The sequence below is a fragment of the Brachycentrus maculatus genome, unplaced genomic scaffold, assembly GCF_059751285.1.
Source record: "Brachycentrus maculatus isolate JH-2025_06_01 unplaced genomic scaffold, ASM5975128v1 h1tg000202l, whole genome shotgun sequence".
NCBI classification, from domain to species: domain Eukaryota; kingdom Metazoa; phylum Arthropoda; class Insecta; order Trichoptera; family Brachycentridae; genus Brachycentrus; species Brachycentrus maculatus.
In genome coordinates, this window is record NW_028280953.1 from 395,969 (window position 1) to 540,147 (window position 144,179).

The 144,179-nt window shown below is 35.3% G+C and overlaps 4 protein-coding genes across 7 annotated transcripts in view; 2 read left to right on the forward strand and 2 right to left on the reverse strand.

The window, feature by feature from the left end:
• Positions 1 to 12,776: 12,776 nt before the first annotated feature.
• LOC148307259 (uncharacterized) lies at positions 12,777 to 18,194 on the reverse strand. Its single transcript, XM_088263671.1, has 2 exons — positions 17,994 to 18,194; positions 12,777 to 16,886 (listed from the first exon to the last, which is right to left on the reverse strand). The coding sequence occupies exons 1-2, from the start codon at positions 18,192 to 18,194 to the stop codon at positions 12,777 to 12,779; spliced, it is 4,311 nt and encodes a 1,436-aa protein (XP_088119797.1).
• A 4,554-nt stretch (positions 18,195 to 22,748) lies between these two features.
• Sec16 (endoplasmic reticulum export factor secretory 16) lies at positions 22,749 to 92,006 on the forward strand. 4 transcript variants are annotated; one of them, XM_088263725.1, is made up of 24 exons: positions 22,749 to 22,859; positions 23,034 to 23,119; positions 30,494 to 33,447; positions 34,281 to 34,579; positions 35,427 to 35,618; positions 36,601 to 36,768; positions 38,583 to 38,694; positions 45,256 to 45,381; positions 49,974 to 50,076; positions 52,002 to 52,155; positions 52,449 to 52,696; positions 53,445 to 53,622; positions 54,837 to 55,037; positions 56,422 to 56,591; positions 57,788 to 57,893; positions 60,413 to 60,627; positions 62,346 to 62,497; positions 63,297 to 63,435; positions 63,941 to 64,351; positions 82,701 to 82,976; positions 84,574 to 84,704; positions 85,825 to 85,958; positions 88,421 to 88,572; positions 91,755 to 92,006. In XM_088263725.1, exons 2-24 carry the CDS (start codon positions 23,042 to 23,044, stop codon positions 91,788 to 91,790), a joined length of 6,735 nt encoding a protein of 2,244 aa, XP_088119851.1. In that variant the 5' UTR covers positions 22,749 to 22,859; positions 23,034 to 23,041; the 3' UTR covers positions 91,791 to 92,006. The 4 variants fall into 4 exon arrangements, with proteins under 4 accessions (XP_088119851.1, XP_088119852.1, XP_088119849.1 ...); XM_088263726.1 differs by lacking the exon at positions 45,256 to 45,381; XM_088263723.1 differs by lacking the exons at positions 82,701 to 82,976; positions 84,574 to 84,704; positions 85,825 to 85,958; positions 88,421 to 88,572; positions 91,755 to 92,006 and adding an exon at positions 70,491 to 71,537.
• Positions 92,007 to 108,141: 16,135 nt separating this feature from the next.
• On the forward strand, positions 108,142 to 124,279 carry LOC148307261 (ionotropic receptor 84a-like). Its single transcript, XM_088263615.1, has 9 exons — positions 108,142 to 108,277; positions 108,947 to 109,067; positions 111,515 to 111,682; positions 113,257 to 113,401; positions 115,769 to 115,877; positions 117,307 to 117,518; positions 120,974 to 121,099; positions 122,218 to 122,366; positions 123,220 to 124,279. The coding sequence occupies exons 1-9, from the start codon at positions 108,142 to 108,144 to the stop codon at positions 123,446 to 123,448; spliced, it is 1,395 nt and encodes a 464-aa protein (XP_088119741.1). The 3' UTR covers positions 123,449 to 124,279.
• A 15,802-nt stretch (positions 124,280 to 140,081) lies between these two features.
• LOC148307262 (uncharacterized) overlaps positions 140,082 to 144,179 on the reverse strand; it is an 8,981-nt gene continuing 4,883 nt past the window's right edge. The window contains exons 4-6 of the mRNA XM_088263616.1: positions 143,026 to 143,152; positions 141,538 to 141,631; positions 140,082 to 140,721 (exon numbers count right to left, since the gene is read on the reverse strand). Of these exons, the coding sequence (XP_088119742.1) occupies positions 140,595 to 140,721; positions 141,538 to 141,631; positions 143,026 to 143,152 (348 nt within the window). The 3' untranslated portion in view covers positions 140,082 to 140,594. The remainder of the gene's footprint in view (positions 140,722 to 141,537; positions 141,632 to 143,025; positions 143,153 to 144,179) is intronic.

Sequence of the window (144,179 nt, forward strand, 5' to 3'; positions counted from 1 at the left end):
ATATATATATATATATATATATATATATATATATATATATATATATATATATATATATATATATATATATATATATATATATATATATATATATATATATATATATATATATATATATATATATATATATATATATATATATATATATATACATATACCGATAAACTAAAAAGGGATTATTAATTATTTACTACATAAGTTAAAGATGAATGAGTTACCTTGAAAAACATATTTCTAGAAATATTATTGAATTTTTTTATTGTGTAATAAATATAATTATATAACTGACAAAGATACAATCGTTTAGTATTTTTTATGCACCAAAAGTATGTAAGCGAATGAAATGAATATCTAAAAGATGAATATTTTGTACATTTTAACGAATTTATCAAATTAATACGCATTATTTTTATCAATCTGAAAGCGGTCTTCATAAAAATATATTAACCTTTCCATTCAGATAGTATTTCCGATTTAATTTAAAATAAAATTTAAAATAATATCCCAGTGCAAAACTGCAAAAAGCAGTAAAACTATACAAATAGATGAATTAAGTGTCTTTTATTATTTCCATATTATATTTTAGTATCATGTTCTTATTTTATGTTCCAATCGTTTATAATTTTTTGAATAATTTGACGAAAAATGATATTATGATTTCAATGTATTTGAGCGAATAAATATACCAATTTTGTACATGATGTCATATGTTTAATATTATATGTAAATAGGTACTCGTATGATGTTCATAAATCTAGATTTTGTCTACTTGGGAGTTATTTTTACATTTTTTGATGTCTCAACATAGATGAACATTTACATAGCTTATGACCTGGTATATGCTGGTTAAGTGATCACTTTGCACATGTACAACATTCACCAATCTACCCATGATTGACAGCCACACTACTCTAATTTTTGGAACTCCTAGATCAATCTCGTGACGCAGTACATGTAAATTCACAACATATCTATCAATATATCTATAAGTTCCAACCGTAGATGCCTCGCGTTAACTCAAACATAAAGCGTCATGAGATTTATTAAACATGTATGAGTTCCAAAAATTAAAGAAGTGTGGTTGTCAAGTGTCTTAGTCATTCTCTCGTCAGTTTAATACATTTCAACTTTAAAAAAACTGTCGATGAGTTACCTTATTTACTTACAAGATATGTGACTAATAAGTAAAGGCATTTGTGCACCACACGGAATTTTACCGTCCGCCACGTAAGTTAGCATATGAAAAGAATTATTGGCTTGTGCTTTTGTCCATCTTTCTTCGGATCGGTGCTCTTGATCGGTGCGTGAACACGTTGCGCGTAAATTCGATCACGCTAAACTGTCGTAGTTGCTTTCATTTTTCAAAAGCGGACTGCAGAACGGTGAAATTCTGTGTAGCGCACAAGCGGCTTAAGTGTTATTTTTTTTACTACCGGAATGAATAGTATTCATTACTTTTTCTCGGCAAAAGTGATTAGATTTCAGACCGATCTAAAAAATCGAATTATCTAACGACTTATTTTACAAAAGGTTTAATTTAATTCGGATTTTTGCTTCGACTTCCACGTCTATTATTTACGCACCAAGTAAAAAACAAGCTAAATAATATACTGTAATTGTAACCACTTCAGCAATTAAAGTTTCTTTGTTTTATTTGTTACAATACAGCTATTAGGGCAGATGTCGGAAATGGTTCTACTGAAGACGAGAAATTCAAGAGAAAAGAGACAAGATGGCTTTCCTTATTACCGAACTTGTCTTTTGTGAGCATCAATAAGCCCTGATGAGGGTAGGGGTAATCACAGTGTTTAATAAGCTTTGAGCTTAAAAGTTTTCATCTTTAAATCCTTGACAATTACGCTTCGTCGGTGATGCGTATATCAACTTTGATGTCTATCACCGGTATATATGGATATTTGTCAATATCAGAGGTAATAAATCCAGACACGTGTGCCTGTAATACTGTAAACATTTTGAACGAATGTAATTTATATTTGAAGCACTAACTTTGTTATTTCCCATTTAATAATTAAAATGTTGCTTTGTTTTAATTATATTTTGAACGAAGGCTGAAAAAGTAGCAATTAAATCAAGGCTTGTTGGATCATATATCGCTCACTCCTTTCAATAAAGTCATATTTCAAAAATCGTCATTTTCAGTTGTGCATGTTTCCGGAATGCCCAAAAAATGTACTATGTCCAAGCAAAAGCGGCATATTTTTAACTCAATATTTACTCGCTATAGGGCAGAAAGTGTTGTTTTTGCATTTTGAAGAAAATGTATTGTTTAATTATTTTTTAAATATACTTCATATTTTTTAAGTGAAGAAAAAACATTCAGGTTTTACCTAAAAAGATCTGCTACATAGTAAAAAGTCCAATTAGTGGCTTGATATTTATTTTTAATACATTTTACTATATTTTTAAACTTTAAAAACGATCTCCTAAAAACTCAAGTTTTTTTATATACTTATGACGTTGTTGAAAGGAGTGAGCGATATATGTTTTCAGAATATATAAATTTTAATAATAAATGTTTTTTCTTATGTGTACCTCTAAAAAATACTTTATTTGGCTTGTGTACCTTGGACATAAAAAGTTTGCGGAACGCTGGTCTAGTTAACGTTGTCCATGACATAAGGACTTACAACCTAAGGACGAGGAAGGCTGACCCCAACAGTCTACAAAGACAATAAGTTGGGATGGAGCCAGGAAGAAGATATAAATTAGAATTATTGTAAAAGGTAGTCAAGCATTCACCAAAAAAAATGGTCTAAATTTTCTTTTATGAGGTATTGTATTAACAAAATCAGGAAATTAGATACCAATATTGAATGCTCCAAAATCTTTTATAATAATTCAAATTTAGGGAAGATTTTAACTAACGATACAGATAAAATACCAAAATATGCCAATTCAGGGTCATATTTATTGAGCTGATTTGGGGTCATATTTGTGTTATGCCGAATACGTGGGGAAAACAGGACGATCATTCGGAATAAGAAGCACGTCCAAAGATAAGCAAAAACCATGATGTTTACTAAAATATTAACGTTAAATTCTTATACACATCTATTCAATGCAGGAAATCAGATATTTCTGATATGTTTCTCGTGAGATCTTCGTGGATTTTCCGATATTCATTGAAGATATATCTTTTATTTTTGACAGACCATAAGTTTAATGTAATATATCTCGTGACCTCATCGTAGATTTTTGATATTCATCATAGAATTTTCAACTATTTTCGACAGACCATATGTAAAATGCGATATTTTTCGTGAGATCATCGTAGATTTTTGTGTTCACCGTAGATTTTCCACTATTTTCGACAGACCATATGTAAAATGCGATATTTTTCGTGAGATCATCGTAGATTTTTTAATATTCGTCGTAGAATTTTCCACTTTTATCGACAGACCATATGTAAAATGCGATATTTTTCGTGAGATCATGGAAGATTTTCTGATATTCATCGTAGAATTTACCACTATTTTCGACTGATCAAATATTAAATGCGATATTTTTCGTGAGATCATCGTAAATTTTCTGATATTCATCGTAGAGTTTACCATTATTATCGACAGACCATATGTAAAATGCGACATTTCTCGCGAGTGAAAATACCCCGTTAGCGCGTGGAATGAACGTCGCACAGTGGTACAACTCCGAGAGACATAGTCCCATTATTATTAGTAATGGGTGCTGTCAAGTTTGCTCGCCTAGATTATTTTAAGGTCAAGTCCATTTCCTTTGGGCAATTTTATATTATTACCCTCTACCAGTCAGATCCGTTATCTGCCAAAAGCGTCCGCACGTTTAACCTCTTCACGACCAAAGCAATTCCACCAATATAAAAAAAAACAATACACGGAAAAAAAACTATTACTATTAGATTTTGTGAACAAACTATTAGATTTTGTGAACAAGTATTTGGACACACTCAAAATGTTGTAAAAAAACTATTATTTCATTATATTGTAAATGAAAACATTTCGTAGTCGTACAAGAGAAAGTGACCAACTACCAAAACGTAAAATGCTCAGGAGGGCCATTTAAGTCACTTTTGCTCGGCAGAAGAAAAACACCAATGCAGTTAGTCATTTTTAACAAGTCAATATATTATGCTTCCAAGTTTAAAATGCTTTGGGATTTTTTCAGGGCATATTAAGCTAGTAAAATATCAAATAGTCAATGATCACGGTTTTGTAAAACAATGCACTTGGTCACTTTCTCCTGTATGACAACGATTTGTTTTTTTACCACCTGAGTTATATTGTTTGTAAAAATGGCGAGTTTTGGAAGCTACAAATGCTTCCGAAATTTTGGTTTGAATATAAACAAATTAATGATGTTTTTATTCAAACTCGTAGAAAGAAGCATCTGTAGCTTTTAAAACTAGTCGTTGTTAAAAATAAGTATAACTCAAGTGATAAAAATAAGTATTCTCATTTACAATACAATCATGGCTTACCACAAACTGAATGCCGAAATAATGAATATTATATAATTTTTAAGTATAAACAAAAAACAATTAATGAATGTCCTTCTCCAAGCACAAGAGAGAAGTCTCTTTTTTGGAGAGGCATAGCGTAACTAGAATTAAGATATGATAAAAAAAATTAAAATATCTGGAAAATGATTTAAATTATAAAAGTTTTTGTAGCTTTATTAAATAAAAATAATAGATTTATATTATCCACCGACACTTCGTGATGGAATTGCATTTATAATATATTATTAGATTAAAACCAATATTTTTAGCTTTTTAACTTAATTTTTATTTGACCAGTGACCGGGTTTCGTCGTTACCGACATCATCAGACTGGACGTTACCGACATCACCAGTCTGATGATGTCGGTAACGACGAAACCCGGTCGCTGGTCAAATAAAAATAAAGTGGAAAAGCTAAAAATATTGGTTTTAATCTAATAATATATTAAATAAAAATAAAATATGCTCTTATTAACAACATCTTCGTACACAAATCTTGACTTCTCCAATTAAAACAGATCAAATTGTATGATTCTCGGAAAATTAAAAACTATGTTTTCAGGCTAAATAAAAAACTTACTCAAATCAACCATAAATACTGCTCCAAACTAACATAAATAATGACGTGTGAATATTAAAGATATGATAAAAATATGACCAAAATTAAGTCATATGATAAAATAACGTTTAAAGGCCGTTCGCCTCCGTACTATAGTGGTCAGCGCATTTGGCTAAAGCAGGAGGTCCTGGGTTCAATTAGTTTTTTTTGGTAACTTCGTGCCTCTGATGTTTTATATAATAATAATAATAAAACCCTTATCCGCACCCCAATGGTGCATAGGGCACTGCTTCATATGAACACAGTGTTATCTTGATCGTTTACACACGAAAGAAAGGTGATCAGCCCTCCGCTTCAGGTACCAGTCCAGGGTAATATTGAATAAATATTACAGTAAAAAATCACTTATATTTATTTGACCCCCCTGGGAATCGAACCCGGGACCTCCAGAACGGTAGCCGAGCGTGCTGACCATTACACTACAGAGGCGGACTTTTACGAACAGAGGATGTTTTATATAAAGAACTATATTTTACGAAATGATATATAAATCTAGCGGTTAATCTACAAAAACGAGATTTTTTCCTTCGCGCAGATCAAATATGCCACTAGTTGTGAAAGGATTAAAAAAGAGTATGTATAGCATACATATATAAGTGGTATACACACGTCTTTATGATATTATTACATAAGCCACTTTAATTCCGATGTGTTGTCACTCTTAGTAGCGCTTGAAAAAAGGAATTTCAACAGTTTTTTTTTGTATGGTGAAGAAGTACTTAAAATGTTATTTATTTTTCTGTGAATCATTTGAATATTGATAGACTTAATAATATTGTGTTTTGGCGTTAAACATCATTTATTGCAGAGGTTTAATTAAATCATCAACTCGATATTGCAATAATTTAACAAATAACTATTGACCTCTGTCAAGTCGATTTTATACAACAGATAAAACGTGATTTTTTAAAATTATTATCTACCAGCTATAATAATCTATTATTTACCAGCTATAATAAGCTATAATAATAATAGTCCGCCTCCGTAGTGTAATGGTCAGCATGCTCGCCTACCGTTCTGGAGGTTCCGGGTTCGATTCCCAGGGGGTTTAATAAATATAAGTGATATTTTCACTCTAACATTTTTTTAATATTACACTGGACTGGTACCTGAAGTGGAGGGCTGATCACCTTTCCTTCATGTGTAAACGATCGAGATAACACTGCGTTTATATGAAGCAGTGCCCTATGCACCATTGGGGTGCGGTAAGGGACTTATTTTTTTTATAATACACGAAGGCAAAAAAGACTAAACTCCATTTTTTTGGATGAAAAATTTAACGCACTAACAAAATGTAACGAATAACCTTTTTAGTCATAAAATCTTTGATTATTATGTAATAAAGTTGTACATAATAATCAAAGCTTGCTTCCATTATTCATAAATTCATTAAAAATAAAAACTAAGTTTAAAATAACTATTCATAAATGGATAATGAAAGTGGGAAGATCTGAATTACATTGTTTTAATCGGCCATGTCGTATTTGATTGCATAAACAATTTTCTTTCATATGATTCATAATCGTATGGAAGTGAAGCATGGAGTTGGCAAAAGAAGGATGAAAGTTGACTTAATGCAGTTGAAATGCATTCTCTAAGACGAATATGCGGCAAAACGTTCCACGATATATGTTCGAATGCTGATGTAAGGAAATAACGCAAGGCTGAGGAGCATTATCGATAAAATTAATAATGGTGTGTTGAGATAGTTTGGGCATGTGATTCGAATGAGTAAGAATTACACTGTATAGTGATCACTTAAACTAGCCTATGACGGTTGTAAGCCCCGTAAATGCCCAGACTGTTCTTCTTCATCTGTGTTGAGATGTCAAAAAAAAATTATGAAAACCATTTTTTTATATAAATAAAAGTACCTTTTCATTTTCTTCTAAAACATCGTTGTAAGAAACGTTTCTTATATTTTGCTGCCAGAATGTAGACATAATTTACTAAAGTTTAATTAATAAGCTAACTTAACAACGCGCCTCTTCCCCGGTATAATTGGATATAATTCAGATTTGTAACAAGTATTTGGATACACTCAAAATGGTGTAAATATAGGTTTTTTTTATACAGCGATCATTCGTCAAATATGGGAATCAAGTTGCAGTAGAGTGAGCTCGCACACAGTAACTATGACTCAAAGCCTGGTATCACAATACGACAACACAATTATTTCAAAATTACGCAATCGTGGGGGTTTTTGAATATAATTTGCGGTATTCCTACACCCTTTTCTGTTTTTCGGGACAGGAAGCGCCTAAATCTTTCACACCGGAAACTCTTACCGACAGACCCAGAAGATTGATGTAAAATTTACGAAGAAGGGGGTTGCAATTTGAGGGATGAATACTTTCCCCCCTTTGATCTACCCAGAGGGATATTTTTCGAAAGAATATAAATTTAAATTTAAGCAAAATAATCAATTGAATTAAAATATTTAAAGATATTTTTTTATTTATTTATTTATTTTCATAATACATAGATACATTCAATATACATATTCATTTCATATACACATTTATTATACGTATTACGGCTCTTTAGGCATGGCCTGTGTTGAGCCGAATACTAACAAGGTAATACATGGTTTATATATATATTTTTTTAATGATTAGATTATAAACATAACATATAGGAGATACAAAAATAATTTATAGTTTAAGGTTTTTCAATGTGATAATTACACCTGGACTTTAATTAATTCACTTTCTACCTTGTCCCTTCCAATGTTAAGTAACCATCGACGGACACTGTTCTTAATGAAAACGTAACTGAAATAGTAGAAATAATAACAATTCGAACGCAATTTTACTAAAGGAATAACGAGTTTTTTTTTTGCTCTCATCGTCGATAAAACAAATATATTTATTTATTGATATTTCATCGAAAACAAAATTACAAATATGTTATTTATTGTTTCGGCATTCACTTTGTGGTAAGACATGATGAAATTGTAAAAGGAAAACACTTGTTTTCCTTTCCATTCTTCCTTTATTTTCAAACTCCATCCCCCTGACTAACCCCCCTCCCCCTAACTTACTCCTCTCCTTATATGTATAGAAGAGATAATTATTTAATATGTTATAGTTTATATTTAGACCTGAAGATGGAAGCATGACTTCAGAAACCAGTCGTCATAATAAAACAAACTCAAGTGGTAAAAAACAAATGTTTTTCTTTTACAATTACAAATATAGAAAAAAGTCTAGTTTTGTGAAAATAACACAATTGCTCCAAATTTTGATTGCCTGTGCTCAGTTAAGTGGGCTCACATTTCGCATTAAGCATAATATGTTACCATAATATGGTAAATATGCACCTCTGAAATTTCTTAATTTGGTAAGTGTGCCTTGAATAGAAAAAGTTTGCGGAACACTGTTGTAACCTATGAAGAAGATTAGTGTCATCCATGGTCATTTTTTACACTATCGCTATATTTTCATCATTAATATCAATTATTTTCAATTTTGTAGATTGGCTTGTCATTCAATTTGTATTGAGTTGACTGATGTTCGTGATGTTATTTTGATGTTGAGGTCTGTTATAGTTTGAATGCAATTTTTGTTAGTTCTTCATGGTTGACCAGTACGAGTCAATTTTCATCTGTGGTGAAAAATATCATGGTGCTACATTAAAAAAGCTGTTTTCTATGAAAAATAATCAAAAATTAAAAAACATATATATTAATTCAATCATAAATGATGCAAAAAATTGGCATGTAAATGATTTATGTATAAATGAATATATATATCGCTCACTCCTTTCAAGATCGTCATAAATCAAAATTCGTCAATTTTCAGTTGTGCACGTTTTCGAAATGCCCAGAAAATATACTATATCCCAGCAAAAGTGGCATATTTTTAAATTAATATTTACCCGCTACAGGGCAGATAGTGTTGTTTTTGCATTTTGAAGAAAAGGTATTGTTTAATTATTTTTTTAAACATACTAAATATTTTTCAAATGGAGAAAAAACCTTCAGGTTTAACCTAAAAACATGTGTTGCATAGTAAAAAGTTCAATGAGTGGCTTGATATTTATTTTTAATACATTGTATTATATTTTTTAACTTTAAAAACGCTCTCCTGAAAAATCAAGTTTTTTGATTTATGACGTTCTTGAAAGGAGTGAGCGATATATGTATATATATATATATATTTATGTATATATATATATATATATATATATATATATATATATATATATATATATATATATATATATATATATATATACATATATATATATATATATATATATATATATATGTTATATATATATATATATATATATATATATATATATATATATATATATATATATATATATATATATATATATATATATATATATATATATATATATATATATATATATATATATATATATATATATATATATATATATATATATATATATATATATATATATATATATATATATACATACATTGGTTCAAAATCTTTAATCTAGAACTAAGTAACTAACTAATTTCACCTATTTTAGATGCTTGTCTGCAGGTAGTAAGGATAGGAAAGGTAAATGTGGAAAATACATCAGAAACACCCAGACCGATTGAAAATTAATCTTTCTAGAATTCATAATTGACGGGAATCGAACCCGCGACGCCAGTTTCGTAGTCGAGCGTCTACCCAACAACGCCACAGCGCCTGCCTATATACATGTATACACTGTACATAGTTGTCGATATGGGTAGAATGATGAATGTAATTAATATATAAATTGATCACTTACACCACCTTATGACAGGTCGTAAGCCCTGTAAATACTCAGACATCCATGTTCTTCGTTGCCTATCTCGAGATTATCAAGACGAATCCATCTTTATTGCTCATCACGCTACTGCATTAGATTAAAGAGTTGACTAGAAACATGTGACTCTGTTCAATGACATAATATCTAAATATATTGAAAAAAACATATATTTGTCAATTGACCCTTAGCGAAATGAGTCATTCACAATGGTCATCAAACGTAATAATGAATAATTCAAAATTTAAAAAAAAAACGTTTTTTTTTACTACGTTACTCTATAAATAAATACTGCATTCCTTATTAGTTTTTTTGTAGGTATATGTATAGCTACATAAGCACCGTCGGTCCATTTAATCTTCACATTAGTTTAAAAATGCCATAACTAGGCGAAACAATTGGCACAATATTAATTTTAATGTGTTTTTTTAAATAAAATACAACTTAGTAGACTTGAAAAATCTGTTTTGACTTAAAAATTAATATACATATAAGTTTAATATCCATACGTATATTTTGTCTGAGTCTATAAATGAGTCTTTCATTATGGCGATCGAACGTAATCATGAATAATTCATATTTATATAAAATAACGCTATTTTTACAACGTTTTTTGTAGGTAAGTACTTATATATAATAAAAGAAAAAATGATAAGTCGACTGTTTTTTATGTAACTAATTTGAGAAATGAGTCATTCTCAATGATCATCAAACGTCATCAAGAATAATTCATAGTTCAAAAAAATTACGCAATTTATTGCAACATTTTTTGTTCTACAACATTTTGAGTGTGTCCAAGTACTTGTTCACAAAATCTGGATTATCTCCAATAACAGGAGTTTTTTCATATTATTTTTTGACATCTCATAAAAGATGAAGAAGAATATGGAAGTCTGGGCATTTACGGGCTGACGACCGTCTTAGGCTGGTTAAAGTGATCGATTTACACACGTGTACCATTCACCAATTCTACCCATTATTGACAACCGCACTATTCAAATTCTTGGAAGTTCTATATATATGAACCAATTTAGAAACCTTGTTCTTGAATCACTAGAACTTCACTAGAGACATCTATTGGTGAGATGTAAAGAAGCTTTTTACTAAGCAGAAACTCTTATATTAGTATGTGAGGTCCGAATCCTGGATTATAATCACACACATGAGAAACGCCAGAAAATACAATTTTCATTTTTATTATTTAAGCTTATAATTTGACCAGATAATTTATTTACAACATTTTGATTGTGCCCAAATACTTGTTCACAAAATCTTGATTATCTGAAGAACAAGGTTTCTAAATTGGTTCAAATATATAGAACTTCCAAGAATTTGAATAGTGTGGTTATCAATAATGGGTAGAATTGGTGAATGTTACACGTGTGTAAAGTGATCACTTAAACCAGCCTATGACGGTCGTCAGCCCCGTAAATGCCCAGACTTCCATATTCTTCTTCATCTTTGATGAGATGTCAAAAATAAAAAAAATGTTTTGTTTTAAACTGTTTTTATTTTATTTTAAAGAAAACAACAGCCAATTACAAACGAATATAGTAATAAAATATAAAACAAAAATAAAGCCCAATTACAGGTTTCTGTATGCTTATAGGTAAATGTTATACCTGAAATAAATGAATCATTGACAAAAATAATTATAATTAGCATTAAATATATTACCAACAAACATAAGGAAACAAAGTATAAGTGTTAGTTCCTCTCCAAGAACAAGAGCTTAGTCTCTTTATTGGAGAGAACTGCGTTATTCATTTTAAAAATTGTAAGAGTAGAAATGTAAAGAAAATGAATATAGATAATTTATTTATTTTTTTAAATTGTTTAGCCAAAGTAAATAAAATTAAAAAATTATTAAAAATAGAAAATAAATATGAAAAGTACATTAAAATAGATATCTTTAAAGTTGTTTTAATTGCTACGGCTAGAATAAATTATAATAATTATAAAATGTTTGTTTTGTTATGTAATGAACTTTATACAACAAAATAACAAGTACTTAGTATTTATACATATATATTATATATATATATATATATATATATATATATATATATATATATATATATATATATATATATATGTAACCGGCGTGGGTTACGTGCGATGACTCTCAAAAATGTACACGCCTGGCCTTCTTCGGAATCTCCCAACTATGCCACCGTTGTAAGGGGTGACGTTCCAGACGGCCCCGCCGTACCGAGTTACCGAGTAAGCTGGATACGGACGGAGGTGAATGGATGTATGAGCCGGGAAGAGCGGCACTGGACCGACAAGTCAACCTCAATAGCCCTGATAAGGGCTTTCCGAAACTGGTCCGTGAATCGGTATAATGAGGCGAAGCGGTCCAGGCTGGCGGCGCGGCGAGTAGTCCAAGGAGCGGGAGCGGAGAAATGAAACACAGGTTTCAACAGTCACACCAGAACTGGTTTATTATCAAAAAATGCGCCCTCTATATACCCGGCCGTGATCGCGTACCGCCCGACAGTGGGAAAGTACAGCCAATCAGCGGCCGGGGGAGAGAGACAGCCATATCTCTGTCTCTCTCTAATGGGCACCGGACGGGCTACACTTTCATACCGTACCGGTGCCGTTCCAACAGTTCGTTATTACATTACAATTTACAAGTTTATTTTATCAGTAATCTATTTATACAACTTAACATCTAGGCGCATTTAATATTAACATTGTCTTATTCTTTCTTACATCTAATACATTCTGTAAATACATGAGAAATCGGTAGAATCCATAGAGGCCCTTCTTCGGGTCGCATTCCGACGGGCGACCGTTTCGCTCGCCGCCAGGCGCCTGGAATTCTTTTTCAGGGCCGCCGTACGGGGTGTGCGATCCGTCCGTAACACTCCCCCCGTGCAGCTAGTCTGCACCTAAATTCTCGGGGACGGGTCGCGCGCCTTCTCTTCTTATTACCGCGATCTTTGCGGCCGGCCTGGTGTAGACCCCCCTAGGGGTCTTTACCTCCACGACTCGTACTTGGCCGTCTGCTGCTTGGTCGGCTCGGGTCACTATTCCCCGCGGCCAACAGTTCCTCGGCAGGTTCGGGTCGACAATTACGACCATGTCGTCCTTCTGGATCGGAGGCGCGGGATCGCGCCATTTCTTCCGTTGGGCCAACGTTGGGAGATATTCCCGCAGCCAGCGCCGCCAGAACATATCCGCGGATCTCTGGGCGATCCGCCACTGTTTGCGAAGGCAGGCTCCTTCGTCGTCTTCGTCGTAATGCGCCAGCGTGGGGTGCGCATTAGCGGTTCCGATGAGCAGGTGGTTCGGGGTGAGGGGTATAGCTTCCTCGGGCTGCAGAGTCACCTGTGTAAGTGGACGGTTGTTAACTGAATACTCTGCCTCGGCCAGTATCGTTTTCAGGGTCTCCTCCTTCGGAGCCTGTTCGTTTAAAGTCGCCTTGAGAGCTCGTTTTACCGACCTAACGAGCCTCTCCCATGCCCCACCCATGTGTGGGGAAGATGGCGGTATGTATTCCCATCTTATGTTCCGAATTGTCAGCTCCGCCAACAATTTTCCATCCTTCCGTAGTTCCGTCACGGCGTCGCGCATCTCTTTGTCGGCGCCGTGGAAATTGGTCCCGTTGTCGGAGTACAGGGCGATGGGGCACCCTCTCCGGGAAATCATCCGCCTCACTGCCATTATCGTGGAGTCCGCTTGCAGTGAGGACGCGAGTTCTAGGTGGATGGCGCGTGTAACCATACACGTAAAAAGAACGCCATAACGTTTTTCCCGTCTTCGGCCGACAGTCACGGCTATCGGCCCGAAGAAATCTACTCCGCAGTGCGCAAAGGGCGGTGCGCCGTACGCAAGCCGGGATGCGGGCAACTGTCCCATCAGTGGGATCCTTGGTCTGCTCCGAGCTGTCTCACATGTCTGACATTCCCGTGATATTTTCTTAGCGGCGTCCCTCAGCCGCAGGATATGATACTTCGTTCGTAGGTCTGCTACAGTTCTTTCTGTTCCTGGATGTCCACCTTTCTTGTGGACATGTTCAATCAATAGCCGCACATATCGGCATGCTCCGTCGAGGACGGGTGGGGCAGTGAGGCCTGCCGCGAATTCGGACGCGGCCTTAAGGCGTGTACCCATTCGTATTATTCCATTGCTGTCCAAGTACGGCGTCGCGGCGTACAGACGGCTTCCGGGCGGGCTTCCCTTTCCCTCCCGCAGCATTTGCAGCTCGTCTTGAAATGAGCTTTCTTGTGACTTCCTAATCCACATGTTTTCAGCGTCCTGCATCTCCGCGGCGCGCAACTCAAACCCCCCTCCGGGTTGTCCTGTGACCGAGTGCCGCCGGCATCTGGAGATGAATCGTAGTACCCAGGCGGTCGTGCGCACCAGCCGGGTCCAGGAGGAGAACCGCTCCACCTGCGGGAGGGCCTCCTCGTTCCTTGTGTGTCCGACAAACTGTCGAACCGGTTTTTCTTCGAGCGCTTCTGCGCTTGGTCTCGTTCGCCCAACTTTCTCTGTGGGCCATTCTGTCTCTTCCTCCCTCAAGAAACGCGGGCCCCCAAACCACAGTCCGTCTCTTGAGAGGTCAGGGGTCCCCTTGTCGCGGGTTCCAATGTCCGCCGGGTTTTCCTTTGTGGGGACCCATTTCCATTCTTCACGCGTGGTCAACTCATCGATCTCTCCCAATCGATTGGCCACGAACGTTGCATATTTCAAAGGATCATTGCGTATCCAACACAGCACCGTGCTGGAGTCCGTCCAGTAGATCGTTCTTACTATCCTCGCCTGACTCTCCCTTTTGATGGTGGCAGCCATCCGTGCCGCCATCAGTGCCGCCTGTAGCTCTAGGCGCGGTATGGAGAGCGGCTTCAGGGGGGCCACTTTCGATTTGGCCATCACGAACGCCGCGTCGCCGGCGTTCACAAAGTAGGCTATCGCACAACAAGCCTGTTCAGATGCGTCGCAGAAGATGTGCAGCGTCACGAGTCGCCCTTTAGACTGTAGCACACATCTTGGTATTCTGCATTCGTTGTTCTCCATCAGCCGGCGCCACTCTGACCATCTCTCAGAGTGCTCCGGCAACAGCGTCTCATCCCAGCCCGTCTTTGATCGCCAGACGGCCTGTAGGATAATTTTTGACCGCACGGTGAGGCACGTAATAAAGCCGACCGGGTCAAAAATACTCATCGTCGCGCTCAGCATTTGGCGCTTGGTGGGGTTCTCGGGGATCGAGGCCATCTCGGTCCCATATTCGAAGAGAAACGTGTCGCTCCTGGGGTTCCACATTAAACCCAGGACTCTTTCCGTTGTATTTGCTTCTCCTATTCTGATGGCATTTTCCGCCTTTTCCTTTTCCGCAATGCCTTTCAGGACTCCTGGCTTATTAGACGCCCACCTCGTGAGCTCAAAGCCTCCCCTTAGGAGCACCTGCCTCAGGCCATGTATGAGGGATGCGGCCGCTTCTTCGCTGTCGGTCGCATCCAAATAGTCATCCATATACATTCGTCCTTGTATGGCCGCCGCGGCGGCCGGAAATTCGTGTGCGTACGTTTGGGCGACCTTGTCGCGGACAAACTGGGCACTACTGGGCGAGCATTTCGCGCCGAACATCATCGATGTCAACATGTACGTTTCGGGTTCATCCCGGCTATTCGTTCGCCACAGGAACCTTTGCGATGGCTGGTCAGCTTCATTGATCCTGATTCGCAGAAACATCTCCTTGATGTCTGCGGCTACCGCCACGGCCCCTTCCCTGAATCGAAGGAGGTTCCCCAACAGCGAGGACAGGAGGTCTGGTCCTGTCAGTAAGTGGTCATTCAATGACGTCCCCCGGTGCTGGGCGGCAGCGTCAAATACCACTCTTATCTTACCCGGCTTGTTCGGGTTACTCACAGCGAAGTGAGGTAAATACCACTCCCTCGGGTGGTGCACATTCTCTTCTGCGGGGTCGAGCTTCACAGCATATCCTTTTCCAATATATTCACTTATCTTGGCCTTGTAAGCCGCTGCCAATGCCGCGTCACGTCCTAGCTTCCTTTCTAGAGAGTGAAGCCTGTTCAAGGCTGCCTGGCGATTGCACGGCAGTACGTCTCCGTCCCGAGCCCATAATAGCCCGGTCTCCCATTGGCCTGACGGGAGCTGTCTTGTAGTATTCTTCAAGAGTTCCAATGCGCGCTTATCGGTTGCGCGATTCCTTTCGGCGGTGGAGACGCCCAATGACTCCACGGCGAAGTTTCTCTTCAATAGCTCGTCCAACCCTTGCTCGACCCGGTTGTTTGGCAGATTGAAGTTGGGGTGTACGGTACCCCCGTACGTTACTGGCCCCAGTGTGGTCACTATGGTCAGCTGACCATCCTCCCGAAGCACTGGAGTGTCGATCGGGAACATGAGAGACGCGTTATCGAGGCCGATCAGCATCTGCGGTCTGATGACGCGAGCTCCAGTCCGCGCGGGCGCGCCACTTTTGTGTACAAGGTCCAAGTCCTTGATGGTCCTCGCCCCGATCTCGAATTCCCCGTTGTGATCACTTATCAAGGTCACCGTTACACGCTGCGACCTGTGTGTGTTGCTTTGTCCAGTCGCACCTTTTATCGTCAGATTCCTTGCTATCCCCGTAGCACCTATCGCGCGGGCGACACCCTCCTCGAGGAGGGTCACAGACGCAGCCTCGTCCAACAAGGCGAACACTTTTGCGGTCCCCCGCGGTCCCTTCAAAGTAACCGGCAGCACTTTGAATGTGACCGGGACCTCACAGTCATTTGTCCACAGCACCTGCGCATTGTCCACAACTTCCTCACTTTTCACGGCTTCCGCGGCACCATCCGTGCGGTAGTGCAGGATTCTATTGTGGTGTCTCCGGCAGATTTCACACTTTCTTGCTTCACACTCGGGCACCCTGTGCCCTGATTCCAAACACTGGAAACACAGTTTGGACAGCCGCACAAATTCCCAGCGGTCGTCCACGGTCTTCTTCTCGAACCGTTTGCATCGGCGTAAGTTATGCCCGCTGGCCTTACAAAATACGCATTCCTTGTCACTCGTCGTGTCGCGCGTCGCAAACACGTGACTCCTTGGCTCGACGCGTCGAGCGTTCTCGCGGCGGGCGGGCTCGGCGCACTTGTCGCGCTGACCCGCGCGCTCCTTGTCTCTGTTCCTCGCCACCATTCTGAACAGACCTCCGTGGCGCGTGATGCCGGCGGTGATCTCGTCAAGCCAAGCGGCGAGATCGTAGATACTGCTCCTCGTCTCGCGGCGGCGATCGCGGAACCAATCCCACCGGAGTTGCGTCGGCATCTTGGCAACCATCTCCGCTAGCAGCTGCGGGTTGTCGAGATAGCAAGCGTCCATCCCGTCCACGGTGGTGATGACGTTGCGTATCGAAACCGCAAAATCCACGACTGCTTCATCCGCGGGGTGGTCGGCGAGACTCGGCATCCTCCGGGCGTCTTCCAGTATCTGCGCGATGATGAGTGTCGGGCTGCCGAAGGCGTCCTCCAGCGTCCGCAATATTTCCGACACGTTGCGCGGATACAGTAGCAGGCCTGCTACCATGTGACGCGCACGCCCTTCCAGTGCGCGCGCCAATCTTCCGATGTTGTCAGCGTCCCCTATCCCCCATCTCTCAGTAGATTGGAGATATGCCGCGTTGAAGCGGCGCCATTCCCTCGGGTCTCCGCTGAACTTGGGCAACTCCGGCGGCTGCCCCGACCATCGAAAGTAGTCCCCGCCTCGGGGTGAGGGTTCCGCGTAGATTGCTCTTCCGTCATCTCTGCGGTGCCGTTCGTCCGGTCGAGCTCCGTCGACCCATTCGCGTACCGGGTAGCGATCGCGTTCGTCCGGTGCGCGCCAACGCAAGCCAGAGGTTTCCATACGCCTCGGCTCCGCGTTGCCAGTAGGCGCCGGGCCATGTCCCCCGGGCGCTTCTCCTCTGTGGCCGGTCAGTTCGTCCCGCGATTCCCCAGCGAATCGCGTAGGTTCCGGATCCAACACCGGAACCGGTAGAGCTGCGGCCGATGTCCTGAATCCCGTTCTGGGCTGATTGGCGGCGTCGTCCTGCCGCGTTCGTAGGTGGGTGGATTGTTCGACACCCGCGATAACCTCCCCCCCTGGGGAGCTTACGTTAGCTGCTGTGCACTTCGACAACAGCTCACGGAGTTGCTGGAACTGCCTCTCGTTGCTGGCGGCTAGCTCCGCCATCTGGCGGCGCAAGTCGCTACTCGTATCAGTCCGGACTGAACTGACAGAGTCCCGATCCTCCTCACGGCGCTGCTCTTCGGGCTCCATGGCGACGTTGCGTCCCGACCTCAGGGATGCAGGCATCGTAGCTGGAGACTGCGTTGAAGGATCCGGCTCGAAGGACCAAAATGTAACCGGCGTGGGTTACGTGCGATGACTCTCAAAAATGTACACGCCTGGCCTTCTTCGGAATCTCCCAACTATGCCACCGTTGTAAGGGGTGACGTTCCAGACGGCCCCGCCGTACCGAGTTACCGAGTAAGCTGGATACGGACGGAGGTGAATGGATGTATGAGCCGGGAAGAGCGGCACTGGACCGACAAGTCAACCTCAATAGCCCTGATAAGGGCTTTCCGAAACTGGTCCGTGAATCGGTATAATGAGGCGAAGCGGTCCAGGCTGGCGGCGCGGCGAGTAGTCCAAGGAGCGGGAGCGGAGAAATGAAACACAGGTTTCAACAGTCACACCAGAACTGGTTTATTATCAAAAAATGCGCCCTCTATATACCCGGCCGTGATCGCGTACCGCCCGACAGTGGGAAAGTACAGCCAATCAGCGGCCGGGGGAGAGAGACAGCCATATCTCTGTCTCTCTCTAATGGGCACCGGACGGGCTACACTTTCATACCGTACCGGTGCCGTTCCAACAGTTCGTTATTACATTACAATTTACAAGTTTATTTTATCAGTAATCTATTTATACAACTTAACATCTAGGCGCATTTAATATTAACATTGTCTTATTCTTTCTTACATCTAATACATTCTGTAAATACATGAGAAATCGGTAGAATCCATAGAGGCCCTTCTTCGGGTCGCATTCCGACGGGCGACCGTTTCGCTCGCCGCCAGGCGCCTGGAATTCTTTTTCAGGGCCGCCGTACGGGGTGTGCGATCCGTCCGTAACAATATATATATATATATATATATATATATATATATATATATATATATATATATATATATATATATATATATTTATTTATTTATATATATATATCGATTTCATAAAAATATTGTAACAATAATTTTAGTAAGATTCTGGGAAAAGTTGTATTATTATCATTTATTAAAAAATGGCTACTCACCAAATCCAATCGTTTTAATACTGCTGAGACTGGTAACTGTACGTAATTAACCACAATAAATTGTTTTTTTAACCACAATAACTTGTTACAGTAGAACCAATAAAATATGTAAATAATAACATTTTAAAAACAACACAAAAAAAACACAAAAAACAGACACTAAGATTTCACGATTTCATGACACAAGGTGTAATCTTCTACAAATTCACTGATAATTCGTCATCAGAGCCATTTGAAGCACTTTTGTCGCACTCAATTAATCCAGCATTTTGTTTTTTGGATAAACACCAAAAACACCTAACTATAAATAATATTCCAGGTGGTTAGAAAACACACAAAAATAAACGCGTCCCGAAACTATACTCTGCAAAACTAACGACAACTTTTGTTCGCGACCTTTTCTCGGATTTTGAGACCGAAATTACATAAGTTTTTTTGGTAATAAGTAGTTTATTTCTAGCCACATCGCGACGCGCGGATCTTAATAAACGATCACTGGCATTCTTTGCATGTTGACGCTTTTAAATTTAGACAGATACTGAACGGTCTTCTCGCGTCGGGCGGGAAAATCGCGTCCCGGCTGCGCAAACTCGCGCGTTCAGCAGTCTCGACTTCCATTGGCTCGTCTCGTCGCCGGGGGGACGGGAAGAAAAGCAACAAGCGATTTATTCTTTACGTGATTACATACCTACTGTGCTCATTGCCGGACCGAATTCTGTCGCCTCCTGCGCATGACGTCATAATTTTTGAAAAAGCTTGAATTCGATTTCCTCCGATAGATTTAAATTTTACGAATGACCAAACCCGGTGACTAGTCAAATAAAATAGTAGTGGAAAAACTATGTTTGTTTTTTATAACATAAAATAAATTTAATAATAGGTCCAAATATTTAAATCAATTTCATGGTACAAAAATCCGTACAAAATAATCTCCAAAATCTTATATCTCCTTAAATTAAATACAGATTTCTTTGAAATTTGGACACAGCGTAGCAATCTAATACGCACGTGTGTTGCATCTGTAAGACTTTTTAAGTGTAACAGATAAAAACATGTTTTGTAAAATTCTGTTTGTGTCCAAAAACTTGTTCACAAATTTGGATTTCTCCACTTATTTTACAATTTTTGTAGTTAGTTTCAGGAGTTATTTTTACATTTTTACCTTCTCAAAATTAATGAAGAAGAATATGGAAGTCTGGGTATTTACAGGGCTTTTGATCTGTCATAGGCTGGTTACTTAACTGGTTGATCACTTTACACACGTGCAAATTTCACCATTCTACCCATGCTGCCTGTTTGAACGTAAAAGCAATACACGCAAAACTAAACCTTACTCATAGCGGACAGCATACTTCTTAACAGCTGCTGTCACGTATCATTTTCAATATTTTTAATGCATTGTTGTTTCATAGATTTAGAAATATTTTTATTGCTTTACAAGCATTTTAAATTAGAAATTTTAGAAATGTGTGATTTCTGTTTTCTTTCTATTCTATTTAACCAAACTAAGCCACAACAACATGAGCAAAGTACTACAACTACTACTAACATCAAGCTGTTTCTCAGCAGGGATAGACAGAGAGGATGGAATGCCGCACTCTCACTGTCCTGTCACATTCCTTGCTTCCTGCACTTCATACATCTAGTCATACATATCCTCCGATTACGTAGACTTTTGACACCACCAGATTTTAGATTCTGATTTATCTGGTCGTGCCAAGCCTTTTTTGGCTGTCCTCGTTCTGTTCTCTCGTTCACATTTGCCAAATGTACTTTCTTCATTAGTAAAATATTTGGCTTTGCTTCTAAATATTATTTAAGTGATGACTATTTTATATAAAAAAAATTGTGAACTATTATGTGTATAAAATAGCAAACAAAAATAAATCGTTCATCAATAAAATAATAATGTTATAAAAAAACGCCAATGAATTTTTTTCAGCATCATTCATTTTGTCAAACCAGAACCTTCAACTTATAAGTCCATAGTTCCTAACAGGACAACAACTTGATTTCCACATAAGCGTATTATATTATTTATTCATTGATTTCTTCCATTTTTGTATTATATAATTGTCCAAATATCAAAGAACGTCACAATCACAAGATGGCTTATGCAACACCAATATATTCCGATTAGTTGAAATAACATCTGTCGGTCTGATGCCTTTCGTAACTAAAAATTATCATATATGGGAAAGTGGACATTTATTGAGTATGTGCTTGATATTCAATACAAAGTTATTTCATATTAAGTGTTCGTCATGGTACAATAATATATTACAATATAATTTTCATTTTATAGTATTCAAGGTTATACTAGGTTCATCAAGAAAAACGCTTAATCTATTAGTTATTACTACTACCATCACTCCGTTTCACTACATGGGTACGCGGAGAGAATGGAATGCCACACTCTTCCATCCTGACATACACTGCTAACTTCATTAACATCCATACATTTAGTAGTAGTAGTAAGGTAAGCTAGGCACTACTTACTGGGGTAGGCAGTAGAGGTGAGTAGTAAGATAAGTTGGTTCTACTTAGTAAGGTAGGGTAGGTACTGGTTACGTTTTTATATGTCACGCGGGTAAGTTAGGATAGGCACTGCTCTTCTGCCTATACGGAAGGCACGCCCCTGCATTTAGTCATACATGCCCTCCGGTTACGTAGACTTTTGAGACCAACAGATTTTTGGTTCTGATTTTTGATAACCTGTTAGTGCTTCATGAAAATCAAAACTTAAATATGTTAGTAAGTAAATATAAAAACGACTGAAATTTTCTGAATTTTGGATTACATGAGAAAATGTGTTTTAATTTTTTTAAATAATTTTGTTAATGAATATCGAATGAGAGAGAAAAAAGTGTGTTTCAAATATATGATATATTTTTTATTATTTTAAATATTAATTACAAATCAAGGATCTAGAATATATTATCATTTTGCATTATTATTTGCTGGAAGCTATTGGTTCTCAAACATTTTTGCTAAAGCCCCCCCTGTCCCTCTGGATCAAATGATTATTTATTAGCCCCCTAGAAAATGTATTCATCTCCATACTAAAACAATTATTTTATTTTACGTTTAATTCATTTTAGTCATTGTTGTAACAAAAATTATCAACAGATGAAATTTATATTGAAAACAATGAATTCTGTATACAAGAGGAATTTAATAATCTCAGATTTTAACAAAATTATCAATTAAGTTTTTATTTTTCACAAAACGGAATTATGGAAGGTGTTAAAATAGTTGGGAAACAAGTAGATTTCGTTTTAATTCATCGTTTGAAGTTGTATTTGAACGTTATCATAGATATGTTGATAGATGCCTCTTGTTATGATATTCGCATGATCAGACCAGTGTATTTCAGATATGGTAACAGTTATATATTTAGTGGCATCTGTTATCAAAAATGTAAAACATTTTCCGTTACATATTTTTATTTCAATGTGAAATCTATTGAATTTTACTTGAAGTTCTTCTGGTATGATAAAACAGGAAACTACTGTGAAAATGACAGGTAGCGCTCCTACGGCATAATTAGTAAGTTGAGTTGAAAGTTCCAACAGGGCATCTCCGATCGATGATATCTGTGTCAAGATTATAGAATAAAATTCCTAATTTTCCGTTATCCCGCAATGTTTTAGAAAAATACGGTGAGTCAAGTTACATTTTTGCGATCTGGCGTCTTTTCGCTCGGTCCGTGCCATTTTCGGGGTGAAAGTTGGAGAAAGTTTCCCGGGAGCAGCCGTTGTTTTCAGCGAAAATGACAGGACATTTTTCAGCATATGTGTCGGGTTTGTACTGAGAGTTACATAATTCTTTTGCAGTTTGAAGGATGTCCTACATGAAGAGGCCCCGCGGGAGTCCCGCGACGGCGCCGGGGCCCGGCCAGAATGTTTACAACCCGACTCAGGTGAGTGTCGTGACAGTTAGGTTATGTTGTTGGGACATATTGGCGTTGCGTTACTCCCATTCGTGACATCGCCTATTGCTGACGTGCGGGCGGACGCAGCGAATTATATCAGTATAGTAAACATGATTACAATACGATGGAGGTCATCAGAAATAAACGTTCTCTAGGAATTAAAATATCTCCCACTGAACCCATATATCTAATTAGTTAACAGTAGCACCAGGAATACATATGACAGACGAATTTATTCATTTGTTTATTCATATAACAACACGTATTGCATAAATACATATTTATAGAACAGGCTGGATATTTTCATGTCTGAAATTTCCTCAATTTGCTAAACTTATTTCAGTTTTTTTTAATTGATGAGGAAAATCTCATAAAATTGTACAATATCCTACCATCTTGTTTTCTACTAGAAATGTTAAGTAGTACTTTTTATATAAAGTCATAGATGATCATATTGACTTGTTTACATTTTTTTGACATCTCAACATAGATGAAGGAGAATATGGACGTCTGGGTATTTACAGGGCTTATGACCTATTATAGGCTGGTTAAAATGTAAGAAAAAACTCAAATAAAGTGGATAAAACCCAGATTTGTGAACAAGTATTCGGACACACTCAAAATGTCATATCGAATTGTATTTATTTTGTTTTTTTTTATATAAACACATTTTTTGCAGGAAACGCTTAAAAGCGTCGTTTACATACTGTTGGTAGAGAGCGGGAGACGCTTATAAGCGTTATATTTGTTTACTTTTGATAAAATTAATAATATTTATATCAAAAGTAAGCAAATATAATATATCGTGTATGGTTATAATTTATCATGTACATATTATATGAGATATTACGGTGTTAGAATCAATTTATTCAATATTAGCCTGGACTGGTACCTGAAGCGGAGGGCTGATCACCTTTCCTTCATGTGTTAACGATCAAGATAACACTGCATTTACATGATGCAGTGCCCTATGCACCACTGGGATGCGGATAAGGGTTTGAAGATGAAGAAGACTTTTGATAGATTGCGAGAGATGCCAAAAAACATTGTATATATTGGAACTGGGTCTGCGGTTACTTGTGATTAGTGTACTGAGGGTCGGGTGGCAGACTGGTAGAAGATAATTAGGGTCGGGGTTGATGAAAAAACTGCCCGACAACAATGTAATAGCCAAATATCTGTTTTAACCCTTGCATTACGGTGCTAAAAACTTCCGCGTGCACCGGTGATGTGTATTTTGTATACCATATGAAAATGTCGTTTAAAACGGATAAAATGTGAATATTCTTAAATGTTGCTTTTATTGACCATAGTCGAAGTTGAAATGTAACAATTTTGTAATGTTAGCTCTGATAATACTCTGAAAACGAGAAAAAAAATACATCGTAAGTGGCCGTAGTAGCTGGCGTAGTGACATGAACGTCGCGTAAGACGATTTGCGCAGTAAACACGCTTAGACATGCGCGTATACACAAAGCATGCCACCCACGCGCACACACAGAAACGTTCTTGTATTGGTGATTTTTAATCCCTGATTTTTTTACAGATTATTTATTTCCGTCGCTGCAAATGAATAACTTTATATTATAATACTTTCACGTAATACAAAATTATATTACAGAGGAATACAAAAATTCTGAGCACATATCTATTATATTTTATATTGATATTCTCATTTGAAAAGTCGAGTTGTAATAAAAACATTTTTTTATTATTTTTATTATTTTTTTTTATTTAATATGGTTACAGTTTTAAGTACAACATAATACAATTTCTAAACATTTATACATATCGCTCACTCCTTTCAAGAACGTCATAAATCAAAAATCGTCAATTTTCACTTGTGCATGTTTTCGGAATGCCCAGAAAATGTACTATATCCCAGCAAAAGATGCATATTTTTAACTTAATATTTACCCGCTATAGGGCAGAAAATGTTGTTTTTGCATTTTGAAGAAAAGGTTTTGTTTAATTATTTTTTTAAACATACTAAATATTTTTCAAATGGAGAAAAAACCTTCGGTTTTACCTAAAAAGATCTGTTGCACATTAAAAAGTTCAATAAGTGGCTCTATATTTATCTTTAATACATTTTATTATACTTTCAAACTTTAAAAACGTTTTTTTTATATATGACGTTTTATTTTTTGACATCTCATCAAAGATGAAGAAGAATATGGAAGTCTGGGCATTTACGGGGCTGACGACCGTCATAGGCTGGTTTAAGTGATCACTTTACACACGTGTAACATTCACCAATTCTACCCATTATTGACAACCACACTACTCAAATTCTTGGAAGTTCTATAAATATGAACCAATTTAGAAACCTTGTTCTTGAATCACTAGAACTTCACTAGAGACATCTATTGGTGAGATCTCACATACTAATATAAGAGTTTCTGCTTAATAAAAAGCTTCTTTACATCTCACCAATAGATGTCTCTAGTGAAGTTCTAGTGATTCAAGAACAAGGTTTCTAAATTGGTTCATATATATAGAACTTCCAAGAATTTGAGTAGTGTGGTTGTCAATAATGGGTAGAATTGGTGAATGTTACACGTGTGTAAAGTGATCACTTAAATCAGCCTATGACGGTCGTCAGCCCCGTAAATGCCCAGACTTCCATATTCTTCTTCATCTTTGATGAGATGTCAAAAAATAATATGAAAATAACTCCTGTAATTGGAGATAATCCAGATTTTGTGAACAAGTATTTGGACACACTCAAAATGTTGTATATATGACGTTGTTCAAAGGAGTGAGCGATATGGCAAACTTATAGTTTAGATTCGCTGTGCCTCATACAAACATAAATACATATCACCGGGAGGGGAAGGTTAACCTCTGAGGGCTATATATGAAGATTTATGTAGGGGGAAAACTTTTTATTTCATTAACCTTTTAACCGCGCTACCTTTGTTCCTGAGAGACGCCCGTGCGCGGCGGTATTTCGCCGTTTTTTAAATGATTACTTTTATCATGTATTTAGTTAAGAAACGATTTATTTTCACTAACAAAAACATTCAACGGGATTCATTGTGCCTTTTTGGTACTCTATAAAACACTTGTGTCACATTATTCTTGAAATATATCGTAATATAAACAAATGAGATCGTAACATAAATAAATCGAAGCACGTATCGTGTGTCACTCTTACCCACTGGCGATGCGTAGCGTCGAGAGTGAGACAGATATAGGGCATGATTATGGCGCGTACTAATTACCGACCTCAAGCAAAAATCAGGGATCTGTTCTTTTATTTATATTTGTGATGTTACAACTTATTAGTCAGATATTTCAACAGATGTCATAAGGCCAAGGATTGACATATTATTTTATCCAAAGTTCCACACCATGAAAAAACCCCTCCAAGTTGAACTGAGGTTCGAAACTTGGAGCAAAGTAAAAACACATACGCTTATGTCAGCCGCGTATGGGGCATGTTTTGTGAAAACACATACGGTTATGCGAGCCGCGTGGATCCGGTTAATATTCATGTTCTAACCACAACATTGACGATAGTCAAGTATAGAGGAAAACTCTCTGAACTCTGACGCCAACCCATCACCAAGATTGGATAGCGAGCCTTTGCGAATCCAGAATACAACCAGTTTCCGTCACAACCGAAGACACCTTTATATATTATAATTCATGCACACTCTAATATTTATTTAATATTATCCTGGACTGGTCCCTGAAGCGCAGGAGTGATCACCTTGCCTTCATGTAAGTAATGATCAAAATAACACTGTGTCAATATGATGCAGTGCCCTATGCACCACTGGGTGCGGATTATGTTTAGATGAAGAAGAAGATATTTACTTAAGCTAAAATTATGGTATGAGATGTATTGAGTCAAACAAGGCACGCATTCCAGAAGGATTAGCTGATACATATGACGTAATGATTAGCTACAATTACCATGGATAAAATAATAAAAAAATATTAGTGTTGATTGTCAATCAAGGCTTTTTCTTCTTCTTACCGTTATCCGCGCCCAGTGGTGCATAGGGCACTGCATCGTATTGATGCAGTGTTATCTTGATGTTACTTACACGAAGGCAAGGTGATCTCACTTCTGCACTTTAGGGACCAGTCCAGGGAAATTTTACATAAATTTTGAAGTGTCGGGTTGTGGTCCCGTGGTTAGTGTCGCGGACTCTTAAGTCAGAGTTTCTCGGTTCAAATTCACTTTAATACACAATATGATACCTATTTCTATTAATGAGCCGCTTAGGCTTACAGAAAGAGCGTTTGTGCACTACACGGGATTACACTGAATCTTACCGTCAGGCACGTCAGTTAGCGTTTTAAATCGATGATTGGCTTGGATTGGCTTGTGCTTTTGTCCATCTTTCTTCGGATCGGTGCTCTTGATCGGTGCGTGAACACATTGCGCGTAAATTTGATCACGCTAAACTGTCGTAGTCGCTTTCATTTTTTAAAACCGGACTGCTGGACGGTAAAATAACGGGTAGTGCACAAGCGCCCAAATAGTATGAAATTGAAATATTTTTGTAAATAATAAAAAATCACAAATATTTCTCTGTTTAAAAAAAATATTAATTATCTATCCCAAATACTTTATACAGTTATTTTGTTCTCTATGAAATACAAATTGCTTAAAATATTCATACCCCTGATATCGATTTTGTCATTTTCTACATACACACTTGTGTATTTAAATAATATGCAAATATATCACATTTGTTCAAGTATTTTAGCGCATTTTAAGTTCTTTTGTTTGAGCAGCTGTTATGATTCTCAAATAATTGGACACACCGCGGCAAAAGAGACCTAACTCCTTTTTTTTTCATCGAAATCTACAAAAATTAATTGGTAACAAAACAGTGTTATTAGCATCTCAACATAAATGAAGAATATGAATGTTTGGTATTTACAGGGCTTATGATCTGTCATGAGCTAGTTTAACCGACCACTTTACTCACATGTAATATTCACCATTCTAGCCTTGATTGTCCGCCTCCGATTGGTGTAATGGTTACCATGTTTAGGTACCGTGCTGGTGGTTCCAAGTTCGGTTCCCAGGGGGGGTAAAAATAAATATTAGGGATTCTACACTTATATTTAATATTAACCTTGACTGATCCCTGAAGCGCAGGAGTGGTCACCTTGCCTTCGTGTAAGTAACGTTCAAGATAACACCAGCATCAATACGATGCGATCAAAATAACACTACGTCTATATGATGCAGTGCCCTATGCACCATAGGGTGCGGTAAGGGTTAGAAGAAAAAGAAGCCTTGATTGACAACCAACAATACTCAAATTAGTGTTATCCATAGTAATTGTAGCTAATCATTACGTTAGATGTATCAGCTAATTCTTCTGGAATACGTGTCTAGTTTGACTCAATACATCTTAAACGTCATTGTGGATATTCAACTGCAGATGGCGGAGGTAATGCTCCCCCCAGGGAATTGAACTCGGGACCCCCAGTGCGGTAGCCGAGCGTGCTGACCATTACACTACGTTAGTCACACCTCATATATATTTTTACTTTTTTACAAAGCATGAATATTAGAGTGTGATATCACTAATATTTATTTTCAACCCCCCTGGGAATTGAACCCGGGACCTCCAGCACAGTAGCTAAATACGCCAACCATTACACATTACGTAATAGGTTTTCCTTTTTTTAATTTTTATGATTACAAAATTTGGAGTTAGATCTTTTTTTACGCGAGGTCTTAAATTTGTATTTTCTGCAAGATTTTGGTTTGCGCTTTAAAAATATGAATATTTATGATTTCATATGTTTAACAATTATGCAAAGATTTGTTCTCGGTTTACAAATAATATTTCAGTTGATTTCAAAATGCCGTTCTGTTTGTTTTAGTCGAATCATCGCTTACTTTTTTCTTTTCATTATTTAGGGTGACACTGTTCACTAAATTAAACTTTTATAAAATTTAAATGGAAAATTAAAATTTTGATAATTAAAATGTAACTTTGTTTTAAAATCACTATAAATATTTTATTTTAACTTAATTTTAATGCCTACCGGTTTCGAAGCTAACCGCTTCTTTATCAAGACTGATTAATACTAAAACACTATCTACTTAAACAAAATTCAAAATATTCTGACTTTTGAATTGATTTTTTTAAAGTAGATAGTGTTTTAGACTGATTAATCAGTCTTGATAAAGAAGCGGTTAGCTTCAAAACCGGTACACATAATTAAGTTATTATAAAACATTTGTAGTTATTTTAAAACAAAGTTACATTTTAATTATAAATTGGAAAATCACAAAGTTAGTGCTTGAAATATGAATTATAATAACTTTTGAGTTTATTTCATGCAAAGACGACTAGTTTTGAGAACAACAGATCTTCTTTTTCTTCAGCTTGGAGTGGGCCTTGTGGCCTCTTTTTAAGAGCGATTATCCTCCTGCGATGTTGATTTCCAGCTGTCAATCCATATCTTTGGTGGTCTGCCCGGGAGATGTCTACCTTTGGGTTTGCCGTGCAGTGCGATGCGGGGAAGTCTGGATGGTTCCATTCTGCTCACATGCGCATACCATTGTCTTCTTCATTGTCTTCCCCACCTAACGACGTCTTGGGTCTCGCATATTTCTCTTATCCTGGTGTTCATTATTCTATCCCGTAGGCTCTTGCCAGAAATGCTCCTTAGAGTTGCTGCATTGTCCGCTCATTGGTAATTCTCATAAATTACTAATTGAAAAACATATAAATTATATCGCTCACTCCTTTCAAGAACGTCATAAATCAAAAAACTTGATTTTTCAGGATAACGTTTTAAAGTTTAAAAATATAACGCAATTTATTAAAAATAAATATCAAGTCACTTATTAAACTTCTTACTGTGCAACAGATCTTTTGAAGTAGAACCTGAAGGTTTTTTCTCCATTTGATAAATATTTATAATATTAAAAAAATTTATTAAACAATACCTTTTCTTCAAAATGCAAAAACAACACTTCCTGCCCTGTAGCTGGTAAATATTAAGTTAAAAATATGCCGCTTTTGCTGGGATATAGTACATTTTCTGGGCATTCCGAAAACATGCCCAACTGAAAATTGTCGATTTTCGATTTATGACGTTCTTGAAAGGAGTGAGCGATATGTGTATTATATACAACATTTTGTGTGTATCTAAATACTTGTTCACAAATCTGGATTATCTCCAATTATAGCATTTTTCATGTTATTTTTTGACATCTCATCATAGATGGAAGAAGAAAGAATTTGAAAGTAAGTCCTGTAAATGCCCAGACTTCCATATTCTTCATCTACATTGTCAAAAAATAATATATATTATTTGTTAAAAAGTGATATCTCTCGTATATTCATTGTCATATTGTTGCATTGTCAACAGCCCCCACTGCCGGGAGTACAGCCGATGCAGCAGCCCTCTCAGTGGCTAGGACAGCAACAGCAACCCGGTCAACCCGCTCCCCCTCCAACCGGCTACCCCCTGCAGCAACCGCAGCAGCAGTACTGGCAGCAACCGGCCCCCGCCGCCTACGCCAACCAAGCCTTCCAGCAGCCCAACTACCAGCAGCAGCAACCGGCTCAGAACCAGTATCACTATCAGTACGACCAGCAATATCCCGGGCAGCAAGGGTACAATGCGCAGCAGGGCTATCAGAATTACCAAGCTCAGCCGTTTAACGCTCCCAATCAGGCTGCTGCTAACCCTGGTGTTCAAGGTCAGGCCGATGGTGATAATTGGGACTATGGGTGGCAGGCGGATCCGATATCCCAGCAAGCGAACAGTCTCCCGGCCAATGCCAACCAGCAAACGCATCCGCCTCAGAACATGAACACAAGGCATCAGATCAACCCTGTACAGCAGAGCACTCCCAGTAATGCTAATGTTCTGGCCGATAGCTTTGCGAATACGTCGGATTCGTGGAGTTTTCCTCGGGAAGAGATGGTTCAACAGGAACCGGTTAGGAATCAGACGCCGCATGGTTTGAGGGATCCTTCGCACGACAGTACAGTTAGGCCAAGTGTGCAAAATCAAAAGGCACCGAGTCCGAAACCTCCTGTCTTGCCTTATGTTCCGGTAGATAGCGCATTCGGTCACGATACTAGGGAAATATCGCACGACGATAATAAAAATGTCCATTACGATGATTCGATCACGAACGATCATCATTTGCCCCCTGTTTCTGAACCCAACATCAAAACCTTGAATGATAGAGAAGCGTTAATCGAACATAATATCCCGAATTTGGCCATCGGCAGGAGGTTCCACAGCGACAACCTGACGCCGCAGTGGTCCATCGAATCGCAGCCGTCCCAGGATTCGAGCGACGGAATCTTGTCTCACACGGAGAGCACCAACAGGAGCGAGGATCCGTCCAGGAGCTCCAACAAGAGCAGCCCCGGATTCAACACCAACGACAATACGAACTTCAACTATGCTCACCCCGTTGACAATGTCAGTGATAATTTGTGGGACGGTTCTTACGTCGAAAGTGTTCCAGCATCCCAAGGGAACATCGCGCCTGAGAATATTGTGAATCAAGAATTTATCCACGGTGTTAGAACGATGAACATCAATAGGGAGAGTGTCTCTCCCGATAAGAGTGTCAGGAGTGATGGTGCCTTGCCACCCGTATCGTCGGAGCACGGTGCGTTGCCGCCTCAAGTTGCTACTCCGCCCTTGCCTGGCGCTTCTCTGTTGCCCCCGAGTGGCAAGCCCCCACACTTACCTCCCAGCATGCCCGGTCCACCGCCAACTGGATCTTCTGCCCAAAACCCGTTCAAACGCTCCGGTCAACTCTCTCACAGACCTGCCAATAGAATCGCGCCGGTGATGCCTCCTGCAGATAATGTCCCAGTGCTTCCTATAGATTCCCACGTTCCTCAGTCTTCGCCCATACCTCACCAGGAACAGGCACCTTCGATCAGGCAGCCGTCTCCCTCTCTCCGCCAACCTTCTCCGGGCTTGGTCAACACTCGTAACATTCCACCTTCCGCGTATAGAAACGTACAGCAAGTAAATTATTCTACGGCCAATCTCGAAACTACTCCGGATAATTCCGAGAGACCCGATATTCCGGCCCCGATGAACTACAGGCCGATGCAGTATCCGCACACCGGGCCCGCGCATCAGAATGCGGTAGAAAATTTCGAAGTCGCTCCTAATAATGATAGAAATGAATACTTGCAAACGGGTCATCTCTCGGACGCTGCATACGACAATTCGAATTTTGTCGACGAAGACTTGTCTAGAAACGCAATGCGGGAAAATTACCCGCCTCCTGGATTCAGACGGATGGTCCTGGGTCAGCCGGAATCGGAATTCGGACCGAATTCCAGTTTCACTAGCGATGAACCGCCTCCCGGACTCTCGCGGATGGTTCCGGGCCAGCTGACCGACTCTAATATCTACGCCCAGCCTGATGAAGATTATTTGGACAGGCAAATCGATGGGCAGACTACGGAAAGCGACAGCTTGAACAATTCCACGTACATGAATAGAGCTCCGACTGTTTACAGGCAGGTTGATGGCCAGCCCACGGACGATGAGTCCAGCTACAACCAGAATGTTTCTAGAAGCTCCTCGGATCGGAGGCCAGTAGGCCTGGATAGAATGGTGCCCGGAGAGTCCAGCAGCTTCGGCAACGCTCAAAACTTCCAAAGCCAAGGCTTCGGCAGCACAAGCGACGAGAGAGTCGTGACTGGCTTCGGACAGAGCAACGCATCAGAACCGAGAGAACAAAACATGGACGGGTCGGACTATTCAGAGGTCGACGCGACTCAAATGAGAAGCGTCGTAGGAGCTACCGAAACCATAGAAAATCCCGTCCAAAACATCGCCTTAGAACCCGAATTGGTCCAGCGAGACTTGGACATGGAAGGGGAGAATCTGCAAGACTTGAGTGCCATTTCGTCGGCCGACTTTTCAATGGTCAGGGACCAAAACATGGACGGGGCGGACATCCAAGACGAACCGGCGATACCTCGAGCCGTCGACGTCCTAGACTCGGGGTCGGATCGCCACTCCAACCAGAAACAACCCGGACTCGGTAAAGACCAGCAACATGCAGAAAAGGACAGGAAATACCGGGACGACACCACCGGGGACGAGTCGGAAAGAGACAGGATATACAAGCGCAAAGAGAAGGAGAGACCCAAGTCTTCAAAGGAGAGAGATACAAGATACGGAGACAGGAGAGACGAAAGACGATCAGACAAGGATAGGAGAGGAGAGACTTCGAGAACCGATAGAGAGAGAGATGACAGGTACAGAAAGAGTAACAGAGACGTGAGATATGAAACAGAGGATACAGACTACTACTCGGACAGAGAAAGAAGGTAATTTAACGGTCTTGTACTAACTTTATTAATATTTATTTTATTAATTTGGCAGTAATCCAGTAACAGGATGTTTCTGCCAGTGTCAAGTCTTATTTTTATTTACAAAAACAAAATAATAATAACAATTTAAAAAAAAAAATAGATACGGCGTTTAGTTTGTAGAACTCCATTTTAATTAATGAATAAAATGTTAGAATCAAACACTGATTTTTAGTGTTCTTAACCTTTCCGGGAGTACAAAAATTGATGTCCGACATTCTCTGGAGAGTGGGTTCATTTTACATAAAAAAAAATATTTTCTTCATTAAATCGATGTATTATGAAGATAATTTTAAAAAAAACACCTTTTCAAAATATTTTTAAATTATGACAAAATTACACACAAATATCCACAGATGTCATTGCTATACAAGTTACATCATACTGACAGACGGACTTTGACGTTCATTAACGTCGATACTCCTTTAAGGAAAATTCGCACTGACGGTCATATACGTCCATACTCCCGGACAGGTTAATTGTGTTTTATTATTTAAAAAAACACATAAAAATAAAATACAATTTAGCAGACTCTAAAAACCCGTGTCTATTTTAGATGCTTGTCTGCAGGTAAGATAGTAAGGATAGGAAAGGTAAATGTGAAAAATGCATCACAAACACCCAGACCAATTGAAAATAAATCTTTCTTGAATTCATTTTACAATTGGCGGGAATCGAACCAGCGACGCCAGATCACAGTCGAGCGTCTACCCAACCTGCCTTATTACTACTCATTACTTAGCGTATATTGTAAAAAAATACTGTACCAATTTTTTGGTATCTTCTTCCAGGCGTTACAGAGAGAGCTCCTATCCATCCGGCAAACCCCCACGACCCGAAGCCGGCTCCAGGAGAGAAGAGGACAGCAGGCGCTCTTACGACAGAACCGTTAGGGACGAGCGAGACAGGAGACGCAAGGACGACAGGGACCCCAGATACGACAGCTACGAGAGCGAGAGGGACGGAGCCGCCCGGAGGAGGGACAAGGAGAGATACGAAGGCAGGGAAGAGGGGGACAGGAGATATCCGAGAGACGATAGAGGATACGGAAGCATGAGAAAGAACAGAGGAAAGGATGAAAGAAAGAGAGGTAAGATTTTTGTCTTCTCGCAATTTGGTTTACTATCTAGCTTTGTGTATTGTCACTCTAGAAATCATAGTGATAAATCAGGAAATGCTGCTACAAGTTATAGTAATGCTTATTAACCTTTTAACTGCCGGCAGGTACATGTATAGCGGTACCCAGCACGCCGCGAATTTGACCACAAAAATAAAACCTTCTAAACATATCGTTATTGAAAGTCTAATAACGTTTATTTATAAAACTTACCAAATAAATGAAGAGTGCGCCAGTCGTGCAGTCATTTATCCATGATCATAAAATTAATTATTTTTGGTGCAGGGTTGTCACAAAATTTGTCATAGAAAATATGAAAACTAAATTATATATAAAGTAATTATGATTAATTTTATTCAACAGAAATAAAAATCAGAAAATTCTACTGCAAAATAAGTTTCAAATATAATATGAACCGCTATACATGAAACACAACATAAAACTGTTCTCTGTAGACGAAAAATTATTGACAACCCTGAGCGCCATCAGTTGTTCCGATGACAATGCTCTCTTTAATTTACGCTTCAAGTGGTAAAAACAAATCCTGTTTCAATTCTAAGTATGCAAAGATATTCTCAATAGATGTCACTATGCGTTCAATATATTTGTACATTTTAAATAACTGATTTTCTTTAGTAAAAGTCTATTTAAAACGGGGCGTCTTAAGATGTTATTTTTTGTATGAGCGGCACTCCGGTCACAGAAAATTATGCGTCTTAAGACCCTTTTGGCAGTTAACCGGTTAAAACGTGGTGTCCATTCAACCTTCGGGTAGTATGGGAAAAAATTTTAACTCCTCGATGTTATTTGTTATTTCCAGATCCCAGGTATCCTCCCCGGCCTTCCTCGAGGGATCCGGATCCCGCCGAGGACGAGCCGAACGAGACGAGCGGCTCCGGCAAGAGGGACAGGCGCAGCGTGGACCGGGAGAGAGAGAGAGACGCCGACAGGAGCCGGCAGCCCAGGCACAGGAGGGACCGGGATAGGGGATACAACCAGCAATACTACGACAGTGAGTGTTCGCGTATTACGTACAGGATGTTATGTACCAGTCAATGTGGTGTCATAGGGTGAAAAATCCAATGTGATCCAACAACATTTTGAGTGTGCCCAAATACTTTTTTTTCCTATATGTACGGCCGTAGCTAATTTGTGCACATCGCTCACTCCTTTCAACAACGTCATATATAAAAAAACTTGATTTTTCAGTAGAACATTTTTAACGTTTAAAAATATAATACAATGTATTAAAAATACATATCAAGCCACTTATCGAACTTTTTTTTTGTGCAACAGATCATTTAAGGTAGAACCTGACTGTTTTTTCTCCATTTTTAATTAATGTTTTAAAATACTTAAACAACACCTTTTCTTCAAAATGCAAAAACAACACTTTCTGCCCTGTAGCGGGTAAATATTAAGTTAAAAATATGCCGCTTTTGCTGGGATATAGTACATTTTCTGGGCATTCCGAAAACATGCACAACTGAAAATTGACGATTTTTGAAATATGACACTGTTGAAAGGAGTGAGCGACATGTAATACAATTGTATGTATTACAGGTCGCTCATGTACTTGTACAATTGTATGAGCAACATGTAATCATTGTATAAAATAAAATAAATAATAATAATAAAACCCTTATCCGCACCCCAATGGTGCATAGGTCACTTTGTCATATTAACACAGTGTTATCTTAATCGTTTACACATGAAGGAAAGGTGATCAGCCCTCCGCTTCAGGTACCAGTCCAGGGTGATATTGAATAAATATTACAGTGAAAAAATCACTTATATTTATTTTTACCTCCCTTGAGAATCGAACCCGGGACCTCCAGAACGGTAGCCGAGCGTGCTGACCATTACACTACGGAGGCGGACTAAAATTTTAAATAATATTCTATAAAATAATAATCTATTTTAAGTATAAGTAGATATATCACTTACGTTTGGATGAATAGGGCGGTTCGATAATATTTTACTTTTATTTTAAGGATATGGATACTCCATGGATCCGTACGCCCAGCAAATGTACCAGCACCAGCAGCAGACCTACCAGTACTACGAGAAGCTCCGCGTCAGCAACCCGCAGGCCTACCTGGAGATATACAACAAGTACATGGCCGGGCGGGGAGCTGATCCCACCTTGGGCTATGCGGAAGGTTCGTGTGTAACAAATCTTTGTTCTTTCATCAGTCGATCCGGCAGTCACCTTGTGGTGATATCTATTAGTTTTTAATTTATATTTTATTTGTGTAAATACATACAGTCCGCCTCCGTAGTGTAATGGTCAGCACGCTCGGCTACCGTTCTGGAGGTCCCGGGTTCGATTCCCAAGGGGGGTAAAATAAATTTAAGTGATTTTTTCACTGTAATATTTATTTATATTACCCTGGACTGGTACCTGAAGCGGAGGGCTGATCACCTTTCCTTCATGTGTAAGCGATCAAGATAACACTGCGTTTATATGACGCAGTGCCCTATGCACCATTGGGTGCGGATAAGGGTTTATTTGTTTATATATATAAATACATATCTGACATCCCGAAAATTCAAAACAAGATTCAGGGAACATGAATTATTTCTTTATTTATTGATTTGCCGTTTAATTTCCAGAACTCCATTTTAATTTATGTATTAATTTTAAACCAAACACAGATTTTTCGAGTCTACTAAATTTATTAAAAAATTAATATTGTGACAATTGTTTCGCCTTGTTAGGGCATTCGTTTAATAATGCCCTAACAAGGCAAAACAATTATCACAATAGGAATTTTTTATGTTTTTTTGTTAACCTTTTAAACGCGTTAACTTTGTTCCTAAGAGACGCTCGTGCGCGGCTGTTACTTTTATCATGTATTTAGTTATGAAACAATTTATTTTCCTAAACAAAAACGTTCAATGGGATTCATTGTGCCTTTTTGGTACTCTATAATACACTCGTGTCACATTATTCTTGAAATATATCGTAATATAAACAAATTACATCATAACATAAATAAATCAAAGCACGCATCGTGTGTCACTCTTACCCACTGGCGATGCGTAGTGTCGAGAGTGAGACAGATATAGGGCATGATTATGGTGCGGACTAATTACCGACCGCAAGAAAAATCAGGGATCTGTTCTTTTATTTATCCTTGTGATGTTACAAATTATTAGTCAGATATTTCAACAGATGTCATAAGGCCGAGGATTGACGTATTATTTTATCCAAAGTTCCACACCATGAAAAAATCCCTCCAAGTTGAACTGAGGTTCGAAACTTGGAGCAAAGTGAAAACACAAACGCTTATGTCAGCCGCGTATGGGACATGTCTTGTTAAAACACATACGGTTATGCGAGCCGTGTGGATCCGGTTAATAAACTTAGTAGACTCAAAAAATCTGTGTTTGATTTAAAATTAATACATAAATTGATTATTTCATAAATTTTTTCGGCGGTCACATTGCGATAATATCGATCCACTTTTTTGGTGTTTGAAAATGATGTGGAATGTATTGAAACGCGTGTCACAATAGATTTTAAGAAATAGTGGTATGTTCCAAGTAAAACTCAAATGAAAAACATGAATTATGTTTCAGAAATAATCATTTTTCAACGTGCACCAACCATTTAATAGATAACAATCGCTCTTAAAACAACAACATTGTAAAAATCTTAAAAATTAATACGTATAAAGTCCTTAACCTCAATATTTTTACACAATAAAAATTCCCGATCAATATGAATAATAATAAACCTCTTATTTACAATATGAGTGAAAAAAATTACTTGCGAATAAAATATTCATTTTCTTTCTCCTCATATTTCCCGATATTCCTTATCAATATTATGTTTTCATACCCTATTTAAAAAAAAAACTATGATTTTCATTAACTGTGTGTAAAGCACTCTGACTAATGTTTATAGACCCTAAAAAGTTTGACTTGTAAGTCGAGAGAGTCTAACGCTTATTTCCTTTTTAAATTGTAGGTTATCCGTCAATGCCGGGTTACGAATCCGCATCGACTACACGCCTCGGCGATGAGCGCGCTAGCGTACATTCCGGACGCTCTTCCGCAAATGGCGACAACATCAAGGACAGGTAAGAATTCCGGAATATTCCGAAACGCCACTGCAAAACTTTTGTTCACCTCCATTTTGTTTTATTTTTATATCCGTTTTTTTCCTTCACACACTTACAAGCCTGGTTTTGTTTAGTTACATAATAGTGTCAATGTAATAGCAATATTAATATCATTTGAACACTGGATCATTCATTCTACGGATGAGATGTCAATTGTACTATAATATTCATAAAATAGAGTCAATATTCATAGACACATAGGGTGCTTATCCACTACCCGAAATTTTACCGTCCGGCAGTCCGGTTTTGAAAAATGAAAGCGACTCGACAGTTTAGTGTGATCGAATTTACGCGCAATATGTTCACGCATCGATCAAGAGCACCTATCCAAAAAAGACAGACAGAAGCACAAGCCAATCATTGTTTTAAAATGCTAACTGACGTGCCAGAAGGTAAATTTCCGTGTAATTCCGTGTAGTGGACAAATGCCCTTAGTGTGCTGATTTGAATATTTTTACTGACCCAATACATCTCCAATATAAAACAAAAATTACATCTAACCTCACATTTTCTGGGGTTTTTAATAAACAGACAATACATTTATAACAATAATTGTTTTACAAATATACATTTTTTTTCCTAGTAAATTAAACTTGGGAAATAAAAATATGTTTTCAATTTTATAAATTTTTTTACCCCGTTATTGTTATCAAACCTCAAAGGTCTCAATGTGATCATAAAAGAAGTTTCCTTTGTATTTATAATTAAATTATATTTGAATAATTTAATTTAACAGATATTGTCATACAACATTTTGAGTGTGTCCAAATACTTGTTCACAAAATCTGGATTATCTCCAATTACAGGAGTTATTTTCATATTATTTTTTGACATCTCATCAAAGATGAAGAAGAATATGGAAGTCTGGGCATTTACGGGGCTGACGACCGTCATAGGCTGGTTTCAATTCTACCCATTATTGACAAACACACTACTCAAATTCTTAGAAGTTCTATATATATGAACCAATTTAAAAACCTTGTTCTTGAATCACTAGAACTTCACTAGAGACATCATTGGTGAGATATAAAGAAGCTTTTTTATTAAGCAGAAACTCTCAAACACACTACTCAGAATTTGAGTAGTGTGTTTGTCAATAATGGGTAGAATTGAAACCAGCTTATGACGGTCGTCAGCCCCGTAAATGCCCAGACTTCCATATTCTTCTTCATCTTTGATGAGATGTCAAAAAAAAAAAAAGATATTGTCATATATTTTCTACGGCAAGTGTCATTTTTCATTATTTATCAGTCAATATTAATTTATTTTTCATATGATAATTTACCATTGTGTATTCCTCCAAAAGAAAATGTATCCTAAATATCAACTACACAGATGACAGGCGCCGTTGTATTGTTGGAAAGATGCTCTACTGCAAAACTGATGTCCTTTGTTAGATGCATATAATAAACCCGTTATTTCTTTGTTAGAGTAAGAATTAATGGGAATTTATTGATTAATGCAATATTTAATTTAATTAAGAGAGATTTTCATTAACCACTTCTGTGTTAAAAAAAAAACACACATTTTTTTCACTATCATGTTTTTTTTTTTTTAAACCCTTATCCGCACCCCAATGGTGCATAGGGCACTGCTTCATATAAACGCAGTGTTATCTCGATCGATTACACATGAAGCAAAGGTGATCAGCCCTCCACTTCAGGTACCAGTCCAGTGTAATATTGAATAAATGTTAGAGTGAAAAAATCACTTATATTTATTAAACCCCCCTGGGAATCGAACCCGGGACCTCCAGAACGGCAGCCGAGCATGCTGACCATTACACTACGGAGGCGGACAAGATCTTCCACTTCCACTTTTTTAAAAATTATATATTGAAATATAATAAATCAGTTTAAAACATAAATAAACAACATTTTGAGTGTGTCCAAATACTTGTTCACAAAATCTGGATTATCTCCAATTACAGGAGTTAAACAGAGTTTCTGCTTAATAAATAGCTTCTTTTCATTTCACCAATAGATGTCTCTAGTGAAGTTCTAGTGATTCAAGAATAATGTTTCAAAATTGGTTCATATATATTTGGAACTTCCATGAATTTGAGTAATGTAGTTGTCAATAATGGGTAGAATTGGTGAATGTTACAGCCCCATAAATGCCCAGACTTCCATATTCTTCTTCATCTTTGATGAGATGTCAAAAAATAATATAAATAAACAATGATTAAAGAAAACACTTCGTTTTTTACCACTTGAGTTTTATTATAGACTACATGTTTCAGAAGTTAAACTTCCATCATTCAGGTCTGTATAATAACAGATATAATAATATTATTATACAGACCTGAATGATGGAAGTTTAACTTCTGAAACATGTAGTCTATAATAAAACTCAAGTGGTAAAAAACGAAGTGTTTTCTTTAATCATTGTAACATGTCTTACCACAAAGTTAATGCCGAAACAATAAATAAAATAAATAAACAATATTAGGAATGAAAAGTGAACAAAAGGAGAATGGGGATATATGTAAACTGGTGGGGGAATGACCCGAGCTAGATTCGGGCAAATCACATAAGGGGTTAAGTAAATTCTACATAACCATTTTCAAATCCTGAAATAGTAAAATGATCAACAAATGCAAATAGAGCAATGCATAAAATCAACTATTTCTAGAACCTAGAAAGTTTCACTTGTATTTCTTGAGAGTCTCATGCATATTTTTTATTATTGCTATTAACCGTGTTAGTTTTGATTTTTGAGATGCATTTTCTTATCAATAATTTTACACCGTACATATTTTAAAAAAAATCATTCACATTGTGTAATACCACTGAAAAACTCTACTTCATGTCTTCCAGTTTCAGAATAAGCATTCCCTCGGCACAATTTTTTTTAGAATATATACCCGAATTTGGTACCAATTTTTTAAACTCTTTTCCTTACAATAACTCTTTTCTATTCAAAACTTCATATTTATTTCGAAAAAAAAACTTATTTTTCAGTACAAAAACGGTGTTTTGACCATAAAATTAAATTTTTAAATGTCACCCGAGTTTAAAGCAAATTAATCAAGATAACCCTGCTTCTGTATGAAAAAGTGCCCTATGCACCATTGGCTACAGACAAGGGTCAGCGGTAGTAGTATTACACAAAGTGAATGATGAATAATAATGAGAGTGTTATATTACTTTATTACGAAGTTAATAACGTTTTCGAAATACGTAATATATGATTTTCATTTCAATGTGTTGTCTATAATATTATGTATTTATAATACATGTTCATATTTTGTCCGACAAATTCACTTGTGCATGTAATTTCACATGTGGCAACTTGCACCGGATTTGGCATTGCTTGTTGGCATTGCATGTATCATTTTATGACTCACGAAACAAGCAAACTTTTTACCTGTGAACATACACACTGTCTATCATATGTGCATGTTGGAAAAATCACACACACGCACACACATTACGATGCAATTTTTTATTATTTTTGTATAATTGGTATGTGGAAATATTTTACGCTATTCCATAAGCTCTGTTTATGTTAAGCACTTATAATATATTATTAGATTAAAACCAATATTTTTAGCTTTTCCACTTTATTTTTATTTGACCAGCGACCGGGTTTTGTCAAGGTTTCGTCCGGGTTTCGTCGCTGGTCAAATAAAAATAAAGTGGAAAAGCTAAAAATATTGGTTTTAATCTAATAATATATTAAAAATGCAATTCCATCACGAAGTGTCAGTGGGTAATATAAATCTATTAAGCACTTATGACGGGACAGGTATTTTTACCCGTTGGGTCAAATGATGCTTAAGGCCGGGAAGGGTATTTTTACCTTCTGCGCCGGCCTCATTTCAAAGGCAGAAATTAAGGAATTATCCAATGTTTTATATGAATAGTATATACCTATCTCTTTGTTAAGGTCTTAACTATATGTATATAATTATCAAATCTTGTCGCCAGCGGTCCGCAGGCGTAAAAAACACATGTCTGAATTGCGTGGAAAACTATACATACTTCTTCTTTGCATATCATGTCAAATCCCCCTGATATCGACTATCACTTGAGAGTAATTGTCGTTGTCTCGGGCAGCTCTAAACAGCGCTTCAATGGTCCTGATCCCCGTCCAATCTCGTATATTCCGGAGCCAGGAGATCTGTCTTTTGCCAACACCTTGTCGACCCTATATTAGGTGCAAAAGCTCGTACTTGTCTCCTCTCAGCACATGTCTCAGATAGGACACCTTCCGGACCTTGATATTAGTCAGCAATTGTCTCCCTGCTCTTGCTCTTTGGAGCACATTTGCAGTGCTGAGCATATCGGTCCATGGATACATACTTGCTGCTTAGGGCTCTTGTGAGATTGATTAAAACCAAATTTATTGGTATCAAAATACATATACTGTAATATAGAGGAATCAATCAATCCAGTCACAGAATTGGCCCACAGATGGTCATGGTTTTACCTTTTTACATATTTTCATCACAGTCACATTTGGTCATGACAATTTTCAGTCATATATAGCTTTTAAAGATGATGGTATTTATTGCTATGCAATTTTCATTTATCTTTGTTTTACTTGTCAAATTATCCTTAAAATCTACATTTTTCTTCAAATTTTTTAGTGTGTCTTCTTCTTTCTTCTTTGGCCCTCTGTCCTTCACTGCTAGATATAATAGGCCTCTTCCGTATCCTTCCATTTCTTTAAGTCGCTTGCTTCTTGAAGCCAGTTTCTACCCCCCACAGCGGCTATGTTGTCGGACCATCTTCTTTGAGGTCTTCCGACGCGTCTTTTACTCTCCCAAGATCTCCATCTTAAAATTTTAGGGGTCCATCTTGTGGGGAGTTCTTACCTAAAAATGAATTCATTCATTCATTCAAACCCTTATTCGCACCCTAATGGTGCATAGGGCACTGCATCATATAAACGCAGTGTTATCTTGATCGTTAACACATGAAGGAAAGGTGATTAGCCCTCCGCTTCAGGTACCAACCAGTCCAGGGTAATATTGAAATAAAAAATAATAGCAAAGTCCAAAAATTTATAAAATAAATTGCTTTAACAACAACCGACGTTTTATGGAATAACCCAGTCACTAAAAATTGTAAAAAATGCTGAAATTGCATTAATTCACGTGCAGTTTTCTGTTGTCATCATTATAGGAGAGTCATTAATGGTCTAAATCCTGATTTTAACACTCTAAACTTGTTGTGTTAGCTGCCATCGTAAATCATGTCTCTTTTCAATTTTAGGCTTAATTATATATGATGGCATCTAACGCAACAGAGTTAGAGTCCCGTAGTAGAGACTTGAACTACCAATGATCCCTTCTAATGACTTTGCAAAAAAAAACTGCTTGTGAATAATTATATTTTCAGATTGCCTACCAAAAAGCCACAAATACCCAATTTTTTACTATTTTAAATCACTGCACATGTCCGCGCTTATATTATTGTATGCATCCACAGTTTATTTTTAGCAATAATGGTTTCGGAAAGGTCATTAGTATGTTGTGGTAGTGGTCATATTGGTGTATACAGTAAATTTATGCTTTTTTATGTAAGCCTCCCTTTTAGCTGCCTTATGCAATTTTTCTCTTTTTTTCTCTTTAGGTTAAAACTTGCAAATGCTTCAACTTTGTTACATATATATTTGAACATTACCTTTCTCATTTCTATTTATCTTAATTGAATTGTGCATTGGGCACTGCAATGAAGTGATTAAGTTCTATCTTGATTGCATGTAGGGAAAACTATGATCTATTCTTAGATACGTAGATCACCCTATCGGGAATCAGTCCTGGGTTATGATGCATGGCAGTCAACATGCTAATCACTGCATTACTTGTGTAATCATACTATAGTTTGCAGTCATATAACTATTTGAGGGTATCATTTTCACAGTCATATAATATTAATGTTTGGCAGTCATATTTTTGCAGTTATATGGCTATTTGAAAGTATCGTTTTTGCAGTCATGTTAAAATTTGAGTTACATTTTTGTAATTATATGACTATTTGTGACAGAAAAGCCTGGAGACAGTTTGTAAACTCCATATGCTCCACCTAGGGAGCGGATATGGTTTATTTATTATATTTGTGAGTATCATTTTTGCAGTGATATTAATGTTTGAGAGTCACATTTTTGCAGTTATGTAACTATGTAAAGGGTATCATTTTTGAAGTCATATTAAAATTTGAGGGTATCATTTTTAGTCATACATATTATAAGAGTCACACTTTTGCTGTTATATATCTATTTAAAGGTATCACTTTTACATTCACACTTTTACAGTTATATAACTATTGAAAGGTATCATTTTAGCAGTCATTTAAATTGTTTGAGAGTCACATTTGCAGTTGTATTAGTTTTTGAGGGCATGTTCAACTTTTGCATCTAGGTACATTAGTATTTGAGTGCACCACTTTGCAGTCGTGTAAGCATTTGAGAATGCCACGTTTCGCAATATTGGCTAATGACCTTTCCGCGATCTCCGCACATATGCAAGTCCCACACATGTGTTCTGTACCATTGCCCGTCCCGAACCAGGAGCCTGCTGGATTCCAGCGGGAATTATTACTATACGTTCAGGAGGATCGATCCGACGGCTGCGTACCGAATGCCGTCGCGGAGGAGGGGGAGCGGGTCTCTGCGCACGGACCACTCGGGCAGTAGGTGGGTTCACACTTGGCGGAATTTACGCACGGTCAATGTGACAACGCTCCAAGCGTGTCTTTGAAAAGAGATATATTAGATTGGAAACAATGAAACGAGAGTTGAATAATATATAAAACCCTTATCCGCACCCCAATGGTGCATAGGGCACTGCTTTATATAAACGCAGTGTTATCTTGATCGTTTTCACATGAAGGAAAGGTGATCAGCCCCCCGCTTCAGGACCAGTCCAGGGTAATATTGAATAAATATTACAGTGAAAAAAATCACTCGCATTTATTTGACCCCCCTGGGAATCGAACCCGGGACCTCCAGAACGGTAGCCGAGCGTGCTGACCATTACACTACGGAGGCGAACAAAGTTGAACAAAGGCGAACAGAGTTGAATAAAGTAAAAAATAAATTGCTCTGTTTTCTATATTATTTATTGTGTTCAATCAAAATACTTTTCATCGGCATCTATGACTTTCTGCCAACAATTGAGCTAATCATGTCGGGTTATGGTTAGTGTCGCGGACTCTTGAGTCAGAGTTTCTTGGTTCGAACCCGCTCTACCACAATTTGATACCTATTTCTAATAATGAACCGCTTAGGCTCACAGAAATAGTATGAAATTTAAGTATTTTTGTAAATAATAAAAACATAAATATTTCTCTTTTAATTTTAAAAAAAATTCTTTGATGTTTATAAACAATTTATAGTCCTCTTTGACATAGTTTCAGTTAATTTATTTTTTCTGTTGTAAAATTAGTTCATATTTGCGAAACAGGTAATAAGCTGTTGGTGGATATGAATATCCAGGAATAAAGACGGTGCCGTAAAATTTAAAATTTTAAAGAAGTTAATTTATCTACGGTTAATGAAGCCTTATGGGGTCGTGCGTTATTATTCAATTCAATTCAATTCAATTCAATTCAATTTATTCAATAAAAAAATAATATATACATAACAAACAATATTCAAGGCGTATATATTAAAAGTAAAAGTAAGCAAGAAGACTTAAAGGTGTAGAAAAATCCCGCTTCGGAAAACTCCTTCGGACACATGGAACAGATCAATATCCAATGTGATATTGTTCAACACAGCGGTAGCTCTTCCTACAGGCATAACCATCGGCAGGTTGGTCCTGTGCATAGGAATGTGAAACAATCTATGCCGACGCTGTCTTAGCTAACTATCGGGAACATACAGCAAGCTAAACACTCACTAAACAAAAACTCTTGTTTCATTGTTTCCAAACTAATACTATTAGTGAATTTTTAATTTAAATTTTACTTAGTAATACCACTATTTCTTAAAATCTATTGTGATACGTGTTATGCATTCTGCATCATTTTCAAAAACCCTAACATAATGTAACACAACATTTTGAGTGTGTCCAAATACTTGTTCACAAAATCTGGATTATCTCCAATTACAGGAGTTATTTTAATATTATTTTTTGACATCTCATCAAAGATGAAGAAGAATATGGAAGAAAAAAATAATAAAAGAGTTTCTGCTTAATAAAAAGCTTCTTTACATCTGACTAATAGATGTCTCTAGTGAAGTTCTAGTGATTCAAGAACAAGGTTTCTAAATTGGTTCATATATATAGAACTTCCAAGAATTTGAGTAGTGTGGTTGTCAATAATGGGTAGAATTGGTGAATGTTACACGTGTGTAAAGTGATCACTTAAACCAGCCGATGACGGTCGTCAGCCCCGTAAATACCCAGACTTCCATATTCTTCTTCATTTTTGATGAGATGTCGAAAAATAATATAATGTAACACCATACGGGGTTTGAAAATGATACGGAATGCATCGAAACACGTGCCACAATAGATTTTAGGAAGTTGTGGTAATTACTATGTAAAATTTAAAGTAATATTGTATAGATTTTACCACAAAGTGACTGCCGAATCAATTAATGAAGCTGTTCATTCAACCTGTCACTTTTTGATAGGTCGCAGTCTAGCTTTGCATTGGAAATTCGCAGGTAATAGCGAATACTAAACAGGTATCTGGTTTTCACCCTTTGAATTGCTCCATGGGTCATATATTTAGCTGAAATAGTCACCGAATCTAGCAAAATTTCCACACACAAAATTTAATACTTACAATTTATTGTCAGCTTTCATTGAATTAATTGACAATATTTGAGTTTGTCAAAATTTTGTACTAAATGTCCAAAAAAATTGTCCTCGTTTAGAACCTATTGAGTCCAATACGCAAAGTAGAAATAATTTTTTAATTTTATTTTTAAAATATGTTTTATTCGTCATCAAAGTGTTTTAAATCTAGATACATATTTAAATTAATGAAACTAGCAATTGTTGCATTGAAAATATAAATTATAAAAAAGTTTACAAGAATCTGTGAATGATTTCGCATGCTTGTAAAAGTTTACAAAACTTGCAATAATTTACAAAAAAAAACTTGCGAAAAGTTACGACAATGCAAAAAATACACACTTGTAGAGTCAAAAGGCTGACCTCGCATGACAACAAATCTTAGCATTTAAAAAAAATATTTTTGACATATTCACATATTAACAATTATATTACAATGAGAGTGAGGCCCTGTTTAATAAATATAAAAAAAAAATACATTAGATTCATTTTACTACAGATGCCTTGTTAAATTAAAAAAATATATATATTTTGTAAATTTTTCTTAACCTTAAATGGTGCATAGGGCACTGCATCGTATCGATGCAGTGCCATCTTGATTGCTTATTACATGAAGGCACACTGATCAGTCATGGGCATCAGGTCCATTAATGTATGGAGATACTAACAAAAGCCAAAGTGAAAAATCACTCATATTTATTTATGACCCCCTGGGAATCGAACCCGGGACCTCCAGCGCGGTAGCCGAATGCGCTCACCACTGGACTACGGAGGCGGAAATAAAAAATCTAACATATTGTATTGTTTTTCTTCACTTGTTTATTTTCAGTTTTTAAGGTAATTGGTTTATATTTTAATATTTTGTTTGCTTTATAATTCATCGCTTTTGTTCATTCGCTCATAGCTTATCATCATGTACATATATCATTACATCAGATGTTCACAACTTTTTATATATTTTGTACATATATTTTTAATTTTTAATTTTTTTTATTTGATAACGTTATATTTTTTTTACTATTTCTATGCTTAAAAAAATCTTATAATTTTAGTTGCGCTGAGCCTCTCCAAAAAAGAGACTGAGCTCTTGTGCTTGGAGAGGGACTTTTTTCTTCTTTCTAATGTTTTATTGATTGTTTTTAAAAAAAATATTACAATTTTTTTTTTCGTATTCAGCCTAAAATTACAGATGTATGGAATTTTTTTTAGTCCTTTTCAATATTTATTTTCGCAAACACTAAATTTGTAAAAATAAAAAAAAACTTGCCGTATGTTGTTAAAGGGATGGAAAAGTGGATAAAGATATTGAGAGAAGGGTGAATGTAAAGAATATAATAATAGAGCGATTGCAAGTAAAAATATGTCCATGGAAGCTTAACTGGCAGTTCACAATGGAGTGCTTGTACTGACACTGATGTATAGAAGAGAAACATGTAATTGGAAAAAGAAGAATGAAAGCAGAGTGAACACTTTTGAAATGCGTTCCCTCAAACGAATGTATGGAGAATGGTATGATAGAATCGAATATGAAGATGTTGGAAAGGAATGTAAAACTGAACTAGGGATAATCGTAAATATTAAGGAAAGAAAATTTGGTATTGATATGTGGAGCGATTGGATAACGTGAGAATGATATAAAGAATGTTTGGCAAATGTGAACCTCCGGTTTAGAACAGAACGAGGATGGCCAAAAAAGACTTGGCACAACCAGATCAACCAGAACATAAAATCTGGCGGTACCAAAAGTCTACATAATCATAGTGTATATCGCTCACTCCTTTCAAGAACTTCATAAATCAAAAAACTTGATTTTTCAGGAGAACGTTTTTAAATTTAAAAAATATAATACAATGTATTAAAAATAAATATCAAGCCACTTATTGAACTTTTTACTGTGCAACAGATCTTTTTGGGTAAAACCTGAAGGTTTTTTCTCCATTTGAAAAATATTAAATATAATTTTAAAAATAATTAAAACATACCTTTTCTTCAAAATAACACTTTCTGCCCTGTAGCGGGTAAATATTTAGTTAAAAATATGCCGTTTTTGCTGGGATATAGTACATTTTCTGGGCATTCCGAAAAGATGTACAACTGAATATTGTCAATTTTTGATTTATGACGTTCTTGAAAGGAGTGAGCGATATGTAACTAAATGTATGTACGTGAAGGAAGCTGGTAGTATATGTCAGGACAGAAGAGTGTGGCGTTCAATCCTCTATGCCTACCCCTGCAGAAAACGGTATAATGATAGTAGTAGTAGAAGTCTTTAATAAAATTATTAATTGCGAAGAAAACTTGCTTTTTAAATGCCTAGCTTACAAATATTCTTTGCAAGGGAAAGTTGATTTTTGTAATTAAATTTTCGGTACCACTGAACCGTCTTCTTGCTAACTTTGACTTGGTAGGTTTTGTATCTTATATTTTTGCAAGTTTTTTTTATTTTTTTATATATAATGTAATTTGATTTTCCCTGTAGGGACTTCAACACGGATGCCTCTATCAACATCTTAGGTATGGAGAACTCCACAGTCAAGTCGGATCGCATGACGCCCGTGAAATTTGCAACTGCTCACATCAAGGTAAGCACTTTTGGTCTCGGCAAATGTTTCAGCCGCGTCGAGACATCGGATACGTTATCTCTGTATCTTGTGTGCTCAACCGTTCTCAGTGCTAAGAATCAATAAATTGACTCTGGTCAAAATCTTCAGTCAAACAACTAAAGGGTACGTCAGCTACCTTTTTTTATTCGTATTTTAATATTGGAGTGAGTGCGGAAGGCACATTGAGTGGCGATAACGGAGCGGCTGTAAAAAAAAACTGCTGAAAAATGCTCCCCACCGGTTCACCGCAAGACTTATCTTAAAAACCAAGCAAATTTGTACTAATAGCTAAAAATACAAGCAATTAACAAATATATATATATATATATATATATATATATATATATATATTAACCATATCCGCTCCCTAGGTGGAGCATATGGAGTCCAGAAACTGTCTCCAGGCTTTTCTGTCGGCTGCCAGCTCCCTTGCATCCTCCCAAGTCAGATCCGCGTCCCGAAGTTCTGACGAGAACTGCCGACGAATTGTCAGCAGTGGTCGTCCTGGGCGGCGCGAACCTGATGCCTTGTAAAAGAGGCAAGCTTGATTAAGGCTCTCAGGAAGCATGCGGAGTACATGGCCAAGCCAACTGCCGTTTAACGTTTGCCAATTAACAAATACATTCATTATTTCTATACCAATCGTTTGATTATCGTGATTCTTATTATATTATTTTCGCTGCCAACCGTAAACGACTAAACACAGATTAGAAGTTTTTCTACCCTACGTACTGGAAAAAAATCTCACAATTATGTTAATCGCTAGATTTCAAATTTGAACTGTTAATTTAAAAATTATATTTACTAGGGAATGAAATTTAAATTTAAAAATAATATACATTATTACTTGTCATAATTTTACATGTTGAAGACAATATTTTTAACAGATACAAAATGTTTTATAAATTGTTTTGGCATTAACTTTGTGGTAAGACATGTTACAATGATTAAAGAAAACACTTCGTTTTTTACCACTTGAGTTTTATTATAGACTACATGTTTCAGAAGTTAAACTTCCATCATTCAGGTATGTTATTATACAGACCTGAATGATGGAAGTTTAACTTCTGAAACATGTAGTCTATAATAAAACTCAAGTGTTAAAAAACGAAGTGTTTTCTTTAATCATTAACTGTTAATTTAAAAATTATATTTACTAGGGAATGAAATTTAAATTTAAAATGTATCTGAAATGAATCACAATATTTAAGGTTTTTTGCTTATAATTTCAAGTGCAAAAATATTGTCCTCAACATGTAAATTTATGGCAAATAACAATGTATATTCATTTTATTTTTGACATCTCATCAAAGATGAAGAAGAATATGTAAGTCTGGGCATTTACGAGGCTGACGACCGTCATAGGCTGGTTTAAGCAATCACTTTACACAAGTGTAACATTCACCAATTCTACCCATTATTGACAACCACACTACTCAAATTCTTGGAAGTCCTATATACATATGGTATATGAACCAATTTTGAAACATTGTTCTTGAATTACTAGAACTTCACTAGAGACATCTATTGGTGAGATGAAAATAAGCTTTTTACTAAGCAGAAATTCTTATATTAGTATGTGAGATCCGAATCCTGGATTATAATCACATCTGGCATATTTATTTTTTAAATTTTTAGTTCCTAGTAAATATCTTTTTTAAATGAACAGTTCAAATTTGAAATCGATACAGTGATGTATATAATTGTGAGAATTATTTTCAGTATGTAGGGTCGAAAAACCGAATAATCAACGTTTGGTCTTTTACGGTTGACAGCAAAAAGCCAACTAGTCAGCTTTTGGTGGTTAATGTGTTAAGACCTCCTCTTCTGAAGGAGATCAATGGAGCCAGGAAGAAGAAAAAGAGTATATTCTATGGGGTACAGATGACAATACATTTTTCCAGGGGGTGATATCGTCGACTAATCTAGTGACCGTCAACCCTTCGTACCCCATGGACGGACAGCCGGCCATGGTGGAAATCCTGGACATCAACAAGATACTGATCAACGATCCGGTGCGCTGTGAACTCACCGCATATCCTGGACCTCTTCTTAAAGGTATTTATCCAAGTAAAACTACTCTACACTAAATCAGGCCTGGCCAACCCAAATTGCCTAAATAAAAATAACCACTTAAACCACCCTATGACGGTCAGACTTCCATGTTCTTTTTCATCTTTGATGAGATGAAAAAGATAACACAAAAAATATCAAAAAATAACACAAAAAATAACCCACTCCCTAGAGAAAATCGGACATCAGTTATTGTATTCCTGGAAAAATCAAAACAACATTGGGTCACCGCTCAAAATTCATAGATTATTTGCCGCTAAAATGTGCCTTTTTTCCAGGGGTGACCCACAAGAAGACCGTGATCGAATACTGCGAGATGAAGATCCGCGAGGCGCTGGACAGCTCTGCCTCTCCGCAGGCCTACCAGGACAGGGCGGTGCCGCCCTACCTGCCGCACCACCTGTCCGGGGGCGCCAGTAGCCTGTCGGAGAGGCAGCCCCTCTCCTCCGGCCTGCCGCACGGCGCCGACTTGGGCAGCTACGTGCTCATGTGGGACCTGCTCGTGCTGCTGCTGAGGCAGAACGGGGTAGGTCGTGTTTAATCGGATAGTGTGCGACCTCATCCTAAATGGATGAGGTCGCCGATAATCCAATGCGAACCTATGCATTATTCTTCTTTAGACAATTACAACTACACTATAAATAGACCACTGAGAATTGATGCTGTACAAGGCTGTACCTTCTATTTTCTTCAAAAATCTTAATGGACCAGGGGTTCCCAGTCTTTTCCAGCCCACGGCGCACTTCCAATTTTAGTATTTTGTCACGGCGCCCTACTTTAGTAAGCTATTTGGAATAGATAATGTGACTATATACATATGTATATATGTATATTATAGTCGAAAGAAATAGGTACCTACAATAATAGAAGTTGGGTAGAAAGATGCTAGCTCTCAAAATAGAAATTGTTGCTTTATAAGGTACTCGCGAATATTTGTGGTTTCGGATAATGATAAGAGGATCGACTCACGGCGCCCCTCTTGACTTTCTACAGCGCACCAGGGTGCCGCGGCACACACTTTGGGAACCCCTGTAATGGACTATTTTCTTCCAAAATTTTCCTCCAAAATTCAGGTGTGTCTTATACTCGAAATTAGTATAAAAATGTCCAGTGTTTGATTTAAAATTATCGCCGCACTTATAAATGCCATATAGTCGACGTCGCGTGAAACCTATCTCTATCTGGCAACAGTGTAGTAGAGATTCGGTGCTTCTGCCAAACCATTGTCGTAGGTATTCATTGTTACTTTTCTTAAAGAAGTCGTCTTTTCTCAGATGGTTGTGGGCACCGACATAGCGGAGTTGCTCGTCAAGAACAAGCGCCAGTTTGAGTGGCGCGGGTCAGCCCTCCAGGGGCGGCACCACAGCAGAAGGGGCAGCACCTCCTCTGTGACCAGCCGCTCCGCCGAGATGCCCGTCGAGGAGGTGCCGCCCAATCAGGACATGCTGCCAGGTAAACTTTGCGGAATGATTCCCTGCGGGTTATTATTATAAGTGAAAATATATGTCTACTAATTTGGAATGAATCTCTTCTTCTTCTTCTAACCCTTATCCCCACCCGATGGTGCATAGGGCACTGCATTATATAACTGCACTGTTATCTTTATTTATTAATTTTTTTAAATAAAATATATATGTATATAGTCAAAACAAATTGCAATGGGACGTGTGCAATCCATTGTTCCCGGTTACTGCCTCTTTTGTTCTGCATAGTTGCAGTGATTGACTTCTGAGAATTCGCTCTTGTTAGCAGTCGCGGTGACTGGCTTGCTGACCCTACACATATGATAATAAAATTTAAAAAATAGCATTCCAATTAGAGGTTTTCACTTAAGTAATCTAAAAATAAAAATAAACTGTCATGTACATAAAAGTATAACTATATAATCAACTTACATTACATGTAAGGAACAATATAGTCACAATAGACCTGAAATGGTCGCGGTGGCATAAGGGATGCAAGATCCCTTGACCCTCAAGGAAAAAAAAGGAACAAAATGGTTGTTCAATAATGGGCAAATTTTTTTTTATTTATTTTTTTTTTTTATTTTATTGGAAGGAAGAACAACAGTTACAATATATGATACATGCAGAATACAAAAAATAGAATCATGAGTACCAATTATAGTTCTTCACAACTATACATAAGAGAGGTCTATATAAAGGAAGAGACGTGAGACAAGGATGGGATAAAGAGAAAAGGAGATGGCAGTGATAGGAAAGGAAGAAAAGGAAAGGACAGGGAATAGAATTACCTTTTTAGGTTTATAAGATTTCGAACAATTTAGCTTTTAAGTTTGAAAGATTGGAGTAGAACATATCAAGGTGGGTACAACATTCATTGAATTTCCCACAACTTCGATAAATAAAGGAATTTTAAATAGTTCTTTGATGGTGCTGGATTATAAAAAGGATGACTTGGTCTATTGATTCTAATTGGACAATGAAAAGGACAATGACTATGTATGTCAAATACTGTTTCACAAATCAGCGTTTTTTCCATTTTTTTTTACATTAGTTAGTTTTACATTTTTTTGACATTCCAACATAAATGAAGAAGAGTATTGAAGTCTATCTACAGATCTTTAAGTTAAAGGAATTGTTTTATCCCTTTTATTTCAATATTCTTCTATATATGGTCTTCACTTATTTTTAAATGATTCACAGTTGACGGTGCGGAAGACTCTTCGAACGATGCTTCTCTATCGGCGAAGAGGACAGATCCGAGAGTTCAGAACTCTTCGGCTGCCCGGAATCCGAGGCGAACATCGTCCAACACCAACATTTTGGAGTCATCCTCACAGGAAAAATTTGTCACCGACCGCTTCAGGGAATATCTTCTCTTTGGCAGTGGAAAAGAAGCTCTAGGTAAAAAAAAAAATAAAAAAATTATACAACTGATAGTTTTTAGAAGGCTCGAAGAACATTACATTTGCAGAAACTTACTATAGCTGATATTTCATTTCTTTGAATAATAATAAGTTATTTTTGTAATGACACTTCATTGTGAATAAGAATATTGGATTTGTACTCTCTGATATCGCTCACTCCTTTCAAGAACGTCATAAATCAAAAATCGTCAATTTTCAGTTGTGCATGTTTTCGGAATGCCCAGAAAATGTACTATATCCCAGCAAAAGCGGCATATTTTTAAATTAATATTTACCCGCTACAGGGCAGAAAGTGTTGTTTTTGCATTTTGAAAAAAAGGTATTGTTTAATTCTTTTTTTAAATATACTAAATATTTTTGAAATGGAGAAAAAACGTTCAGGTTTTACTTCACAGTAAAGATCTGTTGCACAGTAAAAAGTTCAATAAGTGGCTTGATATTTATTTTTAATACATTGTATTACATTTTTAAACTTTAAAAACGGTCTCCTGAAATATAATGTTTTTTGATTTATGACGTTCTTGAAAGGAGTGAGCGATATGAATTTGTGCATCATTAGTATTGTACTTGCATACTACTGTATGCAAGTACAATAAGTCCAATTCATCAAAATGACAGAATTGATTGATTTACAATTACAATTAATTGATTGATTTACAAGTCCAATTTATCAAAATGACAGAATCGATCAAATTTATGCTATTTGTGAAATCGATAAAATTTACCAAATGTATCAATTTGACAAAATTGTCAAGTTGGCTAAATTTATCGAATTGACTGAATTTATTAAATTGATCAATGAAGTGTGCCAAATTTAATTAGTGAATGTACTGAATTGGTGAAATTGCTAAATTGATTAAATTTACTTAATAGATAACTTTGCTAAATATGTAACTGCAAGAATTTTATGAAATTTACTAAATAGATCTAATTTACTAAATATGTAGATAAATTTGCTAAATAACTGCAAGCAATTTATCAAATTTACTACCATATAATACATGGGTCGGCAACCTGCGGCCCGCGAGATTCTCGCCGCAACGCACATGACGGACGATATTATACACAATCGAGTGAAAGGAAGCGAGAAAGGGAGCGAAGGGAATCTCATTGATTTTATTAAATACAATAAATGTCGTTAAAATATACACTTAGCGTTTTATTTTTAAAACTAAAATATTTGTACATAAATATTGTATGTATACCTACTGCAAGTGCGGCCCGCACTGATCCCCATGAAAAATATTTGGCCCTTTTACAACAAAAGGTTGCCGACCCATGATATAATAGATCATGATCAAATGTTGACCAAATTGATTTTCTTGATGAAATTTGGTATTGTCAATGTGGAAATTTTGCAGAATGGGCGATGAGCCACGGTCTGTGGGGCCACGCCCTGTTCCTCGCCTCCAAGCTGGACCGCAGGACCTACGCCAACGTCATGACCAGGTTCGCCAACGGGCTGGCGGCCAACGACCCTCTGCAGACGCTCTACCAGCTCATGTCGGGAAGGCAGCCCGCCTCCGTCACCGTGAGAATATTTATTTATTTATTGTAGAGTAGATTTTTTTTGTCCGCCTCCGTGGTGTAATGGTCAGCGTGTTTAGCTACCGTGCTGGAAGTCCCGGGTTCGATTCCCAGGGGGGGTTAAAATAAATATTGATTTAACACTGTAATATTTATTTAATATTACCCTGGACTGGTTCCTGAAGCGCAAGAGTGATCACCTTGCCTTTATGTAAGTAATGATCAAGATAACACTGCGTCATTCGATGCAGTGCCCTATGCACCATTGGGTGCGGATAAGGGATATAAGTAAGTAAGAGTAGATTATCCGACCTAAACCGGCCACGGCAAGGTCGGATAGGCGAAGAGATCGGATAGTAGGGAAAGTGATAAAAATGACAGTGAAAATGTGCTCATTTTATTTGCATATGGAAAACTTTTCAAATATGTACATGAAACATAACTGAATGTTACAATCTAAAACATTAAAATGCACCTACGGCAAAGTAATAAAACATGTTTTACAGTAGGCACATACTCGCATACAAAGCAGTGAACTACGATACTAAACTTGACGGTAGGTCGGATAAACTAGAAAATTATAAAATCAACATTGAAAATGTGTTCATTTTATTTGCACATTAAAAAATTTTCAAATATGTTTTTTTTTTTATATTTGTGTTTTTATTATTTACAAAAATACTTTAATTTCATTATTAGAAATAAGTATCAAATTGCGGTAGAGTGTGTTCGAACCGAGAAGCTCTGACTCAAGAGTCCGCCACACGAACCACGGGACCACAATTGTATCAAATGAACATTTGTTTGAAAATGCCATAACTAGGCGAAACAACTGTCACAAAATTGATTTTTATGTGTTTTTTAACAATAACATACAACTTAGACTAAAAAAATCAGTGTTTGATTTACATTTAATATGTACATAAATTAAAATGGAGTTCTACAAATTAAACCCCAAATTTATAAATAAATGAAAATGTTTCCATTGAAGCACACCTAATGTCAGTTAGTTAGATTTGTATTATGTAATGATATTCTCATAAAATCATTTCGTATATGATTTAATTTACCATTATTTTGATCCATTGTAAGTACTGAATAAGGCGAAACCGATTGAAATTTTTTAAATTTCTACACGTTGCATTGCAAAGGGTACAGCTAGTTGAGGTTTGACTTTGTATGACTTTGGTTTGTTTTCAGTGCGTGTCCGACGAGAAATGGGGTGACTGGAGACCTCACCTCGCTATGATCCTGTCAAACACTTCACAGAGACCCGAACTGGACCGGAAATCAATCACAACACTCGGTGAGCTACTCTCTCTTAGAGACAATTTTCATTGATATCTCATCATAGACGGAGAAAACTCACAAAATGTTACTCTGTACAAATCACACAGATCTTGGTCTACCGGTTGAGACGTACCCGTCTCTGCGTCAGGACAATCACTGCAACAGCATCCAAACAATACTACATGTATTGTACATGTGAACAAGTATTTGGACACACTCAAAATGTTGTAAATAAATTATCTGGTCAAATTATAAGCTTTTATAATAAAAATTAAAATGACATTTTCTGGCGTTTCTCATGTGTGCGATTATAATCCAGGATTCGGACTTCAAATACTAATATAAGAGTTTCTACTCAATAAAAAAAATTATTTTCATCTCACCACTAGATGTCTTTAGTTAAATTCTAGTGATTTAAGAACAATGTTTCAAAATTGGTTCATATATATAGAACTTCCAAGAATTTGAGTGGTGTGGTTGTCAATAATGGCTAGAATTGGTGAATTTTACATGTGTGTAAAGTGATCACTAAAACCAGCCTATGACGGTTGTCAGCCCCATAAATGCCCAGACTTCCATATTCTTCTTCATCTTTGATGAGATGTCATTACCATAGCACTATTCACACTATTCAACTGTAGAATTGGTGAATGTTACACATGTGTAAAGTGTTACACTTAAACCAGCCCATGACAGTAAGCCTTGTAAACGCCCAGACTTTCTATTCTCCTTCTCCTCTCCTTCATCCTTCATCTATGTTGAGATCTCAAAAGTAATTTAAAAACGTACTTGATCACAGATCACAGTCTATCAATTTAAAGCAGTGCTTACTCCGCGGAATTATGAATGCCAAAATTTCATGTTGACTCATTTACTGTGCGATTTGATTTGCATATATCAAGAAGATAACCCTTCGTTGCGTGACTTTTTTCATTTTAAATAATAATAAATATTCTATAGTATCTAACTCTAAACATTAGATGAAAAGTAAATATAAAAGATTGAAAAACTTTTAACAAAGAAAAATTAAGAAAATACTTAAGTATCAAATTTGCAACACCATGCAATGGTTACCCTTATGACATATTGATATATCGCTTACTCCTTTCAACAACGTCATAAATAAAAAAAACTTTATTTTTCGGGTGATCGTTTTTAATGTTTAAAAATATAATACAATGTATTAAAAATAAATATCAAGATACTTATTGAACTTTTTACTGCGCAACAGGTTTTTTTTAGGTAAAACCCGAATGTTTTTTCTCCATTTGAAAAATATTAAGTATCTTTAAAAAAATAATTAAACAATACCTTTTCTTCAAAATGCAAAAACAACACTTTCTGCCCTGTAGCGGGTAAATATTAAGTTAAAAATATGCCGCTTTTGCTGGGATATAGTACATTTTCAGGGCATTCCGAAAACATGCACAACTGAAAATTGACGAGTTTTGATTTATGACGTTCTTGAAAGGAGTGAGCGATATTAATTATATTTGTGATAATTGTTTTGACTCATGGCCAAATATAATTTTTATGTGTTTTCAACAATTAAATACAATTTTGTAGACCCAAAAAACTGTGTTTGTTTTTAACATTTAATACATAAATTAAAATGAAGTTTTACAAATTAAATGCCAATTCAATAAATAAATAATTGTCAATGGCTACTGTACACATAAAATGACTGTATCTAAAGATAATTCAAACCACATCGATATTTTGCCGCGATTTTTGAATTTTTAGAAGAAATAAATTTCAGAAATAAACATATCCATATATTGGACACATTTCTGAATAAATAAAGGTATTTATTGCACAACGTATTGAATAGATATTCCTTTGATACCAACCAACATAGGGAGCGATGAAATTGATTAGAAAACGGACGATATAATACAAAATTCATTATGAAAAATTGGACTATTCACATAATTATCCATGGGGTAACTGAAAATTTACAATTTTTGATATATGACGTTCTTGAAAGGAGTGAACAATATGTTTTAACACTTTTGGTTATGTTACAAATTTGATACACAATGCAGCCAAGGGTTAATTAGTCTATCAACTCTTTAAATAAAATTCTCAGAAATATCTCTGGATGAATTTTAATAGGAATGAAGGCGAATATCCAGCTCTCTCCACTAGGGCACTGAAAATTTTACTACAGTTTTCAACCTCGTATTTGTGAGAGCTAGTATTCTTGACAATAACTAAATTAAAAGAAAGAAATGCGACAGGCTTAGCAATTTGGATGAATAAATTTAATGATAGTAGCTATATCAAATATTAGACCTTATATCGCTGAAATTTATAAAGGTCGACAAGCTGTCACATTAAATAATTTTCACCCCAAAAAGATTCATTGAAGTATTTATTTTTTGTAATTTTTAACTTTTCCTTACGATAAAAAGTGTTACCTGACTTCCAAAAAGGTTAAAAAACCACTGATTTAAGGTTATAAAATACGATATGAGTACAAAATTATCTAATTCTTCCCTCGTGATTTTATTATATGTGATTGTTCCCTCGCAGGGGACACGCTGAGCGCGCGCGGCGACACGTACGGCGCGCACTTCTGCTACCTGATGGCGCGCGAGGAGTTCCAGCCGGCGCGCCTCCAGCTGCTGGGGCTGCCCCCGCCGCTGCCGTCGCCCGCGCGCACGCCCTCGCACGCGCTCATCATGACCGAGATCTACGAGTACGCCTGCACGCTCGCCCAGGACTCTCACGTCCTCGCCCACTTCCAAGTGAGTCCTTCAATCCTCCCCGCTCGCTTATTCTTTTATGACTTTTCACCCTTCTAGAGTGTTCTATTAGGTCCGCCTTCGTAGTGTAATCGTCAGCACACTCTGCTACCGTTCTGGAGGTCCCGGGTTCGATTTTTTTAATTGAATATACCACTTTAATGGGTCATTTTTTTGTTGATATTTTTTAGAAAGTATGAAAAAAAAGAGAAAAACTTTTTATTTCGCTTAATTTTTTTATTATTATATTTAATTTTAAAAAATTATGTCATTCCACAAAGTTAATGCCGAATTAATAAATAATATTATTTTTCAATATATATTCAATATTACCCTGGGCTGGTACCTGAAGCGGAGGGCTTATCGTCTTTCCTTTATGTGTTAATGATCAAGATAACACTGTGTTTATATGATGCAGTGCCCTATGCACCATCGGGGTGCGGATAAGGGTTTGAATTGAATTGAAATCATATTATTTTTGCATACTTAGGTGTTATGTGTTGATCAGTATTTTTATACGGAGTTGAATCATGGACCCTCATGAGCAACACTATGAAGTGGTTAGAGGCATTCATAATACCCAGACTCTCATATTCTTCTTCATCCATGTTGAGATATCAACAACAACAAAAAAAAACTTCTAAGTGGAGATAATCCGAATCTGTGAACAGATATTTGGACACACTCAACATATTTCCAAAATTACGCTTCGGTCCACATTAGGCCGAGTTTTCAAGACTACCGTAAAATGTATACTAAACTAACTAACTAACCATCACGCCGCTTCCCCGCAGGGGTAGGCAGAGAGAGTAGAGCGCCACACCACTCTGTCCTTGCAAACATTCTTCGCCTCTTCCACGTTCATGCATCTCCTCATACATACCCGCTGATTGTTACGACTCCTAACCTGACCACTTTCAAGTATTTGGCATACCTGATCGTGCCATGTTTTTCTCGGTCTTCCTCTGCTTCTTTTCCCGCTAACATTCGCCTCATAAATCTTTTTTACCGTTCTTTCCTCACTCATTCGAGTATGTATACCATATTCATTCATGTATATGTATACCATATTCATTCATGTATGCCATACCCTTTTTTTATCTCTGAATGTTTTTAATAGTTATTATAACATAAATGTGGAATTGTTTAATTGGCTTTATTCTTATTAATGTAACTATTTTTGTTAATGTAATGCAATGTTTATTATTATTAAGGTATCTATTGTTTATTATATACTTTTTTAAATGTAAAGCTGTACAATTCCCGAACAAATAAAAATAAAATAATAATAATCTTCTTCATAAATAAATGTAAGTGATTTTTCACTCTAATATTTATTCAATATTACCTGAAGCGGAGGGCTGATCACCTTTCCTTCATGTGTTAACGATCAAGATAACACTGCGTTTATATGATGCACTGCCCTATGCACCATTGAGGTGCAGGTAAAGGTTTGAAGTGAAAAAGAAGTCTTCTTCTTCTTCTTTTTGTAGATCCTAGGGATCTTTTTATGCCTCCGCATGTCGCTCTTGGGATGTTGACTCCCAGCTGTCTTTCCATCTTTTCGGAGGTCTGCCTGAGGGTCTGCGTCCTTCAGGGTTTGGAGGGCGATACGTGGAAGTCTGTCTTCTGAGATTCTGTTATAAAAATAATAATAAAATAAAATGTGGCAGAAAGTATCGGCAGAAAATATTGAAGGCATTATTTTGTATCACTTTCAGTTCTACAAGTATATTTTGGCCACGCGGCTGGTGGACTGCGGACTGTACGAGCGGGCGCTGTTCTACATGGAGAGCATCGCGGCGGCCGTGGCTCAGTCCCCCGACCAATACCGGGCCTCCTTTGTCCAGAGAGTCTTGGAAATGGCCGACAGGTACCGCGTTGCTTCATTTATCTTAGATCTATTTTTGTAATCTATTATTTTCTAAAAAAATATAGAAAAAAATAAGAATAATTAAAAAAAACATGTCAAAAAGTGGCTTCTTGATATGGGGACACAAGAGCTGCCTAAAATTGGTCACCCTGCCTAAATAAAGTCAGCTTATCATATTAACTACTTTATAAAATTAAACAACTTTGTTTTAACTATTTTTTTTATTATTAGTACACTTTAACCTACCGGTTTCGACAAGAACCTTGTCATCATCAGGATTTATTAAATTCAAACCATTAAAAACATTAAAATACTCGTAATTAATTACATTCCCTTGCCAAAAACTTCCACACACTCATATCCCATATATGGAAGTATTTCACTATCGTGACAATTTCAAGACCTACACATAATTGCGTCATGTAGTAAAGACGTTGTACTAAAGAAGAGAAGAGTAACAGGAGAACTGAGAAGTTTTTAAGACAGATGGACTATAAACTATTTTTTTGTGTAATTTAAAACAAAGCCAACATGCCTGATATGCAATGATTCTGTCTCTATCTTGAAAAAAGTATAACATTAAAGGGCATTATGTGGCTAAACATGCAAATAAGTTTGAAAAGCACAAAGGGTAATTTCGACAAAACCTAGTAAATGAATTAAAATGAAAACTTTCTGCACAACAACAATATATATACATTTTGTTTTACAGCCCGGTAGGAAAACTCATTTCTAGAATCTGGCTGGCTGCTGATAAGGTTGACCACCCTTGATTTGATACTATTCTTTTTTTCACCAGGTTGAAGTATTACGATCCGGAAGAAAACGTGGGTGAGCTTCCGGAAGATACGGACCAGTACGGAGATGGCCAGCCGGGCCAGGGAAGGGGAGAGAAGGTCTGGGTCACCAATTTGAAGAGAGTCCTGAACGACCTGAGCGTGAGTGCATTCATTTTACTAAATACTCGGTTCATCTTATCCGTCTTGTTGAGGGTGAATATTTAAACTGTTTTCTGGGGAATTAGTTTTTTGAGCTTTTTTTAATTTTATGCTTTAAGCAACATACATTCTTGATTAAAAAATTATTTATTAGTAAACATGATTTTATCAACTATGATAAAATCATGTTTACTACATGATGATCAACTTACTTTTGTCCGCCTCCGTAGCGTAATGGTCAGCACGCTCGGCTACCGTACTGGAGGTCCCGGGTTCGATTCCCAGGGGGGGTCAAATAAATATAAGTGATTTTTTCACTCTTTTATTTATTCAATATTACCTTGGACTGGTACCGGAAGCAGAGGGCTGATCACCTTTTCTTCATGTGTTAACGATCAAGATAACACTGCGTTTATATGATGCAGTGCCCTATGCACCATTGGGGTGCGGATAAGGGTTTGAATGAATGAATATCACCTAACAAAATAGATTTCATCCATTCCAGACTGACACTGTCGCGCACGAATCCCCCTCCCTGCACGCCCAACCGCTCGACTACAACCAGTCACTCCTGCTGCAGCAGAATCAGTACCAGCAAACTCCTCCGCAGCAGCAGCAGCAGTGGGGCCAGGGCTTCCAGCAACCGCCCGTCCAGCAGCCGAGCTACGATCAGTTCCAGCTGCAGCAACTGCAGCAAGAGCAGCAGCAGCAGCACTCGAACGAGCCGGAGAGCGAGGACCCGCAGATGTATGAGGCCGATGTCCAGCCGTCTCCGTACCTGTCTTCCTCGTACCCTGGATACGAGCAAGGCCAGGGGCACAGCGAGGTCGAACAGCAAGGGTACGGAGGACCGGTCTCTTCGTCAGACAGCGGCTACTGGAACTATGATCAACAGCCTGGATATGGCTATAATGAGGTATGATCTCTTCATATTTCGCTTGATTTAATTAAAAAGTAAACATATTTTGTATGTTAACCGGTTAACTGCCGGCAGGTACATGTATGGCGGTACCCAGCACGCCGCGAATTTCACGACAAAAAAAAAACCTTCTTAACATATTATTATCAAAAGTGTATTAACGTTTATTCATAAAACTTGCCAAATAAATGAAGAGCGCGCCAGTCGTTCAGTCATTTATCCATAATCATAAAATTAATTGTTCATGGTTCGGGGTTGTCACAAAATTTGTCATGAAAACTAAATTATATGTCAAAAGTAATTGTTTATGCTAGTTTAATATTAAAAGTATACACACACTTACACATTTTGATTTGAAAAAAATTAAAATAAAAAATCATCAGAATCGACACTCAAATCACTGTCATCAGATCGGCAGTGATGGCAACTCGAGGATTATTGGACAACCCTGAGCGCCATGAGTTGTTCCGACGACAAAGCTGTCTTTAATTTACGTTTAAAGTGTGTGTAAAAACAAATTATGTTTCAATTCTAAGTATGCAAAGATATTCTCAATAGATGTCACTATGCGTTCAATATATTTGTACATTTTAAATAAATGATTTTCTTTACTAAAAGCCCATTTAAAACGGCGCGTCTTAAGACGTCATTTTTGTATGAGCGGCGCTCCGGTCACAGAAAATTATGCGTCTTAAGACGCTCTCGGCAGTTAACCGGTCAAAAGCATTGTTTACTTTGTGGTATGGTAATATAACACACGGCTGTCCAAACTTAAAACACAGAAAGGGACATTTTTTTTGCATTTTTGTACCAAGTAGAATCTACTTTATTATTTTTTTGACATCTCATCAATGATGAAGAAGAACATGGAAGTCTGGGCATTTACGGGGCTTACGACTGTCATAGGCTGGTTTAAGTGATCACTTTACACGTGTAACGTTCACCAATTCTACCCATTATTAACAACCACACTACTCAAACTCTTGGAAGTTCTAAACAAATATATATATAAACCAATTTTCGAAACGTTGTTCTTGAATCATTAGAACTTCACTAGAGACATCTATTGGTGAGATGAAAAGAAGCTTTTTTATTGAGCAGAAACTCTTTTATTAGTATGTGTGATCCGAATCCAGGATTATAATCACATACATGAAAAACGCCGCAAAATATCATTTTCATTTTTTTTTATTTTAGCTTCTAATTTGACCTACTGAAACGAAGATACTTAGTACAAAAATGCAAGGAAACACTTTACAAAAAAAAGTCCCTTACTGTGTTTTAAGTTTGGACAGCCGCACTCTCCTTATCATTCATCGTTCACTTTGTGTAGTACCACTTAAAGAGTGGTATTACACAAAGTGAACGATGAACTTGGGTGTTTGGCATTTACGAATACGATTTCCCAACATTTGAAAATCTCCTTTTTAGCTATCAAAAACCGTCATTACAAACAAAATTACATTTTCTTAAAATCTAATAAGTTATAATTTTTTATTTTCTTTTAATTTAATTTAATATACCGTAAAGTGGGTATACTTTGCACCATGGGTGATACTTTGCACCACCTTCTGTAAAGAAATTGTGGAGCTGGTCATCTCTGATACATGTCATTTTTCATTCTTTTTTCTATTGTTTCTGATAGATGGCACTTCAATCTACTTTTTAGTTTAAAGAAGTAACATTCGGTCGCTATTGCTTCAATGCGTATTTCCTGTCCGAACGTAAAGAAAGTTTTCTGTCTGAAAATTGTGTCCGAAAAAATCCAATGTAATCAGTATACTGAAACAAGTTACAACAAGTGAGTGGTCTCTAAATCGTAGGTAGGTAGGCCCTGCTTTTCTCAAATGTTGTATTTTTTGGTTACGTTGTCAAGTTTATGTAAAAATTATATTTTTTTAAGAACTTACTTGTATTGACTACATTTGGGGTAACATTGCACCTGGTGCAAAGTATCCACAAAGGGCCATAGTTAATCAATTTGATCAAAAGTCTTAAAACGGCTAATACAACTTGACATTTTTGCTAAATATCTATAGGTTTAGTGTACTTACTTAATTCCTGATGGTATATTTTTTTCAAAAATGTCAAGAACACACAAGCAGCGGCCTTATGCCAGACGATACTGCGATTTTACACCGAAGAGAGTGGAGCAGTGTTTGGAGGCCATTCGAAATGGTACAATCAGTCAAAGAAAGGCTGAAGAAATTTTCTAAATCCCCAGAAGGACGATTAACTATAAACTCAAAGGTCAGCACACAAAACCTGTGGGAAAACCTCCGATATGTGACAAGGGCGAAGAGCAATCTTTCGTAAACTGCATAGTAGACATGAGTGAGTACGATTTCCCAGTGAGTGTTTTTAACATTCGCTACATTCTAATAGCCTATTTGGATAGATTTGGCAGAAGAGTACGAATATTAAAGAACATCGTACCAGGCTCTGAATGGATAACATCATTTTTGCAAAGACATAAAACCTTGACTGTTGCTAAAACTAGTCAGTTGCTTAATCGGTTGCCATTAAAAGCGTATGACGATGACGTGCGCCAGAGTTTTCAACAGTTTTTGGAAGAAAACAGATTCAACCCAAAGAATTCAGTCTTAAAACGCAGGAAAACGATACCGATAGAACCAGGTAAGAGCATTGCTCACGATCCAAATGTCGAAATGAACGTTGACGAGACACAAATGCTACCTGAACCAACTACATCAATGATCCCACCTTCCGCATCGAAACTTCCAGCATATCTAGCATTAACTGATAATAGTTCACACGGAAGCTTTGAGGAAGAGGGAGAAGAACAAAAACGATGACTGAAACCAGTTATCGTATTTGTTCCTCAGTGTCATTAGGACCAGTAAAAAAGAAGGTGGGAGAATAAGTCGTAATTCATTATGAAGGATAAAATTTTCCGGGACAGATTTTAGAAATAAAGAAAAACAGAGTTGTTAAATCCATGCAGGAGAGTCTCAAATCGTATAAGTGGCCGATGAAGGATGTAGTGGGTTCCATAAAAGAACCGAAAATGCAATCCAAAAGAGGTTTCTTTACCGTCCCGGAACTTGACCATATTTAGACCTAATTTAATTTTAATTCCTATTATCTATGTAGAACGATATGTTTTAATATCCACCTTTTATTTTATATAATTTTAAACCTTCAGTATTGGAAAAAAAAACATTTTTGTTAGATTTTTTAATATTTAAAAAAAAAAAATCTATCAAGTGTCTTATTTTTCCATAATTATACAATAATATAATCTGCATTTAGTGAACTGTGAGCCAAAACCCTTCACGAAGTGCAATGAAACTTGTAGGATAGCCTTTACTTTGCATAAATTTGGATTCTAGTACGAAAAGTGTAGAGAAAATATCATGGTGCAAAGTTGTACTTTACCCCGGGATACTTTGCACCAAAACATAAATATTAAAAAAAAATATAAGCAAAATAGATAAAAATTTAAAAATGTGTCAGACACGTTACAGGTATATGTGTTATTACATTGCAATAGTTGAAACCTCAGAAAAAGTAAAAAACATGATCTGAATAGACAATTTTTTGAAAAAATGCAGTATTTTGGTGCAATGTATACCCACTTTACATTACATTATTTTCTTATTTGTTTGCATGATATAAATGTTGTGATGTTTTTAACTACATACATAGATGTCTTAGTGCCTAGTTGCAATTAATCTAATATTTTTAACACTAGTTTATATTTTTAACATTTTAATCTAGTATCTCCTTACCCAACCATCATCAGCACTCAACGGTGCATAGGGCAGTGCGTCATATTGAGGCAGCGTCATCTTGATCTTTAAGGCCCAGATCTCAAGCTTGTCTCAAACATTCAAATCAGAATGTGCTCAGCTGCGCTCAGGGCTGCACGTGTGCTCACATTAATGTACATTTTTTCATGTATATTGGATTTTTATTTTTTATAAATATGCATGGAAAAAATATTTTTAATATATTTTTTTTAACTCCTTGCCTTTCAATAACTCTTTTTTCAAAACCATATAATTATTTAAAAGAAAAAATTTCAATGCAAAAACGGTTTTTTAAGAAAGAAATCAATTACGTAAAATGGTACGAAAAATACCTGGATTTATAGAAAATTTAGTTGCGGTTTAACAAATCCTGCTCCTAAATAGTGATAAGTTTGGGTAGTGAGAGGAATTTCATTTGAATACATCACAAACACCCAGACTAATTGAAAGTAGATATTTCTCGAATTCGAACAATGAAAGGGAAAAAGAAGAAAAAGTTTCGCGTCTTCAATATTTAAAAACGCATACATACAGTGAAACCCGGATATAACGTCCCCGGATTATGCATTTTCCCACCAATTGCGTATTATTATTTTAGTCCATATATATTTTCGTATAAAAAAATTTAAAAACTATTTAAAATGTCCCATTATCATCCACTGTTTTTTGTAGTTTTTATTATATTTTTACTATTTATTTCGTGCACTTAAAACGTGTATATTATGTGTTGCTTTATATGTATGCGTATTAGACAAATTGCTCACTCCTTTCAAGAACGTCATAAATCAAAAAACTTGAATTTTCAGGAGAACGTTTTTAAAGTTTAAAAATATCATACAATGTATTAAAAATAAATATCAAGCCAGGTAAAACCTGAAGGTCTTTTTTTCTTTTGAAAAATATTTAGTATATTTAAAAAAAATAATGAAACAATACCTTTTCTTCAAAATGCAAAAATAACATTTTCTGCCCTGTAGCGGGTAAATATTAATTTTAAAATATCCCCCTTTCGCTGGGATATAGTACATTTTCTGAGCATTCCGAAAACATCCACAACTGAAAATTGTCGATTTTTGATTTATGACGTTCTTGAAAGGAGTGAGCGAAATGTCATACTAACGGCACCATTTCGCTCATATCAAAGCAACGAATCATACCATGTATTTTTAATACTTTGTTTTTTATACACAACTTTATAAAATGTTGTAATTTGTGTTTATAAGTTGTTTTTCCTTGTCAAATTGATTCATCGTATCCAAAATTGATAGCAAATATCGATTTATAACACAAGTTGTACATAATTTTTTCTCTTGAAATTATTATCGTCGATTTGTGGTTCTGTGGTTAGCGTCGCAGATTCTGAGCCGGAGTTTCTGGGTTTGAATCCACTCCATCACAACTCTTTTTTGAGCCGCTGAGCTAAAATAGTATGAAATTTAAATACTTGTGTGCATAGTACAGACACGAATATTTATATTTTTTTAAATGAAAATTTAAAAAAAAACACGCAATCGTAGATATTTTTTAAATTAAATTTTATTTTATTTTCTTCAATTTTTTTTTTTTTTTTGTTAAGCTAGATGAAAAACGAAATATGCAACCTAATTTGAGCTCAGATTATCGCGATTAGCTTTGAAAAATAAATCCAAAAACCAAATCATTAAGAGACTTTTTTTTTTATTCAGTTTTTTTATTCAATCCCCCATGTCTAATTATGACACGTGTTTAGATGCATTTAATAATATCATCAAACGACTGACTTAAAATGATGTTGAATACATCGAAACACGTGTCCCAATAGATTATAATGAACAACGGTATTTTCCTATCGAAAGTGTAAAATATAATAATAATAATATATAGATAGGTAATATGTAATAACACAATGTGGCTGCTGTATGGATTAATGAAAAAAAGAAAAGATCGTTTTGATGTGAGGGATATAACTTAGGTTTTTAATATTTGTTGAAGCTTTACCATAGTTGCTTGTGAATTAGTATGAAATTCTGGAATAGTAAATCTGCACTCGTGTTTTTATTCCATTTAAATTTGTTTTTGGAATTCATTATGTCTTGCCTCCAAATCGGGAATTGCAGCCTCAGGAGGAAGTGGAGGAAGCCAACGATGAAAACATTGTAAGTACGAGCGATGTAGATATTGCACTGTTAGGAATGCCCCGGAAACCCTTTAGCGGCGGTGACGGAACGACGCCGGCCTTTTTCGGCCAGATCCCGCGGATCTCACGACCTTTCGGCAAGTCCCAGGACCACTCTTTAGACTCGTGCACGTTTAGCTCGGACCTCGCTAGCTCAGGAAACGTTCCGGCTTCGGGAAATGGCGGTAATCTCTCCTCCGCTTTGCAGAATCCCTCGACCTCGAGACATCAGCAAAACGATAGCGGATCGAGAGAATCGGACAAACCGAACATGATCTTGAGGAAACGCATCTCCGCCATGGTGCACCCCACGAAAGACGTCGCAAGCGCGGCGTTTGCGGAAAATAGACACGCCAATCAGGCAAACGCGGCCGCGGCCGCCGTAACGTACGAACGGAATCGCAGAACCCTGATGAGGAACCTCAGCAAGGAGCGCAACTATGATACCATCGAACGGAGCAATCTTTCCTCAAACAACTCTTCGGCGAATTCCCTCCCGTCGTCGCCCGGAATCGCCACGAAGAGAAGGAATCAAGGCATCAGCGATTTGGATATACAATTGGCCAATTCGCACTTTGATTTCGATCAACCGGTCAAACCGAAAGAAGACACAAAGCGATACAACCACTACGCAAGGCGCAAAGGCCGAAAAGACCTCATTAGCAATACCGTCGATATGTGGGCTAGGCAATCTAGTCTAGACGACAATTCCAGCATTGCAAAATCGCACCCGGAAACATCTTTCAAACCCCTGATCTTCGGAGGGACGTTTCCCATCGATTCTCCAGCATCGCCTCCCCAAAGCTCTAATCTAACATCCAAAGAAGACCTCAATTCGACGACCGACAACAGCTCTGTCTCCTCAGCCGACACCAATCACAAAATCCTCCTCAAACAAACTATAGAGAAGAGCCTCGATAATTTCGAGAGAGCCCTCGCAAAACGACAGAAGAATCTAGAAATCGAGCGGAAAGAATTTTCTTCCAAGAAGATTACCAAAACTTTCAATATCGATGAACCGATCACCTACACGCAGACGTACGGAGATCATTTAGCACCTAAAATTGATAGTAAGATCAAAACAAGGAAAGCTCCTTTCGTCCCTAGAACATTCAGCATAGATGAACCAGTGTAACAAATATCAAATATTAAATAATCTGCAATTTACTAAGCACATTTAAAATAAATATTGTACTCCGAACTTCCTTTTTACGCAATTTTAAAAATAATGTGTCAAAAAAATAGAGAAATAAAATCAAACATTCATTTGACTATGCGTAATAGTAATTGGGAATTTTCCACATCCCTTGTGTGTATTTACTCCTCAGTACTAGGCGCAGAGATGTGTGCGAAAGAGGCTAAGACAGTGGTGGACAAAATTATTAATCATTAATTTACAAAAAGCTAAAAATGCATGATTAAAAGTTTTCTTGAGAGCCAATATGACATATCGCTCACTCCTTACTCCTTTCAAGAACGTCATAAATCAAAAATTGGCAATTTTCAGTTTTGCATGTTTTCGGAATGCCCAGAAAATGTACTATATCCCAGCAAAAGCGGCATATTTTTAACTTAATATTTACCCGCTACAGGGCAGAAAGTGTTGTTTTTGCATTTTGAAGAAAAGGTATTGTTTAATATTTTTTTTTAATATACTTAATATTTTTCAAATGAAAGAAAAACCTTCAGGTTTTACCTAAAAAGATCTATTGCACAGTAAAAAGTTCGATAAATGGCTTGATATTTATTTTTAATACATTTAATTATATTCTATTCATTCGAACCCTTATCCGCACCCCAATGGTGCATAGGGCACTGCGTCATATAAACGCAGTGTTATCTTGGTCGTTAACACACGAAGGAAAGGTGATCAGCCCTCTGCTTCAGGTACCAGTCCAGGGTAATATTGAATAAATATAGAGTGAAAAAAAACACTTATATTTATTAGACCCCCCTCTGGAAATCGAACCCGGGACCTCCAGAACGGTAGCCGAGCGCGCTGACCATTACACTATGGAGGCGGACTAAATTATATTCTTAAACATTAAAAACAATCTTCTAAGAAATCAAGTTTTTTTGATATATGACGTTGTTGAAAGGAGTGAGCGATATATGCGGCTCTCTGGTTTTCTTTTGTTTTCCTGTTTCTATGACCATTTGGCTCTTCTCACTTGACAAACTGCCGACCCCACAGCTAAGTGAATCATTTTTGCTACCTTCATTTTTTTAAATGTTATTATAAAGCAATAAGCAATGAGGAATTCAATCTTTTGATATCCCGAATTGATTTATACAAGGAAATCTATCCACCATATTTTTTTCATTATTTGAGTATAGTTTTTTTTACACAGCGTGGAATGTATCTACCGTGTTACTAGGAAGTTCAGAGTACTGCTACAATATTTTTCCCTTAAATAAATGTTACTTATTTGATTTTTCTAACTCTCAAATCCGGGCCATGATAAAATTTGTGATTTTTTTATTTATTTATTTATTGTCTATTCTCATCGGTCTTAAATCATTGTTTTTATTTTTAAAAAAATTATTTATACAAGTGAAAATTAATTGAGTAATTCTGGCCATCAAAATATGCCAGTACAGTAGAATTGGTGTGTATTTTTTCAGTAAAAAAAAAATAGGAAAAGGCACAGCGTTGTTTATATAGAGCCGTTTTTCACTATGCACTTAGCAGTTAGACTTAATGATGCCTTGAAAAATTATTAATGTAATATGTTTAAGATTTTAGTCACTGTGGCTCAGTCTGGTTTAATGTAAAAGAAAGAAAATATAAAACACATCATTTTGTAATGCTTGTGGGTATAAAATACGTTAGCAGCTGTCAAGAAGCATGCTGTCCACCATGAACAATTTTTAGAATTTATCTTTTTTCAAACCGTATAGATTGCAAGTCTCAAAGGGTCATACGGTATATAAAGTATTGGTTGTGTTTCTGTAACGTTCAATAGATGGGGCTGCCATTGCGGTAAAGAAAAGATTTTTAAAACAACAAAAAATTCTTTTCTGACTTTCACAAGTATATAAAAACACATGCGCATTTGAATGCAATGTTTTTGTTTTGATTTTATTTATATGGAAGAATATGTATGTTTTATTTATATAGATAGATAAATACACATCGCTCACTCCTTTCAAGAACGTCACAAATCAAAAATCGTCAATTTTTAGTTGTGCATGTTTTCGGAATGCCCAGAAAATGTACTATATCCCAGCAAAAGAGGCATATTTTTAACTTAATATTTACCCGCTACAGGGCAGAAAGTGTTGTTTTTGCATTTTGAAAAAAAGGTATTGTTTAATTATTTTTTTAAATATACTTGATATTTTTCAAATGGAGAAAAAACCTTCCGGTTTTACTTAAAAAGGTGTGTTGCAAAGTAAAAAGTTCAAAAAGTGGCTTGATATTTATTTTTAATACATTGTATTATATTTTTAAACTTTAAAAACGTTCTCCTGAAAAATCAAGTATTTTGATTTATGACGTTCTTGAAAGGAGTGAGCGACATGCGTACTCCAATGCAACATTGCGTCAAAAATTCATAGCAATCTGTGCATTTATAAAACAGATATGTTTCGAACAAACAAACAATTACACTTTTATTTATATAGGTACCTTTATAAATATTTTAGTTTGATACTGTTATATCTAAAAAAAAAAACATATGTCTAAATCAAATGTCTAAAATGGATGCATGTACAGTGGAACCCTAGAGATCCGAAATTCCGGGAAATTGGAATAAGATTTTAATGAAAAATATTTGTTGGAAAACATTTAAAAATATACGCAAAGACATTTATCATCACTTAAAATTATTATATATATATAACCTAATTTTGTTTTTTCCACCTCCGTAGTGTAATGGTCGGCATGTTTAACTACCGTGCTGGAGGTCCTGCGTTCGATTCCCAAAGGGGGGCGAAAATAAATATTAGTGATTTTACACTTTAATATTTATTTAATATTTATTACCCTGGACTGGTACCTGAGGCGGAGGGCTGATCACCTTTCCTTCGTGTGTAAACGATCAAAATAACACTGTGTTTGTATAATGCAGTGCCCTATGCACCTTTGGGGTGCGGATAAGGGTTTTATTATTATTTATTATTACACTTTAATATTTGTTTAATATTACCGTGGTCTGGTCCCAGAAGTGCAGGAGTAATCACCTTGCCCTCATGTAAGTGACGATCAAGATAACACTGGGTTTATATGACGCAGTGCCCTATGTACCGCTGGGTGCGGATAAGGGTTAGAAGAAGAAGAATTTTGTTCTAAACTTATTGAAAAGTTATTTAAGTATTAAAGTAATGTCATAATGTCCGCCTCCGTAGTGTAATGGTCAGCACGCTTAGCTACCGTTCTGAAGGTCCCGGGTTCGATTCCCAGGGGGGGTCAAATAAATATAAGTGATTTTTTCACTGTAACATTTATTCAATATTACCCTGGACTGGTACCTGAAGCGGAGGGCTGATCACCTTTTCTTCATGTGTAAATGATCGAGATAACACTGCGTTTATATGAAGCAGTGCCCTATGCACCATTGGGGTGCGGTAAGGGTTTATTAATAATGTACTTATAAATACTTTAAAAGAAACAACATCATATAGTACTTCATTAACATTAGAACTGAATGAACAAGAAAAGTATTATGTAACAGCATGTAAAGTACTATATATGTACTGTATTACAAATTTCACAGCCGATCCGAACATTTCCATATCGGAACAGGCCACAGCCCCAATAAGTTCGGATTCCCGTGTTCCACTGTATCTGTGTGACTTATGTTCATATTGTTGTTTTAAAAGTAGAGATGTTTTAGTATTTTGCTGTTTTTTTTAATGTGTCTAAACCATTTTTGATGTCTTTTTACACTAAGAAAAGTATTGACAGTGGAAAGCAAAATGGGCATAAGGTACATCTCAATTTAACCTTTTAAACGCGTTAACTTTGTTCCTAAGAGACGCCCGTGCGCGGCGGTATTTCGCCGTTTTTTAAATGATTACTTTTATCATGTACTTAGTTAAGAAACGATTTATTTTCCTAAACAAAAACGTTCAATGGGATTCATTGTGCCTTTTTGGTACTCTATAATACACGTGTGTCACATTATTCTTGAAATATATCGTAATATAAACAAATTAGATCGTAACATAAATAAATCAAAGCACGCATCGTGTGTCACTCTTACCCACTGGCGATGCGTAGCGTCGAGAGTGAGACAGATATAGGGCATGATTATGGCGCGGACTAATTACCGACCGCAAGAAAAATCAGGGATCTGTTGTTTTATTTATCCTTGTGATGTTACAAATTATTAGTCAGATATTTCAACAGATGTCATAAGGCCGAGGATTGACGTATTATTTTATCCAAAGTTCCACACCATGAAAAAATCCCTCCAAGTTGAACTGAGGTTCGAAACTTGGAGCAAAGTGAAAACACAAACGCTTATGTCAGCCGCGTATGGGGCATGTCTTGTAAAAACACAAACGGTTATGCGAGCCGCGTGGATCCGGTTAAGGCACTTATTTTTTTCTTAAATTTGTATGAAATGCTTTTGATTCAAGCATTTAGTAAAAAAGCAAAAAAATTGCATACAAAATATATCTGTCCATTTCTAAATTTATCTGGTTAAAAATTATAATTTTTATGCAAAAGGAAGTCTGAGCGTCCCAGGGCTTACGGTCTGGCATTTGGCTGACTTAAGTGATCACTTTATACACAATATATATATTCCAAATATTTGTTCACAAATGTGGGTTTCTTCGCTTGGGATTTATTTTTACATGACATTTCAACGTAATTGAAGAATATAGATGACTGGGTTTTCACCATAGGCTGATTTACTGGTATTCACCATATTCATAGGCTGATTGACTGGTATTCACCATATTCATAGGCTGATTGACTGGTATTCACCATATTCATAGGCTGATTTACTGGTATTCACCATATTCATAGGCTGATTGACTGGTATTCACCATATTCATAGGCTGATTTACTGGTATTCACCATATTCATAGGCTGATTGACTGGTATTCACCATATTCATAGGCTGATTGACTGGTATTCACCATATTCATAGGCTGATTGACTGGTATTCACCATATTCATAGGCTGATTTACTGGTATTCACCATATTCATAGGCTGATTGACTGGTATTCACCATATTCATAGGCTGATTTACTGGTATTCACCATATTCATAGGCTGATTGACTCACCTGAATTGCGAAGGCAATTTTCGGAAGAAAATAGTGCACCTTATATAGTCTGTAAATTTTATTTATTGTGAACTATACACATCCACTATCATTTTTAAGACATATAAACTAAATATGCTATAAATCTTTTGTTGAAAATTTTCTAAGGCATCTATGAAATATCTTCCTGGCTACATCCCAACTTATCGTCTTTGTAGACTGCTGAGATCAGCTCTCCTCGTCCTCAGGTTATAGGTCCTTCTGTCCTGGACAACGTCACCTAGGCCATGCCTTCGAATCATGTTATCTTTCTGCAGCACCCATAAATTCCTCGGTCTTCTTCATGATAACTTTAGAGGAAGATCCATGTCTATCGCCTGGTTTACTACATGTTCAGGTTCTCTGCGTCCTATATGCCCATACCATCTCAATTGCCTTTCCTCTACCTTCCTATTAGTGTCTGTTGGGCCCAGGCTTCCACGAATGCGTGAACTCTTGATTTAGTCTCTAAGAACACTCCCTTAAATTATCTAATAAATATATATTTTTTTAAATGATAAATTTATTGACTTTGATACCTTATGAGTGCTCCCATAGTTGATCTGCTCTTATGATATTGGTTAATAAGCTGACAGCCCAAATATTTATATCGTGTACACTCTGTCCATTCTGCTTTCCACTGTTGATTTATCATTTTTAATAGATTTAAGATTATTATTTTTTGACATCTCATCAAAGATGAAGAAGAATATGGAAGTCTGGGCATTTACGGGGCTGACGACCGTCATCGGCTGGTTTAAGTGATCACTTTACACACGTGTAACATTCACCAATTCTACCCATTATTGACAACCACACTACTCAAATTCTTGGAAGTTCTTTATATATGAACCAATTTAGAAACCTTGTTCTTGAATCACTAGAACTTCACTAGAGACATCTATTGGTGAGATCTATTTCAAGAACAAGGTTTCTAAATTGGCTCATATATAAAGAACTTCCAAGAATTTGAGTAGTGTGGTTGTCAATAATGGGTAGAATTGGTGAATGTTACACGTGTGTAAAGTGATCACTTAAACCAGCCGATGACGGTCGTCAGCCCCGTTAATGCCCAGACTTCCATATTCTTCTTCATCTTTGATGAGATGTCAAAAAATAATATGAAAATAACTCCTGTAATTGGAGATAATCCAGATTTTGTGAACAAGTATTTGGACACACTCAAAATGTTGTAGATTTAAGATTATACAAAAATTGTACTCATACATATTTGTAATCCCAACAACGCAATTAATTACATAACGGCATAAAATGGCACACTTTGTTGCAAAGTTTTTTCGACATAGTTTGACACTAACATCATGGGGCGAAACAGCTGTTACAAAAGTAAATAAATTCATTTAAATCATAGACCGTGCTTCGATTATATTAACACATTGTTGTCGGGCGGTTTTTTCATCAACCCTGGCCCTAATTATGCTCTGGTAGTCTACCGCCCGACCCTCAGATCACACTATAGCCGCTTGTGCACTAGATGGAATTTTAATGTCCGGCAGTCCGGTTTTGAAAAATGAAAGCGACTACGACAGTTTAGCGTGATCGAATTTACGCGCAACGTGTTCACGCACCGATCAAGAGCACCGATCCGAAGAAAGATGGACAAAATCACTAGCAAATCCAAGCCAATCATCCGTTTTATATGCTAACTAACATGCCGGACGGTAAAATTCCGTGTAGTGCACAAACGCCCTATTACACTCTTATGATAAAACTTTTATGAAAATTCAACAGATGTCACTATTAACCTTAAACATCGCAATATAATATGCAAAAAAATAAACAGTATTCCACTGCAGCGGTTAAAAAAATCGGTAATTGTGATTACAGTCTCCCGCAAACGGCGATTGGCGGACTGAGGACTGTAAAACTCGTCTTCCGCATAAGGTGTGTTAATATCTGAAGAAATAGTGAAATTCAAATTTACCAAGGAATATTTAAATTTAAAATGGATATATTTTGTAATATTAAAAGCATTGATAACTTTGTGGTATGGTAATAAAACACTCTCCTTATCATCCATTGTTCACTTTGGTGTAATAAAAGTGGTATTTCACAAAGCGAGCAATGGATTATCAGGAGAATGTTTTAAAATGGATAGATATTACAACAAAGTGACAGCCGAATTAATCAATAAAATCATCCATACTGTTGGAATTACAAATAGTACGGCTGTCCAAACTCAAAACACAGTAAGGGACATTTTTTTGTAGTACTTGCATTTTTGGATTAAGTAGATTCTACTCAGTCCAAAATTGCAAAAAAAACGTGCTACAAAAATGATGTCCCTTACTGTGTTTTAAGTTTGGACAGCCGAGTATGTACAAACTAATAAATCGTACTTTTCAAAGTGCACAATTCATTATTATTAATATATTAAGAACGCCTTTTAGATTACATTGTACCTTTTGATAATGTTGTTACGTAGTGTATTTTTACTGTTTTTAAGTGTCTTAGCGTCTGAGTATGAGTCTCTTGACAAAATTCCGCACTAGTTGCCAAAAAATGTTCACAAATGTACTGTAAGTAACGGCTTTCTAATTTTACAATAAATTTATGAAATTCACCCACAGACTTTTATTCTATAATTATATCTAAATTGTGTACTGAAATTTCTTGGTGGAACTGCATTTTGTATGGTAAAATAACAACTGTTTAGTTTTTTCCATATTTATTTTATTTGACGAGTGACTGAGTTTCGTCGTTACCGACATCATCAGGTAATGAATAAACTCGGAAAAACCCAGCAACAAAAAAATTATGCCACCAGTGATGGTGGAATTTAATAATAGTGAAAAAAAGCTATATACATAGTTGTTATTTTATTTATTGTTTCGGCATTAACTTTGTGGTAAGACTGGTTACAATGATTAAAGAAAATACTTGTTTTATACCACTTGAGTTTTATTAATGACTACATGTTTCAGAAGTTAAACTTCTATCATTCAGGTCTGTATAATAACTTAATAAGTTATTATACAGAACTGAATGATGGAAGTTTAACTTCTGAAACATGTAGTCTTTAATAACACTCAAGTGGCATAAAACAAGTGTTTTCTTTAATCATTGTACACAGTTGTTGTTTTGGTATATTTCACAATTAATGAAATAAGTACTCTTTGTGTTCCTGCGTAAATTAGTTTTATTAATATGTCTAATTAAGTACCTGTGATCTATTTTAAATCTACTCACCTTCGTTATTGAGTTGTTAATAGCTCTTTTATAAAAAAGTTCCATTATTTAATGACTTTATATGCATACATCGCTCACTCCTTTCAAGAACGTCATAAATCAAAAATCGTCAATTTTCAGTTCTGCATGTTTTCGGAATGCCCAGAAAATGTACTATATCCCAGAAAAAGAGGCATATTTTTAACTTAACATTTGCCCGCTACAGGGCAGAAAGTGTTGTTTTTGAATTTTGAACAAAATGTATTGTTTGATTATTTTTTTTAAGTATACTAAATATTTTTTAAATGGGGAAAAAACATTCAGGTTTTACCTAATAAGATCTGTTGCACAGTAAATAGATCAATAAGTGGATTGATATTTAGTTTTAATATTTTGTGTTATATTTTTAAACTTTAAAAACGTTCTTCTGAAAAATCAAGCTTTTTGATTTATGACGTTCTTGAAAGGAGTGAGCGACATGTAGCCTTTAAATGTGAAATACAGTAAACCCCATATAATGTTGAGGTAAGTACCGCGTTATCGGAGGGAAGGTTATAGAGGGTAAATGTTTTTAAATTGTATTTTAATTTAATAATGACTCATTTCAGCCATTTCTGCTGGTTAAAATGTAAAAAAATTATTCCAAACATTAACCCTTTTCCTCCGAAACGCGGCACCTTTCTCAACGTTTTATTGTAATTTATAAAAATGCAATTGGTTTAAAACAGTGGTTTGCAAACGACGAGCCAAATATACATATTACAACGATTAAAAAATTTGTTCACAGCCAAATTTGTTTTGCAATTCTAGGACACTTTTATTATAATTTTAGATCTTTATTACAATATGGGTACACCCGATAAAACTTGATTTCACGTTTCGCTCACTCCTTTCAACAACATCATATATCAAAAATCGTCAATTTTCAGTTGTGCATGTTTTCGGAATGCCCAGAAAATGTACCATATCCCAGTAAAAGCGGCATATTTTTAACTTAATATTTACCGATACAGAGCAGAAAGTGTTGTTTTTGCATTTTGAAGAAAAGGTATTGTTTAATTATTTTTTTAAATATACTGCATATTTTTCAAATAGAGAAAAAACCTTCAGGTTTTACCTTAAAAGATTAGTTGCACAGTAACAAGTTCAATAAGTGGCTTGATATTTATTTTTAATACATTTTATTATATTTTTAAACTTTTAAAACGATCTCCTGAAAAATCATGTTTTTTGAAATATGATGTTGTTGAAAGGAAGAGCGATTTGATAAGTATTTTATTCGTTGATAAAATTTTTTTGAAAGTAAGGTATCGATAAGAACACTACTTATTGCGAATAATGTCCTCGCATCTCCTTTGAAAGTTTGATCAAGTCAGGTTTGTATGTCGTTATTTTTAGCACATTTCCAGGTTCTCATAAATAAGACAATTTCTCAGTTTGCTTTTTATGAAGTTCATGCTTGAAAAAGATTGTTCGCATGAATATTTGTGTTGGAGCCGCACTTAAAAGGTCAAAGAGCCGCATGCGACTCCGGAGCCACACTTACCAACCCACGGTTTAAAATTACACAAAAAAAAATAAAATACAAAATTTAAAAATAATAACCTACAAAATCTAAAAATAAATAAAAATCACAGGAAATTTTAAAATAATAAAAGACGCATGATATATATTTATTTATTCTGCCCTGGGATTCAAACCCACAGCATTTAGACGGACTTAGAAAACTGATCATAACCCTGATATTAAAACTAATGCAAAACCATATTCCCTATTGAAAATAATTCAGCATAGCGCCGCTTTCTGCAGGAGTAAGCAGAGAGAATAGAATATCATAGAAATCATTCCTAGCAAACAATCTGCACGATTTTTTTACTAAAATTATACCCAATAAAATTCTATTGTTCATCTATATATTTTAAATACTTACTAAATATGAATGAAAAGATATAAGTAAATAAATATAAAAATAAACTTTTTCTTAAAATCAATTGTGACACGTGTTTCGATACGTTCCGCATCATAATTAAAATAAATAATAATAAATTAATTAATTAAAATAAGAAACAGCTCCTACCCACTTCACCTTTCAACCCTTTAACGTCCCAAGGACACAAATCTAAAATTTAGACCTAGCTTCATATACAGTGTTTGAAAATGATGCGTTTTGCATCGAAACACGGGTCACAATAGATTTTAAGAAATGGTGGTACTTACCAAGTAAAATTTAAATGAAAAATAAAGCATCTATGTTTTTTTTTTAAATAAAAGAAGATGGAAGTCTGAACAGATGTGGAGGACTTAAAAAGTTACATTTCCAATATTGCACAAAAAATCCTTTAAATGCAAATCCGTTTGTTTACTGTGTTCTATCGAAATCTTAATCAAAGTGACCAATCCTGTGTAAAACCGATATAAAATCATTAAATCGCACCAAAACCTAACAATTTTACAAGTTACAATTCCTGAGTACTTAAAATCATTTACAATGGAAATGTAACGTTTTGGTGGTCACCTCCACAGATATGTATGAGAGAAAAAATAATTAAATTAAAAATGAATAGATATTACTACATAATGACTGCCGAATCAATTGATGATTTAGTTTTTTACCAAATTAAACCTGATAGAAATCTCTTGTCCATCTATGTACATATTCAAAAGAAATTTTAAATACTTGCCAAATATATATAAAAATGTCAATAAATTTAATTTATATTTAAAATCAATAACTTTGTGATTTTCCATTTTATAATTAAAATATAACTTTGTTTTTATAATGTCTACCAGTTTCAAAGCTAACCGGTAGATATTATAATTGAGTTTTAATAAAATATTTAGTGATTTTAAAACAAAGTTACATTTTAATTATGTCAATAAATATTTTTAAAATCTTGATGTCTGTCACAACTTTTTTGTGTATTATCAATTCATGCGCTTTTTGTATTGTTTGGCATATCAAATTCTAGAACAGAGAGTCGGCAGAGTCTATGGACCCCCCTCGGCCGCAGATATCCATGCCGAACGCCAACCCCGGCTTGAAGAAGGCCTACGACGAGGAGTTGGAGGAGCCCCGCGGCACCGGCGCCCCCGACAAGCCGCAGGGGGGGCAGAAGCCCCCTGCGAAGAAGGAGCCCTCCGCCCAGCAGAAGAACCAGAGCTCCGGATGGTTTGGGGGGATTTTCAACAAGCTCACCCTGAAGCCCAAGAATCAGATGATCCTGCCTGATGATAAGAACCCATCTGTAAGGAATTTTCTTATTATTTTATTTTATTTTTTCTTAGTCTTTTTTTTTATCCTTAAGATCTGTCTGTCGCTCTTGGGATGTTGATTGCTAGCTATTTCTCCATCTTTTCGGAGGTCTGCCTGGGGGTCTGCGTCCTTCAGGGTTGCCTTGGAGGGCGATACGTGGAAGTGTGTAGTCTGACATCTGTTTATATGTTCCTTCCAGTATCGCCTTCGTTGTCGTCCCCACCTCACGATATCCTTCGTCTTACACATGCTCCGGATGTCAGTATTTCTTACTCGGTCTCGCAATGTGTTTCCGGTTATGGATCGGAGAGTCTTCATCTCGGAGGTTCGAAGTCGAAATTTTGTTCTGGAAGTATCTGTTCTTGCCTCAATCCCATAAGTGGCTATTGGTCGAACACATGTTTTGTGTATCTTCATTTTACTTTCTATTCTCATGTGTTCCTCCACGCCGAGTTTCTCAGGCATCTTGATATAACTGCAGCCTTTTATACAACTGCATATAACTGCAATTATTGTAATTACTGCAATTATTATAACTGCTCCTGATATAACTGCAATTTTCTTATTATTATTTTTTTTTTTCCTAGTCTTTTTTTATTGATCCTTAGGATCTGTCTGTGCTGCCACCTGTCGCTCTTGGGATGTTGACTGCCCGATATATCTCCACCTTTTTGGAGGTCTGCCTGGGGGTCTACGTCCTTCAGGGTTTCCTTGAAGTGCGATACGTGGAAGTCTGTCTTCTGACATTCTGTTAACATGCTCATTCCAGTATCACCTTCGTTGTCATCCCCACCTCACGATATCTTCCGTCTTACACATGCTCCGGATGTCAGTATTTCTTACTCGGTCTCGCAATGTGTTTCCGGTTATGGATCGGAGAGTTTTCATCTCAGAGATTCAAAGTCGAGATTTTGTTCTGGAAGTATCTGCCCTTGCCTCAATCCCATAAGTGGCTATTGGTCGAACACATGTTTTGTGTATCTTCATTTTACTTTCCATTCTCATGTGTTTGTTCATCGACACAAAATTTCTGAGGCATCCAAGTATAGCCGTAGCCTTGTTGATTTGTTTTTGAGTATCCATAGAGATCACCGTTGCTTCTAAAGTCATTTATTTTTGTAAGCTCTGTGAAAGCCCAGATTTCATCATTTTTCCTCATCTATGTGTGAGATATCGCTCACTCCTTTCAAGAACGTCATAAAAAAAAACTTGATTTTTCAGGAGAACGTTTTTAAAGTTTAAAAACATAATACAATGTATTAAAAATAAATATCAAACCACTTATTGAACTTTTTACTGTGCAACAGATCGTTTTAGGTAAAACCTGAAGGTTTTTTCTTCATTTGAAAAATATTTATTATATTTTAAAAAAATAATTAAACAATACCTTTTCTTTCTGACACAAAAACACCACTTTCTGCCCTGTAGCTGGTAAATATTAAGTTAAAAATATCCTCTTTTGCTGGGATATAGTACATTTTCTTTACATTCCGAAAACATGCACAACTGAAAATTGACGATTTTTGATTTATGACGTTCTTGAAAGGAGTGAGCGATATCAATTTTCTTACTGGACAAATATTTTTCAGATTGTGTGGGATTCTGATAAGAAGAAATGGGTCAACTTAGACGCCGATGAAGATGAACAGCAATCCCAGTTGACCCTTCCTCCCAAGATGTCTGACATTGTCCGACCTAACCTCAGTAATAACAACTTTGGGTAAGAATACAAAATTTAAATGATTCTTCTTCTTCTTATTATTATAGGCCTTGTGGCCTGTTTTTAAGAGGGATTAGCCTCCTGCGACGTCGATTCCCAGCTATCAACCCATCTTTTTGGTGGTCTTCCGGGAGTCGTCTACCATGGGGTTGGCCGTACAGTTAAATGATTGATATATACATTTAAATGATTGATAAGCAATATCGATAAAACTAGGAAAGGTGTGTTGAGATAGTTTGAGCATGTGGAACGAATGAGTGAGGAAGTAATGGTTAAAGAAATATGTGAGATTAATATGGTTGGAATTGGATGGATGAATTGGATGGATGGAATGGATTAATATAACAGAAGAAAACCGAGGAAAAATTGGCATTTTTAAGTTTTTCCAATAGGTGAAAGTGATCAGCGTGTATATATAAGTAGGTGTACAAATGTGGAAGAGGCGAATGATGCTTGCAAAAACAGGCTTTGTATTCTCAAATCTATATATCAATATGCTTTATCACCTGTGATTGTACACAAATATGCCTGCTATTCGACTTTGGGTGGCACCATCCTCTGTGACTACACAAATGTGTGCTATTCGACTATGGGTGGCACTATCCCCTGTGATGCTAAACAAATGTGCCTGCTATTCGACTATGGGTGGCACCATCCTCTCCGACTACACAATGTGTCTGCTATTCGACTATGGGTGGCACCATCCTCTGTGATTACTCAAATATGCCTGCTATTCGACTATGGGTGGCACTATCCCATGACGCTACACAAATGTGCCTGCTATTCGACTATGGGTGGCACCATCCTCTGTGACTACTCAAATATGCCTGCTTTTCGACTATGGGTGGCACCATCCTCTGTGACTATACAAATATGCCTGCTATTCGCCTATGGGTGGCACTATCCCCTGTAACGCTACACAAATGTGTCTGCTATTCGACTATGGGTGGCACCATTCTTTGTGACTATACAAATGTGTCTACTATTCGACTATGGTTGCTGTGATGCTTCATTAATGACTATCGCAGATAGACGGGTTTAGAGATAACTGTGAATCTATAACTTGGCAGTGTGCATCACACGTAGGACTAACCTCATATGAAATAATGTTGAATTTCAGGTACCAACCAGCCGTGACGCAGTCCGACCTAACCCCACCTCCCTCCGGAATGCCTCCTCCTCCGGGCCCTCCCGGATCAGCCCCCCCTGCCGCAGTGCCTACACCTAATATTTTCAAACTACAGAAAGGAAGACGTAAGAAATAAATTATAATTTCATTAATTGATTCGGCAGTCACTTTGTAGTAAAATCTATCCATTTTTAATTAATGTTTTACTAGTAAATACCACTATTTCTTAAAATCTGCAAGTAAAACTTTAATTTAAGATAATAAATTATACCCTAGGTTACTAAAGTACCCTTACGAGTGATGTTGTTACTAAACATTGGTAAAAAAATCTTCTCCGTCTCAGTCCTCATTACTGAGGGTTGTGTCCCTTGTACAAGCAATGAGTCTTCTCCAACATTTTGAGTGTGTCCAAATACTTGTTCGCAAAATCTGGATTATCTCCTATTACAGGAGTTATTTTCATATTATTTTTTGACAAATAAAAAGCTTTTTTATCTTAATAAAATAGCTTCTTTACATCTCACCAATAGATGTCTCTAGTGAAGTTCTAGTGATTCAAGAACAAGGTTTCTAAATTGGTTCATATATATAGAACTTCCAAGAATTTGAGTAGTGTGGTTGTCAATAATGGGTAGAATTGGTGAATGTTACACGTGTGTAAAGTGATCACTTAAACCAGCCTATGACGGTCGTCAGCCCCGTAAATGCCCAGACTTCCTCTTCTTCATCTTTGATGAGATGTCAAAAAATAATATGAGTGTTCTCCAATTGTCTGTTGACTGCGCTGCACGAAGCGCTCCAAACACCTTAAATTGATTGGTCCATCGTGTGGGGGATCTTTCTCTTCCTCTCTTACCCTCCAGGCTACCAATCACAACCAGTCGTTCCAGGCTATCCTCCGTGTCCAATAATTAAATGATCCGTCGTGTACAGACACTGGCCAGAGTCAAGCCATCCAAGTAATACTCCTGACAAATGGACTCGTTGGTGCGTCTAGCTGTCCATGGAATACCGAGCATGTGCCTCCAACACCACTGTAACGGTCTAATGGTACTGGAACACTTATGATGAGGAAGATGGAAACTCGCAAATGAAGACAATTATTTATTTATCGAAAATTATAAAAGTTATAAGGGCGAGAAGAACAAAGCGACGCCAATAGACAAATAGCGAGTGCGACGTTTATATGTTTGAATTTTAATCTTATCTGAGCATGCAAAGATTAGTCCTCCACCCTTTATGTATACGATTTAAAAGGAGTTACATGTGGTGGAGACAATATTGTAAACAAAATAAAAGTCGAACTGCGTCTGTTCTTCTCGCATACATTTATGAATACAATTTTAATATTACTTACTTACTTATAACCCTTATCCGCACCCAATGGTGCATAGGGCACTGCATCGAATTGACGCAGTGTTATCTTGATCATTACTTACATGAAGGCAAGGTGATCACTCTTGCGCTTCAGGAACCAGTCCAGGGTAATATTAAATAAATATTACAGTGCAAAATCACTAATATTTATTTTCACCCCCCTGGGAATCGAACCCGGGACCTCCAGCACGGTAGCTAAACACGCTGACCATTGCACTATGGAGGCGGACAAAATCCCAATTTTAATACACAAATTCTTATAAAAAATACACAAATTTGGAAGGAACGATCACAATTTTTCTCCTTTCTGCTGCTTTTCATGCTGGTCCATTTCTCAGCAGCATAGAGAAAAATGGAGTGGACCAACCTCTTGATGAGCCTTAAAATATAACAAAATATAAAAATGGTAAAAAATACGACACAGAAAGAAAACGGGAATGAATGATCCGATCCAAACTATCATTCTGTTAAAAAAAATCATTTTCAAGGGCAAAATATCTATTTTTTAGGTTAGTTATCTCTTTTTATTGATTTGGCGTTTAATTTGTAGAACTCCATTTTAATTCATGTATTAATTTTAAATCAAACACAGATTTTTTTAGTCAACTAAGTTGTATTTTATTAACAAAATTAATATTGTGACAATTTTTTCGCCTTGTTAGGGCATTATAAAACGAATGTCGTTCGTTTGATAATGACATTCGTTTGAGAAAGCCCTAACAAGGCGAAACAATTGTCACAATATTAATTTTTTGTCTTTTTGTTAAGAAAATATAACTTAGTAGACTCAATAAATCTGTGTTTGATTTAAAATTAATGCATAAATTAGTTATCTCTAGTCGTGTCACGCTGTCAACACTTGCGTCTTACTAAGAAAGCAGGTATACACAAGAGTGTATAGTAGTTATAAATTTATCTTTGCTTACATTTTTTTCTCATGTTTTTTGGATAACAAGGAAATCGATTATATGGGATTTTTATATTTCTTCATGAGCCCTCTGTCCTCCACTGCTGGATATAGGCCTCTTCCATATCTTTCTATTCCCTTCGGTCGGTTGCTGCTTGCAGCCAGTTTCTACCCCCCACAGCGACTATGCCGCTGAACCATCTCTTTTGAAGTCTTCCGACGCCTCTTTTGTTCTCCCAAGGTCTCCATCTTAAACTGACGTGTAAAGAAAAGTGTATTATATTGTTATATTTTTGTTTTTAGATATAAAGAAGTCATACGTAGATGTCTTTAATCCGAGCGGGGCCCCAATGAAGCCCCTGCCCCCAGCTGCTGAAGTGTTGGGGGCGTCCATGCAGGCCGCAGCACCCACCTCCTACTTTGTACCGGGAGCTACTAATAACAACAGTGAACAGGTAAATAGCATCATATATATATATATATATATATATATATATATATATATATATATATATATATATATATATATATATATATATATATATATATATATATATATATATATATATATATATATATATATATATATATATATATATATATATATATATATATATATATATATATATATATATATATATATATATATATATATATATATATATATATATATATATATATATATATATATATATATATATATATATATATATATATATATATATATATATATATATATATATATATATATATATATATATATATATATATATATATATATATATATATATATATATATATATATATATATATATATATATATATATATATATATATATATATATATATATATATATATATATATATATATATATATTTATTTATTTAAACTTCATGTATAGAAAAATAAGAACATTGGCGGGATTATTGCTAAAAAGCAATATCTTCCAACCAAACCAAAAACAGACTAGTGATATTGAGAGGGTAGATAGATAGTACTTGAACATTTAAAAAAAAACATAATTTACAAATTGATGATAATAAGGAAGGCAAAGGAAAAAGAGAGTATAGGGAAGTAGGTAGATGGAAAATTAATTTTTAATAGGTAAATACCACGATTTTTTGAAATCTATTTTGACATGTCGCTCACTCCTTTCAAGAACGTCATAAATCAAAAAACTTGATTTTTCAGGAGTATGTTTTTAAAGCTTAAAAATATAATACAATTTACTACAAATAAATATCAAGCCACTTCTTGAACCTTTTACTCTGCAACAGATCTTTTTAAGTTTAACCTGAAGGTTTTTTCTCCATTTGAAAAATAATTTCGTCCGCCTCCGTAGTGTAGTGGTCAGCACGCTCGGCTACCGTACTGGAAGACCCGGGTTCGATTCCCAGGGGGGGTAAGAATAAATATGAGTGATTTTTTCACTGTAATATTTATTCAATATTACCCTGGACTGGTACTTGAAGCGGAGGGCTGATCACCTTTCCTTCATGTATAAACGATCAAGATGACACTGCGTTTATATGACGCAGAGCCGTATGCACCATTGGGGTGCGGATAAGGGTCTTATATATATTTTTTTTTTTAAATAATTAAACAATACCTTTTCTTCAAAATGCAAAAACAACACTTTCTGCCCTGTATCGGGTAAATATGAAGTTAAAAATATGCCGCTTTTGCTGGGATATAGTACATTTTCTGGGCATTCTGAAAACATGCACAATTGAAAATTGACGATTTTTTATTTATGACGTTCTTGAAAGGAGTGAGCGATGTGTTTGACCGATTCTCTTTACATGAAAGAAGACGGAAGTCTGAGCATCCAAGGGCTTATGACCTATCATTTGGCGAACTTAGCTAAGCAATCACTTTATACACTTGTGTAATGTTACCATTCTGCCCATTATTGAACATCCATATTGCCTTAATTCTTGAAATCTGTATGATATGCAATGGTCTCCAAATGTTCCACATGCTGATACGATTTTCTATATCGTAGTCATACAGGAGAAAGTGACCAAGTACAATTTTTTACAAAAACGTGATCATTAACTATTTGATATCTTACTAGCTTAGTATTGCCCTGAAAAAATCCGAAAGGATTTTAATCTTGGAAGTATAATATATTGACTTGTTGAAAATGAAAAGTGAACACTTAAACCAGCCTATGACGGTCGTCAGCCCCGTAAAGCCCAGACTTCCATATTCTTCTTCATCTTTGATGAGATGTCAAAAATAACTAACTGCATTGGTGTTTAATTTCCTGCCAAGCAAAAGTGACTTAAATGGCCCCCCTGAATATTTTACGTGTTGTTAGTTGGTCACTTTCTCCTGTATGACTACGATACGTTTAGAATATATATAGGATATTTTATATAAAGAAGAATGATAGATAGATGTCACATATCAAGTTGAGATACCTTTAAAATTGATATCTCATCCGTAGGGTGAATAATCCATAGTTTGATTTTAAAATAATATTTATAGTATTTATATTTATTTGTTTAATTAAATTTAATAAAAATTTACGATAACTTATTATTAACAAATTAGTTTACTGACCAAATTAGTTTATTAGTTGTTGTCTTTTTTTCATATGACTTTTCAATAGATTCTCTCCTTTTTTTCTCACAAGCTTACTAAAAGTGACATAAATGAATGCGACTAAAAGGTATACCTACATGTACTTCCACCAATATATATCTGATATATTAGTCCACCCCCGTAGTGTAGCGGTTAACGCATTCGGCTACAGCTACCGGGCTGGAGGTCCCGAGTTAGATTCCCAGGAGTCACTCCGATATTTATTTAACATTACACTGAACTGGTTCCTAAGGCGCTGGATTGATCATCTTACCTTCATGTAAGTAACGATCAAGATGGCACTGCATCAATATGATGCAGTGCCCTATGCACCGTCTGTTGGGGATAAGGGTTAGAAGAAGAAAAAGAAATTGGCTCTTACGATTGTATGAAATGTTGATCTTTTATTTTCGCGTTTGTCAAACTTAATTCTTACATTTCGTCATCCTTGATTCTCGCATTTTGTTATCCTTAATTCTCAGGTTTTGTCTCGTGTTTTGCCATCCCTAATTCTTAAATGTTGTTATACTTGATTCTCGCATTTGTCATCCTTAATTCTCGTGTTTTGCCATCCTTAATTCTTAAATGTTGTCATACTTGTTTCTCGCATTTGTCATTGTTAATTCTCCTATTTCGTCATCCTTAATTCTCGTGATTTTCCATCCTTAATTCTTAAATGTTGTCATACTTGAATCTCGCATTTGTCATTGTTAATTCTCCTATTTCGTCATCCTTAATTCTCGTGATTTTCCATCCTTAATTCTTAAATGTTGTCATACTTGATTCTCGCATTTGTCATCGTTAATTCTCCCATTTTGTCATCCTTAATTCTCGTGATTTTCCATCCTTAATTCTTAAATGTTGTCACACTTGATTCTCGCATTTGTCATCGTTAATTCTCCCATTCCGTCATCCTTGATTCTCGCATTTTATCATCCTTAATTCTCCCATTTTGTCTTTCTTAATTCTCGCATTTGTCATCGTTAATTCTCCCATTTCGTCTTTCCTAATTCTCGCATTTTTTATTATCATTTTTATTCTTTATAGGGAGCTCCGTCACTCTACAACCCGGCGAACTACTGAACGTCGTCAACCCCATGGATAATTATGTGAATAGTCCAATTTTTCATAATGAATTTTGCATTATATCGTCCGTTTTCTAATCAATTTCATCGCTCCCTATGTTGGTTAGTATCAAAGGAATAAATTCAATATGTTGTGCAATAAAAACCTTTATTTATTCAGAAATGTGTCCAATGTATGGATATGTTTATTTCTGAAGTATATTTCTTCTAAAAATTCAAAAATCGTGGCAAAATATTGATGTGAATTATCTTTAGATACAGTAATTTTATGTATACAGTAGCCATTGACAATTATTTATTTATTGAATTGGCATTTAATTTGTAGAACTTCATTTTAATTTATGTATTAAATGTTAAAAACAAACACAGGTTTTTGGGTCTACCAAATTGTATTTTACTGTTGAAAACACATAAAAATTATATTTGGCCATGAGTCAAAACAATTATCACAAATATAATTAATATCGCTCACTCCTTTCAAGAACGTCATAAATCAAAATTCGTCAATTTTCAGTTGTGCATGTTTTCGGAATGCCTAGAAAATGTACTATATCCCAGCAAAACAGGCATATTTTTAACTTAATATTTACCCGCTACAGGGCAGAAAATGTTGTTTTTGCATTTTGAAGAAAAGGTATTATTTAATAATTTTTAAAAATATGCTAAATATTTTTCGAATGCAGAAAAAACCTTCAGGTTTTACCTAAAAAGATCCGTTGCACAGTAAAAAGTTCAATAAGTGGCTTGATATTTATTTTTAATACATTGTGTTATATTTTTAAACTTTAAAAACGTTGTCCTGAAAAACCAGGTTTTTTTATTTATGACGTTCTTGAAAGGAGTAAGTGATATGTGTTTTTTTCAATAGAATACAATTTAGTAGACTCATAATCAGTTATTTAGAGAATTAAAAAGATGTTTTTTGGTCCACTCACTTTTTTTTTTTTAATTAAAAAACCAACTACTTTCGGTAACAACCTGTTGCCCTCTTCAGGATTTGTTTTATAACTAAATTAAAATATTCAAATTATCAAAAATCAGTGTTTGATTTTATCATTTCATATAAAATTTACAATTATTATTAAATGTAATCTGTTTATTTATCTAAATATTGTATAATCTCTGTGAATCATTTAATTTTTTGCTAGATGTGATTCCAAGTGTGGATCATTTCTTAAGCAAATCATGTCAAAATTGGGCCAAGTAAAATTGAAGCATGGTTGTTCTTGGCATATGATTCATTTTGGAAAAATTAGTCAACTTACTTAATATTGAAACATTTTTATCAACTACTGAGTCTTTCCTTCTTTCAATCTTTCCTGTAAAGTTACGTTGGCTACTGAAGCTATTTTGACCATGGCTACAGCTATGTTTGCTAAATGCGACGCTTAGTTGGATCCGGCTAAAACTAACATGGCTCAGGCTGATACTGAGCTTGTTTTTGTTAAGGGTACAGCTATGTTAACTAAGGGAAACAGTTGTTTCACGGAACAAGTGATGCTGAAGCTATTATTTTTACAGCAAGCAGGCCTAATTCAAAGCTATGTTGGATTAGGCTAAAGTTAAATTGGCTAAGGCTATTCTGAGGCTTTTATGGCCAAAGATACAGCCAAATAAGGCTGAGGCAAAGCTAAGTTGGATTAGACCAAAGGTAAGTTGGCTTAGGCTAATGGTGGGAGTGTCAAGGCTACAATTGTGATGGCTAAACGCGACCCCTCAGGCTAAAGCTAAGTTGACTCAAGCTATTTTAGCCAAAGCTTTAGCCTGTGCTGAAATAATATTTTTTTGTTGGTATTTCTAATGTATAATTTTTCACTTCAGCCATTTTCTGGTTTTATGAAATATCAGAAAGAGAACTAGTTGTTTTTTTATTTTTATTTTAAATGAAATGATATTTTTTTCCTAATCATCTTTATGTACTCTTCATTGTTTGTTTCATCTTATTATTATATGCATACCTGAAAAAATATTTAAAATATGTAGTATGATTTGTATTTAAGTTATAGATATATTTTATATGGGTGTCAGATTAATTGTATTTGAATAATAAATATTATTTTTACTTGTATAAATATTGATCACTTTAAAAGGAATATCTTTAATTACGATTATTGTGAATTGTAAATTCGAATTATATGAATTACTTTTGTATCTCGTTGTTGTGTTCTTAATTTATACGATTTTGACAATGTGTTGCCATCTGATCGCCACCGTGGTTGTATTGAATAGCATTGGATCAGGGCTGAATGACCCCAAAGAAGGGATAAAAGTCACCGAAATAGGGTCAAGCACTTATTTGACCCTATATTGCCATCTGACCGTCACTGTAGTTGCATCGAATAGCACCGAATCGGGGATTAATTACCCCAAAATAGGGCCAAATGACACCGAAATGGGGTCAAGTACTTTTGTGTTCTTACTTTGTAATTTTGACAATGTTTTGCCATCTAATTGTCATTGTAGTAGCATCAAATAGCACCGAATCGGGGCCGAATGACCCTAAAAAAGGGTCAAATGACATTGAAACGGGTTCAAGTACTTTTGTGTTCTTAGTTTATAATGTTGACCACGTGTTACCATCTGATCACCTCTGTAATAGCACTGAATCGGGGAAGAATAACCCCGAAGTAGGGCCAAATGACCCCGAAATGGGGTTCAAGTACTTTTGTGTTCTTAATTTGTAATTTTGACCCTGTGTTGCCATCTGATCGCCTCCGTAGTAGCATCAAATAGCACTGAATCGGGGTTAATACACTTCAAAGTTGGCCCAAATGACAACGAAATGGGGCTATATACTTTTAAGAAAGAAAAAATTCCTGTGGTTTGTGGCATATATAGAACTTCCTAAAATTTTAGTAATATGGTTGTAAATCAATATTGGGTAGAGTTGTGAATGCTGCACAGTGTATAAAGTTACCTTACATTTTGACATCTCAACATAGATGAAGAAGAAAATAGAAGTCTAGGTATTTAGAACGCTGACAACCTGTCGTAGGCTGGTTTAAGTGATCACTTTATATATATGTAACATTCACTATTCCCCCCATTATTGAAGACCCATATTACATTAATTTTTTGAAAGATTTATGTATGCAATGTTGTTGGATTCCTTTCGTATATTGGTTGGTATTTAATAGATTTGAAGTATGACTTATATTGGCGACATCAAATGAGACATTTGTGAAAATGATAGATGACTCATCTCAAGTTGAGACACCTATGCGTGAATTATCCAGTTTCTGATATAGAATTTTTTTTTTAAATTAAAAATTCATTTCAATCATATTTGACAGATATATTATTTTTTGATATCTCATCAAAGATGAAGAAGAATATGGAAGTCTGGGCATTTACGGGGCTTACGACCGTCATAGGCTGGTTTAAGTGATCACTTTACACACGTGTAACATTCACCAATTCTACCCATTATTGACAACCACACTACTCAAATTATTGGAAGTTCTATATATATGAACCAATTTAGAAACCTTGTTCATGAATCACTAGAACTTCACTAGAGACATCTATTGGTGAGATGTAAAGAAGCTTTTTATTAAGCAGAAACTCTTATATTAGTATGTGAGATCCGAATCCTGGATTATAATCACACACATGAGAAACGCCAGAAAATACCATTTTCATTTTTATTATTAAGCTTATAATTTGACCAGATAATTTATTTACAACATTTTGAGTGAGTCCAAATACTTGTTCACAAAATCTGGATTATCTCCAATTACAGGAGTTATTTTCATATTGTTTTTTGATATCTCATCAAAAAATTCTTCATCTTTCAAAATTATTCTTCTTTGCGAAGGCCTTGTGGCCTGTTTTTAAGAGGGATTAGCCTCCAGCGATGTCAATTCCCAGCTATCGATCCATCTCTTTGCTGGTCTGCCATGGGGTTGGCCGTACAGTGCGATGTGGGGGAGTCTGGATGGTTCCATTCTCCTCACGTGCTCATACCATTGCCTCCTTCGTTGCTTTCCCCACCTAACGACACCTTCCATCTCGCATATTTCCCTGATCCTGGCGTTTCTTATTCTATCTCGAAGACTCTTGCCTGTTATGCTTCTTAGAGTCTTCATTTCTGACACTCTAAGCGCGTTTTTTGTGCCAACTTTGTCTGCTTTACTTTCGATTCCATACGTCATGATGATTTTGATTTTGATAGTAAAATTCAATTAGATAAATAAAAAAGTTTCATAGTTAGTTGTCCGCCTCCGTGGTGTAATGGTCAGCGTGTTTAGCTACCGTACTGGAAGTCCCGGGTTCGATTCCCAATGGGGGTGAAAATAAATATTAGTGATTATAAACTGTAATATTTGTTTAATATTTCCCTGGACTGGTTCCTGAAGCGCAAGAGTGATCACCTTGCCTTAATGTAAGTAATGATCAAGATAACACTGCGTCAATTTGATGCAGTGCCCTATGCACCATTGGGTGCGGATAAGGGTTATAAGTAATGAGTTAGTTGAGGTGTTGACAGGTGGCGATATATGTTTGGCAAATATGTAAATTAACCCTCGTAATCTAACCTTACCCCTTAGTTACATTGTAAGTTAGGAAATGTTAACCCATCGAGCCCGGCAGTCGTTGTGAACGTAAATATTCCTTTGATACAAAACAACATAGAACATGCTTGAATCATTTGTGATATTGTTTTGTATATTATATAGATATGGTTCATGTTGAATATGTTATTTGGGTTTTATAAACATTATATGCTAGTATTAAAATAAAGGTATCATTATTTGTTTACGGCTGTATTTTATTTTATTAGTTATTTCTAATAAATGAGGAAGTGCTTCATTATCTTTTACCTTTCCGGGAGTACAATAATTGACGTTATTTTATTTCTTTTACTAGCTTATATTACAATAATATAAACCATTATTTACACTTAATTTAACACGTTGTCGTCGGGACACGGCATTTGCCGTTTTTCACGGACTGTCGGTCAACTGCGGGACACGGCAAATGCCGTTTTTGTCGACTGTCGGTTATCGGCGGGAAACGGCAATATACGGGTTTGTTATCAGCGTGAAATAAAACGCGTTGAAGGGTAATCTGCTACCTGGGTGCTAGGCGATAGTCTGTTGACGTTATTTGAGATGTCTTGTCCAGATTGGCTAGTGTGTCGCTTGTAAAGGCATCCCCAGAAATCTAGAGTTTTTATGCGATCTCAATCTCAAGTTTAGTTTGAGCCATTTCACGTATTGGACTATTTTTCATACCGCTCGCACTGTTTTGTTTACTGTTTGGTGTGTTATTATTTGAATATATTAGCATTGTATAGGGAATGATACCTCGGAGGGGAAGACTATTTTTTATAGTTTACAATGCTTCTAAAATTGTGAAATACGGAATACTTAATTAAAAATTATGATTATAATTTATTTTTGATGATCAAATGTCATATATGATTTCTTTGAAAATTTCAATCGAAAATATTATTTGGTTTAGAAATTGTGTCAATTTTAAAAAAGCGATATATTTTTGCGCCAATCGCGAAAAACACCCGCTTTAGGCTAGAGTCTATTGTTCGAAGCGCCCGACTACAATGTGTTAATATACATCTTCTTACAGTAAACAAAACTTTTATTTTTAAATTCTTTCAGAATCTTTTCATTCTTCATACATTCAGGTATCTCATCATACATTTTCAAACCCTTATACATCAAACAATTTTGTGACTTGGATTTTTTTAACAATGGCAGTCTTATTTTATCCCTATTTCTAGTAATATGTTCATGAAAATTTTTGTTTAACACGATTTTATCCTTAAAATATTTGGGTAGTTTATCGTTTAAAAATTTATATTTTTACATTAATATAATTTTTCATGTCACGAAATCTATGTATTATGAAGATAGAAATTATGTAAAAATAATCAAAAAAAATAAAATGCACCATCTCTAGGTTTTATTTTATGATATAATTACATACAAATATCCACATATCGCTCACTCCTTTCAAGAACGTCATAAATCGAAATACTTTATTTTTCAGGAGAACGTTTTAAAAGTTTAAAAATATAATACAATGTATTAAAAATAAATATCAAGCCACTTATTGAACTTTTTACTGTGGAACAGATCTTTTTAGGTAAAACCTGAAGGTTTGTTCTCCATTTGAAAAATATTTATTACATTTAAAAAAAAAATTAAACAATATATTTTCTTCAAAATGCAAAAACAACACTTTCTGCCCTGTAGCGGGTAAATATTAAGTTAAAATATGCTGCTTTTTCTGGGATATATGTAGTACATTTTCTGGGCATTCCGAAAATATGCACTACTGAAAATTGACAAATTTCGATTTATGACGTTCTTGAAAGGAGTGAGCGATATGTCATTCCTATACATCTCAGGCTGTGGTCCCGTGGTTAGTGTCGCGGACTCTTAAGTCAGAGTTTCTCGGTTCAAACCCACTCTACCGCAATTTGATACCTGTTTCTAATAATGAGCCGCTCAGGCTCACAGAAATAGTATTAAATTGAAATATTTGTGTAAATAATAAAAACACAAATATTTCTCTTTTTACATAAAATTTTCAAAACATCGAATGTTACATCATACGAACTGACAGATGGACTTCGACGTTCATCAACCCCGATACTCCTTTGAGGAAAATTCATACCGACGTTCATTTACATCCATACTCCCGGAAAAGTTAAATAAAAACATGTTTTTGGTATCATAATTTTAATACAATAGAAGATGGAAGTCTGCGTATCCCAGGGCCTATGACCTGCTATTTGGCTAGCTTGAGTGATCACTTTATACACTTATGTAACATTCACCATTCTGTTTATTATTAAACATCCATATTGCATCAATTTTGAAACTCGTATATCGCTCACTCCTTTCAAGAACGTCATGAATAAAAAATCGTCAATTTTCAGTTGTGCATGTTTTCGGAATGCCCTGAAAATGTACTATATCCCAGCAAAAGAGGCATATTTTAACTTAATATTTACCCGGTACACGGCAGAAAGTGTTGTTTTTGCATTTTGAAGAAAAGGTATTGTTTAACTATTTTTTTAATATCCAAAAAAAATTTTAATGGATGAAAAACCTTCAGGTTTTACCTCAAAAGATCTGTTGTTTAAAAAGTTTAATAAGTGGCTTGATATTTATTTTTAATAAATTGTACTATATTGCTAAACTTTAAAAACGTTCTCCTGAAAAATCAAGTTTTTTGATTTATGACGTTCTTGAAAGGAGTGAGCGATATGTGCAATGCTGGTGCATTCCTTTCACATATTAATAGATTTGGAAGTACGGCTGATATTGGCGCCATCAGTTGAGTAATTTGCTAAGTGTACATTTGGAGGTCCTCACCAAAAAGTTACATTTCCAATATTGCACAAAAAATCCTTAAAATGCAAATCAGTTCTGTTTACTGTATTCTATCGAAATCTGTGTTAAAACAATATGAAATCATTAAATCGCACCAAAACGTTTTATAAGCTAGAATTCCTGATTACTTAATATCATTTATTATGAAAATGTAAAGTTTTGGTGAGGACCTCCACATATACGAATAGCTTACTTCAATTGAATATAGGTGAAATTTATCCCGAATCAGTTCAAATGTAATTTAATTTTGTTTAGGAGAGAGAGCCTGTAAGTACTTCTATTTGACCAGTTGATTATCAATGACACTGGATTTTTCATCCTACGGATGATATATGAATGTTATTTGTATCTCAACTTGAAATATTTTAGCATGGGGCGCTAGGGTAAAAAAGTTTGAGAATTTTAAACTCCAGCTCAAAGGTTTGAGGTTATGTTTCTATGGTTGATACTTACAGACTGTTCACGGTTATTTTACCTCTAGTTTTTTTTATACTACTACTACTACTACTACTACCATCACGCCGTTTCCCCGCAGGGGTAGGCAGAGAGGATGGAACGCCACACTCTTCTGTCCTGACATACACTCCTAGCCTCCTTCACATCCATACATCTAGTCATACATGCCCTCCGATTACGCAGACTTTTGACACCGCCAGATTTTAGGTTCTGATTGATCTGATCGTGCCAAGTCTTTTTCGGTCGTCCACGTTCTGTTTTCCCTCTCACACTCGCCACATATATTTTCTTAGTCATTCTCTCGCTATCCATTCGCTCCACATGTCCATACCACCGCAAGGAGCTCTTTCTAATCTTTTCAATTATTCCTCGTTCAGCCTTACATTCCTTTCTTATATCGTCGTTTTCAAAAACAAAAAAAAAACTAGAGGTAAAATTTAAATGATTTATTTGGCTGTAAACAGACTGTAGCTCCAAAGCCACGATAAAACATCTATGGGATGTAATAATCTCCTATTGTTTATGGTATTTTTGCTTTCTCATTGGTCAATGAGCTTTATTCTCTCTACCCTCGAGAATTTCATCATTGATCGTCATTTAAAATTATTATTATGACTCTTTAAAAAAAAAAGTTATTTTTCCATAAATTATTGGGATATTTTTCAATACACGTTTCTAATTTTGACAAAAGTATGACAATTTTACAAACAATTGAGGGCTAAAAAATCAAAACTCTCAAACTCCACCGACATGAAATTTGAGAATAACCTCAACAAACTGGTATTTCATCACAATATGCTTTTATTTAATTATTATTTTGTATGTAATAGTTATTTTCGAGCAAAAGATGAATTCTAACACTGAAAAATATATTAAATAACACTTTAACTATCGAAAAAAAAATAGTGAGAACTATTCTCATATAATAAACATCCATACACATGCTTTACGCCTACCTAAGCTACATCAAAATCATCGTAGGTAACATCAATTATTTGTGTAACATCATCTTCTGCGTAAAAAAGACCGTTTACTTGATAAGAATGACATGATGTCATCTACCATTAGTACCTAATGAAAAGCCGTTAAATTGTTACTGTGTATTTTGGTATACATTTGTCATTATTTTATCAATCAATTACTCTATTGAAGAAAGAACAATTAATAGTTAATATGACATAGCATTATTGGTAATGACTCCATATAAAAAAGCTTCATAAGTCATCCTACAAACTTATTAACACTTTAAACGCCATGGGGGGGTACGTAGACCTTGCCTGTGTTGGACCGCAGCACCATGGGGGGCACCAGTGACCTCAATCCAGAGCTATGTTAAAAATGCTTTTACTTTGGAACCCATCATCAAATCAACAAAATTTATTATACTAAATACATTTAATTATTAAAATACTTTAAATTTTTTTTTTTCGTTATATCAAAATTGACAACTTTTAGTATTGGCGTTTAACGTGTTAACCACCCTACCATCGGGTTATTTTCAGGCATATTTTTTTTTATAAACAAGCAAAAAAACACAACGTTTATTGTCACAAAATATTGTCAGGTATGAAACCTGACAAAAATTTGTCAGTGTATCCGGTACGCAATAAATATTTTTGGAACAGATATCTTTTCTCGTGTGCGCAGGTCACACAGGCTAGCGCGAAATGGTGAAGAAAAACTACACGTATCACGTACGTTCGTATGTGCAAGGCGGTTAAGTAATGGACTTAAGTTTTGTACTGACTTTTCTTGATGAAACTGCATTTTGTATAATAAAACAACAACTTTATACCTTTTTCAACTTTTGTTTTATGTGTTTTAGTTTGACCAATTTGATGATATTAGTTACAACGAAACCTGGTGACTGGTAAAATTAAATAAAACTGGTGAAAGCTAATACATAGTCGTTGTTTTATTATGTAAGTTGTGGATTATCCATGACATCATAAAGATGTTGGTTAGCAACTATTTTAACCGTACATAACTTGGTTTTTAAGGGTATTTCTGTATTTGTAAAACATAATTGGCAATACAAATACACTGAACTCCCTTTTTATACAATTTCAAAATAAAACAGCGAAATAAAAAGAGAAAAAAAAATTACATTCATTTAACACACCAAGGACAAAAAAGGTATTTCTACCCATTCGGTCGATTGAGGCTTAAGGACGGGAAGGGTATTTTTACCTTCTGCGCCGGCCTCATTTCAAAATCAGAAAACAAAGAATTATTTTATGTTTTCATATAAATATTAAGTACCGATCTCTTTGTTAAGGTCTTAGCTACATGTACACAATTATTGAATTCTGTTGCCAGCGCTCCATATGTGTGAAAAATACCCATCCTTGTCCGCCTCCGTAGTGTAATGGTCAGCACGCTCGGCTACCGTTCTGGAGGTCACGGGTTCGATTCCCAAGGGGGGTAAAATAAATATAAGTGATTTTTTCACTGTAACATTTATTCAATATTACCATGGACTGGTACCTGAAGCGGAGGGCTGATCACCTTTCCTTCATGTGTAAACGATCAAGCTAACACTGCGTTTATATGACACAGTGCCCTATGCATCATTGGGGTGCGGATAAGGGTTTTATTTATATTAGTGTGTTTACAATGATTTTATTATCTTATGTCAAAATTACACAGATTGACTTGGTCACTTTTGGCCGTGTGCTCAGAGTATAAAAGATACTTCTTGTAAGTGAATATTTGCATGCTGTTTTCTGTAAATAATTCCTATCAAATATCTCTGCAAGAGAAAAGACTATTTTGCAAATGAAACCTTGTTACTAGTTGAAAAAAGTCAGCATACATTCCATAAATACTATAATCTTACATATATTAGGATATGAATAGTAAATATATTAATTAAATGTGAAATTTAGATATGAATAAATGAAATTATGTATTTCTGTAAAAATATAATATATACAGAAATTAAAATGTTTTAAAAAATGCTTGTTTTATTTTAATCTTTTTGATTCACAGATGAATAAAAGTAAATACATTTTTAAGTAATTTTTTCTCTTTATTTGATACTAGCTGCACCCGGCCGCGCATTTTTAGGTTCACGATCGTTGCGCGGTATGATCGATAATCCTGAAATTATCCGGAACATTGGTCTGTATGTTCCCGATAGTTACCTAAGACAGCGCGACATAGATTGTTTCACATTCCTAAACGCAGGACCAACCTGCCGATGGTTATGCCTGTAGGAAGAGCTACCGCTATGTTGAACAATATCTCATTGGATATTGATCTGTTCCATGTGTCCGAAGGAGTTTTCCGAAGCGGGATTCTTCTACACCTTTAAGTCTTCTTGCTTACTTTTAATATATACGCCTTGAATATTGTTTGTTATGTATATGTTATTTTTTTGTTGAATAAATTGAATTGAATTGCTGTGGTTCAGTCTGGTTTAACGGAAATTAAGAAGAAGAAAAAAGCACACAAAATATGTATAATTTCACGATGTTTGTGACACAATGAAAATATTAAAAACTAAGGTATTGCATCTTGACAGGCAATGTCACTGTTTATTACTGTTTTTACTTTTATTACTGTTTAATTTATAAGAACTGCGTAAGACCGATCATGACATATGGCACAGAAACAAGAGCTGACACCGCGAGAATGAAAACGCTCCTTAGAACATCGGAAATGAAGACTCTACGACCCATTGCAGGCCTAATACTTCGCGACAGAGTAAGAAACTCTGAAATAAGAAAAATCTGCGATGTGTGATGGGGAAGAGAAAAAAGACGTTTCTGGAGAAATCATGTGGGAAGAGCAAGATCGGATCGAGTGGTGAGGATAGCAGCCGACAGCAGCATAAGAGTTAGCAGACCACTTAAAGGATGGAGAGATAGCAGACCACTTAAAGGATGGAGAGATAGCTGGTCTTCCACTTCCCAGGAGCGGACCGGAGAATGACAGGACATAGTCCTATATAAAATGGAAGAAGAAGAAGACTTTTATTGATACAGCTGGCATTTTCAATGTTGAATTGTAGATTTTTAATATTTACATTACTCTACACCCATTGTGAAATCAACCGTATTAGAAATGTGTGCTTTCATTTTTTCTTTATTTTATAAGAAGTTGACTAGAAGGTCTACGAGGTGTGGGCAGAAGGCAGATCTCCTGGCTCCGGAATATGCGAGATTTGACTGGATTTTGACCGTCGAGACGCTGTTTAGAGCTACCCGAGACAAGGACAATTACTCACAAGTGACTGGTAATAGAATATGGTTAAAAAAAAGCAAAGGAAGACCGAGAAAAATTTGGCACGATCAAGTTTTTCAAATACATGGGCGTGGTCAGGTTAGGAGTCAGAATAATAGGCAGGTATGTATAAGGTATGTATTTTTGTCCGCCTCCATAGTGTAGTGGTTAGCGCGCTAGGCTACCATGCTGGAGGTCCCGGGTTCAATTCCCAAGAGGGTCAAAACAAATATTAGTGATTTTTCAGTCTAATATTTATTTAATATGACCCTGGACTCGTACCTGAAGCGGAAGGCTGATCACCTTTCCTTCGTGTATTTAACGATCAAGATAACACTGCTTCTATACGATGCAGTGCCCTATGCACCATTGGGGTGCGGATAAGGGATAAGGTTAGAATGTATAAGGAGATGCATGAATTAAGAAGAGGAGAAGATTGTTTTGGCATTTTATTTCCATTATCTCTGCCTACCCCTGGGGACAACAGGGTGATGGTTAGTTAGTTACCTGAAATAAGTAAGAAAATTCAGAAGAATGGAATATGATTGTTACAGGGTTCAACTTTTTAGATTTTCTTGAAATTCACTGAACATTTTATATGTCATTCATTCATTTGATATGCATTGATGACATTTTAACATCTTTTTTCATTCCCTACTCCTTTTGTCTTTTGAAACAAACCACATTTATTATTCATTATCTAATTATCTTAATCACAATGTAATATCAAAGAGTCTGTCAGTTCAACAATCACATAAAATATTCTCTTTGATTCTTTTTGCTTGAGTTTTAGAAATATTTTTTCACTTGATATTTCTATTGCGTGTTGAAAATTACACTTCATCATTGATGTCAGAACTATCGTTAACCCACCCGGACCTAAGAGGGGTATTTGAAATCCTCTTTTAAATAGTTTCACAAGATAATTTGATAACTATTCAAGCAATTAATACAAAAAATATCATCTTTGTTTTAACATTTCTCGGAAAATTTGACTTTATAACTTGGTTATTTAGACTTATATTGATCTTAGCCATATTTTGATCCTTGCCATATTCGGATCCTAGCCATATTTGGATCCTAGACATATTTGATCCTAGCTATATTATAATCCATGCTTTATTTGAATCTAGCCATATTCAAATCCTGGCCATATCGCTCACTCCTTTCAAGAATGTCATAAATCAAAAATTGACAATTTTCAGTTGTGCATGTTTTCGGAATGTCCAGAAAATGTACTATATCCCAGCAAAAGCGGCATATTTCTAACTTAATATTTACTCGCTACAGGGCAGAAATTGTTGTTTTTGCATTTTGAAGAAAAACTATTGTTTAATTAAATTTTTTTAAATAAATAAAATATTTTTTTTTTAAAAATATACTAAATATTTTTCAAATGGAGAAAAAACGTTCCGGTTTTACCTATAAAGATCTGTTGCACAGTAAAAAATATCAATAACTGGCTTGATATTTATTTTTTGTACATTGTATTATATTTTTAAATTTTAAAAACGTTCTCCTGAAAAATCAAGTTTTTTGATTTATGACATTCTTGAAAGGAGTGAGCGATATTTGATTCTAGCCATATTGCATACTCGCCATATTTGATCCTAGCCATATATATTTTTTGAAAAAAGGCATAACCTGCAAAACCTCTATTTTAGAGGCTTGTCTGCAGGTAGGATAGTGAGGATAGAGAAGGTAAATGTGAAAACTAACTAACTAACCATCACGCCGCTTCACCGCAGGGGTAGGCAGAGAGAATAGAATGCCACACCACTCTGTCTTTGCAAACATTCTTCGCCTCTTCCACGTTCATGCATCTCCAAATGTGAAAAATACATCACAAACACCCAGACCAATTGAAAATAAATATAGTTTGAATTTATTTTGCAATTGTCGGGAATCAAACCCGCGATGCCAGTTTCGCAGTCGAGCTTCTACTCAACTACGCTCTACGCTACAGCACCTGTCCAGCATTTGATCCTTGCCATATTTTTTTTTTTTTTTTTTTTTTTCTTCTTGCTCAATGCTGAGCGTCGTGGTCTTCTGGAATGTCAGGCACTTGGTGCTCAAGTCCTCTCCATTCTTCCCGGTCCTGGGCCAACTTGATGGCAGCGTTTAGCGAGGATCCGGTTAATTACTTTATTTGGTCTGTCCATCTTGTTGGAGACCGTCCTCTTGCCCGCTTGCCTTCAACTGTACCTGTTACTACCAGTTTAATATTGCCATATTTAATCCTAGCTATATTTTAATACTAGCTTTATTTGATACTAGCCATACCCAACATGTTAAAATACCCCCCCTTCTAAGTATGCGTAATTTTTAGATGTGTTGAGGAGGGTTTATATTCTCTTTATTTTAATTCTCGTATAAATGCTCAGGTATTGTGTTTTAGTGGTATATTTCATGAAGCATCCAAACAAAATGTCGCGTATCAAAATATGTATAATTGTTTTCATCAAATTTACTATATTTAAAACCAGTTTTTCGTCTGATTCAAATCTTGTTTCCATTTCTAAAGATTTTTTTCATTCATTGTATTTTAAATTTGGAACTGTATTAGATTGTGGCTCTGATCTTGGTATGTTTGTTTTTTAATCACATTTTTATTCACCATTTTACCCATTATTCAACTTTCATATTGCATTAAAGCAAGCTAAATAAATATTTAAAGAAGAAGAATTAACATATTTCAGTTGAGAATACTTCACAAATTTTTCAACTGATGGCGCCACAATCAGCCAATCTATTAAAATGCTACCTGCATCTGGAAGGCATAAAGTATAACTTTATATACAAAAGTATAAAATGATCGTTTAAGCCTGCCAAACGTCAGGTCGTAAGCCATGGGATGCTCAAACTTTCATATTCTTCTAACCCTTATCCGCACTCCAATGGTGCATAGGGCACTGCATCATATAAACGCAGTGTTATCTTGATCGTTAACACATGAAGGAAAGGTGATCAACCCTCCGCTTCAGGTAACAATCCAGGGTAATATTGAGTAAATATTACAGTGAAAAAATCACTTATATTTTTTTTACTCTCCCTGGGAATCGAATCCGGGACCTCCAGAACTGTAGCCGAGCGTGCTGATCACTACACTATAGAGGTGTAAACTTCCATATTCTTTCATATAAAAAGAACGATAGATGTTTCGATATCAATTTAGACACCTATAATATTGACATCCGTAGGGTGAATAATCCAATGTCTGAAATTAAAAAATAAAAATAATATTCTATTTGTCCCTATTTTTTTACAGAGATTATTGAACTTACAAAAAAAATATCCCAAGTTGTGAATTTGTGTGTATCCGTGAAGAATTTGAATGCAAAGGATTTTCAGGAGTATGAACAAGCCAAAAAACAATTTGTCTCCTTGTTTTCTGATGGAGATATTCATCATACTGCTCATGTTTTAAATCTGGATTGCCCAGCGTCCAATCACATACTGACTCATGTAAGAAATTGTGATTGTTTTCAATATTAATACTAGCTTCACCCAGCCATGTGTTCCTGTGACTTCTTCTTCTTCTCCGTCTTAATCCTCATTGCTGAGGGTTGTGACCCTTGCAGAAGCAATGACTCTTCTCCAGTTATCCCTTGACTGCGCTGCACGTAGCGCTCCAACCACTGAGGTGCCTGCTGCTGCCTTAATTTACTTAACGCATGAAACTAGTAATTATTTTTCAGAATTTGCAAATCACATAATAGAAACGAACAGCTAATTTGACTCACATACATTTAATTATTAGACTCACTTACAAACAATGGTCATGTCATGAACAGTTTAGAAATACATAATAATAAATAATGAAACCCTTATCCGCACCCCAATGGTGCATAGGGCACTGTTTTATTTAAACGCAGTGTTATTTTGATCGTTTACACATGAAGGAAAGGTGATCAGCCCTCCGCTTCAGGTACCAGTCCAGGGTAATATTAAATAAATAATACAGTGAAAAAAATCACTTATATTTATTTTACCCCCCCTGGGAATCGAACCCTGGACCTCCAAAACGGTAGCCAAGCGTGCTGACCATTACACTACGGAGGCGGACGTTAATTTTCATAAAATGTAATTCAATAATATGCTTTTCCAAAATACGTCACCATTGTTATCTGTATTTCCTTTTACGAAATGTCCTATTCCCTCCCCCCCTCTGTTTATTACCCCACCTACCTAGTTTAACTAATCACCTGTCGATGAAAGCAACTGTAGTTTTCGAAACTAGTTGTGTGTAATAAAATAATAATCAATAATTGGTATGTACTTTTTTGATAACAGGCTTCAGATATGGAATTCTTCGATGAGACACACCACTGGCTGTTAATTGGTACCAATCTCACCAAAGTAATGCACACTCTAGCTCCATTGAACATAAGAATCGACAACAATGCCATACTGGCTTTGCGAGGAATATCCCAAGGAGGTAAAATTTTGTTGTATTTTAAGATTTAATTTATCCTAGATAAGTTATCTACTTTTTCTCAATGGTGCATAGGGCACTACACTGTACACTACGCTACGCAATTAACATATCCGGACCGAAGAGCGGGATTTGAAATCTTCCTTAATCAAATATTCCAATCCATAACTTCTTGGTCATTCGAACAATTGGATCCATTTTTTTGTAATATTTGTAATAATGCTTTGATTTTTTTTTTTTTTTGAATATTCATAATAGATACATTGGAACGTTTGCTTTTTGTTTATCCATGATGTGGTATTTATTTCACTCTAACTACTGCGCGCTACAACTGTGTGCAAGCAAAACAGTTATACAGAAGTGACTGATATTGTTCAGTATAAATTAGGCTTGAGGACAAAGCTTTTTGCTTCTAATCCGGTTGACATTATAATCAAATTATAATAAAATTATGTGACTTTATAACAATGTCAGTGCTCACTCTAACTACTGCGCGCCACAGCTGTGTGCAACTGAGACAGCTTGAATGAAGAAACTGATAGTGTTCAGTATAAATTAGTATTATTGTGTAATTAATATACTCAAATTATAATAGTATTACGTGACTTAATAACAAAGTTAGTTTTTAAGTTATATAACTGGTATATTTATTGAATAATCCTTTTCTACTAGATCCATGGTCTCTGTTTGACATTTACAATCCCGGAATAAAGTATGGAGGCAGTTTAAATGTGACTTCAATAGGTTTATGGACGCCAAATACAAACCATCAGAAATCTTTGCCATCGAAGTCGTTCAGAAATGAAACAGTTCTTAGAAAAAAATCCAAAGACATATTTGGCAGCTATGAAAAGGATACATCAACAAAACGTAGGTTTTTTATTTATTTATTTATATCTTTATGTTTAAAATTTCAGTTATCTAAGTAACTAACTAACCACGCCGCTTCTACACAAGGGTAGGCAGGGAGAATAGAACGCCATGCCACTCTGTCTTTGCAAGCATTCTTTGCCTCTTCCATAATCATGCATCTTCTCCTACATACCTGCCAAATATTTTGACTTCTGACATGACTGCTTTCAAGTTTTTGAGATACCTGATCATGTTTATTTTTTCTCGGTCTTCCTCTGCTCTTTTTTTCAACTACATTCGCCTCATAAATTTGTTTTACCGTTCTTTCCTTGCTCATTTGTTTCACATGTCGCTCACTCCTTTCAAGAACATCATAAATCGAAAATTGTCAATGTTCAGCTGTTTTCGGAATGCCCAGAAAATGTACTATATCCCAGCAAAGGAGGCATATTTTTAACTTAATATTTACCCGCTACAGGGCAGAAATTGTTGTTTTTGCATTTTGAAGAAAAGGCTTTTTTGATTTATTTTTAAATATACTGTATATTTTTCAAATGGAGAAAAAACCTTCACGTTTTACCTAAAAAGTAAAACTTTTTACTGTTGCACAGTAAAAAGTTCAATAAGTGGCTTTATATTTATTTTTAATACATTGTATTATATTTTTAAAGGAGTAAGTGATCTGAAACCATCTCAACACACCTTTCTTAATTTTATCAATTACAGACATTTGAACACTCAAAATATTGTTATTATTATTAATTTGCGCTTTTGATGCCATGTTTCCAATTGTTTTTTTGTTTTTTTTTAGAATATTTCAATGCAGTTGGTTTTCCAACTACAGAAGGAAAAACGTTTCAAAATGCACAATGGTTGTGGTACAATACTCTTGATAAAATTTCCCGGAGAAAAAACCTACAAGGAATCATTATCGATTCTACAATTGCAGTAAGTAACAATTTAAATAAAATAAAAAAACTATACAAGATTGTATAAAACAATAAGAATAGGTACTTGAAGAATTGGCAGTATTAACATAGGCATTATATCAAATATTTATATTGGCATAAACAGGGATGTGTTATGTCACGGGATACCCATTTAACATCATCATCCAAATATGTATCACATTTACATAAAATATTGAGTTGAGATATGTATCACATTAACATAAAATATTGAGTTAAGATTTGTATCACATTTACATAAAATATTGAGTTAAGATATGTATCACATTTGCACAAAATATTGAGCTAATATATATGTTACACGCATGTTACATAGATGTGATATATTCACATTTATATAAAATATTGAGTTAAATAAATAAAATATATATCACATTTACATAAATTATTGAGCTAAGATATATATCACATTTGCATTAAATATTGAGTTAAGATTACAGAAAAACCGAAAGGAACCTTAATGAATTACTTGTCCACGCCATATAACGTGGAAATGGATACCATGCATCGCCACAACTATATCTTATACACTCTGCTTATGGATATATACAATTTCAAGTAAGTCCTCTTTATGAATATATACAATTTCAAGTAAGTTCTCCTCGTGGATATATACAATTTCACGCTAGTTCTCCTCGTGGATATATATATATATATATATATATATATATATATATATATATATATATATATATATATATATATATATATATATATATATATATATATATATATATATATATATATATATATAATTTCAAGTAAGTTCTCCACATTTCTTCAACTGCTTTTAATGTCTGGCTCTGAAATTTTTATTGTGTTTGGGTACCGGTTTGATTCTCAAAGTTGTAAAATATTAGATGGACCGGGAATTAAACCGTTTTTTTTTGTAATGTCACATTAAAAGTTATTTAAAAATCAAATCTTCTCTCCTTCCCCGTTTTCTTCTTGGTGCAGACGTTGTGGTGTTTTTTAAGAAATATTAGCCTCCCACGATGCCGATCCTCAGGTGTCAATCCATCTCTTTGTTGGTCTGCTCCGGAGTAGTCTACTTTGAGGTTGGCATGATGGTTCAGCTTTATCATTTCTCTTGGGTCCCTTAGACTTTATCATGTCCACCTTCAACTATATTATTTCCCTCCGGTTCCTTTTATATCCATTTTTGACTGTATTAGTTTATATTAGTGTTACCATTTTGGCTGTCCAAACTTAAAACACAGTAAAGGACATTTTTTTGTAGTACTTTTTTTTGCATTTTTGGACTAAGTAGAATCTACTTAGTCCAAAAGTGCAAAAAAAACGTAGTACAAAAAAATGTCCCTTACTGTGTTTTGAGTTTGGACAGCTGATTTGTTAACAATGTTTTTTTTGTATTGGTCTCGTCAACAAATAAGTAAATAAATAATATGTTCTGTTTCAGAATGAACGTTATACGGACCAACAGTTGGGGATACATCAAGAATGGATCCTGGACGGGAGTTGTCGGGGTTCTGGTGAGGAAGGAAGCTGATTTGGGAATAACTCCAACTCAATATAAAGAGAACAGGTTCCATATTGTGGACCAGACTGTAGTGACATGGCTTGCTAGGTATGCTACCCTTACAATGTAACCATTAAGAATTCCAATAGTGATCATGGCTTTAAGAACAGTGTACGTCGATGGTTGCTTCTCGTTGGAAGGGACAAGGTAGAAAGTGAATTAATTAATGTCCAGGTGTAATTATTTTATTGTTTAACCTTTGTACTGTAAATTGTTATTGTATCTATTGTATGTAATTAATATAATCTAATTATAGAAAAAAAAACAAATAAATTTTTTAAAAGATTGTATTAACATGCAAGTATTTCGGCTCAACACAGGCCATGCCTTAAGAGCCGTAATACATATAGTAAAAAAAAAATTAAATGTTTTCATCTATGAAATAAAAAAGGTAAAATCAACCTTGATGAAGATAAGCTATTCCCGGAATTTGAAATCCCGAAAATATATATGTTTGTATTGTGTCCATGTGAGTGTATGTGTGTGTGAGTGTGTTTGTTTGCGAAAGAATGTTTGTTTTATACCATGTATATATTTGCAAAGACCTGTAATTGGCTTTGTGGTAATTGTTTTGTTTACTGTCATGTATTAGAAGCTGTTGGTTTTCCTAAAAAATTAAAAAATATAAACCATGGTTTACTTGATAACTTTGTTAAGACTGTCCCTGGTTTTTGCAAATGATAAATATTTATGCCCCAACCAGAAACATGAGAAAACGTCAAATATTTTACTGTTATAACAGCCGGACAGTGTATGGATTCAATGCTCCTATACACCGAATGCGAAACAATGGCAATGATTTTGCGGACCATATTGATATCTGGAATTTGTTACTTCCTAACTATAAAGCGATAATAATTACAATATTTCAGGCTAATGCATAATTCCTTGTTTTATATGTTCATCCTTGTTTAGATAAGTACTTTTTGTACCAATAATATATTTAAAAAGAGAAAATATATATTATATTTTTCAATATGCACAAATTATTATGGACAAATTAGCTACGGCTGTTAATAAAAGAAGAAAAAAACACATGATAACCATTCTAGTAATCAAATTTATGTATCGTAGTCGTACAGGAGAAAGTGATCAACTAACAAAACGTAAAATGTTCAGGAGGGCCATTTAAGTCAATTTTGCTTGGCAAGAAAATAAATATCATAGCAGTTAGTCATTTTTAAATAGTCTATATATTATATTTCCAAGTTTAAAATCCTTTGGAATTTAATTTGGAATTTTGGAATGTGGTACAAGCCTCGACCTAGTCTATTTTTTGGATGCATTTCACAAAAAAAGTCTTCTTACTTTTGACTTATACATTTTAAATTTAATAACTAACTAACTAACCATCACGCCGCTTCTCCGCAGGGGTAGGCAGAGAGATAGAACGCCACACCACTCTGTCTTTGCAAACATTCTACGCCTCTTCCACGTTCATGCATCTCCTCATACATACCCGCCGATTGTTACGATTCCTAACCTGACCGCTTTCAAGTATTTGGCATACCTAATCATGCCAAGTTTTTCTTGGTCTTCCTCTGCTCCTTTTTCCAATTACATTCACCATTTATAATTTACAATTCAATTAATTAATAAATAATGTTTATCATTGCTTTTAGGCCAGCAATTTTATTCCGACATCCGTCAAAGGAACAGGGCCTCAAAGACAGTTTCACAAAACCCCTGGCTCCCGATGTATGGTGGGCCACAATCGGAGTACTGATCATCACCACTGTTCTGCTGAGGATAGCGTTTTCACACGAGGTACTTACAATCTTCTTCTTCTGTAGAGATTCCCTTACCATGTACTAACTAGCACATTGATCGTATCACCAATCACCAGTCTTAACTTTATTTCGGTAATGTAAAGACAAATCTGTCTCAAACCAAATATAACAGGAGAGCAAAAACAAACTTGTGAAATTAAATAACCCATATGTTTTATGTATTTTTATATGTACATATCTTCATAAAACTAAATAAGTATTGCAACCACAGCTATATCCTATTTCCAGAGTATGGAATACACTGTTTTAGACATTTTGTGGAACAAACTAAGAAAATGATAAATTTGACATATATACCCCTTTGCCTTTACACTACCGATTTATGATCACCATAAAACTTCTTAGTGTAGGTACATTACGGAAAATGGCAACCTTCAAATAGTAAATATTGTAAGTGTACTGGCAAAAAACTCAAAAATATGCAATTTTGACTTGATGATGCATATTATAAGTTTATATATTAATTTTTAAATCAAACACAGATTTTTTTAGTCTAACAAGTTGTATTTTATTAACAAAAACACAAAAAAAAATCATATTGAAACAATTGTCACAATATTAATTTTTTATGTGTTTCTGTTAATAAAAAACCACTTAGTAGACTCAAAAAATCTGTGTTTGATTTAGAAATTAATACGTAAATTAAAATAGAGTTCTACAAATTAAACGCCAAATCAATGAATACATATTATTAGTTTTAAACATTCTATAAACTGGCAAGATTCTGTCCGCCTCCGTAGTGTAATGGTCAGCACGCTCGGCTACCGTTCTGGAGGACCCGGGTTCGATTCCCAGGGGGGGTAAGAATAAATATGAGTGATTTTTTCACTGTAATATTTATTCAATATTACCCTGGACTGGTACTTGAAGCGGAGGGCTGATCACCTTTCTTTCATGTGTAAACGATCAAGATAACACTGCGTTTATATGACGCAGTGCCATATGCACCATTGGGGTGCGGATAAGGGTTTTATTATTATTATTATAAGCTGGCAAGATACACTAAGTAGTTTGAAATGTCATATTTATGTGGTTTTACAAGTAAATTCACCTTTGAGTATAATAGCGGGTATTTTATACAGGCTAAAAGCTTTATGTATGAGGAGATGCATGAATGTAGAAGTGGCGAAGAATGTTTGCAAAGCCAGAGTGGTGTTGCGTTCGATTCTCGCGGCGTGATGGTTAGTTAGTTTTTTAAAAGCTTTTAATAACAGGTTTTCAAACAGGGCATTTTAGAGTTAAGGTGTTTTGCCAGTTTACCCACGATATATTTTTTTAATCTTCTTCTTGGTGTGCCTTGTATGCTGTTTTTAAGAGGGATTAGTCTCCTACGATATCGATTCCCAGCTGTCAATCCATCTCTTTGGCGGTCTGCCCGGGAGTCTTCTACCTTGTAATCTGGATGGTTACATTCTCCTCACATCGTATACCATTGTCTCCGTCATTGCCTTCCCCACCTAACGACATCTTCTTTCTAGCATCTTTCTCTTATCTTGATGTTCCTTATTGTATCTCATATACTCTTGCCAAATATGCTCCTTAGAGTCTTCATTTCTGACATTCTTAGTGCATTTTTTGGTTAGTACAGTGTCTGCTCTGCATTCGATCCCATATCTCTCACTCCTTTCAAGAACGTCATAAATCAAAAATCGTCAATTTTCAGTTGTGCATGTTTTCAGAATGCCCGGAAAATGTACTATATCCCAGCAAAAGAGGCATATTTTTAACTTAATATTTACCCGCTACAGGACAGAAAATGTTGTTTTTGAATTTTGAAGAAAAGGCATTGTTTAATAATTTTTTAAATATACTAAATATTTTTCAAATGGAGAAAAAACCCTCAGGTTTTACCTAAAAAGATCTGTTGCACAGTAAAAAGTTCAATAAGTGACTTGATATTTATTTTTAATATATTGTGTTATATTTTTAAACTTTAAAAACGTTCTCCAGAAAAATCAAGTTTTTTGATTTATGACGTTCTTGAAAGGAGTGAGCGATATGTCATGATGGGTCGCACGCAAGTTTTATATATTTTAATTTTGCTGCCGATCTTCATGTCGGGGTTTTTCTATAAAGAATTTTGCAGACATCTTAAGACGACTGCAGTCTTGTTTACTTGCCCCATCACTTCACATGGTAGATCTGTTCGACCACACAGGTCCACACCCCAGTATTTGAACTTTTTCACCTGTTCTACTATGACGGCATCCACAGTCAAGCTACATCCCATCGGGATTCGAGAGAACACCATGCTCTTAGTCTTTGTAGCATCAGATATTTATAATAATATCAATTCCGTAGGTATTTAATAAGCAAAAATGTATTAATTCCTGTATTTTTTAAGGCAAAGTACATAAAACCTTCTGGTTCTCAACAACAATCAGAAATGATCGAGGATGACTCATGGAATTATACTATACTGATGGCTATACCTGGTATTTTGTTCCAACAAGGTAATCTTTAAAGTCTGTTCAAATCATATCATCACAAAAAAAATTGTATTGACTTTGAAAAATATTTTTATAAATTTTGAGTGTGTCCAAATACTTGCTCACAAATCCACTTAGGAGTTTTTTTACATTTTTACATCTCAATATATATTCAATTTTATCACAAAGTTCTCAACTAATCAACCTATGTTCCAAATCTATTGAATTACTACCCGCAAGTCAAAAGGATCCTATACCGTTACATGAATACAAGTTTAAAAAATTAATACAATATGGTTGTTCAATAATGGACTGATTGGCGAATTGTTACACAAGAGTATAAAATGATTGCTAGAGCCAGTCAAATGCCAGGTCGTAAGCCCTGGGATGCTCAAACTTTCATCTTCTTTCATATAAACGATAGATGTTTCATCTCACATAAAGACGCCTTTAATGTTGATATATCATCCGTAGAGTGAATATTCCAGTGTCTATTTAGCTTTTCCACCTCCGTGGTCTAATGGTTGCATGTTTAGCTACCGTGCTGCAGGTCCTGGGTCCAATTCCCAGGGGGTGGGTTAAAATAAATCATTTTGATTTCACACTCTAATATTTTTTTTAGCATTTTTGCTTTTGCCTTATAGCACTTATTTTTACTTTATTGCTCTTCTCAACTTGTTTATCTTATAACTGTTTGTTATTTTTTTTTATTTTTACTTTAGCTCTAAATTAAGTTTGCCCATTAATCTTCGTAACTTTTTCTATATTTTATTCTTGCTGTTTACTTTTAACTCATTTAACATTTGTGAAATTTTGTAATTGGAATGTTACAATTACCTGTTTTATTTGTTATTAACTTTTGCAAATGTATTTATGTTAATGTTCTGTTAAATTTATAATAAATAAATAAAATGAAAATATTTGTTTTTTATTTGGAAATTTAACAAACGGTTACATTAATTAATTTTTATTTAAATCAAAAATAAAATAAAATTACCCTGGACTGATCCCTGAAGCGCAGGAGTGATCACCTTGCCATCTTATAAGTAAAAATCAATAAAATACTGTGTTAATATGATGTCTTGTCCGCCTCCGTAGTGTAATGGTCAGCATGCTCGGCTACCGTTCTGGAGGTCCCGGGTTCGATTCCCAAGGGGGGTAAAATAAATAAAAGTGATTTTTTCACTGTCTTATTTATTCAATATTACCCTGGACTGGTACCTGAAGCGGAGGGCTGATCACCTTTCCTTCATGTGTAAACGATCAAGATAACACTGCGTTTATATGACGCAGTGCCCTATGCACCATTGGGGTGCGGATAAGGGTTTTATTATTATTATTATTTTTATATGATGCAGTGCCCTATGCACCATTGTATGCGAATAAGGGTTAGAAATATAGTATGTTTTTCCAAATAGTGCTATTGAATAATATGTTGCATAATTATTTTCAGGTTTAGTGCACAACCCTTCAATATTTAGCGGACGGACTATATCATTGTTTGCTTTGGTTTTCACCTTCCTGTTGTACCAGTTCTATTCAGCTTCTATCGTTTCTTCCCTCTTATCTGAGCCTCCCAGAACCATCGTAGATCTCAAAGACTTGCTACATAGCAAACTGAAAGTCCTGATACAAGATATAGCGTACAATTACGATTTCTTTGAAGTGAGTAAAACTTTTGATTTTGTTTATTTGAGTATGTTTTCTAGGGATGGAAAGTGTAAGGAATATGGGTGTGTTATTGACACGTTTGTGAAAACAACATAGCTGCGATCGTGTGCATACCTGGATAGTCTGGCAAGCGGATTTTAATATTTAATTTAATTTAATATTAAGTCAATATTACCTTGGACTGGTACCCAAAGCGGAGGGCTGTTCACCTTTCCTTCATGTGTTAATGATCAATATATCACTGTTTATAGTTTATATGATGCAGTGCCCTATGCACCATCGGGTGCGGATAAGGGTTCGAAGAAGAAGGCATCATGGGTAGATCACTTAAATCAGCCTATTACAGGCTGCAAGCCCTGTGTGTTCCCAGACTTCCAGATTCTTCTTCATCTACATACTTATATAAAGAGTAGTATCTACTTATAAAGAGATATCAATATAAAAAAATTAGATATTAACCCTAGATAACTAAACATTTGTCCACACGATGACGCCCCTCTCCGAGAAAGTCAAGTGCACTTACCTTCCCGCGCTTTGCACTCGCCACGCTTTGTTTACCTTCCTGATTAGTGCAAATAGTTCATCGGGTGATGCGATTGCAATCATGGGTAGAATTTTAAATGTTAAACCATATTTTGCATATTAACACCTAAAGCGCGATGCCCTCAAACAAAACGCGCCCAGCGGTGGTGGGTCTGATCTGACCCAGTACAGAAATCGCCTTTTAGGCGTTTTTTGTCGGGTTTTTATATTTTATATATTAATCAAAATAGGCTACATAGCAATAGGATAATGTGTCATAAGTTTTGTATGAGAATTTTCAAGTTTTTGATAGTTTTGAATTTAAATTATCCAAGCGCTTCATTTTACATGCGAACTCGACCGAGCGCAGCTGCTAACTACCACCGCGTAGCATGTCGCATCCGCGTGAGGCATGATCGGCATGAAGCGGTGGTTGTAAACATGTTTATTTTTACTGAATTCAAATAATTTGTGTTTTTAATTTTTTAACTATATTTTAAGTCAACATCATAAAAGATAGAATTTTTAACTTTTATTTGTTATCTTCAAATATAAAACGTGGCGGTTAGCTCCAAAAACCACAAAATGATTCTGGGATTTTGACTTGAGTTCATAATTCAAGATAAATTTTTGTCCATAATGCAATTAAAATTTATTTTAAATACAGTGAAAATGGTAATTTTTTCATTGAAAAATATAAACAGAATTGCCCAAAATGGTGTAAATATTCATTTAATGTTCGCCATTTCTTACATAGATTTGCGGGTCTTAGAAATTATGAATATAATTTTGTACGGTACTACATAAAACTAATTTTTGGGTATAAATTATTTTTATATACAAGTTCGTTAGACATAATAGGTAACAAATTTAATTTTAATATTGACAAGTAAATTATTATCCAAAAATCAGAAGACAATCGCTACTTTTCTTGTTAAAGTCGATGTCTTCATCACTTACTGACATTTCTTACAAAACCAAGTTTTCTGTTTCACTTTAAAATTCTGTATCTAAGGTTTTTGAATTCTAAATCACTGTCATCTACACTACTTTCTCACTTTTCTTTCAATTTTAGAACTGTCCAAAAGTCGTCCAATCTCGTTATGAGATATTTATTTTTTTCCTGCCATTCATTGTGGTAAAGTGTCGTAAAGATTTTTTTTTTTTAAAAACTAGAAATTGTTCAAACATAAAACAGTTTATTGTGAAGTTTTGAAGTTAGTAACTTTGTGTATGTCGGTGTTGTATATATACATAAATCTATTATATACTATATATTACCACTATTTGTGGTATTTTCTAAGTAAAACTTAAATTAAAAATGGTTAGATTTTACCAAAAAGTAACTGCCGAATCAATTTATGAAAATATTAACAACTTATGTAATAATTACACTTTTTTAAACGTGATCCTTAGTATTTTTCATACAAGTAAACAAATAAATCAGTTTAAAACGAATGTAAAAAAAACAATATACAGAATCAATCGCCAAAGATTGACAATGTTTGCTTTTGTTTTGGGGAGTTCGAGGGCACGGCAGACGGCACACTAACACATTGATAGCGAACAACTGACCTTACTCAACATGATTTTTGATCTTTTATTTGTTCTTTTTTTTTAAATAACTCATTCGAATCTGGTCCGATAATTTTTGTTTATATCTCAATTTGTAGGTAATTGTTTGAAGAACGATTACACTGAAGGAAAACGACGTAAAAAAATTACCTATTAAGTAATTAATAATTTTCCGCGATGGTGGGTCTGATCAGACCCACCATCGCAGAGGAGGTGTTAAAAGCATTGTTGAGAAGGATGGAAGTAGACTGAATGCAGTCGAAATGCAATATTTTAGAAGAATGTGTGACAAAATGATGAATGATAGATGTTCAAATAGTGAAATAAGGAAGGAATGCAAAGCTGAGATTATCATTATCGATACAATAAAGAAAGGTGTGTTGAGATGGTTTGGACATGTGGAACGAATGAGTGAGGAAAGAACAGTAAAACAAATGCGATCACACAATAATTAGGAAGTGACCTACAACTAAATCATCGTCCCGTTGATGAAAGTTCAGTTACTACGTTAGTTGTTCGTAAAGGTATGTATTATTATGACATCAAGGTCATGATAAAAGATATTCTTGGTGAGTCTTCAGACCCTGAAACTCCTGTTCATTCTGTGACTAATGTGCGCAAAATCTGTTATTTATGTCCATCAAAGGCTCGTAGGATGACAAAACATCGATGCACGAAACGCAAAAATGCCATTTGTCGATCGCACAATATTGACATATCGCTCACTCCTTTCAAGAACGTCATAAATCAAAAATCATCCATTTTCAGTTGTGCATGTTTTCGGAATGCCCAGAAAATGTACTATATCTCAGCAAAAGAGGCATATTTTTAACTTAATATTTACCCGCTACAGGATAGAAAATGTTGTTTTTGCATTTTGAAGAAAAGGTATTGTTTAATTATTTTTTTTAAATATACTTTTTTTTTTAAATATATTTTTCAAATGGAGAAAAAACCTTCAGGTTTTACCTTAAAAGATCTGTTGCACAATAAAAGTTCAATAAGTGGCTTGATATTTATTTTTAATACATTGTATTATATTTTTAAACTTTAAAAACGATCTCCTGAAAAATCAAGTTTTTTGATTTATGACGTTCTTGAAAGGAGTGAGCGATATGTAGTAAGTATACGGTATATTGATTTTCTGTCAAAATTTTATTCCCAATAAACCAAACCTATGTGTCATGTAACCAGTTACTATTTTCGATAAATACTTTTGATAATTTTTGCGTTTTTAATTGCGTAGTCCGCCTGACGAATGTTTGGTTACTATGTATCTACAAATTTTGACACAACGTTTGAAGAAGAAAACTTATGAAGTAAAATTTTAAACTATATTTTTATCATTTCAGACCACAACAGATCCGATAGCGCTAGAACTGTATAAGAAGAAGGTGATCGCTAAGGATTTAAAAGAAAATTTTGTATCTGCTGAAGATGGTTTGGAAAAAGTAAAACAGGGGGGTTATGCTTTTCATGTGAGATGTTTTTTTAAATATCATTTATAATTAGCCGTACCTGGCCACATATTGCTGTGGATCACTCTGCTTTAATAAAAAAGACAGAAAATAAATAGCAAACAATTCTAATATGCATAATTTCATAAATTTCATAATGCTTGTGATGCAATGAAAATATGAAAAAAATCTATCAAACAACAATGCAATCGAAAGAATTGAAAATGTAAAGCGACAACAGCTGTCAAGAAGCACTGTGTCCGCCATGATAAATGTTAAGTATTGTGATTTTGTTTTTAAGTTGGCAAATAGATGGCGCTGCCATGCTAGTATAAAAGCTGCTTAAAAAGACAAACATAGTTTCAATGTCCCATGTAAAAAAAATAGCTGTCCCAGGTAAATAAATGTGCAATACAGGTAAATGGTGAATGTTGCACTTGTGTAAAGTGATGTCAGGTCAATATGCCCTGTAAATACTCAGACTTCCACATTCTTCTTTATCACGACAGGCGCCGTGGCATAGTTGGGTAAATGCTCAACTGCGAAACCTGCGTCGTGGGTTCGATTCCCGCCATTTGCAAAATAATTTGAAGAAAGATTTATTTTAAATTTGTCTGGGTGTTTTTGATTTGTTTTTCACATTTACCTTCCATATCCTTTCTATTCTACCTGCGGACAACCCTCAAAGTAAAGACTTGGCGGATTATTCCTTTAATAATTTTTTTTTATAAATCTGTTTTGTTTGTATTAAATTATAAGCTAAAATAATAAAACTGAAAATTATATCTTCTGGCGTTTCTCATGTATGTGATTATTATCCAGGGTTCAGACCTCACATACTAACAAAAGATTTCTGCTCAATAAAAAGCTTCTTTTCATCTCACTAATAGATGTCTCTAATGAAGTTCAAGAACAATGTTTCGAAATTGGATCATATATATGGAACTTCCAAGACTTCGAGTAGTGTGATTGTCAATGATGGGTAGAATTGGTGAATGTTACACGTGTGTAAAGTGATCACTTAAACCAGCCTATGACGGTCGTCAGCCCCGTAAATGCCCAGACTTCCATAGACTGACATTTCATCTTTGATGAGACGTCAAAAATGTGTGTTAATTGCGTTTTGTTTGTGCATTCAGATTGACGTAGCCCGAGCCTACAAGATGATTCCTGAAACTTTTAGTGAAAGAGCTGTCTGCGACCTTGCCGAGATGCAGCTATTTCCGGCTAGACCTCTTGTGACACTCGTCAGGAAGAAGTCTCCCTACAGGCAGCTTGTATCCAAAGGGTAACTTGTTATTCGTTATCTACTGGTCACAACTCTAGATACATACAAAACGAATTAAAATAATCTAAAATTTAGACTTAGACTAGATTTAACTAAAAAAGAAGGGTAAAACAAATTTATTAGGCGAATGTAGTTCATAATAGAAGCAGAGAAAGATTGAGGAAAGCTTTGCTATGATATTTCAAATACTTGATAGTGGTTTTGTCCGCCTCTGTTCTGGAGGTCCTGGGTTCAATTTCGAGGGGGGGTCAAATAAATATAAGTGATTTTTTCACTTTTATATTTATTCAATATAACCCTGGACTGGTACCTGAAACGGAAGGCTGATCACCTTTCCTTCGTGTGTTAACAATCAAGATAACACTGCGTTTATATAATGCAATGCCCTATGCACCATTGAGGTGCGGATAAGGATTTGAATGAAGATGAAAGAACTTGTTATTAATTTAAGTTTTACTTGGTAAATACCACTATTTCTTAAAACCTATTGTAACACGTGTTTCGATGCATTCCGCATCATTTTCAATCACCGTATGTGAAACTAAGTCTACGTTATTTATTTTAATCCTTTATTCACACTCGATGGTGCATAGGGCACTACATCGTACAAACGCAGTGTTATCTTGATCATTAACACATGAAGGAAAGATGATCAGCCCTCCACTTCAGGTAATATTGTACCAGTCCAGGGTAATATTGAATAAATATTAGAGTGAAAAATCACTTATATTTATTCGACCCCCATGGAAATCGAACCCGGGACCTCCAGTATGGTAGCTTAAGGTGCAGACCATTGAAGAAGAAGATGAAAAATTGAAGAGATGAAGACCACAAAGTATTCTGTGATTTGCAGATTACGTCGTATCCAGGAAGTGGGTGTGATGCAGTACCAGCGCATGGTGTGGCACCCGTCTCGGCCCTTGTGCCCGCCGAGCGCGCAGGGAGGAGTCGGGAGTGTTTCCATCACCGGATTCGCCACGGCCTTACTTCTCCTGGCAGCCGGATCCTTCCTGGGGCTGCTCATCATGCTCCTGGAGATCGTAGACTTCCACCGTGGCTGCAGGGCTTTACGGCCCATATGAGAACCTAACCTCAACTTATATTTAGAATATTTAAAGCACTAACTTTGTGGTTCATTGTAATATACAGTGGTACCTCGACATACGAGTTTAATTCGTTCCGCAACCTTGCTCGTATCTTGAATTACTCATATCTCAAAGCAAATTTCCCCATACAAAACAATTGAACTACCATTAATCCGTTCCAACCTCCAAAATGTCACCCCCAGTTATTTTTGTTACGTGGTTTTGAATAATAAAAACGTATTTATAAATATCAAATATTTATTGCACAAAAACAAAAAAGAGAATGTAAAGAAATAAATTAGATATCCTCACTGGTCTTTGCCTTTTTCGCTACATTTTTCTCGCTTTCACCTGTAGGCCGTTTAGAAAAAAACATGTCCAAAGAGGTTTGTTTCTTCCTCCCTCTCAGAATGTTCCGGAAATGAGTTAGGCAAGTGTCATTAAAAAGGTCAGATGCACGACCTGTTGCAACTTTTTCTGGGTGTTTTTTTTCCACGAACTGTGAAACTCTCTCCCACATTCCTAAGATCTCCTTTATCTCACTTGTAGAAATAACCTCCTCCTCTGACTCCTCAAAACCAATTTCTTGCATAACCTCAGTATGCTGCTGTGACTGTAACTCTTGTATCTCCTCAGTCGCCAGTTCCTGGGTGTGCTCCTCGATGAGCTCGTTCACGTCTCTCTCTTCCACCTTTAGACCCATGGATTTCCATGGAACCGAACTCGTATCTCGAATTTCGCTCGTAACTAAAAGCAAAAAATCACTTGCTCGTCGGCTCGTATCTCGAAAAACTCGTATGTTGGGGCACTCGTATGTCGAGGTACCACTGTATTATAATGAGAAATAAAATAACTTTCCTTTTTGATCCACTTTTTTTTAATATTATAAACCAACTAGTTCCGGCATAAGGTTGTTACTGAAACTAGTTGGTTTATAATAATAAAAGTGAGTGGATCAAAACACAAAGTCACACAAAGCCAAGCTTTTTGTGATAGTTTGGGATTATTGCCCACTAAAAAAAAACCCTTCTCTCCTTCTGCTTCCCTGGAATCAACTTTCAAGTATTACTACAGGGAGGCAGCTATAGTCCTAGACCTTTTCTATGGTTTCTACACTCCTAGTCTTTGGTGGATCTTTCCACTTCTTCATTGGTCTTCAACCGACCTAACCTAATCTTACCCTACTTTCTTATTCTGCTTGTACCCTGTGATGTCTTAACGTTGTAGATCGCTCTGGCAAACAAAGGCTTCGCAGTCCAGAACAACTCCTTACTTTTCCTCACCCAACCTGCATTGTTTTAAATTTGTTTATATTTGTCCACCTATACAATTTTTGTTTAATCTTTATATCAGTGGTCTTCAACTGAAAGGGGATATTGTTTGTATTTATTTTGAATGGTTTGTCCGCCTCCGTAGTGTAATGGTCAGCACGCTCGGCTACCATTCTGGAGGTCCCGGGTTCGATTCCCAAGGGGGGTAAAATAAATATTAGTATTTTTTTCACTGTAATATTTATTCAAAATTACCATGGGCTGGTACCTGAAGCGGAGGGCTGATCACCTTTCCTTCATGTATAAACGATCAAGATAACACTGCGTTTATATGACACAGTGCCCTATGCACCATTTGGGTGCGGATAAGGGTTTTATATATTTTATATTATTTTAAATTGTTAGGTTAAATGGGTTATGTTTTTTACTCCGAAGATATATTGTGTCGGATGTAACTTCACGTGAAGATGTTCCTAGCTATTTTTTATTATTATTGAATTTTTTATAGTACCTGCCCGCGGCTCAAGGGTTTGGGACTGTTATTCGTAAAATTTTGCACAGTGTATAAAATGATCACTTATGTTAGGCAATGCCAGGTCGTAAGCTCTGTGAATGCTAAAATAACTACAAACACAGGTTACAAAACGGATAAGGGAAAAATATTTAGTCACAAATAAAAACACCATTGTAAATTTCATAAAATTTTTATTCAAATAATCTTTTGATAAAATTACGAAAAAAGAATCGAACGAGTCTATTAATTCTAACATATTCTTGTTATTGAAAATCACTACAATTTATTTTATCTAATACTTTAAAAATTCAAATAAAATAATTTCTAATAAACCACTTTATAATCTTATCAATAAACTAATAAATATTAAACAAATGTCCAAATTACAAGAATGAGAATAAAAATCTTTACTTGAAATAAATTTACACATTTTTCGGAATCGGATAAAAACACTTAGGTTTATGAAGACCATGAAAAAAATATGCATTTTGAAAATTAACACACCACTTAATATGTCAACTGATATTATGTATTGATTTGGCATTAACTATATGGATAAATATGATGATTTAAATGTAGAAATAAAACACTTGTTTAAGACCACTATTTTAAGTTTATTAATGTAAACAGTACTAGTTTGAAAAACTTCAGATGTTCTCATCAAAGCAGTTTATTTTTTCATCTATTGATGAGAACTTCTGCAGTTCTCAAAACAAGTCATGTCTACATTAATAAACTCACAAACATTATCATCACTGGAGTGATGTGGACAACTGATAATGACCAGAGCATTTAGCATCATTGGTACTTATACGACTGAATTCAAATTAATTTTATGTAAAGTCAAGGCTTTTTTCCCGTGTAACTCAGTGGAATGGCGTTCCGGCACCTTTGTTCACCTTTTTTTTTAAATTTTCATAATCAATTAAACGAAACTATGTTTGTGGTTATGTTATTACAATCTTGATTTATATATTTCATCAAAATGATAAAATATGGTATTGATAATAATAAATAAATAATATTTTTTAGTAAAAAGCTTGACATGAAGTGAGTTTCCAAGACCTTTTTTGTTTAAAAAAAAAAAGCCCTCTGTAAACTCTTTTATATCTTTTTTCCATTATTTTTGTTAATTTAAAAAATTAGTGTCACTAAAATCATTGTTATCAACTAACAGTCGGATTACCATGAAATTTTGACATTTATCGGTTGAAAGTACCTACTTTAAAGAAATCACATAATTCTGCAAACAGTGTTGCCATATATGTATCAGACCAGAGACTTATTGAGTGATGTGTTATTATTCTATGGAAATTTAAAAGAACTTGTCTATTTTTACATACAATAGGCCCCGCGTTTAACAATCACTAAAACTATATTCCAACCCGCTTTTCATAGGATCCCAATTTACACTAGTTTAGTTAAGTTTAGTTTTAAACCAAGTTTAAGTCTAGAAAGTTGGCAGGCATATTTGTACAGAGGGTGGCTAGTCCACCGCTATACTGGTTGCTAATAATAGTTACAGAATCACAACTCTCGCTAAACTTTTCACAGTAATTTACAATAATAGTTACAAATATAAATATATAGTCAAACAATTTCTTTCAATGCTTAAAATCTTACACACTAAATAGGTTTGGACTGGTTTTATAAACTGCGGCCACATGGTAAAAGATATTGCTTTTGCACTCTTATTGCTCTTTATATTTTACAAGGAAATTCAATTCAATTCAATTTATTTACAATTAACATACATATTACAAACTTAAAATTAAAAGCGTATACATTAAAATCAAAAGTATGCAAGACTACTATTGCTTAAGGTGTAGAAGAATCCCGCTTCGGAAAACTCCTTCAGACACATGGAATAATATCCAATGAGATATTGTTCAACATAGCGTTAGCTCTTCCTACAGGCATAACTATCGGCAGGTTGGTCCTGTGTATAGGAATGTGAAACAATCTATGCCGACGCTGTCTTAGGTAACTATCGGGAACATACAGACCAATGCTCCGGATAATTTAATGATTATCGATCATACCGCGCAACAATCGATGAAAATGCGTAATCAAATACACATTCCTTCTAGTCTCTAAACTATTGTAACCAAGTATACCCTGGAGAAACTGGGTCGGGTAGAGCCAAGGATAATAGCCGTATTCTTTCATGTAGAGATACCTCATAAACTTCTTTTGGACTTTTTCTACATAAGAGAGTACTTGGGTTCGTGTGGCCCCCAAATAATTGAGCCACTCTCGAGTCTACTTCGCACCAAGGAGTTATAAAGAGTTCTCAGCATGCGGGTATTTTGGAAAACCCTGGCAGTACGCAGAACAAATCCTAGCATTTTCAATGCATTACCACTGACCGCCTCTATGTGATCGTGAAATGTCAGGGTGTTCACAAACCTTATTATTGTAATTTACAATTTTTAGTACTCAACTCAATATAAAAAAGAAAACAAAGAAACCATAACATATTTTTAATTTAAAATATAGAACAGCCTCACTGGATTTTGCCAGTGCCTTCCATTTCTTTGATCATTTCCTTCCATCAAGATTTTTACTGAAATATTTATGTAATACCTTCTTCTTTTTCTTATACTCATACGAACCTATTGGTGCATAGATCACTTCATCAAACTGACCATTCTTATTGCTCTTTACGATATCACAAGGAAAATTAGTTAGTATATTTTAGTACTCAACTCAAGGTGATATAAAAACGGAAGAATCAAATGCGTACTTTTAATTTAAAATTTACAATAATGCTTCCCCTCCTGGGTTTTGGCTGTGCCGAGATCACATTTAAAAATTCCTGTCAAATATCCAGATTTTTACTCTTCTTCTTCTTCTGCACCCAATGGTGCATAGGGCACTGCATCAAATTGATGCAATGTAAAGTTGATTGTAAATTTAATAAAGGCAAGGTGATCAGCCTTAGAGTCCAGGGAAATTTAATAAAAATTAAAGTCATTTTGATGATAATCATTTGATTGATAAATTGATTGATAAATCATCAAATTAACACTTCCCCAATTCGATGCAGTGCCTTATGCATCATTGGGTATGGATACTGGTCAGTAATAGTAGTAGTAATACGTAGCAGAAACTTTTCTAGAAATTCGACAACAGCAAATTCGCAGAAACCATTTCAACAAAACCAAAATGTTACAAATATTATTGTTTTATCTATTAGATTATCTGTATTAAAATATATTATTGGCTCGTTTGCTACATAAGAACTGTAACATTATGTCAATAAATTGGCTTTGCTTACTAAAATATTAAATTTGAATTGCTGTGTTGTGTCATTGTAGGAACTATGTCAAGAAAAGTATCAAAATAAAACTATTAAAAATTAAAATAAAAAAATTTCTTTTACCATATGCCACATATACTTATTTCTAAAAATACAAAGTATAATAAAAAGTAGTCATTAAAATTTTTAATTTAATAAATAAATGTATTTTTAAACACTAGCAATGCTTAAAGGCTTATTATTGTATTAATTAATATTAATTAAAAAATATTCCACTATGTGGCAAAGTTAAAAATACAAAAAGAGACATATCATTTCTTTATATCTAAGTTCTAATTTGACGTATTGTTTTGAACCTTTTTACAACTAATTCGTTTTTCTAGTGTTCATAGATATAGTAATTATTAAATTGTCTATCTAAAGTTTTGTGAATTCGAAAGTGCGTTTTAAGAAAACGCATTTTGATAACGAGATGTTATAAAACTTGGTGTCTGGCATCATCAGATTTTTAAAAGGAAAAACAGTGCCTCCTATATGAGAAATACAAGCCTTACTAAGCCAAGCCTATCTAAGCACTAATATATGATATATGATATATTGATGCTTAGATATGACATCAGTCGGTCGCAAAAAAGGTCACGGATTTCCATAACATTATGTATATAATAATAATAATATAAAACCCTTATCCGCACCCCAATGGTGCATAGGGCACTGCGTCATATAAACGCAGTGTTATCTTGATTGTTTACACATGAAGGAAAGGTGATCAGCCCTCAGCTTCAAGTACCAGTCCAGGGTAATATTGAATAAATATTACAGTGAAAAAATCACTCATATTTATTCTTACCCCCCCTGGGAATCGAACCCGGGTCCTCCAGAACGGTAGCCGAGCGTGCTGACCGGAGGCGGACGATGTATATAATATGTTGATAACTTCATATAAATTTGAAATTAAATTAAAGTAATTCAGATAATCCTAGATAACTAAACATTCGTCCACGCGACGACGCCCTTCCTCGAAAAAGTCAAGTGGACTTACTTTCCTGCACCCCATACTGGCCAGGCTTTGTTTACGGAATAGTGATTTATTTTTAAATGTGCCGACTCTCTAGCTAAGGAAGCCGTTTTAAATGGAAGTACGAATTTCTCTAACTACCCATCTGATGACCTTTTGACGATTCCAAATATTGATATGTCTTCCAGCTGGTCCCTCAAATGGAACACCTCCAAAATTTCAGAGGAAAAACATTACTCTCTCATTCAGCCTACTGTCCCGTCCCGTCTTTGGTTTAGGAAAATTTCGATGAACAAGAAAGATACATCCATCATTTGTCGAATGAGGATGGGTCATTGCTGTAGCACCTTGCGAGGATTGGTGTCTTTGACTCCCCCATTTGCGAGTGTGGTTGCGAAGAGGAAGACCTTAACCACATATTCTTTGTTTGCCCAATAAATGACCAAATGCCAAATTTTTTTAAAACTCTGGCCCCGCTTATTCCCCTCCCTACAGATATCCATCTCATCCTGGCGAGCAGGAACCCTATTATGTACAGACTTTTAGTTGTTTTTTTTAAATTAAATGGAATAAATTTATAGTTTAATAATAAGTCTATCATATTTTATAATTCATAATTCAATTAAATTGACATTGGCAAATGTAATGTATTTCATGTGCAACGCCATTCCATATTAAAAAAAAAAAATGTCTCTTACATTCATTCCTAATAAACCAAACTTAAGTGTCATGCAACCAGTTACTATTTTTAATAAATACTTTTGATAATTTTCACGTTTTTAATTGCGTAGTCCGCCTGACGAATGTTTAGTTACTATGTATCTACAAATATAGTTTAGTTATCTTGGGTTAAAATTGTATAGTAAGTAAAATCACAAAATTGGTTTCCCGCTGAATCTAGAATGAAGCTATAATTTCAATTATAGCTTTCCAAATTCTCGCTCTAATTCTGTACATAAATAATGGCTTCATAACCTTTTATTGAGTTTCGAGTGCTTTTGGCTAGAATTTTCACTCATGAATTACATGAAATTATAGTTACTTATTTACAACATTTTGAGTGTGTCCAAATACTTGTTCACAAAATCTGGATTACCTCCAATTACAGGAGTTATTTTCATATTATTTTTTGACATCTCATTAAAGATGAAGAAGAATATGGAAGTCTGGGCATTCACGGGGCTGACGACCGTCATAGGCTGGTTTAAGTGATCACTTTACACACGTGTAACATTCACCAATTCTACCCATTATTGACAACCACACTACTCAAATTCTTGGAAGTTCTATATTTATGAACCAATTTAAAAACCTTGTTCTTGAATCACTTGAACTTCACTAGAGACATCTATTGGTCAGATGTAAAAAAATAAATAATAATAATATAGTTACTTATGCTTAAAGTTACTCTTTATAAAGTAAACCCACTCACGATTAGGGATATTAGGGATATACTAACTTATAAAGTTGAAGCCTAAGTAGGGCCATGATAAGCCTTAGTTTTATTTCACAGGCATTAGGACGTAATGTAATTTTAAAAAAATGGAGTTGTCAGTCTATATTGCATCACGCAATTGTATTTATGATATAGAAGGCACTGAAGCTGTCTTACTTGAATATAACTTCATCTTAAGCCGAGTACTCACTTGGCAAACCATAACTGTAACATCGACTACTGTAAACAACTTTAAAGCGTATGCTGACCATTTTCACCTTGTCATCTTGCCAACATAACACGTTATTAACATATTTTCAGTTACTCTATGATGTTTACAACCATGGTTTACTATTAAGTAACTATCAAGAATTAACTTGAATAATTACTGGCCATTTCTCTCGCACATACAATAGGATATAAAATAAATCATTAATATCATTGTCACTTTTCTAATAACCGAAAATTGTCAATTTTTTCAGTCATAATTATATTTTTCATAATGACATATCAAAGATATTATATACATATTGGATATATCAAAGATAAATGTTGATTTGGGCACCATTTACTATTCAGAAAACGATTTAAAATGGTGGCCCATTACATTAATTCAATATCTTTACTGTTAAGTTAAAACTGTCGCCAAGAAAAGGCGATTCAGTTAGCTAGACCATGTACTCCACATGCCTCCCGAGAGCCGCCATCAAGCTTGCCTCCTTTACAAGGCATCAGGTTCGCGCCGCCCAGGACGACCACTGCTGACAATCTGTCGGCAGTTTTCGTCTGAACTTCAGGACCCGGACCTGACTTGGGAGGATGCAAGGGAGCTGGCGGCCGACAGAAAAGCCTGGAGACAGTTTGTGGACTCCATATACTCCACATAGGGAGCGGTTATGGTTTATGAGTTAATGTATAGTAAAAGGATGGTTATCAAAGATCTTACATGTCTTTGTTTAATCTTCTTAATATGTTTGTGTTTAAGTATGGTATATGCTAAGCAAAAGCTATGATTGAGAGAATAAAAAAATATAACTGCTCTTTCAACTGTCATATTTATTTATTTTAATATGTAGGATTTTTATACTTTTAAAGAGAAAAACATATATTTTGAATCCTTCTCTTAATTTGTGTCGCTTCATACTTCCTACTCGTATATTAGATTGATTTTACTAGAAATGACAAGTAAAGTATGAGGTGCGTATTTAACACGTGATTTGATCATAATTTGGCATGCGTTCACAACCAAACCTATGGTCCCAGTATAGAGGAAGATTAGTATTATCGAAGGAAAATACGCAAGTAAAATGTCAATTGATAGCACTTATTTACCAGTGCCTTCTTGGCATATTTGGAATATCTTTAAGAAATAAATTTCGTGAATATTTAAAAGCGTGTTAAACCAATTATTAAATACGAATGTATTCCAGAATTGGAAAAGTCACATTAACTGTTATACAAATATCCCTGTTTTATGAATAGCAGTAGGATGACAGATTCTTCAATTTGTCAGAACCTTCCCAAAATTCAAATTATTATAATTATTTTTGTTTGCAACCTGGACTGCTCCATGTTAAACACATCACTCACTCCTTTCAAGAACGTCATAAATCAAAAAACTTGATTTTTCAGGAGAACGTTTTTAAAGTTTAAAAATATAATACAATGTATTAAAAATTAATATCAAGCCCCTGATTGAATTTTTTACTGTACAACAGATCTTTTTAGGTAAAACCTGAAGGTTTTTTCTCCATTTGAAAAAAAATTTGTGCATTTAAAAAAATTATTAAACAATATATTTTCTTCGAAATGCAAAAACAACACTTTCTGCTCTGTAGCGGGTAAATATTAAGCTAAAAATATGCTTCTTTTGCTGAGATAAAGTACATTTTCTGGACATTCCGAAAACATACACAACTGAAAATTGACGACTTTTGATTTATGACGTTCTTGAAAGGAGTGAGCGACATATTAAGGAAATGCATTTATCATACTTCTTATTTAGAGGGATTTCTATAAACAAAATATTAAATACTTATAACAGCTATTGTGAATTTTTTTTCAAATGGTTGTGTACATATTTTGAATCTAGGAGGCATTGATTTATCAATAATTGCCATTTTTCTGCACTTTCTTGAAGTGAAAATCTTTTTACATTAAATATATATTTAATTAAATAATGCTAGAACAGCAGGATATGATACTTTCAAAATAAAATAATAATGAAAGTAAATATGTGTGGAAGTGATGTGTAGAGTTAGCAAAAGAAAGATTAAGGTAGATTGATGTATTGGTTGATTCAAACGCGATCACTCGGACAAATGTTTGACAAAAGGGTGTATGATAGATGTTAGTATAGCTAAACTGGCAGTACACAACAGAGTACTGGAACCAACTGTAATGTTCATAAATTCATAAGTGAAGCACGGTATTAGCAAAAAAGGATGAAAGTAGACTGAATGCAGTCAAAAAGCCATCTTTCAGATGAATGTACGGCAAAATGTTGTGTACAATGGATATTCGAATAGTAAAATAAGGAAGGAATGCAAGGCTGAGATAGTCATTATCGACAGAATTAAGAAAGGTGTGTTGAGATGGTTTGGACATGTGGAAGGAACGAGCGAACTGTGGAAAAAATAAATAGGTAGGAACTGACCGGAGCATTTTGTTGTAATGTCACTCGCTGCGAGCCGTACGACTATGGATGGAACGCTTGGCTTGCTGTACTGACTATACGAATGCTCGCATAGTAGCGTGTTACGTTACGATGAGATGGCTCCAGTCAGTCTCCACCATATGAGGCGAATGTACAATAAGTTGAAAATGGAAGCAGAGGATGACCAAAACTTGGCATGATCAAGTATTTTAAATACTTGGGCGCAGTTAGGCCAGGATTTATAATAATCGGTAGGTATGTATGAGGAGATGTATGAGTGTGAATATTTGCAAAGACAGAGTAATGTGGCGTCGTGTTTTCTGTGTCTATGGTGTTAAAGTCAATTAGTTGAAAACTGTGTAAATAATTTGAAGAAGTATCATTTTTGCATAATTTCATAATAGCTTTCTACAAATTATATGTCTTTCCAATTAAATATATAAATTTTACCATCAATTTTAAGTCTACATTCGACATTCCTATTGTTTTCTACGTTTTTTTTTTATATAATAAAAAAATCATAGTTCCCCTTACCGATTAGTCATTCATTTCATTCTGTAAGAAAAATAAATGTATGTATTTGTGAAAAATAACTTCAATCAAATGTGTCGGACTACAAAAATGCGCGTTGGCAAGCTCTAGTGCTAAATGAACATAATTCAATTCATGTAACATTAAACATTCGTAAAAATAAATACATTTTTGCCATAGTTTATATTAAATTTATTATTTATGAGAGATTCATAACGAAAACACGCTGAGTTATTAGTTTAGATATAGGATTCACAATGAATGCACCCTGAATCTGTAATGAAGTAATGGGTTTATAGGAGATTTACAATCAATACACGCTCAAGTAATGTGTTTATGGGAGATTCACAATAAATAAATGCTGGATGATTAACCAAGTAATGTGTTTGTGAGACATTCACAACAAATACTCAATGGATCATTAGCCAAGTAATGGTTTTGTGAGAGATTCACAATGATTAGTCGCTGAATCATCAGTCAAGTAATATATTTATGAGAGATTCACAATGAATACTCACTGGGTCATTAATCAAGTAATGTGTTTATGAGAGATTCACAAGGAATACACGCTTGATTTGCGAGTGTTTCTGCCTAGAATTTTTCACTCTAACATGAAATTATAGAAAATCATAAAAATTCAATACATTTACACCTTGGATAAGGGTATAAAACCTGTACAGTTGGAGCCTTAATATGATGAACAGTGTTGCATAAGCCGTAGTCAGTCACTTAGACACACCGGATTTTTAATCAAGTAATGTGTTTGAGTTTCAAGTGTCACTGTTTTGTTCGTTGATCAATATTGATCACCGTTTTGTGGATGAGAGTCTTCAAGTGGGAATGTTTCTCAAGGATCCACAAGATCTTCGCCTCAACTGCTTCCAAAACCTCCTGTCAAGTTGCCTTTCCTGTAACACCTACGGGGACACAAACATTGCCATGTTTTCAAAGAAATGCCACATTATCCATTATTTTTTGACAGATATTTTATTCAAAAGTTGTGTTCTGTATGGAAAATCCCAGACAGGGCATATTATCGTTACCAAAAGGTATCAAAAGATTAGAAAAGGTTTTATTTACTCATGAAATATGAATTTTCAATATCTATGTAACTAACCAAAATATAACCATAATATTATATTTATAAATTTGAAAAATATATAAATTATCATTTATTAGTTTTATTCAATTATAAAAATATAAAGCTACGATAATATAAAAAGGGATGTTTACCAATGTTATAAGAAAATGAGCATTTAAATTCATTCGACTGTTATAGGGATAAGGTTCAATACACATTTTTTAAATAATTTTTATTAGATATTTTTAGAAATTTTAATATTATTTATTGTATCAGAAACTGGATTATACACCCTATGAGATGTCAATATCAAAGGTATCACATTCATCTATAGTTATTTTTTTTATATAGAAGATGCAAGTCTGAGAATCACAAATACGACCTGGCATTTTCAAATGAAGCAAGCTTCAATACTTTACAAATTCTTCAACAGGTGGAAACACAATATGGAAGGTTCTGAGACCATTGCATATATACAGGTTTCAAAAACTAATGCAAATTGAATGTTCAATAATGGGCGTTATGGTGAATGTTACAGAAGTGTATAAAGTAATCCCTTAAGCCAGCCAAATGCCAGGTCGTAAGCCCTGGGATACTCAGACTTCCATCTTCTTTCATTAAAAAAAGAACGATAGAAGTTTCATATCGAGTTGAGACACCTATAGTACTGATATTTTTATCTCAAAAACTGTTAAAGGCTCAACTAAACCATAGACGGAGCCGAGAACTCGCATGTGAATGTCAACAGAACATTATCCCTCTAGTCTGGAATTATGGTAAATACATGACACTTTAACTAGTAAGTGTTTATTCTTCTAATTTTTACACTCATCTACACCCAATGGTGCATAGGGTACTGCATCAAACTGATGCAACGATGATCGTTGATTATATGAAGGTAAGGTGATCAATCATACTCTTCGGCTACCAGTCCAGAGTAATATTAGAGTGAAACAAAAACATAAAACTTTTAATGCAATCGGTGAATTTAACAGATTGAAGATTTTGAATGAACGAACAATTTCATTTTTACCCATTATAAATATTACTTGTAGTGAAATGCGGAAGCATGACCGACCTTTAGCGCGGCCGTTCATATTCTGAATTTAAACGATTGAGATCTCAGTCATGTTTCACCATAATCCCAGGCCTTATATGTCTGTATGGACATGAATGCAAAAGCCAACAATTAAGCAATTTATTAATACGTTAATAAAAAATATCTGTAATATTTATAAGAAAATAGTGGAATCATATGCTCAAAATATGTTGGGATGGGCATAATATAAAAGTGCACTGATTTACCACATAAATAGGCTTATTTCGACCAATCCATCAATGTTAAAAGTACTGATAATGAAGATAAAAACAGTTATTACTAGCGCCATCTTGCGGGGAATCTGATGATCAATTGGACCGACCATAAACAATATATGTATTTATGATTATAGAAAAATATGACTGTTTGTTAACAGCTGTCAAAATGTTGCCATATTAGAAAAGTGGAAATTTAATGTCACAAGAAAGTAAGAACTCTTTCTGAATGCAGTTAAGGTAGGTAAGATTAATTTTTCGAATACACCCTTATCAACAAATATATAATATACAGGATTTTCACATCAAATTGGACATTTTACGAATCAAATTAGAAGCCTAACAAGTGAAATTGGAAGTTTTAATGCGTTAGTCGTCAAGTTGGCAAGCCTGCTTGGCACGCTGTCATAGTCTATGCGTGCGATGTATACTTAAGTTTTCAGACAAGATTTTCATTATACTAAAGTAGTTACATGATTTTTAAATCATGATTAGGTACTATTTCGAATAAATTTTGAGAAATTCTTACTTTTTTTATAAAAGACAATATAATGTCAAATTGAATTTTAATAAGCTATAAAGAAATATTATATATATATATATATATATATATATATATATATATATATATATATATATATATATATATATATATATATATATATATATATACATATAAATATATATATATTTTTATATATATATATATATATATATATATATATATATATATATATATATATATATATATATATATGTGTGTATATATATATATTAAACCCTTATCCGCACCCCAATGGTGCATAGGGCACTGTGCCATATAAACGCAGTGTTATCTTGATCGTTTACACATGAAGGAAAGGTGATCAGCCCTCCGCTTCAGGTACCAGTCCATGGTAATATTGAATAAATATTACAGTGAAAAAATCACTTATATTTATTTTACCCCCCTTTGGAATCGAACCGGGACCTCCAGAACGGTAGCCGAGCGTGCTGACCATTACACTACGGAGGCGGACAAAATATATATATTTATTTATATAAATATATATATTTATATAAATATAGCTTTTTCATTTGTGTTTTTATCATACTTTCAACATGAATGGAAGGCGTAGAGAATAAGATCCACAGTGAAACAACTCATAAATGTGAAGGAACAGAGAAAAAGAAGAAAATACTTGGAAAGTGATAACACTGAGGCAACTTTCAGGCAGATTGTAGAAGCAGAGAGGCGATGATGGAAATCTAAAAATTAAAAATAAATAATCATATTAAAAAGGAAGGCGTCAAGCGTCCAAAAAACGGGTATTAAATTATTTCAAAATACTTACTTATTACAGCTAGTCTTACCTTAATTTTGTATTTAAAAAAATGTAATACAATGTAATATAATATTTTGTAATAATCATATAAATTTGTATTGTAATTGCTTGGATTTAATGTGTTTTTTGGATTATTACACCATGAGCTTCTCTGATTTGCAGTGTTTACCATCTAAGCTATAAAGGCTACAAGGCATAAATAGTGAATATATTCAAACCCTTATCCGCACCCCAATGGCGCATAGGGCACTGCATCATATAAACACAGTGTTATCTTGATTGTTAACACACAAAGGATAGGTGATCAGCCCTCCACTTAAATTCCAATTAAACTCCAATTAAAGTGAAAAAATCACTTATATTTATTAGACCCCCCTCTGGGAATTGAACCCGGGACCTCCAGAACGGTAGGCGAGCGTGCTGACCATTACACTACGGAGGTGGACAGGCGAATTGTGAATATAACATGGCATAAAAACCCAAAAAAACGGTATTGATAACTCTGCCATCCTCAAGTAAGAGAGTGCCTTCTTCATCTGTTGATAAAATTTCTTAAAAATTTCTTATACTATATCATCAAATTCACCTCTTAAATATTTCCTTATTGACCACGGTTCATTTATTAAGAAAATGTAATTAAATCATCCTTTAAGTGATTTAAAAAAAATCAGGTCTCTATATAAATTGAGCACTTTTACTAAATGAACTTAATTTTTTTGAATGTAATATGTTTGTTTTTTTTTTATATATAGCTCACTCCTTTCAACAACGTCATAAATAAAAAAAACTGATTTTTAGAATATAATAAAATGTATTAAAAATAAATATCAAGCCACTTATTGAACGTTTTACTGTGCAACAGATCTTTTAAGGTAAAACCTGAAGATTTTTTCTCCATTTGAAAAATATTTTGTATATTTAAAAAAATAATTAAACAATAACATTTCTTCGAAATGCAAAAACAACTCTTTCTACCCTGTAGCGGGTAAATATTAAGTTAAACATATGCAGCTTTTGCTGAAATATAGTACATTTTCTGGGCATTCCAAAAATATGCACAACTGAAAATTGTCGATTTTTGATATTTGACGTTGTTGAAAGGAGTGAGCGATATAATGAATATGACACATTCTTTATAAGGATGGTAGAAGTTATTGTTGCAAATCAGAAGTAGAAAAGCAGTTATGAAATATTTGTATGTTTAATGTTGATGAATGAAACGGAGAGATGTATTAGGTGTAAGTTTTGTACTGACATTTATTGGTGGAATTGCATTGTACACCATATAATAATAATAACAAACAACTATGTAGTTTTTTTTCCATTTTTATTTAATATGACCATCAGTGGCGTGCCTAGGGTTTACCAGTAAGGCAAACCCACTATTTTTCACATTCGTGAATACATGATGTACCTATAATTCCTTCACCTCATATCATTCCCAGTATATAGTAAGCACCCAGAAAGTATTATAAATATAAACAATGTATTGTAATCATTGTGAAAATATGCATACATGTAACTTTTGTAAGGTATAGCCATCACCTTTAAACAAAGAAAATGTTCACTATAATAAAATATCTTCCTCAGATATCAACCATTATCAATAAGTACCATCACCATATAATGGCATGCGTAGTGTTTAATAAACATATAAGCGCACGATAATTTAAAAACAGTGACACATTAATTATGTATTTTTAATCATTTGGTCTAGATTTAGTCATTTTTATTTGGAATTTTCGGGCTTTTGGGCTTCTAGGGAAGTACCGCCACTGATGAACATTAACATCATCAGACAGGTAGGAGGATAGAGAAAACTCTGTGTGATATACACATGGCTGGGGCTAAAAACCATCATAAAATGTCATCTCCCTGAATTGTCATGTACATATAATATATAACATAAAATTTTGTCTGATCTTCTACCATTTCAACGTTTTAAACTTGCCGATTTCTCTACAAAAGAATTTTTATTCAATACAGAAGTTAACTTAACTTCAATTTCTAATTTCTTAAATAAATGTTTGACTTAGTAAATACCACTATTTCTTAAAATCTACTGTGACACTTGTTTCGATGCATTCCGCATCATTTTCAAACACCGTGTTTGAATACGGTGTTTAAAAATGATGCGGAATGCATCGAAACACGTGTCAAAGCAGATTTTAAGAAATAGTGGTATTTACTAAGTAAAACATTAATTCAAAGTGGATAGATTTTACTACAAAGTGACTGCCGAATCAATTAATGAAATTCAATTTCCAAGTTAAACTCGTGTCCCATCAGGAAGTATTAAATGTAGAATCAGTGAAAAAATATACCTCTCACAAGTCTGATGATATTGGTAACTACAAAACTCAGTCACCGCCTCAAATAAAATAAAAGTGGAAAATCTATAAGTTTTTGTTTTATTATATTGTATACAGTATTGTATTATGTGTTGTAATCTGATCATGTTGTGAACCAGGCAATCGCAATGGATCTACCTCAAAAGATATCTAGAGGAAGACCAAAGAATTCATGGATGCTGCAGACAGAAAACATTATTCGAAGGCATGGCCTAGGTGAGGTTGCCCATGAAAGAAGGACCTACAACCTGAGAATGAGGAGAGCTGACTCCAACAGTCTACAAAGCCGATAAGTTGGGATGTAAAAATGAGAAGATTGTGTGTATTCTGTATGATGAGTGGTAGTTTGTGGGTGGAGGATGGTGTGTATAAGGGGGTGAGTGTACTAGACAAAGCCATTGACAAAGCAGATCTTGTAGTAGCCTTGGCTGCTCACGTGGGGCTGCTGGCGGCGCGGAGAGTACGGCCGATCCGGACTGTCGGAGGACGCTCTCCTTCGCACCAGGCCCATACTAGAAAGGGAGAGATAGAAGCAACTTGCTTTAGTTCCTGCAAAAGTGTTGATTCAACCTTTTTATTCAGGGGTAAACTTTCTTCTTAAAAACACAACTAAACTATCCACGTCTTTGCAAACATTCTTCATCTCTTGTACCTTCTTATACATACCCACCGATTATTCAGACTCTTGATCTGACGACGCCTAAGTATTCAAAACACTTGATTATTTCAAGATTTTTTTATTCAATTACATTTGTCTCATAATTTTGTTTTATTGTTCTTTCTTTACTCATCGTTCCACATGTCCAAACCATCTCAACATATCATTCTTAATTTTATTGATAATGCTTATCTCTGCCTTGAAGTCTGGGCCTTTACGGGGCTGACAACCGTCATAGGCTGGTTTAAGTTACAGGAGTTATTTTCATATTATTTTTTGACATCTCATCAAAGATGAAGAAGAATATGGAAGTCTGGGAAAAATAACTCCTGTAATTGGAGATAATCCAGATTTTGAGAAAAAGTATTTGGACACACTCAAAATGTTGTAATTCATTCCTTATATCACCATTCCAACATCTATCATACATGGTTTTACTGCACATTTGCTTTAGATATTGACTGCGTTCAGTCTACTTACATCCTTTTTTTTGCCAACTCCATGTTTAACTTCCATACTCAGTTAGTTAGAACCAGGACTAATGCTTATTTAGCTTTTGGAAAAAGGTTTTCATTTGCTTTGACTGATTTCAGCACATTATTTATTATTCTCATGTGTTCAATAGGATTTTGATAATGAAATTACAGTCTGTGTTCTGACTAATACTCACAGTCTAGCAGTAGGGCGTACCCTCCGGGCCCCGCGCCGGCCTCCTCGGGCTTCTAGCAGTGCCAGGCGCTCCATCGCTGTCACCTTCACCACGTCTGGAACAAAACGCAACCATACATAGAAATATATATAAATATAAATATGTAAACTATATCTGAAAAGATAGAAAAAGTATTGTATTGTACAATGGTTTGTACAATACAGCATTATCGATAAAATTAAGAAAGGTGTGTTGAGATGGTTTGGACATGTAGAATGAATGAGTGAGAAAAGAACGGTAAAATAAATTTATGAGGCGAATGTAGTTGGAAAAAGGAGCAGAGGAAGACCGAGAAAAACATGGCACGATCAGGTATGCCAAATACTTGAAAGTGGTCAGGTTAGGGATCGTAACAATCGGCGGGTATGTATCAGGAGATGCATGAACGTGGAAGAGGCGAAGAATGTTTGCAACGACAGAGTGGTGTGGCATTCTATTCTCTCTGCCTACCCCTGTGAGAAAACGGCTTGATGGTTAGTTAGTTAGTTAGTTTTATGTACAATGGTATAATATAATAGAGTAAAAGACCAAAGAATCCATGGATGCTACAGAAAAATGATTTGATTTGAAGGCATGGCCTATCATCTAACGTTGACAGAAGGACCTACAACCTGAGGACGAGGAGAGCTGACCCCAACAGTCTACAACGACGATAAGTTGGGATGGATCCAGGAAGTCTTCTTCTTTATAATAATATATAAAGGTTCACTCCAACCAAAACACATCAAAGTTTCAGAAGTTAAAAATAATAAGTTAATTTTTAAATAAAAATAAACTATTATATAAGACTCAAAATACTCTTGTTGCTTTGTAAAATAAAGAAACGCTGTTTATCAAGTCTTTCTCAAAACCAGCGAGGAATCAAGGAATCGGGGTAAATTACACCAAATGTGGTAAAATGATTTTTTTTTAGGTAAAAAGGAAATTTTTCTAGTTTGCTATTTAGTTTTGCTAGTTTTGAGTCAAAACTGACGTAATGTTGCCATCTTGTTTATCCTCCGTCGCACTCTGTTTTATTGGTCTGAAGGACCTTCAACCTAAGAACAAATACAGTTGACCTCAACAAGGATAGGTAGAGGAAAGGCAATTGAGATGGTAAGCGACATAGGACGCAGAGAACCTGGACATATTGTGAACCAGACAATCGTCATGGATCTTCCTCGAAAGACATTTAGAGGAACACCAAAGAATTCATGGATGCTGCAGAAAGATCACATGATTCGAAGGCATGGCCTAGGTGACGTTGACGTCCATGATAGAAGGACCTACAACCTGAGGACGAGGAGAGCTGATCTCAACAGTTTAAAAAGATGATAAGTTAGGGTGGAATTAAAAAGAAGCACTCTGTCTTATTTTTAAAGTTCTCGGAACACTTTTTAGGTTAAAAAATCGAAGGCACACATTTCTTTACATGTTTCAAAGATAGGAAGGTAGGTTTGGTATATTTACCTTGTTGAGCAGACACAGAACTGTGTGAAGTAATAGTGTGGGCGCGGCGGGGCGCGCGGGGGGACTGGCTCAGGGGCTGTAGAGACATGGGGCGCCGCACCCACCCGCAGCGGCCGCTCGCCTGATCCTGTAGCAACAACTCCCAACTTTCAACTTTTCATCGCACATTTGATAACAGTTAACAAACTAAACACAATCCCACATCAGTGATGTAGATTGCATTGCAATGCAATACTAAATTGCTTTCAGGTGGGGACTGACGAGAGCATTTCGTCGTAATGTAACATTCGCGGTAAGCATCCGACTTCGGATGGAGCACTCGGAACGCTGTACTGACTATACGAATGCTCGTATCGTAACGTGTTACGTAATGACAAAATGACTCCGGTCGATCCCCACCTTTTTAAGAGTGGTCTGTCAGGAAGTCTGGATGCTTCTGTATTAGATCTAGGAGTGCAGTTGGACAACTTCCAATATATCGTAGTCATACAGAAGAAAGTGACCAAGTGCATTTTTTACAAAATCGTGATCATTGACTATTTGATATCTTACTAGCTTAATACTGCTATGAAAAAAATCCCAAAGGATTTTAAACTTGGAAGTATAAGATATAGACTTGTAAAAAATTGCTAACTGCATTGATGTTTATTTTCTTGCCAAGCAAAAGTGACTTAAATGGTCCTCCTGAATATTTTGTTTTGTTAGTTGGTCACTTTCTCCTGTACGACTACAATATATCCCTGATGATTCCATTTTTTTGAAATTTAATGAAAAATATTTGCTTTTTTATCATATACAAAAAATACGTCAATTTTATACTATTTATGTTTGCCTAAGGGGATCATTATTAGAAATAGGTATCAAATTGTGGTAGAGTGGGTTTGAACCGAGAAACCAATCGGCCAATATATCAGATTGAATTGAACATTTTTAATTTGTTGCCGACGGATGTTACAGGTCAAAATAAAATATGGAACAAAGGCAAAATAAAGGAATGGGTAAATGATCAAGAGTTTATTTTATGAAAATTGTAAAATGTTTATATTCTTAATTTTTCTCTCTTTTTTTTTTATGTATATTACGTTAAAATCGTAAAAAAAATGTATCAAAAAGAATTCCACCGACAAGACACACAACGTGGCTTGGTGGATCTC

What these genes read in the sequence shown, in the direction of transcription:
- LOC148307259 (XM_088263671.1), bottom strand. Translation starts at nt 18,194, where the DNA reads ATGCCTGCATCCCTGAGGTCGGGACGCAACGTCGCCATGGAGCCCGAA. An exon ending in CGAAGTGCACAGCAGCTAAC is followed by an intron (nt 16,887 to 17,993) that starts GTAAGCTCCCCA and finishes GTATTTTGTAAG; the next exon opens with GCCAGCGGGCATAACTTACG.
- Sec16 (XM_088263723.1), top strand. Translation starts at nt 23,042, where the DNA reads ATGTCCTACATGAAGAGGCCCCGCGGGAGTCCCGCGACGGCGCCGGGG. An exon ending in CAATCAGGACATGCTGCCAG is followed by an intron (nt 53,623 to 54,836) that starts GTAAACTTTGCG and finishes AATGATTCACAG; the next exon opens with TTGACGGTGCGGAAGACTCT. An exon ending in GGCAGCCCGCCTCCGTCACC is followed by an intron (nt 56,592 to 57,787) that starts GTGAGAATATTT and finishes GTTTGTTTTCAG; the next exon opens with TGCGTGTCCGACGAGAAATG.
- LOC148307261 (XM_088263615.1), top strand. Translation starts at nt 108,142, where the DNA reads ATGGAATTCTTCGATGAGACACACCACTGGCTGTTAATTGGTACCAAT. An exon ending in GGATAGCGTTTTCACACGAG is followed by an intron (nt 113,402 to 115,768) that starts GTACTTACAATC and finishes GTATTTTTTAAG; the next exon opens with GCAAAGTACATAAAACCTTC. An exon ending in AGGGGGGTTATGCTTTTCAT is followed by an intron (nt 121,100 to 122,217) that starts GTGAGATGTTTT and finishes TTGTGCATTCAG; the next exon opens with ATTGACGTAGCCCGAGCCTA.